At 53.7% G+C, this 140,895-nt stretch overlaps 1 protein-coding gene across 2 annotated transcripts; it reads left to right on the plus strand.

Moving 5' to 3' along the window:
* Window positions 1-31,896: 31,896 nt before the first annotated feature.
* On the plus strand, window positions 31,897-115,297 carry NKD1 (NKD inhibitor of WNT signaling pathway 1). Of its 2 annotated transcripts, XM_058709572.1 has the most exons (10): window positions 31,897-32,105; window positions 32,231-32,263; window positions 32,983-33,116; window positions 86,470-86,536; window positions 100,334-100,440; window positions 103,534-103,629; window positions 108,790-108,937; window positions 109,474-109,558; window positions 110,941-111,068; window positions 111,803-115,297. In XM_058709572.1, exons 1-10 carry the CDS (start codon window positions 32,081-32,083, stop codon window positions 112,390-112,392), a joined length of 1,413 nt encoding a protein of 470 aa, XP_058565555.1. In that variant the 5' UTR covers window positions 31,897-32,080; the 3' UTR covers window positions 112,393-115,297. The 2 variants fall into 2 exon arrangements, with proteins under 2 accessions (XP_058565555.1, XP_058565556.1); XM_058709573.1 differs by lacking the exons at window positions 31,897-32,105; window positions 32,231-32,263 and adding an exon at window positions 35,449-35,568 and having other exon boundaries at window positions 33,025-33,116.
* Window positions 115,298-140,895: the final 25,598 nt, after the last annotated feature.

Raw genomic sequence — 140,895 nt, forward strand, 5'->3', positions numbered from 1 at the left:
ACGGGGAAGGCCTTCCCGTCATCAACAGTGTGGGGAAACCAAGGCCCAGAGAGGAGCAGGGACTCTCCTGAGCTCCCTTAGTGAGTTAGCGGCAGAGCTGGGACCTTAATCCAGAGGACTCTGGGGACTGGGGTTTGAGACCCAGGTTGGTCACTTAGTAGGTGCGTGTGTGAGCCCTGGGGCCTCAGCTTCTCCGTGTGAAAAATGGAGATAAATACAGTTCCCCACGGAGCTCGTGCAGGAGCCTGGCTAATGTGTCACGGGCAGTTTTTAGCTGCTATTTATAACCGACTCTTAAATCTAGCCTCCGGGCTCCTGCTGGATCCTCAAGGCCCCTTACAGCCACTTCCCTGCTCCTGGCTCCTCTGTTCAGCTACTTGAGGACACCTGTTCTTGCCCTGTTCTCCGTGTTTGGTCCCCTGGTGCCCAGATGAGGATGAGCCCGGGTCCCCGTTCTCTCCTGCGTTCCTTGTGGTTATCCTTTAAGAACAGATGGCTGGGACAAAGGCCTTTCTCCCAGTTCCGGGCACGGCTAATCGGCAAAGGAGACAGGGAGCACAGCTTCCCAGGAACCCGTCTGACGTGTCACCTGGGTTACTGGCTGCCGAGAATGGGGGTCTGCCGGGAACCGGCGTCTCTGTGCACCAACCACGTATGTGCCTGATGTGTGATAATCATTTAAGCCTCACAAAAGGCCTGTGATGTTCATGGTATTTGTTACCATTTTGCAGATGAGGAAACTGAGGTCCAGTGTGCCAGAATCACTTTGCTTTGGACGTTCTGCCTCCGTGTGGCCTAAATCCTCCAGGCCAGGAGCTCGAGCTCTGTCCTGCTCCTTGCCGTGACCGGGCACCTCAGGGGCAGGGCTGGGTGCCCTCTGGCATGGGAGCTGGGCAGGCTTTTGGCTGGCAGCAACTCTGTGGGTTCCCAGTTAGGAGGCGACCGGGAAGCCAGGGCATTTCCTGGGTGCACATCCTAGCCTTCTCGGTGCAGGAGGCCTGCGGCCCAGGGGAGTGAAGACAGCTCTGTGGCTGAGGCCTTGTACTGCTGTTTTCCTAGCAGCTCTGCCCTCCAACTGGGTGGCCCTCAGTTTCCTTATGGAGCCTGGGCCTTGAAATCACCCTCCTGCTCTCTTGTACCTCCCTGCCGGGTCTGTGAGGCCAGAGGCAACTCAAACTGGTCTTGCCTCACCCCCAGGAAGGTGAGGCCTCAGAGAACTCTGGGCCTTCGGTCACCTGCGAGCTCCCGGAAGACCGTGACTCGATACACCCACCCATCCCCCTAAAGGTATAGGATCCGAATGAGTTGGACATAGGCAGCTTCGTGGAGCCAGAGGTCTCGAGTCCTGGGAAGTGGTCAGGCCAGGCCAGGTCTGCAAAGGGCTTGCAAGTCCCGCTCAGCCAGGTACCTGTCATCAGCCGCAGTCTGGCTGCTCAGCTTTCTTGGACCTCTGCTTCGGAGGCCACGGAATTGCTGCCAGTTTTAAGGCACAGAGATCCCAACAACTAGAGATTTCTACCACCAGGTCATTTATTATCTCACACAAGAGAAGCCCAGGGACAGGGTAGCTCCATGGTGGGTCCACAGTCTCTCGCGCACTCGCTTCTGTCCCTCTGTTCCCTCCACTGTTCCTAGCGTCAGCGTGACCTCTTGGCTCGGCCATCCTCATGGCCTCAAGATGGCTGCAGGATTGCATGCCCATGGGCACTATCCAGTGGGGAGGAGGAGACGGCCAGCTTTCTCTCATGTGTCTCTCTTCGAGGGCCATAGACCCCCTGCGGGAAGCACCCCCAGCTCACCCCTTACCTCTCACTGGCCAGAGGACACCATTGCCGTGAGGAGTTTTGACCAGTCAGGATTCATCCCGGGGACGGAGTCTAGACTCCCTCCAAAACCCATTACTTTGGACCCGAGCAAAATGTTAATGAGGTGGAGGAGGGGAATTCTGGCAACAGGCATTCAAACACGTTTCCCTTAAACCTCTGTGTAAATACGCGTTTGTGTGCATATATACGTACACTGACGTCTGTTTCATCTTTAAAGCACCTATTTTAATATTATTGAATTCTGATGCTGGTGCCACCGCTGAGATTGCGTTTAGTTGGTCGGGTCTCACCTGGGCTTCAGGATCGCTGGCAGTTGCCCGGGAGATGCCAACAGGCAGCTCGGGTTGAAGACTGAACAAAAAGTTCCCTGAGCCCGTTTACGTCCCCCCTGCTACCCCGGCCAACGCTCAGTATTAGCTTCATTTTCGCCCGTCTGAGGAACAGGAAACAGTCCCTCGCTGCTGTTCTCATCGGCATTTCCCTGGTTACTCTGGAGGATGGGTATCTTTGGGGATGCTCGTTACTCATCGGTGCTCCCTACCTCAGGATCCTTTCCCCGCACTCCTGCCCGTCTCTGTCCCTCACAGAGCCGGGGCCCTTCCATTATCCTGTCTCACTGGGTCTCCTAGAGGCCTCGGAGGACAGACGGTAAGGTGGGGCCCGTTTCCCACTGTGGAGAAATGGACATCAAGGCCCAGGAAGGACCCCAGGATGCGCAGCGGATAAGAGGCAGAGGTGAGCTCACACTGGGGTCTTTATACTTAGGTTCGTCTCTGTTTCCAGGACGCCAAGAGCTTCGAAAACATTTTAGGTAAGGAAGTTTCTTTTGACATCTTACATACAACCCCAAGTAGAGAGCAGGAGAAAGGCCTGTCCTTGAGGAGCTGGGTGTAAGGTCTGTCTCCTGCAGCTCTGTCCCCTGAGGACAGGGGCTGGGTCTTCCAAACTTCCTTGTATCCCCAGTGATGCCCGGGCAGTCCCGGCCACCTGTGGGATTCCACAGGTGCCACTCATAGTGCTGCTTTGTTTGGCCCACAGGGTGATTTTTATTTTATTTTTCATGTTTTATTAAGGTATGCTTTTTCCTGAGGTGTAATTTTATTGTATAACTTCTCTGTAGGAAAATTCACCCTTTTCGGTATTCGGTGCTGTGAGTTTTGACCAACTGTCACCACAGCGACATATAGATAATCTCCATCGCTCCCCAAAATACCCAGAATGCCCTTCTCGATCTATCCCTGCCTGCATCCCCAGCCCCTGGCAATCACCGATCTGTTTTCTGTCCCTATGGTTTTGCCTTTTCCAGAATGTCATAGAAATGGAACCTTACACGGAGGGGTCTTTTGATTCAGTGCTCTATAACTTAGCAGAATGCATATGAGTAGGTGGTTCATTCCTTTTATTGCTGATTGGTGTTCCATTTCATTGAATGTACCAGTATTTATCCATCACCTGGTCGAGGGACGCGTGGGTTATTTCCAGTTTTTGGTGATTACAAACAAAGCTGTCATAAACATATCCTTCCAGATTTTTGTGTGGACGTAGACTTTTTTAAGTTTATTTATGTATTTTTGAGAGAGAGAGAGAGAGAGAGCGGAGGCGGGGCAAGACAGAGGGAGAGAGAGAGAATCCCAAGCAAGTTGCATGCTGACAGCACTGAGCCTGACCAGGGGCCCGAAACCACACACTGTGAGATCGTGCCCTCAGCTGAAGCCAAGAGTTGGCCACTTACCCACCTGAGCCGCCCAGGTGCCCAGAGCATAAATATTTCTCTCTCTTGAGTAACCCCAAGGAGTTGGGTTGCTGGGCTGCACAGCTGAGCGTACGTTTAACTTTATAAGAAACTGCCAAACTGCTTGCCATATAGTGGTACTGTTTTGCATTCCCTCTAGCAATGCAAGAATGTTCTGGTTGCTCTACCTACTTGCCAGCACTTGGTATTGTCAGTTTTTTTTGTTTTTTGTTTTTGTTTTTTAAGAGTTTAGCTATGCGAATAGGTGCCTAGTGTTATCTTCGTGTGGTTTTAATTTGCATTTCCGTGATGACTAACGGTGTCGAACATCTTTTCGTGTGCTTGTTTGCCATCTGTGTATTGTCTTTGGTGATGTGTCCACATCTTTCGTTCAGTTTGTTTTTAATTAGGCTTTGAGGGTAATTTATATATTCTGGATACAATATAAAGGGGTTTTTAAAAATCGGAATCTGTTTGTAATATTCAAAGAGATTCCAGGAGATTTCATGTCAAAGTTGGCTTTCTGGTTTAAAAAAAAAAAAAGGGAAGATCTGACAAGGTTGAGGCCAGCATCCCGTGTGACAGCAGTGGCTGAGGCAGGGTGGTGCCTGCATCTCTTTATATCGGCTCCCTTCCCCAGCCTCCTGCCTGTTTGCACGCCAGCCTGGCTCCTGCAGGCATTGGAGTTTGAGACCCTCTGAACCGTGTGTTTAAGGCTTGTCCTGTGGGTTGGCCACATAGACAGCGCCCCCTAGGGCTGAGTTCAGGCTTTGCACCGTTTTTCTTCCCATCTTCCCAACAACCCCTTGTCTGAGATTGAATCCCCAAAACCTACTTTTTCAAAAGAACACAAGGCTGATGCTCCTTGGACCCTTGATGTTCCCCACCTGGCCACCATGTGGTTCATTCACATGGTAGCTTATGTGGCTGGTGCCCCCTGGAGTTGTGCAGTGCACAACCCACATTACCATACATGCCAGCCGAGGCCTTTGTCGTGCCCTAGCCCAGGGCTCAGGTGTTTATTGTTTGCTCACCAGACGGGAGGATGCTATGTAGCATGTACTGGAACCTGAAGTTGTCTCAAGACACCCTACCTTCTCGGCCTTTGGTTTTAAACTTATAAATTCACAAAGAGGATTATACAGGATGAGTGGTTCTTAAACTTTAGCATTTGCTAGAATCTCTTGGAAGCCTGGCTAAAACATGGATTGCCAGGGTTCCTGGGTGACTCAGTGGGTTGAGCATCTGACTTCTGATTTCAGTTCAGGTCATGATCTCATGGTTCATGAGTTCAAGTCCCGCATTGGGCTCTGTGCTGACAGCTCAGAACCTGCTTGGGATTCTCTCTCTCCCTTTTCTCTCTGCCTCTCTCCTAGTCTCTCTCTCTCAAAATAAACAACAAACAACAACAACAAAACATGCTTTGCTAAGCTCCAAGAAATTGCATTTCTAACAAATTCTCAGGTGATGTAGATGCTCCTGGTCCAGAACCATGCTTTGGGAACCACTGTTCTAGATCATTCCAGAGGGAAGGAGAGAGAGAAGAGTGATTCTGAGTGGGAGAGGTTAATTTAGGGAGAGGAGGTCATGAGAAGAAAACGAAATGCCCTGAGAGAGGAAAGGGATGTATGGGATTCTCAGGTCCCTAAAGGACAGAACCAGGGGAGAAGGCTGTGGCAGTCCCTCTGAGTGACATGGCTACACCTGGGCTGGCTGGATCGCGGCCCCGGGCCTTCGAAAAGGTGCTGCACCCAGGTGAGGCTCAAGGCGGCAGAGGTGCAGCCTTGGGGGAGTGGGGGAGGAGGGGGTGGGGGGAGGAGGGGGTGGAGGGAGGAAGGGTGGGGGGAGGAGGGGTGGGGGGAGGAGGGGGTGAGGGGAGGAGGGGGTGGAGGGAGGAGGGGTGGGGGGAGGAGGGGGGAGGAGGGGGTGGGGGGAGGAGGGGGTGGAGGGAGGAAGGGTGGGGGGAGGAGGGGTGGGGGGAGGAGGGGGTAAGGGGAGGAGGGGGTGGAGGGAGGAGGGGTGGGGGGAGGAGGGGGGAGGAGGGGGTGGGGGGAGGAGGGGGGAGGAGGGGGTGGGAGGAGGAGGGGGTGGAGGGAGGAGGGGTAGGGGGAGGAGGGGGGAGGAGGGGGTGGGAGGAGGAGGGGGTGGAGGGAGGAGGGGTGGGGGGAGGAGGGGGGGAGGAGGGGGTGGGTGGGCCCTGCAGGGCTGTCAGGCTCTGCCTTGGGCTGGAGACCTGTCAGAAGTGATCAGGACCCCGTGTCTAGTCAGGCTGCTGGGAGAGTGCTTGGAATCTTAATTTGATTTTAGAAAACCAAAATAAGGACTTTATTTTACACATCGAGATCATGGAGTAAAATTCACAGCTGCCGTCCATGATTTCACTGTGAGCGCCTCTGCCTTCACAACTGCAGGAGTTTTAGCCAAGGATAAAATAATTCCGGGGTGCCTGAGCGTCCAGCTTTGGCTCAAGGTCATGATCTCAGTTTTTGGGTTTGGGCCCTGCGTCGGGCTCTGTGCTGACAGCTAGGAGCCTGGATGGAGCCTGGATGGAGCCTGCTTCAGATTCTGTGTCTCCCTCTCTCTCTGCCCCTTCCCCGCTCTCTCTCTCGCTCTCAAAAATGAATAAACATTAAAATGAAATTAAAGGAAAGATAAAACAATTCTTTCTTAAGCAGGCAGAAACCCATGGTGGAAAGAAGTCAACAGATGATGAAAATCAGTTTGTAAATAGCCTGCAAAGTAGAACAGTCAAGAGGGGGTTGAAACTACTGCTCATTCTCCCTACCTCGGAATCTGTGTAATATCGTAGTGATCAAAGGTGCAGAGGTGATCAAAGCACGAGCCAGGTGCCGAGGGTCTGCTGTATCGGGCACTATGGGCAAGAATTTCCAAGGACATTACATATTTTGAATCTCCCCACAGCCCTGTGAGGTAGGGATCTATTGCTCCCACTTTATAAAGGAGAAACTGAAGTCAATAAAAAATACTGTGTCTGAAAGCACACAGCCAGGGGCAAAGGTGGGATTAGAACCCAGATCTGTCTTACGATTTACGTTGTGGATTATACGCTGTGGGAGCGGATAATCTCTCAAATCACCTTAAACATAAAATGGCGCTCCACAGGAAGGGTACGGGGTGACGGCCAAGGGCAAGGGCTGGGGGTGGACTGGACCTCAGCAGGTTTCTCCCTGGCTCTCTGGGGCCATCTGGCCTCTGTGTCTATTTCTCCCCGCACGTCAATTTCATCCTTCTTTCCTTTGGGACACTGCATCATCCGGCTTGCCTGTGGTCCAGTCTTGGTCAGCCCCAGCATGGTTTAACAGACTGGATCCCAGTCCCTACTCCCCAGGAGGAAGGAGCTGATGGGTCCAGCTGGGGTCAGGTGTCTCCCACTGGTCCAACTGGCTGTTTTAAGGGAGGACGTGGTGGTCAGGGGAAGGAAGTCTAGCCCTGGGTGAAACAGCTGTCCTCTGAGCAGGTGGCCCCCGTGTTGTATAGGAAAACCCAAGGCTCTGAGACTAATCACCCAGCTCACGATGCACTGGGAATGAAGGCTGCTTACTGGGTTTTGAGCCAGGCAGACGGGGGTGGATCCCTTGGCCCCACTGTGTAAACTCGGACAAGTTCTGGAGCCCCTAAAGCCTTGGTTTTCTCAACTGTAAAATGTAGAAACCGTAACCATCTCATAGGATCTTTGTGAAGAGTGGGTAATGTCTTGCTCCTTGAACGTAATAGACCTTTAGTGTTAACATCACACATCCCTACGTATAGGAAGGCGCCTTTGGGGCTGTTTCTTTTCCAAAATAGCTATAGTACCAAAATATCCAAATGGAAGAGGACAGATAAGTGCTAATTCCCTGTGTCTTGTACTTCTTGATTCTTTGCGTCTATCATTAACCTCTGGGGGGACCTCAGGCTGGCTATTTGAATGGCACAGGGCCTCAGTTTTCTCATCTGTAAAATGGGCACAATTATTTCCTCACCACCCCCTACCATCTCCAACGGCAACGCAGAGGTTCCTGCAGGCCCAGGGATGCATAAGAAGGAACTTCAGGGGAATCGATACTTTACAGCAACAGGTTAGTATTATTTTTTAAGGTACCTGAAGAGACTTGAAAACCCCTATGCCCCAAGGATCAGGAAAAACCTTCAGAAAACTGGTTATCTCATTTCAGTTATAGACACCCAATATTGCCAGATCATCTGATTTTTAAGGAGAAATTAGAAGGAAAATACTTGATTTAAGGAATACTTGAGTATCTGGTCTATTTTAAAAATCATTTAATATTTGAATTAGTATTCATATCAAAAATCATCATGGGGGTCAAATAAGACGCTCCCCGGGGCCACCAGTTTGAGTCCCCTCCCCCCACCCCCTGCCACATCAAGGCAGGCAGGGGGTTCGGGGCCTCGCTGTGAAAGCTGTCCCTCCACTCAAGCTCTGGTCCAAGCCTCTGGCCAGGCTACAGAGGCGGCCTTCCCCCAGCCTCCTCCCTGCCTGGGGCCAGGGATGACTTCAGCTGGAAGACAAAGGGGCCTTCATGTTCAAAGGCCGGCAAGACGGTTCATCCTCCGTCCTCCACAAACAAACAGGGAGGCTTTGATCTGGGTGGGGGTGGAAACGGCAGCTCCAATTAGGAGATCAGCCCGTGCCTGGGCTAAAGAATGTTTGTAATAAAATAAAAGATCTAAGTGGCGGTAATGAAGGGTAATAGAAAAATGGTGTCACTCAGGATTCCCCCTGAGCTGTCCCATTTGAAGTGGATGAACCGACTGGTGCAGGAGACGGGACAAAGGGCCAGTCTGCCAGTCTCTCCCTGCCTTCGCCCTCACCCCCACTCTGGGTGCACGTAAAAGGGCCACCAGGAGAGACAGCATGGCCGTGTTTGCGGAAGCATGCCCCTCCTCACCTTTGCGGACATTGCCACTATCACCCAGGGGTGACCACCCTCCTTCCTTCAAGACATGCGAGTCAAGACCTTCCCCAGGGACCTTCTGACCGGGAAGAAGTCCCTGCTGTCTCGGCCTTTCTTCTCCTTATCCTGCTGTGAGTTGCTTCACACTCTGGAAGCTGATCCGTGGGGTTTGGTCCTGCAATATAGCAGGGCTTGGGCTATTTCTTGCTGGAAACTTTTGTTGAGGGCAGAGGCACTTGCAGATTGGGGATGGCAGTTCTTCCTCCGTGCTGATGTCCACTGTAAGGATGGAGGAAGATGCATGGAAAAGAATGAGCTGAAGTCGATGGTTTGATATGTAAGCTTACACAGACAGAGGCACAACACATCAACTGCTTTATGTTCGTCATCAGGGCTGCTATGTATGGTTGCCTGGATCGTGCACTGCACAATCCTAGAGGATGCCATTTATAGTTTAGGGAGTAACTACTTCCATAATTCCATTTCTCTTCATGATAAGGCTCAAGGCAGTCGTTTTGGTTCCCAGATAAGGAAATTGAGGCTCGGAGGGGTTGTATGATATTCTCTAGGCAAGACAAGTAAGCTAGGAATGTGGGTCCTGCTGGCCAATGAAACCCTTGTGTTTCATCAGGATACGACACTGAAGGTGACGGCCCAGAATAGGAATTTATTAGAAGGCACGCTTCTCGGGCTGTATCTTTATTAATTCCTTGAATCCTTCCACATCCTGGTGAGGTGGTAAGTGATTGTCATCTCCGTTTTCCAAATGAGGAAGCCGGGGCAGAGGGTGGGCTGGAGGTAGCTTGCCCAAGGACATTTAGTAAGCAGAGCTGTGGGTACTTGAAGGCAACGGGCTGGGTGCTCAAAGCCCGTGATGTTACCCACTGTACTATCTTGCCATCATCGTGACCCTATTTCCGGCTCCTTGGTCCGACGTGGTTTCTATCCCCTTCCAAACTGGTGATTCCATTTGTCTGAGAAAGCCTGGGGGTAGAATATGAGTTCCATCCCTGACCACACTTGTCCCCCTCCACGACGGCAGGGATCCCTGAACAGAAATTTCTGGAGGCGATGGGGTCTTGCTCCTTCTTGACCACATCATCCAGCACCCCTCTCCCTGCTCTATCCGGAGGCAGCAGACATCACTCCTGCTCTCTCCTCCTCCCTCAAGGGGGTCCTGCTTCTGGGGAAACTGCCTGAGTACACCCGGATTTATCGACCATTATGAAGCAGAAGGCAGCTCTTTTTAAAAAAAATTTTTTTTTACATTTATTTATTTTTGAGAGACAGAGTGTGAGCGGGGGAGGGACAGAGAGAGAAGGAGACACGGAATCCAAAGCAGGTTCCAGGCCCCACGCTGTCAGCACAGAGCCGGACGCGGGGCTCGAGCCCACGAACCGTGAGATCGCAACCTGAGCCGAAGTCAGACACTCAACCGACTGAGCCACCCAGGTGCCCCCCGGAGGGCAGCTCTTGCCTCGACATGGAAGTCCTTTTAGCTTTAATTTTATTTTTTCTGTTTCTTATTAGTAGTTTCAACTAACCTGGTATGCCTTGACATGGGTTGCCTCCCAACTAGCAGTGAGTAGACGTCATGGGGGGACATTAGCCTCGTTCCTGTGTGTTCAGGGACGCGAGACACGCCTTTTGAAGAAGACGGGAGGACTCCCAGGGAGCAGCAGGCTCCCACCCTCCTGGTGGTTCCAAGGGAGAGGGACAAGGCAGGTGGCTCTGGAACCGGGACTTGGATTTAGCCCTTAAAACAGAGGAGGTCACTGAGCCTGCAAGGTCGGGCCGGTCCCCCTCCGAGCAAGGACAAGCAAATCCAGAACGCCACTCTGGAGTCAGCTCTAGAGCCACACATGTGTAGTTTCCTCCTCGCCGGCTGCAGACTTAAAATCCGCCAGACTTTAGAAGCTTTTGAGTTAGGTTCAAATTTCACAATCGCCACCGGCCACAGAAGCCAGCTCCTCGGAGAAGAGGTGGAGATCTGCCCCTCAGGCCCACTGGCTTGGCATCCTGGAGGGAAGGTTTGAGCGCGTAGAACGACATAGGCCACTCCGTGGGCCACGGCGGGGGTTTTCCAGGGTAAATCTGACTGTATTCGGGTCTTGCCTTCCCGGCGGTGAGCGCCTGGTACCCCCTAAACTGCACATTCACACACACCGCTCAGGCCCCGTCCCCTCCAGGTTTGCTCCTTCACCGGCACATCCGGTCCTGGGTCCCGGCTACCTCTACCTCAAGGCTGACACCTGGGCAGCTCCCGCCTCCCCATCCCACCAGGTGGGTGCTCTCCTTTGTCACAGACCCCCAGAGTGAGAGTGAGTTGTGTGTGTGGGGGTGACACATAGGGGTGTGCTGTGCCCATAGGGAGGTATGTGAGCACGTGTGACTTCTAGAGAAGGACCCCCAGGCAGCAGATGCCAGATTGCGTGGGGTGGGGGGCAAAGGAGCTGGGCAGGGGCCAAGCAGGGTGAGCTAGCTAAAGAATAAAATCGATTCTCTCTGCCCACTCCAGACACATCCCACTTCCACGCATATGTTACCGGGGAGGTTGGTGGAGGCCCGGAGGGGGCTTGAACCGGGGCCGCTCTGCTCCTAGCTCTCCTGGGTGGGGGAGGGGGGGAGCAGGTGGCTGTGACAGCTCACCCAGGGTCCTCCTGCCAGTCAGTGCCCTGTCTGCAGGCAAAGCCAGGGCCCGGCTCTCTTGAACCATTTCTTGCCGTGTGCCCCCGCCCCGCTCGCACGCACGCGCCCTTCAGGGCCTAATTTCTGTCATCTGGACAGGAAGGGGTGTGTCCGGCTGGAGGCGGTTTCCAAACCTCAGTTTTCCCTGCCAGCATCTGCCCCCTGGCCCTGGCAAAACCAGAAAAGGGAGGACAATGCAGTGGGTTGTTCGTACATCTAAATGCATTCCGTTTAACGGACTTGACTTTCTTCTGACAGGACGCCCTTCTTCTTTTTTGAGATTTAAATGCCCTTTTAAAAATCAAACGATAGACGACGCCGGGTGTGTGTGGGCATGTGTGTTTACATATATATATTTAAAAAAGCAGAATGGCAAAAGGCAGAGGGTTATCGAAGCACAGTCTGAGAATGCCCGGAAGTCTCCCTAGGACCTTTTCAGGGGGTCTGCAAGGTCAGGACTATTTTCCTAATGATCCTGAGCTGCTGTTTTCCCTTTCCACGCCAATGGTGTAGGAGCAATGGTGGGTAGACCCACTGATGCTGGAGCATGATTCCCTCACAGTTAACATAAAACACCGAGGGGCACCTGGGGGGCGTGGGTGGTTAAGCGTCCGACTCTTATCTCGGCTCAGGTCCTGATCTCACGGTTTGTGAGTTCCAGCCCCGAAATGGGGCTGTCAGTAGAGAGCCTGCTTGGGATTTTCTCTCTCCCTTTCTCGTTCCCCCTCCCCGGCTCGAGTGCTCGCTCTCTCTCTCTCTCTCTCTCTCTCAAAATAAATAAATACATAAGCAACCATTAACAACGACAACAACACAGAAAGAGACAGTATCACTGAGGAAGGCCCTTGAGGTGGGGACATGGATTAATATGCGTTAATTTCTTGACCCTCGAGACAGCCGTTTTAATATTGTCGGTCACCAAATGCATAAAACGTTCCTCCTACAGACTGAAATACGGTAATTGTCTTAAGGAGAAGTCTTTGCGCGGTAGGCTGAGTTGTGAGCTGACCTAACTGAACACCGCTTTTACTTTGAGGAAAAAAAAAAAAAAACTAACCGAGAAATCACGGTTATTCCGACTTGAGTCCTGGCAGTCAGTAAATGAAACACGTGTCACTTCAAGGAAAATAATGGAGAGTATTTGCTGCCAATGATAAAATTCAAGCTTTCAAATACCTGGAATGGAATGAGTGTCTGATAAATGCTTCTGTCCCTTTCCCTCCCTCTCCTGCTTCTTTCCTTCCTTCCTCCCTTCCTTCCTTCTTTCCTTCCTTCTTTCCTTCCTTCCTTCCTTCCTTCCTTCCTTCCTTCCTTCCCTCTCTTCATGGTGGAGATTAGCTCCTCTGCCCTGGATGATGAGGCCTCTGAGAATTTAGTGTGAGCAGGGAGAAGAGGTGTCAGTTAGGGCACAGGGTAAATTGCCGGAAGAATAGTGTCTCCAAGCACAGTGACTTAGATAAGACAGAAGGCTCTTCCGTGTATGTAAAAAACACCAAGATGGGGAGCAGTCTGGAAGTGGAGGGCAAGTGGACTCCGTCAAGTGGGTCAGGGGCCCAGGCCACTTGCATCTGGCTCTCTGCCCACCCCGCATGGCTGAAGCTGGATCTTGGCACCCTGTGTGTGCTCTAACCCGCCAACAGAGGGCAGGTGCATGCATCCCAGGCACGCAGGGCCACACTTAGCTGCAAGGGAGGCCGGAAAGTGGAGGCTCTCACTGTGTGGCCTTTCTATTTCTAAAACAAATACGGACAGAGATGCTGGGGCGGGGTTAGCCGCTTCTGCCGTGATGGGCGTGGTGCAGGACGGGAGAGGAGAATGTGGGGAGAGCAGGACGTGGCATCTCTAGGCTCCCACTTCAAAGAGAGGCTCACAAGGACTCAGCACCCTGGCACTGATGCCTCTTCCCACCTTGTCAGTCTGTGCAGGTGATGTGGGCCACGTGCCCTCACGCGTACCCCAAGCACCTGACCTTGTTAGACCTAGAAGGGACCTTAGAGATGCACCCTCATTCTATAAAAGGGGAACTGAGCCCCAGAGAGGGGGAGAATCTTGCCCAGTGGCACACCGTGAGTCAGGGGTGCTACCAGAACCAACTCTCCTTCCCCTGGCCCATGGCCTTCCTGCCGCACCGTGCACCCCTCCGCCATGTTGCACCCCGCCTGCTTGCCCCTGGATGCTCCACGTGACTCCGTGCCCGAGCTGACCACCCAATTCCTTCTCCTGTGTGACCTTGAAAAGCACCGGGAAAGGAGTTAAGCACACGAAGAGAAGAACAAACAGAAGGCTGTAGCTGACGGAAGCTACATCCTGAGGAGGGGTTTTCCATCCCTTCTCACGTGTAGATCCCTCGAGAGCCTTTTGGCAGTAGGAGCAAAAATCCCACTCAACCCTGCTTACACAATTAAGGGGGAATTTATTGGCTTACGTACCCAACAATTCCGTATTTTTGGGCTGGGTCGCTTTCCGCACGCCACTCCCGGTACCAATTTCTAGATCACGTGAGGTGTCTTGTTGACCAGTGGCAGCCCCAGGCGCTGACTCCCCTGAGCCATTTGGGCCTTCCACTGGAACCCCCCACAGGACTGGAGAAAGGACTGGACGACTTGATCTGGAGGCTGTATCTCAGAGGATGTCAGAACAGGGGATCTGTCAACTTATGCTTTGATCGCAGCCAACTTCCACCCCTGAGATCAAGGGCCAGGTCTGGGGAAAGAAATTCTGATGGCATGCCGACCCCTGTCTGAGGTCACAAAAAGGTGCGGCGAAGAGGGGGAGACATGCCCGATAGACAAAAACATAGTGATCACAACCTCCCATCTCCCCGTGGGGGGACACTGTCATTCCCTGCGTTTATTGGGTCATGCCATACGGTTATGGCTTTTATTCTCAAGTTTTTACTTACAGATACACACAGAGCCTCTGTCGAACAGGAGGCAGTACATATATATAGTAGTGAGAAAATCTTGACCCAACATTCAGTAACCGTATAACCTTGGGCAGGTTATTTAACTTCTCTGAGATTCCGTTTCTTCCTCTGTAAAACGGGGGTGAAAATTCCCTGCTGTCGAGATAACGAAAGACAGAAGGCACCGAAGGATCTTGAAGTGGAGTGGCAGTCAATCAACAGTGGCGACATTTATCACTGCGGTCTCCCTCCCTTTCTACTCTCTTAGGTTGGGTTCCCGGGAGCAGCTCCCAAGAGGAGGGGATGTGTAGGAGGTGGGGAAGCGGGGCCAGGAAGGGAAAGTATCAGTTAGGGCACAGATACCCAAGCAAGCCTGTGATATCGAGGCCGTGATAGCCAGCAAAGCAGGGAAGTGATCTCAAGCAAGCCTGGGGTATTGAGCAAGGATGTCATATCAAGAAAGGATGGAGGGTCAAGCAAGGATGGATTTGATATCAAGGATGTGATGTGACATCAAGCAAGGATAGGGCATCAAGCAAAGCAAGGACGGGCTGTCATGCAAAGACCTGCCGGAGGGTCACGGGGGCTCCCTTCCACCTGGGTGCCCTGGACACGTATGCGTCATGCCTCAGAGTTGCAGAGGAGCAAGGGAACAGGGGTAGCGATGTCCTCACTCTGCTGGGTGTTGGCCGAGTTCTCCAGTCGCCTGAAGGGAGCTCACCAACAACGAGACACAGGTTCTGGCTATCGGGACTCAGGGCACACGTCGGGGTCAGGCAGAGGGGTCCGAGGAGACATGGGCGGACCTACCGGCCTCAGCAGCTCTTTCATACTTGCCCAGGAAACCTGAAGCCGGGAATGATTTTCATGGTGAGGCCAGAGTTAAAGAAGGCCCAGGGGCAGGCCCAGCAGCCTCCATTCTCTGGATCAGAGCTCACCCACTGTGGCTCCAGGGTGCACCCCTTGGAGCTGCCAAATTGCAAAGCACTTCCAAACAGGAGAATCAACGTGCTCAGCTCAAAAGCTGGAGGTGGTTATTTGAAATACCGACCTGAGGAATGAGGGATTTCGACCCCAGAGGCCCTTTGCACTGTGGCCTTGCACCAGCAGGTGCTAAGCTGGGCCAGGCATATATATATACATTGAGGGTATAGAGAGACGCTGGAATTTCTCAATTGGCAAAAGGCCTCCCTGCTCCGGTGTCCTCCCAGTGTCTCCTAAGCACCTACCAGGCACCAGGCACTGGCCTCAGCCCTGGGAAGACCTCAGGCCTCACAAATTCATCAGTGACTCCAGTTGCGGCTCAGAAAAGACAGGCAGACCACGTGTGTTGGAGTGCCAAGGAGAGGATGCCACTTCCCACCTGGAGGGGGGGGGAGGCCTCAGGGAAGGGATAGATTTTGAGCTGCCCTAAGAAAGGATCTGAACTCACTGAATTGGGAAAGGGAAATCAAAAGGGCCTGAGTTCACTCATGGCCTAGAGCAATGTTTTAGAATATTCTAGAATATTCTAGAATATTTTACTATTTATTGAGAAACATTAACAGGGCACTTGTATGTTCTAGGACAGGTTCAGGAGTTTTTATATTTGTAAAAAGTATGAAGGTTCAAGGGATGTTGGGGATTTGGGCTCCCTAGCATCTGACCCTATCCTCTTCAGGAGTCATATATCTGTTCTTTCTCTTCTAATGGCTAAGGCATGACTGGGCCAATGGGATGCTTCCCCCTTCAGAGAAGCAGGGGGAGCCAGAGATGCCCACCCTGCCAGCAGCGGCCTAAGGATCCAGCACCCAGAGTCCAGGTAGCCAGTGGTGGTCTGTTTCTCACCTATGTGTCTTCTGACCCTGGTCCCAGCTGCCTGACACTTTTTGCTTCCTGCCTATTTTCTCAGTCTGATTTTACAGCTACCTGTGAGTCCCTCCTCTGTTAGGATTAATCAAGGTTAGATTCTGCTTTGGCATGCAGAGTCCTGACAGGTCCAGAAGAGAAAGTGAGATGATAAGGCCGGAGAGAGAAATGGGAGACTGACTGATGAAGGCCTTGAATGCCAGGCTAAGCATCCTTTTGGCCAGTCGTTCTTTTTTTTTTTTAAGTAGGTTCCATGCCCGACGTGAGGCTTAAATTAAACTCACGGCCTTGAGATTGAGAATCACGTACTCTACCGACTGAGCCAGGCAGGTGCCCGTAGGCCCGTGGTTCTTAATCGGGCATATGCTTCAGAATCACCTGATGCATTAGTTAGATATGGCTGCAATAATGCTGCATAACAAGTGAGTCCATGAGGCATATGACAGCAAAGATTTCTTTTTCTCACTACAGGTCTGAAAACCAACTGGGGTGACTGATGAATCTGAGTAGAATTGGCTGAGCCAGACTAGGGGTTGGGTTCATATCTGCTCTGCGTATCTCTCATTTGGGGACCCAGGCTGAAAGGCTATTTGGGGCAAATCCTTCATGGTGAATAGTAGAAGTGTGAGAGGGAGGGGTGGAAATACGAAATGCCTCTTACGGCCTTGGCTTGGAACTGGCACCGTGTCACCTCTGCCCCTATTCGACGGGGCAAGATAAATCCCACGGCCAAGTCCTGCCTCCTGGGTATGGGAGAGCCTCCTCCGCTCACCGTGAATCGTTCAGAAGTAGACAAGGAAGAGCTGTGGACAAATCGTTTCATCTACCACACCAGCGGTGTTTCCACAATCTGACACCTTGATTCCAAGCCCTCGAGTGGAATATCTGTGTTTCGAAAAAGCCGTCCCGGTCATTCTGATGCGTACTCCCATGGGGTATGTCCTCCTTCTGTGGACAATGAGAAGCCATTGAAGGCTTTGAGCAGAAGCAGGACATCATCAGTCTTGTGCGCGGGAAACGGCTTTGGCCAATAGACGGATGTGGAGGCTGGGACATCAGTCGGTGAGCGTGTGGTTGCCTCTGAGCCAGAGGAGACGATGAAGTCTTGGGCCTGGAGTTCAGGTACGTCCGCTATGTCACAAGCCACCATAAAACTCAGTGGCTCAACGCAGCCACTGTTTCATTGTCTCTGGTGATTTGAGGGGTTCACCGGGCTCAGCAGGGACAGTCTTGCTCGACGTGATATCGACAGGGACCCCAGTCATCTGGGGACTCTCTTATGTTAGACACCCACAATGGCCGTTGTTGCTGGCTGCCGGCTGGACACTCAGCCGGGGCTGTCTGCTGCCACGCAAACATGACCTCTCCATGTGGCTTGGGCTTCTGGCATCGCGGCTAGGTTCTGAGAGGGAATGTTCCAGAAGCAAACATTCCAAGTGGGAGAAAACAAGAGCGGCTCACCACTGCCACCATATACTCTGTTGGTTCAATGGTCACAGGCCAGCCCAGACTCAGGGGGGAAATAAGCAGCTCTGCTTAACAGGGACAGTGACAAGTAGGGACAGTGACACATAAGAGTGGCCATCTTCAATCAGTCACACCTGGGCGGCGGCAGTGTGGAGGGAGGGGCTGCAGATCTAAGAGAATGGACACAACGTGGCACCTCATGGGTCATGGAAGGAAGAACGGAGATGCCCAGAAAGCCTGGCCCTGGGGGTTTGTCAGGGTGGCTATGGGGATCTCACGTGGAGTGGCCCCTCTGTCATGTATTGTGTTCCCCGGGAGGGATGGCAACGGTTTCCCTTTATCCTTGGAGGCCCAGGGCCATCTGGAGAAGGGGGTCTTCTGGTTCTAGTCACCAGGAGACAATCCAAAAATCATCTTCCTGAACACTGAGACCAGGCCTCGGAGGGCAGCCCCGGATCAGAGTATGATACGGATTTTTCTTTTTCTTTTCTCAACCTCTGGCTCCCTCACAGCTTTCCTTCAGATCTGTGGCTTCTGGTCTCCACGTTCACCCGTGTCACCAAGGACGGTTGCTCTCTGGCCACTCAGATTGTTCAGTCTCTCATTCCTGTGTCTCTACTGTTTTCTATTTCCCTTTCCCCGGGGCCAATTTCATGGGGTCAAGTCTACCCATTTGTGCATTGGAGGGTGGAGTTAGGAGGATATTCTGCCTTCCTCAGGTAAGATAATGAGTCCTGTTCCCTGCTTCCTTTGGGGGCCTTGTTCCTTCCCATCCAATGCTGTGGTTGGGGGTGGAGCCACCACTCAACTCCATCAGGCCACAGGGTTGGTTGGGTACCTGACTCAAGTTGGACCAACCAAACGCCTGTAGTGATTGGTTCAGAAATGTGCACATGACCCACCCTGGACCAATCAGAGTCCTTCCCCAGGATTTTTTCTCTCCTGAGCTGGGGAAGAATAATTCTCTTTTCACGCTGAACACAAGGTTGTTTGGTTATAAGTCTGAAGCTGCTCATGATCTGTCTTCCCAGTACCTGGGTTATGTGACCTCATAAACTAACTTTTTTCTTTCTTTCTTTCTTTCTTTCTTTCTTTCTTTCTTTCTTTCTTTCTTTCTTTCTTTCTTTCTTTCTTTCTCTTTCTTTCTTTCTTTCTTTCTTTCTTTCTTTCTTTCTTTTTCTTTTTCTTTCAATTTATTTATTTATCTTGAGACAGACAGCATGAGCAGGGGAGGGGCAGAGAGAGAGGGAGAGAGAGAGAGAATCCCAAGCAGGCTCTGGACTGCTGTGGAGCTTGACGCTGGGCTCGAACTCATGGACCGTGGGATATTTACCTGAGCTGAAACCGAGAGTCGGTCGCTTAACCGACTGAGCCACCCAGGCGCCCCAAGCCCATACATTTCCTTTCTGCTTGGGCTACTTTCAGTTGGGTTTTGTCACTGCTGTTTACAACCAAAAAGTGCTAAAGAAAACATTATTTTTTGGTGTTTTCATGAATGACAATGATGACGGCGATGACGATATGATGGCCCCTTTTATCACAGGTCTGTTATTTGCAGGCTCTGTGCCAAGTGTTTGCACACATTGGCTGATGATTCACCTTGGTCTGTGGTTATTTGCATGCACGGTGACACTTCCCATGAACCTAATTTCCTGTCTTCGAGATTGGGTTTGTCCCAACACTGTGTAGGGCACCCAGCTTGGTGCCTGTCCTGCACGAAGTGTAGGGCAGCCTGATGACAGCCCCTCAGTGGGTCACCTCCGACTTAGCGTTCGGTGTGACGTGAACGGGTGGTCAGTGCAGACGTTCTATTACCACACAGATTCCACAGGCCACCTGGGTTTGGTCCTCTGGCCAGAAGTTGTGTGGGGCCTGATCTTCGGGAGGTGGCTGCCTAAAAGTGGCAAGGACCCCCCCTCCAGCGCCTCCTGCAAACCCAAGCCTCAGTTCCTCCTTCCCTATTAGTATGTTGACAGCTGGCTCCAGAATTCCTTCTGGGGACAGTGAGGAACCGTGAGGAACTGTCCATTTCTACTAAGTCACTTGGGCTGGAGGCAAGACCTCCCCAGGGCTCCAGCTGGGGGTTCACATGGAGGCTGGACAGTTGGCACGTGGAGGAAGAGGTGACATCTACACCGGCCCTGAAGGATGAGCAGGGGCCCGGAGTGGAGAGAGTAGGGGGCAGAACAGCAGAGAGAGGGCATGGCCTCAGGACCCTGCTTGGGACTCTCTCTCTCTCCCGCTCTCTCTGCCCCCCTCCTCCAGATAAATAGGTAAACTTAAAAGACAGAAAAACCTGCTAACTTGAATGGAGAGCCAAGGTTACCTTGACTTTCCAGAGGGACCACAGCTTTCCTCTGTTTAAAACCTTATTTATTGTGATCTTGTGCCCATTATCTGGGTTTTTGGTGAGGCCCAAGAGCTTTTCAGCGGTTTGCTAGTCCTCTGTCTGCCCCCCTGGACCATCTAGGCCCCCTGCATGCTCTTATGCAGACAGCTTAATGTTTAGGGGACGAGAAGGAAGAAGATGGGGTGGGGCTCCCAGGCCCCATTCTCAGTCCCTCCTTCCTCTCCCCGCCTCCACCCCCAGACATCCAAGACTCAGCATGTGACGACAGAGGACAGCAGGTAGTATGGGCCCCACCTCACCTCACACAGTGTGGGACCTCGGTCACCTTGCTCCTAGGTTGCAAACACCAAAGGTCGACAGTGATGTGCAGCCTGGTGAATTCTTGAAAGATGGTCTGATGCCCGATGAAACTGAGAGCCATGCGAGTGTCTATGCAGGAGGGAGGCCTGGCCCATCCTGAGCATGGTTCCCACGGTGGGAGGTCACAGAGGTGATGTTCTTGACGACAAGGCAGCATGAATGATGGATAACGTCTGTGGAGAGCCCACCCTCAGCGGGGGAACTGCAGACCATTTTACAGACGGAGGAAGTGAGGCCAAGTATCCAGCCAAGGCCGCTCAGCTGGCAGGTGAGGAAGGCAGAGCCATCTCGAATAGCCTAGAATCCCTCTCCAATCGTTTCAGCATGTTCCTTTCTTAGCTGTAATCCCCATACACAGATGAGAAAACTGAGGGCAGATATGGGAGACAGGAAGCACTGATGCTCTGCATGGTCTTGGTTTCCCTCGGGTACCCACGGAAGGCAGAAGGTCTGGGTAAAGGAGGGACTCGTTTCTTCACCAGAAGCAAGATTTGTGCCGGGAAGAAGGGTCTCAGGGGAGGCCTCAGACTCAACATTCCTTGGCTGAGCCCCAGGCCTTTACACTGATAAACACTTAATTTGTCATAATTTTTTCTACCACGGGTTGGCACGTACAGTTGCACAGTGTACACACTGCCCAACTTGAAGCGTTATGTGGGCATAAACCTGGACGACCCATCTTGCAGTACGCAAGGGCTTGGCTGGCAAGCACTGGGAAATCCAGTCTCTGCAACTGGGTTGAGAAGCTCCATTCCTCTCCTTGAACCTGTATCCTCATCTACAAAGTGGAAATGATAATCAGAGTCCCTTCATTTCCAGGGGGTTGTAAGGATCATGTGGGATGACAAAATGCCCGTAGCCCTTCACACAGGGCCTGGCAACAGTGGGCTTTCAGTACCATTTAGCTTCTCACACTTGTCTCCTTGCCTGGACTCGAGGGCAGGCAGGAGCCCCACCTGATTAATCCCTGCATCCTTCCCGCCCAGCCTGGTCCCGGCACATTGGAGAAACTGGGTACCCCTTTGCCAAGGAACTGAAGGAATAACATTAACTGGGGGGACACTGGAGCATCAGGCACCGGGCTGGCATTGCCACGCCTAGTTTTCCCTTTTGGAGAGAGCCTGGGACCGGGTGTGAATTACTACCTTCCCTCTCCAGTGTTCATTGTCTCTGGATGAGTTTACCTAAGCAGAGGGTGAAACCAGTGACCACAGGCTGGGTTCCAGTAGGGATGCATGCTCTGTGTGGCCTGCGCCGCACTTAAAATCTTTACAATTCGTGGGGCACCTGGGTGGCTGAACCAGTTAGGCCTCCGACTCTTGGTTTCGGCTCAGGTCATGGTCTCACGGTTTCGTGAGTTCGAGCCCCATGTCGTGCTCCACGCTGATGGCGTGGAGCCTGCTTGGGATTCTCTCTCTCTCTGCCTCCCTCCCCACTCGTGCTGTCTCTGTCTCTCTCGAAAATAAATAAATATACTTAATTTTTTTTTTTTTTTTTTACAATTCATGGCCAACTTAAAAAATTTTGAAGATTTCATTTAGAAACCCGGATTCACAGCTCCTTTTGAAAAATCCAAAGGTCTAGCAGCTCCGGGCCCTCGGGTGGCAGCTGGTGTTGAGCCGCGGCTGTCTCTTAAGGCTGGGTATGTGCCACCAGACCTCCCTGGCCCCTGCCCTTCCCTTATGTTTCCCGCGCTTCCCCTGGTGAACCTGTGACCAGCGCCCTCCCCACACCGCCCCCCGGCCTTATGGAGCTCCTGTGCAGTCCCAGTGACCTCTCAGACCTTGGTTTGGCGTACCAAACTGTGCCGGGGCCTTCCTCTGTGTGATGCGTGTACCTTACTAGCGAGAATGCGGAGGTGCTCTCCAAACGAGCTGGCCAACGCTCACAACCCAGCCTGCATTGTAACCATCCTGAGGACCTTCTCCGCCCCCCCCCCCCTCCCTGCCTCCCTCCAGTCATCCAGGCTGCTGCATTGTTTTGGGACGCAAACATACACACGTTATTAGAACCCCAGATCAAAGGCGGCATCCCACAGCCTGCCTCTCAATGGTCCCTTTGTGCAGACAGAAGCCTGCACAAAGTCAGAACCCAGGGACAGAGGGAGGGGCTGGGGAGGGGGGCGCTCAGTACAAAGATATTTGTCACCCAGAGAAGTCCGCAGATCATGAAGCTAAAAGGGGCGCCAGGTGGAGGATGCACCCCCAGTAGCTGTGGGAAGATGCAAACAGAGGAGAAAACACCCATCCCTGCGGTTTCAGAGGGGAGGACAGCCGCGGCCCGTGGCCCAGTGCATGGCCCCCATCTGTCCCCTTGCCCTGGCTGGGAGCGGAAGCTGTTTGGAGCGATTGGGTGGCAGTGACTCGTTGGGCACAGAGTCAGAAGAAACAAAAATGATGTGGGAGGGGCCTGGAGAAGACCCGAAGAGGCCATGGGGGACAGTGTCCCCTCCGGTCAGATGGGTTCATGTGCTGTCATTCCTGCCTACAGCAGACATTTTTTTAAAAAAAATAAATCATTGTTGCACTATATGCTAACTAACTTGGATATAAATTTTAAAAAGTAAATAAATTACAGAAAAATAAACTTGTTTTCATGTTTACTTATTATTATTTTTTTAATGTTTATTCACTTTTGAGAGAGAAAGAGAGAGAGACAGACAGAGTGCAAGTGGGGAAGGGGCAGAGAGGGAGGGAGACACAGAATCCGAAGCAGGCTCCAGGCTCTGAGCTGTCAGCCCAGAGCCTGATGCGGGGCCTGAACTCATGAACGGTGAGATCATGACCAGAGACAAAGTCAGATGCTTAACCGACTGAGCCACCCAGGTGCCCCAACTTACTATTGTTTTTAGCGTTTTATCTATTTTTGAGACACAGAGAGAGAGAGAGAGAGAGAGAGAGAGCACGAGCAGGGGAGGGGCAGAGAGAGAAGGGGACACCGAATCTGAAGTGGCCCCAGGCTCTGAGCTGTCAGCACAAAGTCCGATGCGGGGCTTGAACTCATGAACCGCAAGATGACTCCAGCCTAAGTTAGATGCTTACCTGACTGAGCCACCCCAGCTTCCCTATGTTTGCTTATTTCTGAGAGAGAGAGAGAGAGAGAGAGAGAGAGAGAGAGAGAACAAGTCAGGGAGGGGAAGAGAGAGAGGGAGACACAAAATCCGAAGCAGGCTCCAGGCTCCGAGCTGTCAGCACAGACAGAACCTGAGTGGGGCTCGAACCCACGAACTGGGAGATCATGACCTGAGCCCACGTCGGACGCTTAAACGCCTGAGCCACCCAGGCGCCCCAACATTTCTAAAGCCCGTACTGTGGGCCAGGCATGGAGAGGTGAGGCTGGCACAGACCCGACGAACTCAGGCTCAGGCCCCCACGCAGAGAGCCGGCTTCTCTGCTGTGACCAGGTCATCAGGGAGAGCTGGCATCCGCCAGGGTCCTGCGCTGGAGGCCCTAAGCGTTTCACACACATTGTCTCGTTTATCTCTAGGGCTGGTTGGAACAAAGAAGTACTTTGAGAGTTCAGCTGCTGAGCCAGGAATCTGCCAGCCTGGGGGGCGGTGCAGGCGGTGGTGAGCAGGTACGAGAAGGATTACCGAGAAGACAGGGGGTTTCTCTAGGAGGGGAACCCACGAGGACTGAATGGAGTCCAAGAGGTCGCGGGGGTGCTGAGATTCTAAGAAGACACTTGCTGACCCTTAGACTTGGCGGGGTCCCAGGGTTCTATTCTGTTCTCTGTCTCCACTCCCTCCCCAGGGGGTCACATCCAATGTCAGGCTTTAAATTGCTTCTAGATGTTCGTGATGCCCAGGTGTATCTCTCTAGCCTGCAGCTTGCTTCTGAACCCTAGGCTCTTGGATCCACCTGCCTACTTGACCTTGCTGCTTGGCTATGCAACAGGCCTCTCCCAAGTAGCTGCTCAGACGGAGCCCCCGGGGTTCCCTGCCCTGCACACAGCTCCATCTGTAGGCTCCCTCCTTCCCAGGGATCAGGACAGGAGCTCTGGCATCTTACACAACTCCTCGTTCTCTCCCCCACCCCCGTGTCCACTGTATTAGCTGACCTCATTGCCTCTGACTTCCCAATACAGTCATATCCTACGTCTCACCTCCTTGGCTGCTATCAGTCAGGTGTAAGCCACCATCATGTCACAACAGCGTTGCTGCAGTCACCTTGTCACTGGTCTCCTTGCTTCTGCCAGGCCTCATGCTGCCACCCCCTAATCCACATTCTGCTTGAAGCACGGTAGCCCGGGCACTCCAGGTCACAATTCTCTGTCGACCCCCTCTCCCTCGAGTAAAGCTGAAGCCCTTGGCAAGGCCCACAAAGTTCTCAGGATGAGCCTTCCCACCTGGCAAGCTCAGCTTCCCCTCCCCCTTGAACATCCCATCCCCACACCCCCATGCTTCGGAGCCACAGCCCACCTTGCACCCAAAACATTCACATTATGTCCCTGCCTCAGGACCTTTGCACTAGCTGTTCCCTGCCTGGATCTGCTGTCCCTCCAGTATCCTTATGCATCCTTATAGCTCCCTTCTTCATTTCCAAGTCTTCACTCAAAGACTACTCTCTGACCCCCCTCCACCTAAGATTGCAAACCCTTCCTTGGTATTTCTTCTCCCTCTTTCCCACTTGATTTTTTTCCCCCGTAGACACACCATTTATTTCACTGCCTTATTTTTGTCTATTTTCTTAACATAAGAGCCTGGTATAAATTAGGCCTGCTTCACATCTTTGTGGAATGACTTAATTAGTAAAAGAGAAACACGTTTATTTCTCGCGTCCCCCCTCCCTGACTTCTGTCCCTCCTTCTCCAAGTCCTGCTACTTCCTCAGAGAAGAAGCAAGTTATAAACCCTCGCAGCTGCTGCGAAGGCATGGCTTTCCTGGGCTTCAAGTGCGGTCTACAGACCAGCGGCAGCAGTCGGATCTGGGAGACTGTTAGAAATGCAGATTCTCAGGTCCCACCCCAGACTGCATTTTAACAGCATCTCAGGGGATTCGTCTGCATGTTAAATTCCAAGGACGCCTCCTTTCTAGCCCCCTGAGAAAGGGGGGCCAAGGGTCTGTCAGGACACAGGCAGAAGCACCGAGGTTAAGAGCTGGGGATAGGCGGTCTCGGGGACTGAGACAGTCTGTCGCGTGGCTCTCTCCACCCGGTTTGCTATCTCTGCTTCTCTCTGCTCCTGCGCCGGCTTCTTTTTGCTTGTTCCTTGGCTCACGTGGGCTCCAAGGAGCTGCTGCAGGCCCCGGGGCTATGGAGCCCTTCGGTTTTGGAGACCGCCAGCATGCCGACCACAGGCCCTGGGCCTCTCACTTCAAATTCTGCAAAGAGATCCTGGCTCATGAGTCAGGCGTCCAACCAGCTGTGGCCAAGGAGTGAAGGGGCCACGGGGTACCAACATGGCAGCAGGGCCCCCCTGAAGCTGCGCTCTGTGGGATGGATGGAGAAGATTCTGGTGGTGGTGCAGGCCATGGAGGAGGAGGGGGAGGAAGGGGAGGGGAAGGGAAAGAGGAGGAGGGAGAGAGGGCCGGTGAGGCCAGCTGGCCATGAACTTCCCTGTAGTGACCCTCTTCCTTCTTGCCTCACACTGTGGCCGTGGAGCCTCGTGCACAGGGGTGTCCGACTGCCCAGAGGCCTGGAGGCGGGCGGACACGTCCTGAGACACGCTAAGTGCACGCCGTAGACACACGTGGGTGCATACCTTCAGGGGGCCTTCCCACGCTGGCTCTGTCCTCACTGAGTTTCCTTCCTGCCACCCTCGTAGGCTAGGCCCCTGGATTAGGACTTGGGATCTCAGATTGGAAAGATTCTTAGAAGCCGTCTAGTCTGGCATTTTCCAACGTGTGTTCCACGAACATTTGTTTGCAATCAAGCTTCCAATAAAGGGTTCCCCAGTTAAGCGAGTTTGAAAAACACTGCTTGTGATGTCGTCTTCTTGAAGAATGACAAAACTCCGTTGCTTACTGAAGGTTCTGACAGGTCCTGCAGAAAAGGAACTTATCTCCCCGTGGCTAGGCCAGGGCTGCCCAAAGTTTCGCATGGAGCCCTTTCTTTCACATAAGGATAGCATCTCACAATTCTGGTGTTCTCCATGGGACCTGCTTTGGGAAATGCTGATTGGCCAGATCCTTTCTTCTATTTTATAGACATACAGACTGAGTGTGGTGATTATGCCCCAGACTGACAGCATGTGACTGAAAAACAAAGGCTTGGGAAGGTGGAAGTTTCTTTCTCCCTTTTTTTTTTTTAATGTTTATTTATTTTTGACAGAGAGAGACAGAGCATGAGCCGGGGAGGGGCAGAGAGAGAGAGGGAGACACAGAATCAGAAGCAGGCTCCAGGCTCTGAGCTGTCAGCACAGAGCCCGACGCGGGGCTCGAACTCACAGACGGTGAGATCATGACCTGAGCTGAAGTTGGACGCTCAACCGACTGAGCCACCCAGGCGCCCCTCTTTCTCCCTTTTGTGGAAAGAAGTCTGGAAGTAGACACACAGGTAAGGCAACTGGGAGGGCTTCACAGAGATGCAGAAGAAGGGTTGAGAGGCAGGGATTGGAGGAGGGCAGGAGCTCACCAAGGAGCAGCATGCTGAGGCCAGGCACGCGTCCTCCCTCTCCTTCCCTTCTGGGAAGCCCGTGCTCTGAACTTGCTGAAACACCCCGGACCCGGGAGAGGCTGGTGGCACAAAAATCCAGTTCAGTTCAGCTAATATTTAGGCTCAAGTAGCTGTCTTTGGAGCCTCTTTCCTGTACGACTTGAATCGAGTGGCTTGGGGACCTCACCCCTCGTTCTGGGGGAAGCCCAGCCTCCTTTACCTCATCTCCAAGGACTGACGCTGGGGCCGCGTTCCTCCTGGCTGCGTCCGGCTCCCATCCTTCCCCCGGATGAACACTTCCACTCTGCCGACGACCTGTGTGACCCGTTGCCCTATGACGATCGATGTTGGGCCCGTTCCTTCATTCTATCCTGTGCCACTAACCCAGAGACGTGATTAGGGTTTTGCCCAGGTTGGGAGCGACCGAGGGCCATCCCACCATAGAGCTGAGCAGGTGACGCCTGCCGATCTCACGTTATACCTCACTGTCCTGAACATTAATTGGCCGGCCCCTCCTCACCAGACTGCCCCTCCTTTGGCCCCTATTTATTGCCCTTCTCTCGTGCTCCTTGGTTCCCCTGACATGCTTTCCTTCCCTTTCCTTGTGGCCATCTCCAAAATTCTTGCGACTTTCTCGTGCAGACCGGTTCACCTCTCCCTTCCTTACGCAAACGGGGTTTGCAGCCCAATCTCACTGCGGGAGGGCGGGATGAAGCAGCCCAGGGACCGGGTGTGGGGGGGGAGCCGACGGAGTTGGGCATTCATTTTCTCTTGAGTGTATCCCAGGGCATATTCTTGGCAGTGTGGAGGTGGGGCTCAGTGGGCTCTTCTCATTCCATCTAGAGCGCCTCCTATGGGCAGTGCTGGGTACTGCATCTAGAGACGCCAGTAGGGCAAACCCCCTCCTTTAAAGAGCCTAGACTCTGGGAGGAAAATTTAGTGCCATCATTAAAAAAATAACGAGTGCCAAACCGAGAGGCAAGGGAGGGGACCTTGGCTATTCAGAGCTCTTCAGGTTGGGAAGTCAAGGAGGGCTACTTCTAGGAGGTGGCATTTGAAGGGAGCCAGTGCTTTAACCTGGGGACAAGCGTGGGGGTGACCCACCAGGGTGATGTGGTTTTTAAAAGGAAAAAAAAAAAAAACAAAACCTCCCAGCTCGACATCTAACAGATTTCACCTAAATCAGCCTTGCTAAATCTCAAGCCCCATGAAACCCGTTTCTGTTATAATCTCTCTCTCTTATCTCTTCCTTCCCATCCTTTCTCATTCTCCTCCCCCAAAGGATGGGAAATCTTCAAAGAAAAAGATGTGTCACTGTAAGTATTCAGCCCAAGAAGTGGGCCAGATAAATTATTAAAACACATAAAAAGACAGTGAGTCGTGGGGCGGGGAGCCAGCAGAGGCCATATAGCCACCCTAGGTGGACGGTGGGTCCGTGGCCCCCCGGGGAGCCCCTCCTCGGAGTCCTGGACAGGCTAAGATTTCAGCGCATGGCCCACCTCTCTGGTTTCTCGCCCCGGGGCCAGGTTGGTGGGGGTGGTGGTGTCACGATTCCAATGGCAGCCAGGTCCCCGGCGCCTGCCCGGCTGGGAAGGGCCAGGCTGAAGGTGGAGGGGGGCCTTTGTGTCTGGGCTGGACATTTGGGATTTACTTCCCCCAAGACTCAAACTGGTAACTGTGGAGTTTTAGTTCTTGCTTTTATCTCTTTTTGAACTGTAAAAAGAAATTCCCAAGGGGAACAGGGGATACTTTTTTCTCATGAAAGAAGAAAGCCATGACCGGTTTAAGGAAGTAACCAACTTTTTGAGCACTGTGAGAAAGAACGCGCAGACTTTTGCTTTGATTTAGATGCACCCTGGCACCGGTGGGGGGTGGCGATGAGAGAGACCAAGAGCGACCCCAGTAGAATTCCGTTTCCTCTGGAGGGGGTTCCCAGGAGGGCTCCTGCTCTGAATCAGACCCTCAAAACCCCCACCTCCCTCCTGCTCCTGACTCCCCTTCTCCTGCTCCGCTTTTTCACTTGCCTATTGCTGGGTGGGTCGGGGGAGTCCTCACTTCGGCAATATTGACACTTGGGGCTGGATAACTTTTTGTTGTGGGGGCTGTCCTGTGCATCGTTGGATGTTTAGTGGCGACTCTCTGTTTGCTAGGTGTCCTGGCAAATGTCCCGTGGGGGGCAAATTGCCCTCAGTGGAGAGCCGCTGCATAGCTGGCATGTCACCTTCTGACTTAGTGCATGCACTATATTCCCGTTTGTTAAGTTTATTGTTTCTTGTCTCACTTCCTCTCGGTAGAGTGGGAGCTGGGGATTGTTTTGTTCCGTGATGGATCGTAAGTGCCTAAAACAGGGTTTGTTTGTCACAGAGCTGCTACACCATCAGAATGGGTTTCCAGATGGGGGACTCTCTCTAATGAAGGTGAGGCTTAGACTGTGTTGGGGCAGGCTCGTATAGAGAAAACAGCCCGGCCAATGGAATCTACAGGCTTCGGTTCAGTCCTCACCAGGCCACCGGCTAGCTGTGTGACCTTGGACAAGTGACTTCACCTCTCTGAGCCTAATGGTTTCCTTTCTTTTTAAAGCAAGGACAAGCCTGCATCAGACAGTTGTGGTTCTGGGGGCTATGCCTGACTCAGGATGATGGCTGGCATATGGTAGGTCCTGGGTAAAGAAGTGCAACATAAAATGGCAAAAACATTACTTTGGGGAGTCCCAGGACTCCTCAAATGAAACCAGCCTGCTAACAGCATTAATGTACCTGCTTATAAGACGAGCCTTCATTTTCACCAAAGAGGACGGATTTGGAGGATAGAAGTAAGACATTGGTGGGTGAAGAAATTTATGACTCTGGAGGCCCATGCCGTTCCCAATGTCCTTTTGTGACATGTAGATGCTCTGGGGGTATGACGCCCAATGCAGTAGCCACCAGCCACACGTGGCCATTGATCTCTTGCAATGTGGCTAGTCTGGGAGGGGATGCGCTGTAAGTGTAAAATACACACCAGATTTCAAGCAATTAGCGCAAAAGAAGGAATGTAAAATATCTCATTATATGTTGAAATTATAATATTTTTGGTATATTGGGTTAAATAAAATATATTATTAATCTCATGTTTCTTTTTGCTTTCTTCTGTGTTGATGAGTAATATGGCCTATATATTTTTTCTTTTAGTGTTCTTGCAAGCTTCTAAAAAATTTTACTTTTGGGTCACTTGGGTGGCTCAGTCAGTTAAGCACCGCACTTCAGCTCAAGTCATGATCTCCAGGTTTGTGAGTTCGAACCCCTGCGATGGGGCTCTGTGCTGACAGCTGGGAGCCTGGAGCCTGCTTCAGATTCTGTCTCCCTCTCTTTCCGCCTCCCCCTGCTCATGCTCTCTCACACACTCCCTCTCTCTCAAAAATAAATAAACATAAAAAAAATTTTTTTAGGGGCACCTGGGTGGCTTAGTTGGTTAAGTGGCCAACTTCGGCCCAGGTCATGATCTCAGGGTTCCTGAGTTCAAGGCCCGTGTAGGGCTCTGTGCTGATAGCTCAGAGCCTGGAGCCTGCTTTAGATTCTGTGTCTCCCTCTCTCTCTGCCCCTCCCTTGCTTGCATTCTGTCTCTCTCTGTCAAAAATAAAAATTTAGGGGCGCCTGGGTGGCCCAGTCGGTTGAGCGTCCGACTTCGGCTCAGGTCATGATCTCACGGTCTGTGAGTTCGAGCCCCGGGTCGGGCTCTGTGCTGACCGCTCAGAGCCTGGAGCCTGCTTCCGATTCTGTGTCTCCCTCTCTCTCTGCCCCTCATCTGCTCATGCTCTGTCTCTCTCTCTGTCAAAAATAAATAAACATTAAAAAAATTTTTAAAAATTACTTTTATTTTAATTTTTTCTTCTAGTATAATTAACATACAGTGCTATATTAGTTTCAGGTGTACATAGGAGTCAATAATTCTACACGTAACTCAGTGCTCTTCGCGATAATGCGCTACTCTTAATCCCTGTTTCTTTTTACTTAAAAAAAATGCGGCTACTAGAAAATTTAGCTTTACACATGTTGCTCACATTATCTTTCTTGGGCAATGCCGCTCTAAGGAATTGGCAAAAAGGGCAGACTTGAGCCTCCATTTTACAGACCTGAAAACTGAGGCTCACGCAGAGAACTCAGTTCCGGGGGCAGAGCTGGTCTTCTCACTCTTCGCACAGGGTTTTCTTTCCCCATGCCCAGGCTGACGGGTACCAGGCCCAACTTGACAGGCCCACCGTGTCCCCAGTAGAGCAGCCATTCTCCCTGAAAGCCACAAAGGTGGGGTGGAACCCCTTGATGTCTCCCTCCCCTCTGCAGAAACTTCCCCAGACAAAACAAACAAGCCCATGGGTCTGGCGAACTGCAGCGGGGAGCGGAAACCAAGGAAGATCAAAGGCCCAGCGGTTACCCCCTTCCGGGCCGCGCAGCTGGCAGCGCGCCTCGACCCCAGGAGGGCACCCACGGGCACCGGTATGAGACATCCGAGTGATTGGCTGGCAACTCGTGGCTTTCGGACACTTGTAGCCGCCAGGAGTGGGCCGGGCTCACAGTAGGCTCAGGCGCGGTGGGGCTCCTCTTGGACTCCCAAATCAAAACTTACAGAGGGGCGGAGGGAGGGGGAGACATGGGTAATAAGCGAATCCTTTCTGCAAAAGTCAGGTCGTGGGAAGACTGGGAAGGGGCCGCGAAGCAGGCTCGCAGCAGACCCTTAGCGCCCCAGCAGCGTCTCCTTTTCCGACCTCAGTTTCAGCACCCGTAAATTGGAGCCGCCGAGTCCTGCCCTGCTCTCCTCCAGGAAAAATAGAACGGAGGGAAGGCGCAGTACTGTTAGTGGAGAGGTGGTTCTGGAGAAGGCAGGACCCAAGAGGGTGTCCGTCCCAATACGCCTGCTGGCCAGAGGCCCGCCCCCTACTCCGGTCCCGAGTCCTCGCTTCTCGGGTCCCGGGTCCCGACCTCCTCGCCCCCTCGCCCCCTGGTCCCCCGGCCCCCACGGCCCTCCAGCTCCCCGCGCGGGGCTGAAGACCGCAGCCTGGAGGGGGGCGCTGTGTCCGCCCGGCGGCGCCTGGCCCCGCCCTGCCCCGCAGCCCCGCCCCCCGCCCGCCCCCCGCCCGTCCCCCGCCCGCCCCCTCCGCGGCCCGCCTCGCCTTTGATGCGCCGCGCCCGGCCAATGGGCGCGCGGGGAGGTGCGGGCCGCGGCGGCGGGCTGGGGGCTCGGCGCGCCCGGGCGTCAGTCGGGCCGCGGCGACGGCGGCAAGAGCGCGTCCCGGCGCCGCCTCGGGCTCCGCTCGGCTCGGGGTTTCTCCAGGAGGAGAGCGAGGCGAGGCGCGGCGAGCCGCCGGCCCCGCGGACCGGGCGCATGGCTTAGGGACGCCCCCGCCCGCCGCGCCCCCAGCATGGGGAAACTTCACTCCAAGCCGGGTCAGTGTCCCCGCCCGCGCGCCGGCCCCCTGGCCCCGGCCGTCCTCGCCCCCGCGATTGCTAACTCTCTGCCTCTCCTTTCTTTCCGGCTCCCGCCGCCGCCGCCGCGCGCGATGTGCCTGCAGCCGCCGTGTGCAAGCGCAGGGAGAGCCCGGAAGGTAGGGGCGCGCGGGGCACCGACCGGGGGGGATGGACGGGGAAGCACCGCGGACCGCGGCGGAATGGCCTAGCTCGCGGGATCTTATTACCAGGGCCACCCCCACCCCTTACTCCGGCCACCAGTTCCACAGACCCGCTCCGGGAGCAGCCTTCTTGGCCCCCCCCCCTTTTCTGTTCCATCCACCCGCTCCTCTCCGTCCTGTGCTCTCTCTTCTGACCCCCAAGCCCTCCTCTCGCCGTCCGCGCCCTCCGCGCTCCCTGCGCCCCCTCTTCAGACTCCTAAGCCCCTTCCCCCAAGATTCTGCCCCCTCTCTTTCCGGCCCTCAGCCCCTTCCCCCGAGATCTGGGCTCTTGCGCGCGCTGCTTCCCTCTCCTCACCCTCCGTTTCCCTCTTCCCCTCATCCCGTGCTTATTGCACCCATCTTCTGATCCTCACCCGCCTCCTCCGCAGTCGCGGCCTCCGGCGCTCGCTCTTCTGATCCTCAGACCCTTCCTCCGGGGTGCTGCTCCCCCTTCGCGCACCCCGTTAGGTCCCTGCTCCTGGGGCTTCGCTGGACCCCTTTCTCCTGATTACCTGCGTCCGTTTCTCGGATTGTGTCCCGCCTCTCAACTCCCTCCTGGCCCCCGCTGCCTCTGCCGCGCCCACTCGCCCTGCTCTCTCGGGTAACTTTTCGTCCAGGGGCCAGACTCAGGGGGCTTCGTGTCTTCCCCGCCCCAGGTGACAGCTTCGCCGTGAGCGCCGCCTGGGCTCGGAAAGGCATCGAGGAGTGGATCGGGAGGCAGCGCTGCCCCGGCGGCAGTTCTGGGCCCAGACAGCTGCGGGCGGCGGGCACCGTTGGCAGAGGAACCCGGGTACGATCCCCTCCTACCCTCCTTTCAACCTCAGAGACGGGCCTCCTTACCCACCCACCCCAACTTTTAGCACCCTCTTGGCACAGCTTAAGCCCAGAAGCCCCTTCTCAGCTGCCCCTGCCCCCCTAACATGACCCTGTACCCCCATGTCTTGGGGAACCTTAGAGGTGGCACAGGTGACGCAGTCTCCTGCCCAGCTGGGGAAAGAGGGCTGTTTGGGGGGAAGGTCCTAGGTGACGAGGTGGTACAGGTCCAGTCTGTGGGGGATCTTGTCTGCGCTGGAGGGACTTGGGGGCCTGCTCTGACTTCTTACCTTGTTTCTGCGCCAGCATTCAAAGGTGGATCTGGAGGGGGGTGGCTAATAAGACAGGGAAGGCATGAAGGAGGGGTGTCTGGGTGGAGGGCAGGACTGTGGTGGCCTCCAAATGTGTTCCAAGTGTCTGTGGCGTTCATCAGTACCATCTGCCCAGGAACCCCAGTAGAAAGGGCTGTGATCTGGGTAGCAGAGTTTGGGGGGCACTGAGACCTGGTAGGTAGGTTTGGGGGGCACTGAGACCCCGTCATTTGGCCCACAGGGAGAGAGAGGGTCTCATTCCACTGCAGCCCGGGCCTTGCCCCAGTAGGTCCCCGAGGCTGGAGTTGTTCCTGGGGGAGCAGTAGACATGACAGGGGAGCGAGTGAGTCAGGCCCCAGCTCCTGGCCTGGGACTGGTGTTCACAGATGTCCTGTGAGCTCTGGAACTCTGCACGGGGCTTTCAGATGGTCTGCGTGGAACTCGAGCAAGCCAAGGATCAAAGGATCAATCAACTTTTTGATGTGACATTTAATTTTTTTTTTTTTTTTTTTTTTTTTAACTTAGAGGGGGAACAGACTGAGTCTCAGGTCTGGTTAGTTCTTTGGTCTCGTCCATGGGCTAGGGAGGGGCCTGGGGAGTCTTTGGAGGTGCGTGTGTGTGTGTGTGTGTGTGTGTGTGTGTGTGTTTCCGGGCGGTGGCACCTGGGCTCTTTGCAGCAGCCCCGTCGCAGGGGGCCGGTGTTGGGAGGTGAGCCTGTGGATAAAGTCGACTCTTGTGCATGTATGAAGTAACCTCTGGGTCTGGGAGAAGCCCCCGCCTCCTCCTCTGGTGGCTCGCTTTAGCTGGGGGCTTTCTCTTCACCATTTTTCTTCATCTGTTGGCTGGGCTGGAATTGGAGCTGCTCTCCCCTAGGAAAGGTCAAAACTTGGTGGGTGGGGGGCACTGCGGTTGGGGCCCTTGAGAAACAGAGCCACAAACTTCCCTTTCTTCCCCCAGCGTTTATAGTTTTTGATCTACTTACTTATTTAAAGCCCAGTGAAAATGATCCGATTTAGCCCTATGAACAAATGCATTTGTAGCTCAAGACAGAGGCCAACTGAGTGGATTTCCATTAATCAAGTTTTGGGTTTTTTCAGCCTGTTTATTTTTACAAAGTATTCCTGCAGAATGACATTTATTTGCAGTCCCCCCCCCCCCCCACCTTTTTTTTTTTTTCCTTTCCTCAACTGCCAGGCAGCTTGCTCCATGCTTTAGGGGAAACTTGAAATACAGCGAGGGCTTACTTCAATTGACTTTTATCTTCAAAGCCATAACAAATGTTACCCGCATGTTTTTGGTGGGTCTCCTTGGCATCCAGTCCTGGAGGATGGGAGGGAGGAGGAAGGAAGGAGAGGAAAACAAAAGTCTGTCGTTTTTAATTAAATAGTAGTGTTCCCAGCAAGAGGAATGTGAGCCAGTAAAAGTTGCCATTGGGGGAAATGAGGGAGGGTGGGGAGGGGGCCCCAGCTTAAGTCTGTGGCTTTGGTGAAGTCACGGAATTTTGTTGCCTGGTTTCTTCCCCCAGCTGAGGACAGCGTGGGGGTGGTGCTTGCCCCCTCCCTTCCTCGCCCCCCTCTCTCAGAGAAACACTGAGGGGTCATTAATGTTTGTTCAAAGCACTTTTGAAGATGTGAGACACAGAGCCATCAGCGTGACATATGTTAGTGGTGGCGGAGGGTGGGCCCCGCCATCCAGGATATTAAGGGGAGGAAGCCTCTGCTTCTTTGGGAGTTATGCTTGGTGACTAGGGTCCAGACACCTGCGTTCCTACCAGTCCCTGGCCCAGCCACCGCATCTGCAGAGCGGGGGCTGGGGAGCCCACCCTGGGAGAGGTCAGGGTAAGCCCAAACGTGTAGGCCTGCATGGTGGGGGCCTGTGCAATGATTTCAGGTGGTGCCTCGAGGAATGTTTGTTATCTTAATAGCGAAGCGCTGCTTTTCCCAGGAAAGGTAGTAACTAGGACATCAAACCCCCGATTTCACGGATATTATCGCTTAGGATGAAGCTAAATTGAAAGAGAGCGGTGAAAGTTGATTCCGGGAAAAATATTAAGTACAAGTGGTCAAAGTCGTGAGTGCGGAAACAGGATGCTCAGAGTTTGGGAAACACCGAGAAATGGTAAGTAAGACAGCAGTGAGCAACCTTCTGTCCAGTTTAACTCCCATGATTCCCAGTGGCACAGAAAGGGTTCTTCCATTAGCTCAGCGGGAGGTAGGGTGTGGGCTCCAGAGTCTGCTGGATTCCAGGGGCTGTCAGAGGTCCCCCCGCCAGCTCCAGGCCCAGCTTCGTGGTGGCCTCTGTCTTCACTCCTTCACGTGGCCTTTCACCAGAGTGGCTGGAAACATATTAGTGGTTCATCCAAGTAGCATTATTATTATTGCGATGAGAACTATTTATTAAGTGCTATGTGTATGTCAAGTACTTTGCTTACATTATCTTACTCCTCCTTATAACCCTATAAAGTTGCCAGCCAGCTTGTGTGAACTCTGTCTTTCTCCCTTTCTGGAGCACTGTCTAGACCACAGAGGCCACGTGTGGTAAAGCCCTGTGCTGGACCATCTGCCCCGAGGGCGCTACACTTCATGTCCAGAGAGATGGCATGCTGACCCGCTGCTGAGTACTTTGGGAAGAGGCAGGCTGTGGGGCAGGCGGAAGGGGCCCCTGCTTGCCGTCTTCCTCCCTGACCGGGTCTGAGTAGCTTAGTAAATGTTCAGGGTGGGTCCCGGTTGCATGCAAGGTCCTGGGATGTGAGAGGATGACCTCGCTGGCACCAACCTAAGCCTGACCTTCCGAATACAAAAATAAATGAGGTCAGGCTCTGCCACCAGAGCTGGTCACCTTGTATAAGCCATTTTACCTAAGCTCATCTGCAAAATGGGTATAATAACATTCCCATCCCTGGCAGGGTTATGGCAGATGACTCCTCAAAGAGCTCAAAAGGGAGAGAAGGTACCGGGAGGTTTGCTGAGGCACCGGTGGGGGTGGGGACGGGAGCCCAGATTACAAATCCAGAGGTTTCCCACCTCCCCTGCCCGGCCATACCGTATAGAAGCACTTGGAGGGACACAGGCTAGGGCCGGGGCTTCCGCTCTTTCCGGGGGGACATGACAAACTTCAAGGAAACTGGAGCTCAGAGGAGAAAAGCGATGAGAAATGGGAGGTGTCCACGGTACGAGCGAAGAACAACAAAGTGAACAGTTTATATGCCAGACAACAATGTGCTAACCAATTAGAAATTTACATAAGCATAACCTCAAAGAGATAAAGAAGGATAGTGAAACATCCTTCTACATCCTTCTACAACAGGCAGTTACGAAAGAGAACCAATTGGAACTACTGGGTCTGGAAAATGTAATATAATATCATGAGCGAAGTAAAAAAGCTCGGTAGGTGGATGGAACAGCTTAATGGACCCAGAGAGCCTGATAGGAAAACACCTGGAAAAGCAGAATCTGCTCCCGCGGCGTGTACATGCGAGAGCATACGTGAGCATGGATGACCAGATTTAAGGCGGTCCCCTCCCCACCTGCCCCCACCCGCCCCCATTTGGCCCTTTTGTTCTTTTATGGCAAAACTGCCTGAAGAAACCGGCTGAGAGCCGTGGTGCCGGTCGGCCTGCCTCTGGATCGAAGGTGGCTGCCAGGAGGGCTGGTAATTTGAGTAGGGGGCACCTAGCGCATTTTGATATTGGGGGACGATTGGGAGGGTGCAGGCCGGGCTGGAGCCCGCGGGGACGTGTGCGGATGGGTGATGGGGTTGGAGGCTGGCTCCTGGCCCAGCTGCTGCCCGAGTTGCCGGATTCCAGGGGAATTACCCTTGAATGATACCAGTTGGCACAATTAAAAGGCCCCATGTCTTCACCATATGGAAAGCGTTAGGCCTCCTTACGTGGTTTCAAAGCTATGTGCCGGGAGGTACACTTGACATTTGAGGTAAAGCATAAATTAAATATTTGGTGTTTCAGAATTAAAAGATGATTTGCTTTGAGGCTGGTGGAGGCCTCTGGGCCTCCACTTGCTGGCATCTTTGGGTTCTCCATGGAGGGTCTCCTCTGTCCGTGGCACCCGGGACTTCAGAGCCCCACCTGGCAGCTTTCTTTACCCCTGGGGAGCAGGGAGGAGAGACTGGGGAAGTTTGAACTGGGCAGGGTGCTGGGGGGGGGGGCTTCTGGTTTCCAGTAGGGCTTGGGTCCCTCAGGGTGGTGCCGGGGGTGGGTGAGGGCGTCATACTCTGAAGGCTTAAACGAATCTCTGTGATGTGGTCTCTGGGAGACTTCGAGGAGCGTCTCATCCTGCCTTCAAAACTCTTCTTCTTTGAGAAGAAAGTTCCCCTGGGCCAGGCCGGTGCGTGTTCTGTTTCCTTGAATTCAGGAAGAGCCCCTCCTTCAGGACGTCAGCTATTAATTATGATTAATAATGAATTGTTATTATTAACTCCCTAGCTGTACCAGGCATTGAGGACATAGTGGCACAGAAAAGAGATGTGGCACCTGTCCTCCTGTGGCTTCTAGTCTAAGAGAGGAGACAAAAAGAATCCACACATAAACAGCCAAATTAACAGGCAGCAGGCCTTGGGAGAAGCTGTGTGAGTGACATTCGAGCAGAGACCAGAAAGGCCGTGAGGAAGAGGGTGTGAGAGCGGCAGGTTGGTTTTCGCGCAAGGAGTAGCCGACCGAGGCCCCGGGCTTGCTATTGTCCCTGAGAACTGGGTGGTGTTTGGGTTGGGATGGTGGACCCCAAGGGGCTCGCAGCCTGTGGGGACTACAGATCTCTCCCGGTGCTCAGTCTTTCTGAAGAGCCCTGTGCGTGAGTGGCTCTTGGCATGTTTGAGCCACCTGCCCCCCTGGACAGGTATGTGGGGTGGAACCCGGTGGGTAGTCAGTGTGCCCCCTGCCAGCCATTAGCTTGCCCCTTAGATGTGATTAATGTGGATCGTCATGGACGTGGGGACTTGGGGGCTTTACTCCAGCTGTTTGGATGGATTCATTGCCCCTGCTACCCTGAGGGGAGAGGAGGGGCGCCTGTAGGGCCAGAAGCCCAGTTGTGGGGGGATAGAGGGGACCTGAGGGGTGGGATTGGATTGGCTGCTCAAGGCAGAGAGAGGCACCCCACGGGCTAGGGGACAAGAGCCAGGGACAAGCCAATCCCAGAGAATGGTTGTGAGCCTGTGCCTGAGGGTAGAGGCTCCCTTGCCTTGGTTTACCAGATGTGTCTGAGGAAAGGGAGTGCCAAGGAACCCTGTGGTCAAGGGGCCAGTGCCCTGGCTAAGAAGAGATCTGCTACCTCTGGTGAGCCAGGCACCCCCCACTCCCTCACAAGTACTAGCTTGGGGGGTGCTTATAGTCTCACTTGCTGGCTGTGAGTTCCCAGTGTGCTTCGATTTAGAAACTTTTGGAATTTTTAGGTCGCTTGTTGGATTCCAAAGTAGGCGCTTCCGGCTGCCTCCCTGACTTCCCTTTTCTTTTTCACTCACACATGTTCTTTTTGTGGCTCTTGTCTCTGACAGACATTCTTTCTCTTCCTCTCGCTCTCTCTCTCCCCCTCCCCTCCCCACTCCTCCGCCCTCTCCTCCTCTCCCCCTCTCCCCGAGGTAGGAAAAAATTCAGACTCTCACAAACAAAATATCTGCCATTCCATCTGAGGGAGAACTGAGGCAGGAGCCCAGAATATCCTGGAAGAAACGCCAGAGAGAGCTGAAGGCCTCAGTTGTTTAATCTGGAATCTTTGATGTCACCGGGCTCCGTTTATCCTGGGAGGCTGCCTGCCTCTTTAGGGCTGGCTTCAGACTCTCCGCATGAAGAATGGCCGAGAGCCTTCAGGGGCTGGAGGAAAAGCCTGATCACTCCCCAAAGGGCAGGCCTGATGATGCTGCCCCCTCCTGCCAAGCCCAGGTGGGGTGGAGAACCTTTTCCAAACAAGCACTTCCAGAGACATAAGTAATTCTTTGATAACTTCGCGGGGAAGCAGAGGGGGCCCTTTATCCATGTGGGCAGCAGTCACAGGGCTTTGCGAGGAAAAGCTCAGGTCCCTCCTTGGGTCATCCCTGGCCCCAGAAAGGCGGCTCTGCCTACCCGGGCGTGCCCCGGGTGTGAGTTTGTTTAGAGGGCTCCAAGGAATTGGTCTGGGCTTCACTTTCCATACGTGTGGAGCCACGTGGGTGGCGCCCTGTGTGCGTGGCCTCGTGTGTGGCTGCTGCCTTTCAGGGGACCCAGGGGTCCTGGGGGGTGGTGGGAGGGGGCTTCGCAGTGGTGTGGCCTCCCCTCCCTCCTTCAGGCCTCAGGTTTTCCAGCTGAGAAGTAGGATAAAATTATTTATTATTATTTAGCAACTATGAATGCATTTTATTCAAGTTGGTCCTGCATCTATGCCTTAGATGTTGAGTACCTATTTTAGGCCAGGTATACATTTGCTCTGCCAGGAGAGCTGGTGCTTGGTTCACAGACTGTATATACTCTAGTAGGAAAAGGAAAATAGTTTTAAAAACAAATGACACAATTGAAGTTGTGATACGTACCTCACAGGAGGAGCAATGGGTGCTTTGAGAACATGGATTCGGGATCAGAGTGAATCTGGGTGGCCGTTCATTCGCTAGGTGTTCGAGTGTGCTTACGATGTCGTGGAAACTAGGAAGCATAAGGCACGGTTCCCGCCTCACCTAACCTCGAGTTTAGCGGAACCAAACGTTCATCTTTGCCTCCCGTCCGTTTTTCTTATCTTATTGCATTGGTTAGAATCCCCTTTACTATTTAATAACTGTTTGCTGCGTATCGAGTTCAGAAAGCTTTCTTTAACTCCTGGCTTGCTAATATTTTTGAAACCGGGAATAATGATTGAACTTTGTCAAGTGCTCTTGGGGCGTTCTCATCCTTTGCTGATGTGATAGATGATTCAGATGCGTGATTTACATCACTAGACTTCCTCGTGTTCAACTTCCTTTGCATTCCTAAACTCCATCTTTCTTCGTCATGAGACATTATTGTTTTAAAATGTTGCTGCATTGCACCTGCTGATATTTTCCTCTGGATTTTGCATCGGTACCCATGTAAGATGGGTTCATAGTTTGGGAAGGTGGATACTGCACAATGGAGACAATGTTAGCGGAGTGTTGGAGGACACTCTGGGGGCTCTGAGAGTCCGGAGCAGGGAGCGCCAACTGGCCTTGGGTAAGAGGTGGCCTTGGAGGAGCTGTGATTTAGGCCCAGAGGTGAATCGAGGAAGGGGTGGTGGAGAGCAAGGCAAGGGGAAGGGCCGTGTAATAGTTTAAGAATGTCTGCTAGATGGGCCAGCAGCGAGCGAGAAAGCCTTGGAGTCTAGAGGGCAGTTCATTTGAGATGCTGGTCGCGGTTCATTTGGCTGAGGAGGGATCACCTTCTGGGCCCGGGGGCCTTCTCAACCACGTTATGGACCTCAGTCCTTGTCTAGAGGGGAGGCAAGTGGCGGGCCCTAAGTGAGGGGCCAGCGGGACAGAAGTGGGGGAGTGCTCATGCAGGGGAAGAAGGAACGTGGAGACCGGTTCTCGGTTGTAAAAATACCGTGGAGGATAAAGAGGAGTCAAGTGACTGTATCTTCTGGGCTCAGTGAGAGATTCTGGAATGTCTGCATTGGTTCAGGCATGACACTTGGTTCTCAGAGGATATCCAGGGGGCCCTTGAGGAGGCCACCAGCAGCTGGAGGACCAGGAGTAGGAGAGCAGGACGCTTCAGCAAACTGGTCGAAGGGGGTCGGCTTCCTGCGGGCACAGAGCAGCGTCGAGGAGGGCAGGGAATGGACGGGGGTGGGGATAGCAATAGACGAATCAACTCCAGGCAGGGTGCTTTTGTGGGGACTCAAACTGCAAAATGGTTCTAACTGCCTGGCACGTAAGTAAGTGCTCAGTACAAGTTATAAGGCCGTCAAGAGGCACCGGGCTTTGGAGATTTGGGGAGGACTTTTTGAAGGAGGTGGCATGTGAGGAGGGCTCTGAAGGATTTCAGAGGGCAGGGGTCAGAGTTCAAAAGGGAAGAGAAGTCATATTAATGAGCGCAGCAGGCTGGGTGGAGACCAGCGGGAGGGGTGGGGGCTGGTGGCCCCTGGGGGCACCCATCTTGTCTCAAGGGGGCAGCACCCCTCAGCTCCAGCCTGCTGACCAAGGTGTGGGAATGTGGCCCTGGCCCTGCCTTCTGATCATGAAGAGAATCCAGCCATCTGGGCTTTTTTTTTTTTTAAAGTTTATTTATCTATTTTGAGAGAGAGAGAGAGAGAGAGGGAGAGCTAGCGTAAGCAGGGGAGAGGCAGAGAGAGAGGGAGGGAGAGAATCCCAAACAGGCGCTGCGCTGTCAGCACGGAGCCTGATGTGGGGCTCTGACTCAGGAACCGTGAGATCGCGACCTGAGCTGAAGTCAAGAGTCGGGTGCTTAACCGACCGAGCCACCCAGGTGCCCTCCAGCTGTCCGGCTTTTTATGTGAAATCATTCTGATTTAAAGAGATGATCATCAACCGAATACCGTTTTTAGAAAATAGTTTCTTTGGGCGGGCCCGGGCAGCTAGACTTGGCCTGTTGCGCCCTGGCCTGTGAGATGAGACGTCCGTGGGGTACAAGTGTGTTCCTGGTGATAGCGTATACGCACAGGTCTTAGGCTTTACATGCAGCTTTTGCACGTGTTGTTCCCCCGTATGGTACAGGAGAGAGGTGGGCTCAGCAAGTGGAAGTCTTGGGTCCAGCCATGCAAAGCTGGATTCGGGCTGCGTCCGAGCAGAGAGTGCAGCCCAAGCGAAGGCTGGGTGCTGGGGAGTCGGGGACAGTATGTTTCAGTTTGGCCGAACGCTCTGGGAGGAGCAGGAGGGGGTGAGCACAGAGAGATGTGGTTTGGGCCGCTTGGTGGACAGCTCTAGTCCATATTTCAAGCTTGCTTTGGTTCTCCTGACCTCCGTTAGACCCGCCGTCCGGTTCGGGCCCCTTTGTGCTGAGGCCCGGCATGTGCGCAGAATAGGTGTCGGAGGTGTGACTTTCGGAATCAGACTCTCTGGGTCCAAGTCCTAGCTGCGTGTCTCCCTAGCCGGGTGGCTCGTCTCTGGTCCTCAGTTTTCACATCCGTGGGATGGGGAGAGTCCTGGCTCCTAGCTCATGGAGTTGTTCTAAGAGCGAGATGAGTTAGTTCCTCTTGGCAAATCAGGGAGAGGAAAGCAGGTGTCTCTTCTCTTACAGCTTTCCGGTGTCGCTTGCTGTTGATCGCCCGCATGTGTGCTGCACGTGGTGCGGAAAAGAGCAGGCCGTGGTGGGCCAATAAGGAGCGGGGGAGGGGTATAGCGTGAGAGGGAGAGAGAGAGAGACTCCCAAGCAGGCTCTGCACTGTCAGCACGGAGCCCAGTGTGGGGCTCGAACTCACAAACCGTGAGATCGTGACCTGAGCCGAAACCAAGAGTCGGACGCTTAACCGACTGAGCCACCCAGGCGCCCTGATTTTGTTTTTTTGTTGATCTCGCCTTTCTGGCTGGATGGGAGGTAGGGGGGAAGCCTCTGGAGCTGATTGGCTGGCCTGCTGTGTGCTGCCCGGGGCCCCTGGCCTTGAGTACTGCTCTGGGGCCCTGGAGAGGCTGGGGTAGAGCATAAAGGGCCCCTGTTACCTTCAGGCCACAGGTAAGGGCTGGGGAAGACCGGAGCCTCCCAAGTGGACTCAGGCCCAAGGATGTTTTTCTAATTCCAGAAGGCCACGCATGCTGGCAGGCCCCTCACACAGAGGCTTTGGCTTCCAGCAGCAACCCTGAGTGGGTCTGGGGGTGCTGCTGAGGGATGCCACGGCCAGTCTACACCTGGCTTCTCGAGGGAGCCCGGTTACAGGGCAGTTTTTGACCTAAACTCTGTTATTTTACCCTTCTCCCTCCCCCCCCCCCCCAGTGATCTAGAGCGACTTCAAAAGCAAAAAGAGGATGTAAGAAAACTACAGACCAGGAATGAAGTTGCCTTTTCAGTGGGCACTGGGGACTCCCTTCTTGTTCCTTTGCCCTGGAAATTCCGAAGAGCCTGGTGCCTCGGTTGGTCTTGGCACGTGCCTTCGTTTTCAGTGTTCTGTGGCTGTAGCCTCAATGGGGCTACTAAGTGCTCAGTATATTCTGCACCCCATGCTGAACCATCTGCTGTAGGTCAGGCCCTGAGCCAGGCGCTGTTCTTACCACTCAGTTCTCACAGCGCCATTGTAAGGCAGGTACTGGGATCGTCCCCATTTTACTGCTGGAAAAACTGAGGCTCGAAAGGAGTCTCCCTCCTTGCCCAAAGTCACTCGATGTGGAAGTGGAATCTTGCTCCAGCAAGATTCAAATTCAGGTTAATCTGGTTTTAGAACTGCCTTAAATCATTATAGAGGAGATTTTTTTCCCCCCTTAAGCTATATGTGATAATCCCCTTCGTGGCTCATGAAATCAATTTAGTGACCAGCATTAAAAAAAAAAAAAAAAAAAAAAGAATAAAAACAAGAGAGAACAATGACCAAAGTGAGAGGGAATACTGCTTTGTGTAACTTTGTGTTTAGTTTGTAGGCGTGGATATTCATGTCTATTGATAATAGATGGATAGCTAGGTCAATCTAGGTCTGTGTATATCTACATACACATCTATACTCAAATCCATACATAGGGAGGCCCATTCTAAAATGTAATTCTTACTGTGGGTTGAGGTGTTAGAAGACACTGATGTTTGGTCGCTGGTACAGATTCTGAGCCTGGATACCCTAGGTCAGCTTCTTACTAGCTGTGTGACCTTGGGCAAGTTCCCTAACCTCTCTGCACCAAAGTTTTCTGTCTCAGCTTCAGGGTCTTTCGGTTTGCTGACTTTCTGGTCACAACAGATTCTCCCAGGATTGCCAGGGGTGCTCTCTTGCCCACCTACTCCCTTTGCTTAGGGCATGAAGAGAACGAGGCGTCCTGTGCGGGCCCCCACGTCCTCCTCCTGAGAAACCAACCTCTGAGCAGCAGCTGCATCCTGCAAGAACACGTGGCTGAATCTTTAGGGTCTGGACAGAGTACTGTGTTGTACGATTTGCTTAACATTATGCACTTTGGGATGGACCAGGCAGGGGCAGCTTGTCTGTGGCTCCACGTGGCATAGTTGGGGTGGCTCAGGCAGCAAGGGGCCAAGAATTCCACTTGGGTCATATGTCCGGGGCCTTAGCTCCCTTCCACGTGGCCTCACCACGTGGTTAGCTTGGGCTCCCTCAGAGTATGGCGGTCCCAGGGTAATCTGCCTCCCTACATGGTGGCGGCCTTCCCGGGAGTGCAGAAGTGGGAACTGCCAGGCCTTCTGAAGGTTTGGGCCCGGAACTGGTGACCCCACGTTCTCCTTGTTAAAGCAGGTCATGGGTTTAGCCCAGGTTTAGGAGAAGGGGCAAAAATACTGGGAGGTGGGATTTCTTGGGGGCCACGAAGGTAGTCTTGCAGAGAGGATGTGTCTTCTGGAGAGAAACTGCCCAGTGGCTGAGGAGGAAAAAGGACTTCAAGGTGTCCATTGGACTTAGGAACCTGCTGCTCACAGCCGGGTGTGGCGGGAGTTTGTCTTGGCAGAATGACAGCAGAGGCAGGACAGGCCTGGGTCATGAGGGGACTGGGGAAGCCTTGCACGTGAGCCGAGCACATACTCGTGAGAACATCCTGGGCTGCGTTATTTGCAAGAGTGAAAAATGTGTAATGACTCAGGTATCCATCACCAGGAGACAGGCTAACAACAGACAATGGGGTAGCTGGGTCACGGATTTCTCTGCAAGTGGTAAAACCAGGGTGAGTTAGGGTGGGCAGTGGGCTGACGGGAAGGAAGCCCTGAAAGGCTCCTGAATGAGCAAAGCAAGAGCAAAACATAAGTATAACGGGGTCCTGTTTTTGCGGGATGCAAAAATCTATTCAGGCCTGTGTCTGTCTGTTTACAGGTGTACAGAGAAGGATCTGGAAGGATACAGTGCCAAAGGCTGCTTCCCTAAGGATTGGGGTGGTGGGGGGTGGTGAGGAGAGAAGGAATTTCACTTTTCACGTTATACGTTTCTACATTGTTTGATTTTTTTTTTTGGTCCAATGAGCATGGGCTACTTTTGTATTTTTCAAAAAGCCAATACATTTTAGAAGAGAATGAGAGATGAGAAACGGATCACATGTGCGGGAACTCTGTGGAGAAGCTTTGCTGGAGAGGGTGGAGAGGGAAGATGGTGGGGGGAGGGGGGGATGTGGGGTTGGGAAGGGCGCAGGGCACAGTCGAGGACCATCTGCATCAGAACTCCCGAGTGCAGTCTGAGATGCGGAGAACTTGGGTCTCCCTCCCCCTGGAGGCTCTCTGAATCCAAGCCTCTCTGTATTGGCCGACACCTGTCCTGGCTGGACCCTGTAGGAAGGGCAGCTGGGGAAGGGCTGAAGGGGGAGGGCTGAGGTGGGGAGGGCACTGCCCATCTGGAGGGCTGGAGGGGTGGAGAAGGGGGCACAGTCCCTGACTCCTGACGAGCTCAGTCAATGGTTCTGTTTCTCTCTGTTCATTTCCCCACGGCTGTGGCTCTGTAAACCTATATGTGGGCTTAGCGCTTTACTGGCAGTTATGATACCTGGCCTTTCTTTCAAGACCTGCCAGGACCCTCGATTTATAACTGGAAGGAAGGAGATGTTAAAAGGACCTCAAGACTAATGCCGTCCGGTAGAACTTTCTGTGATGATGGTGATACTCTGTGTCTGCAGAGGAATCATTAGCCACCTGTGGCCGTTGAGCATTGGGGATGTGGCTTCTGTGGCTAAGGAACGGAATTTTAACTATATCGTATTGGAATTAATTTAAATGTAAATGTAAATAGCCACATAAGGCTAGCAGCTTCCTCATGGACAGCACAGCTCTGGACCAATGGAGAAAATCCTGTGCTCCAGCACATCAGGCTGACCCCATCCTAAGGGGGGAGGGTCAAAGGGGTTATTCGCAGCAGGTGGTGGTGGAAAGAGAGCTCTGCCCCCAGAAAGTGCTGCTCTGCTGAAACCCTTCTTGGGGTCTTTCCAGACCCTGCTCCTTGGAGGCATGGCTTCCCTCAGCCTCGGAGGGCCACTGCTTGGCCGCTGCTGCGTGGGGGATGGGAGAGATCGTAGGGTCCTTCCAGGTGGGTGGGTTGGAGCATCTTCTCTTGGTGTCACAGATCAGGCCTTCCTGGCCTTCTTAATCCGCAAGGGCCTTTTTGACATCTTGCTTCCGGGGCTCTTAGGAGAGGACTTGCCTGCTTGGCTCTGGTGTGCGGAGCTGGGAGGAAAAACCCACTCCTGGGGCAGGTGCCAAGAGGGGCCATCTTTTCTCCAGGAGGAAGGGCCAGACCCTTATGGTCTGCAAAGCCTTCCTTGCAGTCATTTGTCAGGTATTTAATGTTTCCAGAACGGAGGAAACTGAAGCCAGACTGCAGAGTCCACGGGGCAGGTTTTGCGTGGCCCGGCACCATGTCTCAGGGCCTTTTGCTCCAGAAGCGTCTGCCAGGTGGATGAGGCTCAGACGGGCTCGCGGCTTGGTCAGGGGGTGCACGGCCCCAGAGGGGCAGGAGTTCGGGTCCGGTCCACACCTCCTTGCACAGAGCCGTGCTGCTCTGAGCCCTTGAAGGGAGCCTCTGCTCACGTCTCCCCTGCCCCTCAGAGAGGGTCCTCATCTTTTTCCTTTTCATAAATGAAGCAGTGTAAAACGAAAAGAAAAGAAAGAAAGAAAAAGAAATTCAAAGTAGTAAAGTTATGTAATAAAAAGGAAGCCTCCTTGCCATCTCCACCACTGTCCTACCAGCGCCCTCTTTCCAGGCATCTGGTTCCAGTTCCTGGAGGAGCTTCTCGCCTCATTCTGTGCGGATGCGCCCTTTTCCCTTGCAGATAGCACCAGCCCTCTTGGCCAACAGGACTGGGAAGCACTGGTGTTTGCAGGTTGATTGGAAAATGGAGTTGAGGTGGGAAATCATGAAAAAGTGATAGAGAAGACTTTGTTTTAACTTCAGTTGCCTGTCGGTAATCTTGCTTTGTTAACAGTGTATCTTGGAAATCAGTCCTTATCAGTACATTTAATCTTACTGCTCCTCATGGCTCTCAAGCCTTCCGTTCTAAGGATGGACCATAATTTGTTGCACTGATTCTCTATCGTTGGGCAGCTAGGTTGCTTATGGGCTTTGTGCATTTCTGCGGCTTTGCTTCTGTACACACACCCTCTGCCTCGACATACACACCCCAATGTGATTTCCAGGTACGACTCTACCATTTTTCTGGCAAAGCCAGAGTTTCTCCCCTGGGCTAATATTTTCAAAATTCAGGGGGACAGCAGCTTCAGGGGTGGGGGCGGGGGGTTGTTGTGGTTAAGTCAGTATAACCTTCCTTGGGGTGGCTTAGTCAGGATCCCTTGGGTTTTAAACCTACTCCACTGTTTCATATAGAGGCGTGTTATTGGCCTGTGTTAACTCCAACTCCAACTCCAGAGAGCTCCAACTCTGTCCCGGGTCTGTGGTCTATGCCTTGCTCTGCTTTTCTTGGGCTCGGCTTTGTTCTCAGGCAGACTGTCCCCAGGTGGTGGCAGTTTGGCACCCAGTGGTCCGGGCTGCTGTTCCAGGCTGGAAGAGAATGTTTCAGCTAAAGCCCAAGCTGGGCTCCCTTTGTTTTGACTTGGCTCACAAGCCTATCACAGAACCATGCCTCTGCCTCTGATGGTCCTGGGTCACGTGGTCATCCTGGAGTGGGGGCTGGGATCAGCCCCAAACCTCAAGGGCGGGGGGGGGGGGGGGGGGGGCGGTGGGCGGTTCCCTAAAGAAATGCCTCACTGGTGCACCTGTGAGGAAAAAGCACACCGGATGGGCGAAACCAACAACATCTGTGCACCGCCTGGTCCCGGGAGTAAAACTCACTGATTGCTGCTCCTGTCAGCAGCTGGCGAGTGTGGGTGGGGACAGAGCAGACGACGATTAGCTGCCTATCTGGGGAGAGCTGCTCCTGGGCCCTGGTAGTTTGCCACCTCCTCCATGCAGCCCACACGGGCCTTTCTTTCAAACCCCTAGCTTCTCTTTTGAGAGACCCTTTTGAGAGTCTGCAAAATCTGATGGTGTCATTCGCTTCACAGAAATGCTCTTATACACCTTTAATTCCAATTTCAGGGCACCCGTAACCTCCCAGTTAAGAATCTCTGCCTAAGTTTGTATGGCTTTTTTGTTTTTCACCTCATTATTTATGTATTTTTTTTCTTACGTGGTTCTTCTCCTAATTCCAGGGACCACAGAGCTTTGGATCTGGGTTTTGGATCTGGGTTCATAGGCAGCTGTGTGACCGTATTGACGTTGGGTCTTCATTTTCTCACCTGTAAAATGAGAGGCGGATAAAAGTACCCACCCCTTGGAGTCGTTTTGAGGATGAAATGAAATAATGCACGTAGCAACTTAAGGCTTGGCTTGCAGTAAGCCCTCCGTAACCATGCTCTCCAACCCAGTAAGGCCGCCAGGGCTGCTGGTAGGTTCTGGAAGATTCCCGGGAAGCCCCACTCCGTCTCTCGGGGGTCCAGCACAAGAGCTGGAAGGGGCTTGGTTGCTGTTTGGTGGATGAAGAGGTTCAGAGAGAACATCTCTGCTGAGGAGTCGCTGGGGGCCGATCACCTCTGTGTCCGTTTGGGAAAACTAAGGCCTAGGAGGCCTCCGTGGCTCATCCAGGTGTCTTGCGGCTGGTTTGGGTTCGCTGTGAGTGCCGTTACATTCTAATCTCAGGACACCCCTCGCTTATTTTAAAAACTGTGTCTCCTGCCCGCCAAGGTCAGGCCGCAGGTGACGGCTTAGCTGTGCATTACGGGACTTGAAGGAGCTCTCTGATCTCAGCAGCGCCCCAGTCCGTGGCTCCACCGCCTGCCTGGCTGAACACCAGGTCTGGGCTGGCGGGTATTGTTCTGCAGAAATGCGAACTGGTGCTTTGCTTTGAGAGTATTAAGACACAAAGTCCCTGTGGTTAACAGCAAATTAATCACAGTATTAAGGAGGGAAGGTCTGGGTAGACATGACTTCACGAGCCTGTCGTAAAGTCTGCCGCTGCCATGTTTCACTCTCCAAGATTTTTGACTTTCAGAAAAGGAACCGCAGATAGAGTTACCAAGTTTTACAGAAATATTTTTACTGGGCAGAAGATTGCTTTATGGTGAGAGCTGGTTATTTCAGGAGACAAGCAAAGAGCCCTTTATTCTCACGTTCCGTGGGAGGAAAATATTATGCTAGGAAGCCCGCTTCTTGGATGGGCCCTTGGAGAGGCTGGGCCGCATTTCTGGAATCGGGAGTGGGTGACACCAGATGGGGGTCCGGGGCGGGGAGGGGTGCTGCTGGGCAAGCACCCACCTTCTCTCACCCCTCCCCGGGCGTTTGGGGGCTTTGTTACGCAGATGGAAGGAAGCCTAAGGTCACAGAGCAGGGAAGGGATGTGGCAGAGGTGGGCTTTGGCCTGGGGGCGCGAGGCAGAGAGGGGAAGAAGGTGGGGTGGCGTGCCAGTGTGTGAGACCCCCGGCTGGTGAGAACGCACGCCCGCGTCAGAGCTGTCTGCCATTTATCAGGTGTGTGACTCTGGGTCCACAGCGATCGGAGTGTCCTTTTTCCAGGCGCAACGTGGGGCCTCCCCAGTTATCCGGCACTCGGGCCCGGGAGGATAAAGCGAGAGGACCCACGTCCGGCATTTACTCGTTTACTCAATCCGTAGCATCCGCAGTGATTACTGGAGGCAGGCAGACTGGCCTTCCTTCCGCCCACATTCCAGAACCATCTCATCCTGCCACTTCTTTGGCTGGTGCTGTCCAGTGCAGCGGGCGTGTTTCCTGAGTCCCGAAGACTTCTGGTCTGATAACGCCCGCAGCGAGGCGTCCGAAATCTGGGCCACCCCAGCCGGTTGGAGACTTACGGGCCTCATTCCTGGAGCTGGTCAGGATTTCAGTTCACGGAAGGGACTGTTCTCTCCCAGAAATCAGGGGAAAAGATACTGGCTTGGTTGGACCCGAGGGGGATGGGTTCGACCTTCGTGGACTAAGACTTGGTTCTCCCCTTCCCCCCTTGGTATAGAAGAAGAATGCCTGCCAGAAGTTGTGTTTGTGCCTGGAGCTGCCATGTGCCTGATAAGGAGGCAGCATCCTTGCCCCCTTCTTGCTTCTGACCAAAATCCCTTTTAAGTTGGGCGGTTGGAGACGGTTGATTTATTTCGTTCTCTTCCTTACCTCCCTTTCAGTATTTAGAATGTGAGGGAGAGTTTATCTTGTTCTCCGGGAGATGTATCGCTTCAGCTTTGGAATGGCATCCAAGTTTACAGAATGGAGTCTGGTGCCCAGTGCCTTCTGGTAAATATTTTGGGAAGCTGGATTCCGCTGGCATTATGGCCCATGGGTTGGGCAGTGGGTGCTTTTCCACGGCCGGATGATTGGACCCGGACCCTTTTCATACAATGCCCCGCGCACGGGCTACGCGCTGAGGCATCTGAGCGCCCAGAATCCCTGCCTCTCAAGGGAAACAATATTGCTTTAGCAGGGTGATTAGAACTCTGTCCACCATGGTAACCGCAAGCTCCACACAGTTATTGAGAATGTGAGATATGGCTGGGCTGGATCGCAAATGCTTAGCAGATTTCAAAGGCTTAGTATGATAACAAAGGATGTAGAATTTGTCAACAATTTTTACATTGATTACATATAATGATAATACTTTGAAATGACAGTATTTTAGCTACATTGACGAAATTTCATTATTAAAAAAATATTTTTTAATGTTTATTTATTTTTGAGAGAGAGAGAGAGACAGAGCATGAGTGGGGGAAGGGCAGAGAGACAGGGAGACACAGAATCCAAAGCAGGCTCCAGACTCTGAGATGTCAGCACAGAGCCTGACGCAGGACTCGAACCCACGAACCGCGAGATCATGACCTGAGCCGAAGTTGGACACCCAACCAACTGAGCCACCCAGGCACCCTGATGAAATTTCATCATTAAAATTAATTTCATCGGTTTCTTTTTCTTTAATGTGGCTACTAGAAAAATTTAAAACTATATGTATGTGTGTGTATATATATATATATATATATATATATATATATATATATGGCTTGCATTTGATTCCTATCAAGCAGCATTGGTCTAGATTCTAGACCATTCTTGATGATACTGCCTCCAAGTAGGCAAAACTTGGTTCTTGGGGCGGGGGCAAAAACTTGATACTCTTTATAGGTATGAAGCACAAATATACATATAGATCTACATAAATAGTAACACAGTGTATTTGTGGTATTAAAATTTCAAGTGATTAGGGAAAAAAGTCTTAAGTAGGCTCTGTATGGGGCAGGGGGCAGATAATGAAGCCTGAGAAACCTTGCTACAGGGACAGCCAGACCTGAGTCACATGCTGGCTCTGCCTCTTGTTAGCTGTGTGACCTTGGGTGAGTTCCTTAACCTCTCTGTGCCTCTGTTTCCTCATCTGTAAAATGGGAGGAGAGATGGTACTTACCCCACAGAGCTATTGTGTAGATTAAATGTGAAGCCCTTTGCTCAGTACCCAATAAATAGGGAAGTTATTGTTAATTCTTACTCATATGTGATAAGCGAGACTTCTGGAGGCAGAACCGAGGGCAGGGGCCTGGGGCGCGGCGGGATTTCTCCTTCTAGAACTTACGGAGTGACCATAATGTCTGTTCTCCTGTTTTCCCGTCTGGAAATGTGTTGCTGGGCAGACCTTAACATATGCACAGCACTTTGCACTGAGCCCAGCATGTGGCTTGGGGGGTACTTGAGCGCTGGTCACTCCCACCCCCAGCCATACCAACACCGTGCCGGGCACTGGGGGGTTCACACTGGGGGCTGTTCATCAGTGACCTTTGCCGGGCTTGTGGCAGAGGCTCATGGCCGCCTCTCCTGGGCAGGTGGGTGTCCAGCTGTCAGGGCCGGGCCAGGGCGGTGCTGGACATCTCCTCCCTGGGGCCACCTGCAAAGGGAGAGCCGGGAGGAAGGTGGAGGGGTAAGAGGGGCTGACCACTGACACTGACAATTGGATTAAAATTCCCTTTCAAGGCCTCGCAAGTTGTTAGTGACATGGACCCTGGCCTGGGGACCGCTGCCCTTCCATAGTAAAACCAAATTCCGTCTTCTGAAATCACAGTTGAGAGACACAGATGCCAAGGCTCTGCCTTCTGTGCGAGGAGGTGGTGAGAGGGGCCGGTCAGCAGCACGGTGGGGGTGGGGGAGACCTGTTGGCTGCTCCCCCTGCTAGATGCCCCGGGCTTCCCGCACATGATGGCCTTGGGGGGCGAGTGGGGGCCTTGGGAGTTTCAGGTGGTCTGGAGATCTTGGGTACCCACTGCTTGACACCCCCCCCCCCCAGATGCCACTCACACACTGAACATAACCTGTCCAAACTGGCTCCCTTCATCTTCCTGGGAAACCCACCACCGGCCCTCCATTCACCTGCTGCTCCATTTGGAAGCTGGAGGTCATTCCCAACTCTTCCTCTCAGCTCCACACTGCATAGCTGACAGATGGTCACTTTTGTCAATTCTGTGACTTAAATGCATCTCAGATTTGCTGCTCGCCACTATCCCGGTCTGGTCGAGGCCACCCTCGTATCTCACCTGGAAAGTTCCAACAGCCCGTGATGTTACCTTCTGTATTTCACCCAGGACACATTGGGATTTTACAGAATCATGCCCCTCCTTAAATCCCTACCACGCCTGCCTGAAGCCTTTAGAAGAATGTCACATCCTTCCCATAGTGGACAAGACTAAGTACCATTTGCCCCTTTCCCCCTTCTTGCCTCCTACTGCCTTCCCCTCGCTCCCTCGGTCTCAGCCACCCTGGTCCTTTTGGAACACACCCATCACACTCTGACCTCAGGGCCTTTGCCCATGCTGGCCCCTCTACTTGAGATGTTCTTCCCGATACAGTTTGCCTGGGTCTTCCTTCCTTACCATTTAGGACTCGACTTTCACATCACTGCCGCAGAGCAGCCTCCCTTGAGGCCCCACTCGAAATGAGTTTCCTTCCTCACTGCTGCTCCTTCTCATGACACCCAGCTCCTTCCACGTCTTCGGGTGCTTATCACCATTGGTCATTAGCGATTTATTCACGTGATGATTGAGTTTCTGCTCACCTCCCGCAGGAACATCAGCTGTGTGGTGTCCAGGGCAGTTACCCTCAACCCCTGTAGCTCTAGGCCTAGCACAGCGCCTGACACATCGTAGGCACCCATTAATACATGCAGAATGGAATTGCTTTGCTGTGTACTTTGGACACAGTCCTTCCCTGCTGGGCTTTAACTACCCCGTCTGTAAGTAGTGGAGAGGGGTAGCTGGGCTCAGTCACTTCTAACTTGTTTCCATCTTGGATATTTTTTGGAATTAACTGGTGCTTCTTCTTTGACCCCATATGTTACTTTGGGCTGGCTGGAAGGCTGGCTGTTACAGGTCATGTGCCCCACCCCCTTCCTTTGTGCTGTAGCCAGGCTGGGGCTCAGGGGGTCTACCGCGGCACCCTGGGAAAAAGAGACATCCTCTGTGCCAACTAGTGCATCCATGAAAATGGGCGCTCACTACCACCATCATGCTGCTGCTTCACAGCTTAGAGGCAGCGTGGCGTCGGGGCTTGAGCGAACCCTGAGTCGGGCAGAAGCGGATCCAGAGCCAGTCTCTGGCCCGCCCAGCGAACACTGAGGCTAGAAGGGGTGCCGATGGGCTGTGCGGAAGAGGGTACAAAGAATGGGCTCTGGGGTTCAGAGGAATTTGAATCCTGGGTCTGCTTCCTACCAGTTATGTGGCCTGAGGCAGCTTTCCTGATCCTTCCGGGGCCTCAGTCTCCCTGTCTGTAAAATGGGACTACCAGTTGTGTCTGCTCACCAGGGTGTATGAGTTCAGTGAAGATCTTGCACATGAAATCACAGTTGAGGGACACAGATGTGTCTGTGCCTGGCAGAGGCAAGGTGCTCAGTAAAAGCTCCTTTTGTTATGACTAATAAATATTCCCTTAAAGATCGCTTTTTGCGAGGGAGAAGGAAACAGCAGAAGGAAACGTCTTTCTAGAAATTTCTTTCACCCATGGAAAGGTCTTTGGTATTTTCGTCCTAGCTGGAAAACCCTCACCCCTACACACTCAGCATCACCCTGTCCCCGTCCCTCCACGGTCCCCCTGCACCCGGTCTGGTCACCAGGTGACTCATTAGTTACTCCAGCTGGAGGGTTGCTATGGAGACTTCCTTATGCCGAAATTGCCCTGTGGCTGGGTGGACATCCGGTGATCCTGGCCTAGGGCGGAAGGGTGATGGCCAAGGGGACAAGGGGAGGCCCGGTTTGGAGACTCTGGGCATCATCCTTGCCGTGCAGCTCGAAGGCGGATGCTGTTGGGGGAAGGGCCAGCGGGTGCTTTCTGGGGTCAGATCGGCGTTCTGCCTGCTCTCTGCCCTATGGGAGCTCATCTTGGCTCAGGTCTAGGAGAGGGTCCTGTCCTGACGGCCTTTTGGAATCCGAGACCCCTTGCAGATGTGCAGTTTCCTGGGGGGTTGGGGGGGGATTAACACCCTCTCTGAATGTAGCCTCTGAGCCCTCTGGGGTTTTTCTGGCAGCTGGCCCTGTGTGCATCAGACTAACCTGGGGAAATTCAACAAGTAAATAACTTCTGGGTTCAACCCCCGGCAAGTCTTACTCAGTAGGCGTTTGAGGACCCCTGTGGAAACAGGTCAGGCGCTGATCAGCCACAGGGTCTGAAAGGGGGAGGGGCAGCGGCCCAAGGAACATCAGGGTGTTGTTGGCACAGCTGGGGGTGGGGTGCCTGGCCGCACGAGCGACAGCTGTTGACTATATATGTCTGGGGTGCAGCCCAGGAGTCTCTTTTTAAAACACACACACATGTGTGCGTATGTATGATACGGGCATATCGGTACATAACGGATGTCTAAATTTTGCTTGGCGTAGGCACTCTCACTTTCATGTTCTAGATGGTAAAACTGAGGTTTGGAGTGACAGGGGGCCTTCTTCCAGGTCAGTATCGAAAATTAAGCTCGGTATCGGATGCAAACTCCGGGCTGTTGTGCCCCATCACTGCCTCTCTTAGGACTCAGTGTTCCTGCCTGTCAAATGGAAACACTCCACTTGCCTTGACCACCTCCTGGTGGTAGACAGCACTTGGAGAGCGGGACCGGCCATGGGGAACCGGGTGTGTGTGAGTCACCCCTCCTGACTGAGGGGGAGCTCCTTGGAGTCAGGGCTTGGGGCTGAGGTGGCCTGGGAGGGCCTGTTTGGTTTCGTTGACATTTCCGAGAGATGCTGGGCCTCACTGGTGCCCTGGCTGAGCAGACACAGCCGTCTCCCCCCAGGGACTAAATTTAGGATTCCTCGGCTCTTGGCTGGGCCTCCTCTTGTTTTTGGAAAGTCTCCATTTTGTTCCTCCTGCTGCCTGCGGGCGGCCGAAGCCCAGCCACGGCCAAATGACTGTCCTGCCTGCTCTCCACTCACTCTCTGGCCTCAATTGATCTTGTCGGAGTTAATTAGTGGCTGGCCTTACAGGCCTGGCCTCCAGCGGGCAGGAGGGGCTGTGCTAAGGGTGTGCCAGGAGCCAGGGGGTCCCCTCCCCACACCCCTACTCACCGCCGCCTCAGGCAGAGGCCCTCTGAGGGAGGCTCTGGGCTTTTCTTTGGCACTTGGTGAGCAGATGCCTCCCTCTCCCTTTTCTTCTGAGCCCTGTAAAAATAACAAGTTAAAAGACCCTCAAGTTTGAGCAGTAAAAGCAAATACATGAAACCAAGCTGTTTCCATGTGGGGGCCACGGACTGTGAACACCCAAGTTTGAAACTTCCTCTCTTCGGAATTTATGGAAGCCTTGGAAACTTTTCCTTTTCCCTTTAAACATCAGAATTGGCTCAGGGCATTCTTTAAAAGCATAACCCTGGTGCCGCTCACAGCTTGATTTAATACAGCTTGAATACAATAGTAACTTCTGAACCCGGCTCTCTTCAGAGAGGAGGAAAGGTGTTTCATGACACCAGTAAGTAGGCTTTTTTTTTTTTTCTCCTTTAGCCAAGAAGTATATTCTAAGATTTATTAGATTCTCCACTGCCCTCCCCCTAGTAACCCAGATTTTTGCTAGAAGTAAAGGAACCTTGCTCAGAACAAGTTCTTTAACTAGGGGCTAGAAGATGTGCGACCAGTCCTCTGGGGGAAACGTTGGCACTGAAACATTCAGCAGTGCCCAGAGGCCGGCTGTTTTTATAGGCAGGCGGTTCACAGGTATTTGCTTCACAGACCAGAACCGCTCAGGGCCCCAGCTTTAAGAGCATCAGCAGGAGGGTAATTGTATTTCGGGGAGAAGGGGTGAAGTGTGGGGGTGGGTGGGATGTTGGTGAGGAAAGTCAGCTCTCCTGCAAAGGGAATCCGCTCTGGGTTTCTGGGGACGGATGGGTTTGCCGGCCTGCATTTCTGGGAGGGGGCATTTGACAAGCCAGCGGTGTCGTGACAGTGTTCCCCGAGAAAAGAAGTCAGATTCCGGATCCGCCTCTGCCTCAGTGGTATGGGTCTCACGTCTGAGGGCTCCTTCCCGAGGGCTGCGGGGTCCGAGTTTGGCTTTTAGGGAGCCCCGGGGCTCTGGTGTTGGGAAGGGGGTTGTGTCCTTTCTCATCTTCCATCTGGACTTAGCAGAAGCTCGGCTGGAGCCCCGCACACATGTTTTTTTTGGCTCTGATAGCCTAAAACAATTATTTTAATTAGTTGCCAAAATCTAAAAATCAGGACATCTCACTTAAAAGTCCAGATATGAGAGGACTGAATTTTGGTGTGGTCACCACGTGTTACACCAGTTAGAGCGGGGCATCTAGTGGGAGCAGAGGCGTTTGGCAAGGTCTGCGGACATTCTCGGTTGTCAGACAGGGGGGTGGGGGCGGGGGGCATCTGGTGAGTAGAGAGGCCAGGGGTGCTGGTAAGTATCGAACAGTGCACGGGACAGCCGCACGACAAAATTATCTGGCCCCCACAGTACCAAGGCTGACAAACCCTGCTATGGGGCAGCATCTGCAAAGCCCGCCAACTCCACTCCTGGCTTCTAGAAGGTTCTGAGTTCCTGAGATTGGTTGCTGGCTTCACAGCTTATTCCCATCTTTTGATCTTTTGTTCAGAGTTGGGACTGGATGCTGGTGTGCCCTCACTCCTCCCGGGGCCCTGCCTGGGTCCCCAGACAGATGGGTGCTTGGCGTGTGGAATGACCACTAGGCAAGCCTCAGAACAGAATGTACAGGAGTAGCTACCCCTGAAGGTGTTCGGCCCCTCCTTCCCCCCTTCTTCCCCAGGCAGCAAAGATGCAGACCCCTCAGTGGTAGCGATTCCTGGTTTCAATGCCAGTAACTAGTGATTAATATGCTCATCGATCCACAGCTAAATTCCTGCGATCAAGCGGTGGTCTGGAGCGGAAGCGGTGCCTGTCCATCCGTCATCATGCTTCTGGGTGTCTTTTGTGGACAGGGCTGGATTGGAGAGCTCAGTTTGAGACACTGGAAGTCGGCCTGAGAGAGGCTGCTGGTTGGTGTGTGATTCCCTGCAATTCGTGTAAAGGGGTCTCCAGAGGGGCACCCTGAGCTGTGGGAGGGACAGCGTCAGCACCCGCTTCAGGAAGAGCCCAGTGTAGTGGGAGGTGCAGAAAGGGATTCGTGGGAAAAGGTGTAAACTATTCCAGAGCAGGAGGAGGTGGTGGAAAAAACAGGAGCTTAAATCAAAACCCAGTCCGCCTCTCCCTGCTGTGTGACCCTGGACCAGTCACTGAATCTCTTCATCCTGTGGCCCTTGCTTGTCAGTGGACATAGGGAATGCCTTTCTGGCAGGTTGTTGAGTAGGCAGAATACACTTGGTAAGTAACTTTTTTTTTTTCAAAATAAGTTCTCATAAGTCATTGAAAAAAAATTTTTAAAACATTTATTTATTTTTGAGAGTGAGAGAGACAGAGCCTGAGCAGGGGAGGGGCAGAGAGAGAGACACACACAGAATCCGAAGCAGGCTCCAGACTCCGAGCTGTCAGCACAAAGCCCGAAGTGGGGCTTGAACTCACAGACCGCGAGATCATGACCTGAGCTGAAGTCGGATGCTCAACTGACTGAGCCACCCAGGCACCCCAAGTCACTCTTGATCAAGGTGGTAGGCATAACTGAGCACCCAATGGTCTCAAAGTTCACCTCTATCTGGGGGCATTCAGGTGGGCTGCATGTAGGAGGTGGTAGCTGATATGACTTAACAAGGCGAATTTTTCCTACTTTGGTCGTTGCCTTGAGCTGCTCACTCTGGTGAGGACCTGTTTTCTTGACCCATGGCATTTTTTTTTTCCTCTCCCATTTTAGATGGGGTGATCCTAGTTGTTGTAGCAAATAGACTCTGATGTTGGGGTGGCTCATTGTGCTAGGATTTTATTTATCGTGCATGTGCCAGGTATCTTGTTTGGAAGGTGACTCTTGCCCGGGCAGTGATTTAGTGGCCCAGGCTCTTTCCATCTCATAGCTCAGGCTCTCTAAATCCTTTGCTTCTAGCTGGGAAAATTCTGGCATGAATTCTTTCATTCATGAAAGAATGAAACAAAAACTACCCACTCCTTAAGATCCCTGACTGTGAGATGGCCCGTGGCATGAAATCACATGGCCCTGCCCCAATACAGTGGGTGCTGGGAAATACAGTCCTGTCCGGCCAGCCACCTCCCAGTGACAAGCGCACACCGTGGAAAGGGAGCATGACACTTTGGGGGCAGGTGTCTATCTCTCCAGCCCCGCTCGCACCCTTGTATCCTTTGCAGGGTCTCTCGGTGCCTGGGCCTCCTTTTCTGCGGATTTCCTCAGCTGGCCACGTCTAGCTCCATGTTCCAGGAACTTCTGCCCCTGTGTCCACGTGGAGTGGCATGTCCCCTGGAGGGCTGCTGGTGCGTTGCTAGGAGGGTCACGCCCAGGTTCCGATTGGATGGCCACCCTGCATGCACTTCTTGCACTGCTGTGGCTGTTGGTCGGATTCTGAGAACCATTCCTCATGGTTCTGAGGATGCCCAGGAGGCCTTCTGCAGGCCTGTGGTCCTGGGCATCCGGGGATCCGGTTGGGGTACAAGACTAGGCTGTGACTGGGTCATGGCTTTCATGATGCCTCGTCTTATCAAGTGTCTCTGGGGATGCATGTGTTGCTAGGTCACCCTGGAGACGTTAAAGTCTGTCCATGGGCCTCATCTGTGAGAATGAAATCAACACATACTCAAATAAAACCCTGGCTGCCCATGACATGGGCCACTCCGAGGGTCTACTGAGTCCCTCACTGTGTAGTCTAACCTGCTACACACACGTGCCTTCAATCTGTCCCATGGGCCACTCCTTTGTTGGTCTCTCCAAGTTGGTTTTCTGTTTTTATTTTTGGCTTGAGAACATAGCGTATTTTTAAAAACAGACCTGAGTGTTATGGCACCACGATGGGTCTTTCTTTCTTTCTTTCTTTCTTTCTTTCTTTCTTTCTTTCTTTCTTTCTTTCTTTCTTTCTTTCTTTCTTTCTCTCTCTCTCTCTCTCTCTCTTTCTTTCTTTCTTTCTTTCTTTCTTTCTTTCTTTCTTTCTTTCTTTCTTTCTTTCTTTTTCTCTCTTTCTTTCTTTAACAGAGACAGAGAGAGAGCACACACACATGCAGGGGAGGGGAGGAGAGAGAGAGAGAAAAAAGAGTATCTCAAGCAGGCTCCACACTCATGGAGCCTGACATGGGGCTTGATCCCACAACCCTGGGATCATGACCTGAGCTGAAATCAAGAGTCGGACACTCAGCTGACTGAGCCACCCAGGCACCCCCAGGTCTTCTTGGTGGCCTTGGCCTCTCATTGTGTGCCAGCTCACAGCTCACCCCTTCCTGTGTGTAACCAGGGCGAGCCCACGCAGAGGACGGGGCCTGTTGCTTGGGGTGGAGCCTTCGCAAAGGCAAAGCCTGCAATTTCGGGAGGCCCTCGGTACGTCTGATGTAAGCACAGGTCCACACAGGAAGCATAGTACCCGTGCTGGGTGAATGTAAGACACAGTACCCAAGATAGCAAGAGTGCTCTCATCCCACAGTTCTGCCTGCTGACACCCGTTTGGTTAATGTTTGACTCCCTTCCTTTTGGCAGAGATTGCAACTGGGTGGCCTGAATCTCGTCCCTGGGAATATTTTACTTGACTGGCTCAATTAGAAAAAAAATGGATCAATGGCTTACAAATGGAGGTTTTCATTTACAAGCCCGGATTTCTGACTTCTTGAAAGTTGGAAAAGCCGGTCATACAAGCATCAGCTTCTTAACCTGGCACTGTTGAGCTGGAGCTGAGTGTGGCTGTGCCTTTGGACATGGTGTACGCCTCCCAGAGCCCCATGGCACCCGCCAACCCTGTTTCTCTCTCTGTGGCCCCTCATCATTGCTCTTGCCCGTGTTTTCTTATACACATAGGTTTCTCTTTAATCAGTTTTTCTAGTGCTTGCAAAGAAAAAAAGTTGCTATCAACGATGGAGGGGGGAAGATGAACCAAGATGGTTCTCAGAAAAATGACAACGTATTGCTTCCTGGTGATGAAAGGTTCTGTATGTTTCCCATGTGAGTATTAAATGTGGCCCACTTCATTCATTTAAATAACCTACCCCCAGGACTGCTTCCAATAGGACAGTGTTTCCTCACTGCAGTATCCCGCTGGGAATTCTGTGGGGGTAAAAGATGCTATGCTCAAATAGGTTTGGGAAACAGTAGATCTAATAACCAATTAGTAAGTTTCTTTGCTGCGGGAATTCTCAGTGCCTTTATTGTGCCGAGGTACACGACGGACCTCAAAATGGGGTTTTAATATAACCTGGTGTCCTTTCAGGTTGGTGGCCCGCTTCCCCATCTCCTCTGGCCAGGAGCCCTTTGGGAAGCAGAGCGGTCGGGTTTGAGTGCTCTCACACTGTTAAGTGAGGTCTCTTACATTCACCCAGCCTTGTGTACTGCGTATCCCCTGCATGTACCTGCTCTTACGCTGGACGCACGGAGGGCCTCCCAAGGATACAAACTTTGCTTTTGGTCTTCTGCCAACTCCCTACCGAGATTTTGAGTCCTTCTTGCTGTGTGGGGCCCCTGCCACTTGCTTAGAGGCAACTTGGAGTGAAGAGCTGTCTGAATGGCTACTGCCCACTCCCTGTGGTCGGTTTGTAGCTCTGGGTCTTTTGTGGGCTTCCACAGAGCTGGTGGTTGTTTTCTGCTCCAGGATGACGTCGGGCTATTTTGCAACAGCTCTTAGTCACCGTGAGTCCACGAGGGCTCGACGAGTGGGATCTGGGGAGGGTGGAGTCGGGTGTGGGGAGATCACCCGGTTGATCTCGCTGAGCCGCGTGTGCCGTAAGGTGTATTTCTTGCCCGATGACGCATTCGTCTCTTTGCCCGGCCATAGTAAGGCAGCTCCGGGACCAGATGCCAGCCTTGATCTGTGGAGCTCCCTGGGCTGTTTGTGGGAAGGCCAGAGTGTGTTGCCTGCCCAAGGATGTCTCAACTAATTAGTCCATTAGAGCCGATGGGCCTCAGATCATGAATTTGGAGCTTTCTGCTAATTATGCCTTGAATGTGATTTTAGTTAAACGGTTAAGGGCTCCCCCCGGGCTGCCCTCCCTATAGCAGTCCCTCAGGCCTCTGCCTAGAGCCCTTGCCAAGATGCAATTCTTTTTTGTCCTGGGAGAGAACCTCCCCACCCAGGGCCCAAGGGAGACTGGCTCTTGCAGGGGCTCAATTCCAGACCGAGGTCTTTGCAAACAGTATGGTGGCCTCACACCTCCCGGACATCCCTGGGTATGTGCAGGAAACAGGAACAGTGGCCCTCGCTAGTCATGTCACACGTTCAGTCTGGAAGGGGCCTCTGGGCCTCCTGGTGACCCAGCAGGGATTCTGCGGTCCCAAGGCCGCTGCTTTCACCTTGCTGTTTATCCCAGAGCCACGTCTGGGGCACAACTTTTGGGGTGTCCAGCCCAGACGTGCCCTCAATGACCGCACTGGCAGCTCCGTGGAAGCTCCGGCCTCTGGCAGCCACACGAGACATTCGGGGCCAACGAGCAGAGCTGCCCGGCTGAGCCCAATCAATCCACAGCATCGTGAGACATTAGACGGCGGTGGTTTTACGCCACCAAGTTAGGGGGTGGTTTGCTCCACGACAGCAGAAGATCAAAACGGACGGGTAGCTTCGTGTCGGCTTGCGTGGAAGAAAGATGATGTGTCTCCTGGTGGGAGAGAGAAGGGCAGGACAGTAAGTGGTTTCGCTTGGGGGACACAGCGCACAGGTATGGCACAGTGACCAGGGTCACGATGGCAGACGTGGCTCGATCCCTTCACGGGTCTTGTCAAGAGTTGTAGGATTCAAAGCCGCCTCTAAATGCAGAAACCCTTTGAGAATCCCTCATTTAAAGGAAACCCCTTGATTTAATGCGTTTCTCACTCAAAATAGTATCACTGTTCACCCTGTGCCTCTCCTGAGGTTTATTTCCTATGTCAAAAGAGAACGGGCAGGGGAGCCTGGGTGGCTGAGTCGGTTAAGCGTCTTGATTTCCGACTCAGGTCGTGAGCTCATGGTTCGTGGGATCGAGCCCTGCATCAGGTTTTGTGCTGGTGGTGCGGAACCTGCTTGGGCTTCTCTCTCTCCTCTCTCTCTCTCTCTGCCCCTCCCCTGCTCGTGCTCTCTCTCTTTTTCTCTCTCTCTCAAAACAAATAAACATTAAGAAAAAGAGAGAGATTGGGCAGTGAGATAGTGTATATATATATATGTCTGTGTGTGTGTGTGTTAATGTATAACTATGTGCTCTGTATAAGTATATACGTAAGCATGTATATAAATAACTGTATGTATATGGTTAGCTCTTGCCGTGTAACAAACCACCCTAAGACTTAGTGACTTAACCGTGACTTACTCCTCACGCAAGTATGCTTTGGTTGTAGCAGTTTCATTGGTCTGGGCCAGGCTGGGCTGAGCTGGGTTGGGCTTGCTCATGCTTCTGAGGACAGTTGGCAGGTCAACTGGCAGCTGCCTGGTCTGGAAAAGCATGGACTGGGACAAGGTGACTCTCCTTCCCCAGCATTTCGCATTCCTCCAGCAAGTGAGCCCGGGCACATCGCGTCGTAGGGACAGAGGTCTAAGGCAGGAAGTGGAGTTCCCAAATGCCTTATCAAGTCTCTGCTTGCATCACGTTGGCTGCAGTCCCATTGGCCAAAGCAAGTCACACGGCTAAGCCCCGATTCGGGGTGGGAGGACACCACCGAAGGGTTGTGGGTTGAAGGGAAGGGTGGACAAATCGGGACCATTAGTACATCGGCTCGATGCAACTGGGCCGAGGGATCTTTTTTCCTGCCCACAGGTCCCAGAGCTGCTACTCTCCAAATAGGTGATTTAGTCATTACTCAGCCTGTGTCTTGGTTTTCTCATCTGTAGAATGGGCATAATAATAGAAGGAATGTTGCGAGGGTTTAAAAAGAAGATACATGTAAAGCGTGTGCCACAATGTCTAGCACAGGGTAAAAGCCAGCAATGATTATAATTATCTGCCAACTTATAAGTGACCCTGTGTCACAGGCACATGGCAATTGGTAGCTACTGGGGCTGATTGGTTTGTCTTCTTTGGCCTCTGAGGATAAACTAGGGGTCGGTTCTATCTAGAATGGCGCCTGCTGAGCCCATCTTTCCCTAACTATGGGCAGGAAGGCCTTGTGACACCCCAGAGCCTCTCCTGTAGCACCTGTGTCCCCGAAGGCTCCAGGCTGTTCTGTAGATGGTAGCAAGTCCCAGACATCAGGAACAAGGGTGCCCAGGCTGACTGCACAGAGCCTCCTGATGAAGTGATCTGCTGGGGGGGGGGGGGGGGGCCCAGGCCGTGGCATTTTCCCCAGCCGCACCCCCCCCATAAGAATCGAGGAGGCTCCCAGATTCAGGATATGCTGCTCTCCTTTGTTTCCTCAAAACTTGGCCTGTTCTGGCATTTCGTTCCAGGGGAAACCTGTCATTAGATTCCGATTTTGACCACGCAGTGCCTGCCACCACTCAGGCACCAAGGGGACCAAGAGGGGTGGCCACAGCCCCTCACTGTACCACACATGTGGCTGGCACAGGGCCTGGGGACACTGGCAATTCCAGTTCGGTCCACTCAGGGGCTGGACGGGGCCTTGGTGGGAGTGTAGGAGAAAGTGTCCCAGCAGCTGGGCTCTGTCAGCCTCGTGGAGACGTGGTCCCCGCCGGCCAAGGAATGCTGGGTCTGAGTCGGGGATGAGGCTGCATTGGAAGCACATCCCGGGCCCTGGAAGAATCCGAGCACCCTGGGCAGCAGGCCCGACTGGGGACTTGGGGCCGGAATGCCAGGAACCGAAAGCTGGCCTGACTTCTGAGGCTTGTGGAGCTGGCTCTCCAGAGGCCTAGCTGCCTCCAAGATCCAGCCGCCAAGCTTCTGCCCAGGCGGTGCCTTCCCCTCCTCCCCAGCGCTGCCCTCTTCGGCCTTGCTCCGTGCCTCAGCAACCCCCCCCCCCCCCCCGCCAGGGCTGCACAGTGTGGCCTGTGCTGATTTTCTTCTCTTCTCTCCACCTAGAATCTGGTTAAAGTAATAAAAATGATAGCAGCAGGATCACCAGTGATAACAACTACCATTTCTCGAGAGACTTTTGTCTGCCACGGACATGCCAGGGGTGCTACGGTCGTTATTTCATTGAGTCTTTGTGCTACTTAATGAACGTAGCCGGTAAAGCTGGCCCTTCTTTGGAGTTACAAGGACGTTTCTGTCCGCTTCTTGTGTTTATTCATCGGATGTGCTCGCTGTGTGCCTGGTGCAGTTCTAGGTATGTGTCCGGAGTTAGGTGCTGTTCCTCTCTGCGTGTTCCAGACAAGGATCCGAGGCACGGAGTGGTCAGTTCATGGGTGGACCTGGGATTTCAGCTCCAGCGGGCAGGCTCTGACCCTCGGCCATGCTGTGTACCTCAGAAAAGATTTCCATGGTCTGACATTTTCAGAGACAGGTCCCCATAAGAGTTTTCCATTTTCACTCCGTTCCGTGACAAGCTGGGTACAGATTGCAGTTAGTTGAAGACGCTTGTGAGTAGAGTCTGGTTAGCCAATGCGTTGGGCCATGGGCGAACAAATAAGGATCTTCTTCAAGGGTTTTTTCCTGTTTGCCAAAGCTCAGGTCACGGAGCCACAGAGGTATCTCCTTGCTTCAGAGGGAGTGAGGGGTGTCTGCCCGCCTCCCCACCCATCCCCAGCCAGGGGTCAGTTAGTTCTGCTTAGTCTCTGAGGACCACCCATGCCACACGTCAGATCCAGGATGGAGATCTTTGGGCCAGAGGGTTGAAAATAGGCCGTATCCTCTGTTCAGACTCTTAAAGCCAGAGACTTCTCAGTCTCCCAGGGGCCACTGTTATCTATACCCAGCCCTTGGTGGGAAAGGGGGACATTCTGGTCTGCCTAGAACCCTGGGATTAAAGAGGAAAGTCCCACCTGTCAAGCCTGACTCCTTCATAAAGTAGGAATCCTCTCCAGTACATCCCGTACAGAAGGCCACCCAGCCTCCGCTTGACTACCTCCTGTGACAGGGAGCTCATTATCCTGAGTCGCCTCTTCCTTTGTTGGAAGGCTTCAGCTCCTGGAAGGATAGAGACTCTCGGCCCTCCCGGCTGTGAGTCCTGCTGTGCCTTCAGGAGACACCCAGAATTGGCCTTCTTCGTCTGCTGAAGGGTGTGAAGGCAGGAAGCTGGCCTCTCCCACCATCTCTCACAGGTCATCTAGAGCCCTCAGCTGCTCCTTGAGTTCTTAACCTCTCCCATTGTGTTATCAGTTCTACTGCTCTGAAGCTGTGTGCCCTGGAGTAAGTTACTTAGCGTCTCTGAGTCTGAGTCTACGTCTCACAGTCTGCGAGATTTTATCTTAATATAAAATAGTCAGAGTCCTTACCTTAGACTTCTTGGCCGTGGTAAATGAGTTTATGCATATAAAGTACTTCATACAGGGCTTGCTGAGTAAATAAATATCGGCTCTAATTATGCAGTCATCTTTCTGGTCGTCCCCAGACCAAGCCTTCTCAAACTTGAATGCGTATATGAATTACGTGGGTTTCATGTAAGCGTGCAGATTCTGATTTAGTAGGTCAGGCGAGGCCCGAGACTCTGCCTGACAACTTCCCAGACTGTGTGGAGACTGCTGGCCCTCAGCCCACTCTTTGAATAGCAAGGCTAGTGTAGTCACGTCTTCTTTATGAATGCAACTTCATTTTCCAGGTAGGAAAACTAGATACCCTGTTCCAGTGATGCCGGAATCATCACCTCCCGTGATATAGATGCAATACTTGTAGTAACGCAACCTAACGTTGTATTACTTAGAGGGGGGGAGAGTACCATGTTGGATAACAAGGTAACATTTGTCCTCTGGCTTCCAGTCTGAACCAGTGATTTATGGAAAAATTGTCCTGTGGTTTGCATTTATCCTTCATGGATCTGAAGGAACCTGAGGATCTTTGAGGGATGTGCCCCACCTCTGGAATTCTCTCTGCTCCTGAACCTGGGACATATCGTCTGACTAGCCAAAGCTGGTCAGTGAAGGGAGTTTCTCAGGGTCCCGTAGAGCAGAGCTCCTCACGACAGGGGTGGCCGGCTCAGGCGGGTCATGAGTGAAGCATCCTGGTGTGGGTGATGGGTCGGTGCCCTGCTGCTAATGGGATTCCAGAACGTCCTGGTAACTTCCGCACACGGAGAGGACCACCTACACCTCTTTGTAGTTTCACTGCTCAGTTCATTCAACTTCCATAATAGAGAAACCGATTTTTCTTAAAGCTTTAAATGCTGATTTCAAGTTGAATTCCCATAAACAAGTGGGACAGAGAATACAACTTTAGAATAGCAGACCAGATCCCCTAACAGCAGATACATTGGTTATCAACTTATCAGTGCACATACCATTCAACTCCTTCCAAAGCTGTGGTGGTACTGTAACTTTAACCTGTGTTTCTTGGTGCCTTATCTGACTCTTCTGGACTGTGATCTGCTCTGGGCCGAAAGGAAGTGGCAGTCCAGCCTGGTGGTTAGATCCATCACAGCCTGGGGCACCAGGTGGCTTGGGTTTGAATCCCAGCGCTGCCATTTCTTAGCCACTTGGTCACATTTCTTAACTGCTTTGTGCCTCAGTTTCCTCATCTGTAGAACGGGGACAATACCAACGTCTGCCTCGTAGTTGTTGTCACCATGAAAGGAGCTCATAAACGCAAAGTGCTTCGGATGGTGTCTGGCCCATGGTGCCGCACAATGTTTGGTGTCCTCCTGTTACGTTGTGATCTCATTGTGGTGAAATCTAGCATTTCCCAGAACCTGACATCACAGGATCTGGATTGTTGACTAGCTTATTCCTGGTGAGTCTTGGGTCTGGCGGCTTTTGCCAAGATGATTCAAAGTCAAGCTCTTGTTCTTCCAGCTAAGCTGCCTTCCCCCCTCCCCCCACTACTTAGAAAAGTACTTACTGTAGAAAATTTCCATCGTATACAAAAGTATAGACAATATGGAAATGAATTCCCTTGAAACAATTAGCCAGATAGAACAACTAATCAACTTTCTTGACTTTTTTTTATTAGAGAAAGAGAGAGAGAGAGAGAGAGAGAGAGAGAGAGAGAGCACAAGTGGGGGAGAGGGGCAGAGATGGAAAGAGGGGGGCGAATCTCTGTTCAGCATGGAGCTCGACGCGGGTCTTGATCCTGCAACCCTGAGGTCATTGCCTGAGCCCAAATCAAGAGTTGGGTGCTCAACCAACTGAACCACGCAGGCACCCCTCTTGACATCTTTTTTAAGTGTTAAACTTCACTTGTGGCATCATAGAGCTTTTTAAGCCTATGTCGTCCTCTTAGGTTTTCTTACTTATTTAAACTTAAAAAAATTTTTTTTAATTTTTATTTTATTGTGGTAAGAACAGTTAATATAAGGTATACCTTCTTAACAAATTAAAAAAATTTTTTTAAACGTTTATTTAGTTTAGAGAGAGAGAGAGACAGAGCATAAGTGGTAGGGGCAGAGAGAGAGAGACACACAGGATCCGAAGCAGGCTCCAGCTCTGAACTGTCAGCACAGAGCCCGACATGGGGCTCGAACCCACGAACCGTGAGATCATGACCTGAGCCGAAGTCAGATGCTTACCTGACTGAGCCACCCAGGCACCCTCCCTCCCCACCCCCTGCCATAACAAAATTTCAAGCATACAATACAATATTGTTGACTATCGATCCAATGTTGTACAACAGATCTGTAGGCTAATTCACTGACTTAACTGACACTTTATGCCAGTTGAATGGCAACTTCCTATAACTTTTTCCCCCAGTCCCTGGCAACCACCATTCTGCTCTTCGAGTCCATGAATTTGCCCATTTTAGATACCTCACGTAAGGGGAATCATGCAGTATTTGTCCTTCTGTAACTGGCTTATTTCACATAGCATCATGTCCTCGAGATTCATCCATGTTGCTGGATATTGCAGAATTTCCTTCCTTTTTAAGGCTGAATAATATTCTATTGTATGTGTATACTATGTTTTCTTTATCCATTCATTTATTGATGGAAATTTAGGTTGTTTCTATATGTTGGCTATTGTGCATAGTGTTGCAGTGAAAATGGGAGTGCTAATATATCTTCAGTATCCTCATATATTTAAAATGCTCAAAGAAGATGGGGTGCCTGGGTGGCTCAGTTAGTTGAGCGTCGGACTCTTCAGGTCATGATCCCGGGTCATGGGATCTAGCCCCACGTTGGGCTCTGCGCTGAGCATAGAGCCTGCTTAAGATTCTCTCTCTCTCTTCTTCTGCCCCTTTCCCCTACTCACACATGCTCTCTCTCTAAAAAAAGAAGAAAAAAAAAAATAAAATAAAGTGCTCAGAAAAGAAAACTGCCAACCAAGATTACTATACCCAGCAAAATTGTCCTTTAGAAATGAAAGAGAGATAAAGTCTTTCCCAAACAAACAATAGCTGGGATCGGGGGGACACCAGACCTGCCTTATAGGAACGCGGAAGAGGAGTTCTTCAAGTTGCATTCAATAGCAATGCAATAGCATAAGAAAGTATAAAACTCCGTAGTAAAAATGTACAAATACAGAATACTGTAATGGCAGTGGGTAAATCATTTTGAATTCTATGAAAGTTATAACACAAAAATATGAAAAATAGCTATAAAAATGTGTTAATAGATAGACAATAGATGTAAATAGGTGTAATTTGTGTAAACAGATGTAAATTGTGACAACAGTCACCTAAAGTTTGGCTGGGAGGGAGAAGTAGGTGTTGAATTTCTTCATGAAATTGAACTCAAGCTGTTAGCAGCTCAAACTACACTGTTAGGACTATGAGATACTTTATGTAAGCCCCATGGCAATCACAGAGAAAATTTTAAAATGGCACAAAAGAGAAACAGAAAGGAATCAAAGCACGTCAGTCCAAAAAAAATCACAAAACACAGAGGAAGACAGCAAGAGGGGGAAAGATGGACAGAAGAGCTATAAAAATTAACAGACGACAATGAAAAAAATGGCACTAGCGAATCCTTCCCTGTCAAGAATTAAAGGCAAATGGATTAAATTCCCCAATCAAAAGACCCAGAGTGGCTAAATGGATTTAAGAAAATAACCGGATTATGTGCTGCCTACAAGAAACTCAGGGTTTTTTTTTTTTTTTGTTTGGGTTTGTGTTTCTGAGGTCCAGCATGCTCCGTATGGAAGTCCCGTGTGGCCAGCACTCCCAGCTCATTCCACTGGCCCGGTGGAATATCCGCCTTTGGCATGAGAGGTCCAGTGCGGCCTCAGAAGAGGCCCAGTCCTTTCCAGGACTCTTGGGCTCAACTTCGTCTCCCATATCAATCCTTCTGTGCTTATTTTTATTTATTAAGCAAACATTTATGTGGGGCTTCTGATAAGCCAGGCACTAAGTGCTTTGCAAATATTGCTTTAATCATCACAGCAACTCCAGGAGGTTGATAATATCATTTCCCTGCAATACAAAGGAGGAAACTGAGGCACAGAGGAGTTAACAGCTGGAAGGTGACAGAACCAGGTGGTCTGGGGCAGAAGCTGGGCCCCACCCCACTCAGCGATGCTTCAGGCTCCTTGTGGTACAGTTATGAGCTCACGGCCATTAGGACTCAACCTGTTGTAAAATTAGCCCGCTATTCATTATTTTTGGAGATGCACATTGTCAAGCTGAGGCTGCTGGGGTCCTTCCTGGGGTGTTTCATGCAGGTATGTGTCTGCTGTTTCTCAGTCTTCGAGCCACACATCACTTTCTGTCTGGGGTCACCGCAGCACTGAGCAGGGTGTTGGGGCTGAGAGACTGACCTGTGAGACTGATCCAGAATCTGATTGAGGGACATGTTCAAATCTCATAAATCTTTCCTTTGCTCCTGAGACAGACAGTCCTGAGAGACTGACCTGACTGGTGGCTTTGTGAGTGGTGACGGTCCTATGAAGTGGCCTAAAAAGAGCAGAGGAAGGATGGAGGTCCGGGCCTCGCTGAATTGACCCTACCATGAGGCCATGGAATGAGGCAGGAAAGCCTTTGGAGACACCCTCTTGACTCCTCTCTTTATACAAATGGGGAAACTGAGGCAGAATATGACGTTCCCAGGCCAGCGTTTTTTTTCCTGCCATAATCGTTTGTGTCCCGGTGAGCAGGACTGGGAAAGTAGGGCAAAACAACAGGGATCTGAGTTGGTTGGAAAGAGGGAGCCATTGAAGGCTGCAGAGCAGGGGAGGGATCCCGTGGAAATAAAGAAGTAGTGTGCCATCCGGATTAGGGTGTGAGCCAAGGAGCTAGTCGGCAAAACATTTTCCAGGTAGCTGACCTCAGCCTAGGAGCCCGGCCGAACCAAGAAATGAGGCGGGCGAGGCCGCCCTGGGGTAGGCCGGGAGAGCTGTGTGGGCGGGGGCCCGGCAACCCAAGGGGACGCTGTCTGCTCACGAGTAGAACAACCCGGGCTGTGTGTGGGATGTCATGGCCTCAGTTTCGGGTTGGAGAGGCCCTTTGCACCTGCCCAATTTGCATTCTGGGCAGCGACTTGGCCGCCGCTGAGGACAGCTGGCTGAGGCTGCAGGGAGACGCCGGGCCTGTGTTTTGAGCAGGAGCCAGGGCTGGATTCTGGAACAGGCAGCCGGCCCAGGTCCAGTCCACACTGGCCCCTGATCAATGAAAACTGTCGTAGGGCCAGCACATTGCCGCCGTCACCGCCTGCGAGCCGCTGGGCTGGGCGGGGCCTCCCAGGGCTGCGGTCCCCAGGGCCTTCGGCTCTGAGAACATTATCAGCGTGTCCTGGCCTGCCAGGGGGCGGGGGCGGGGGCGGGGGCGGGGGCGGGGGCGGGGGCGGGGGCGGGTCCCACCCCTGCCCCATGCCCTCCCTGCTCCGTGATTCATAGCCCCGTTCATCCCTGCTTGCCATCTCACCCACGACGGTCCCGTCGACACACGGAAGAAACACGAGACCTGCAGACAGGAGGCAAAAGGAAAGTTAGCTGTTTACTTTTTTGGCTTATGTTTTACGCCTTCCAGGCACTGTGCCAGGTCAGTAGGGCCTTCAGTAGTGAAGAAATGTGGGGTCCCCGTCCTCCATGCGCTTGTCTAGCCATGTGGGGAGACTGGCGATCCACAAGTAGTTGTACAGAGCGCCAAGGGCTGCAATGAGGGCATCCCAGGTGGTGGGGGGAGACACAGAGTGGGGGGCCATGCCGAGTCTGGGGGTCCTGGGCTGGCCTCTCCAGGAGGGAACCTTAAAGCTGAGCTGGAAGAGAAGGAACGAGGTGGCAGCTAGGAGGAGAGAATAGTGGGAGTGGCCTGGGCAGAGAGCAGTGATGGGGAGACAGGGTGGAAGGCATTGACCACGGGGGTGGGTGCTGGTGGGCAAGGTCAGTTGTAGGTAGGGCTACTGCCGGCCCATTTACCCATGACACTCCTAGTCACTCCTGTTGTCCTGGCCTGGTTATTAATAGCTCCCCCATTCACTCTCAAAAGTGACCTGGTTTGGGCAGAAAATTGTATGGCTATGGACACAGATACAGTTACTAGTATCCTCGTTTTACAGACGAGGAAACTGAGGGTCCCAGAGGCTCGAGGAAGTAGGGCAAGGCCCTGGAATGGGACAGAGCTGGGATGGGATCAGGGCCTGTCTGACTTGAAAGCCCAGGCTTTCCCATAATCCCATGCCACCTGCCACAGTGAAGTGTAAAGTTAGAGACACAAGCAACTGAAATATTTGCTGAGCGTGACTCCACACAGCATCGTGCCAGGGTTGGTGGATGGCGTCAGAGGAGGCCGGATTGAGCAGCACTCATTCAGGGGCCTGTGACGGAAAACAAGCTCAAACTGGTCTAAGTAAAAAGGGGTGATTTAGTGGTTCATGTAATTGAAAAGTTGAGGGAGAGGACTAGCTTCAGGCATAGTTTGATCCAGGCACTCAGTGTTGTCAGGACCCATTTTCCATTATTTCACCTCCTGGTTCTGTTTTCTTTTGTGTTGGCTTTTTTCTTAGACAGAATCTCTCTGTAAAGAGGTAAAATGTTTTCTTCAGGGTCAGGTTCCCACCCTCACATCTCATTAATGTCAGCAGAAAAAGAGAAGCTGTCAAAGAGAAGCATCTCTTTGACCCAAGCTCGGGTCATGTGTCTGGCCTTGACCAATCGCTATGACCAGGGATGTGCAGAGTTCTCACTGATCGGTCCTGGAACATATGCCCACCCTTCTGGTTAGGGGGACAAATCAACCCTGTCCATACCTCATGAGTGAAAGTGGTGGAGGGCTAGGATTTCTAAACAGCTAGTTTTATGAATTTCAGATAAACACCATTTTTTTCCATAAGTATATCCCAAATGCTGCATGAGTGCATCTGAGATTCAGATTTGAGTGTCCCATGTTTTTATTTGTGAAGTCTGGCAAGCCTGTGGAGGGGTGGCTCTCCAGGGAAAATCAAGGTGTTACCAGAAGAAGGAGAAATGGATGTTGGGGGGATGGGGCGGGGAGTTGTTTGTCCAAATCACAGGTGCTCACTACGGAGACAAAGAGAGGGATAAAAAGCTTTCCTTCAGCCTTGGATTTCTCCCGAAGGTACATCTGTGAATCCAGCCCCAAGAGCTATGGACGTTCAGTGAGAGAAGTCCCTGGAGGATGAAGTGCTCAGGAAGGGCTCCCTGTACTTGAGTTAGGCCCCAGAGATGGAGAGAGGCGTATATTGAAATGGGGGTGGGGTGAGTGGTGGGTGGGAGAAAATGTCTGTTTCTGTCTGCCAGTGAGACCTGAGTCCCGGCATGGGATGCCTGGCTCCTCATGTTGCTGGACTGGCTGTGGGGTGATCTCTTTGTCTGAGACTAACCAACCTGCTGGTCGGCCTGTCTGCTCCCTGTGAATTCACCAAACGTGTCCAGATTCCTGCAATCAACTGGTAGTTCAGTGAAGAGCCATCAGGTACCACAGAAGCAGAGCCTGAGACGAGGATCATGTGCAAGTGATTCATGAAGGATGTTCTCCCAGGGCAGATCAGGAAGGAAGGGGAGAAAGCACGGCAAAGGGAAGGCAAGCTATGTGCAATTTCAGGAAAAATCTTGGTCTGAGCCTTAACCTGCAAGGAGCTCTGGAAGGTAACTTCTGGCTCAGAGTTGGCCCGCACTGGAGGTGAGGAAGCGGGGCTCAGGGCCACCTGGCGGAAGGCGGGATTGCGGCGGGGGGAGGGGGGGCAGTTCTCTGAAGTCCTCTGAAGACGCCTCTCAGGTGTGGGCCGCCGGTGGGGAAAGCTTCCTGAAGGTGGGTGTGGGTAGCCTGCGGAAATGGCAAGGGATCGAAATAGGGGCCATAGTCAAAGTGTCTCGAGAAGTTGGAGAAACCTGTGCACTGCGAGCACTTCAAGGGGCTCCCGATGCGAATCGGCTGTGACGTTTGAGAAATCCCGCAGTGAGGAACCTGGGATCCTCCCCAAACTGCACGAGCCATAGAACCCTGCCTGTGGGGACACTGGTCTGAGTCTGCACTTGCTGACCCGGGGCACCCGCTCCCTGCCTTCTGGTGGAGTGGAGGGGCTCTGCTTTTTGTTTCTGGCCCCTGTGGGGGGGACTGACTTTTGTTGGCTCTTGCGGCCCGCTTTGAGTGTTCGGATCCTGATTGTGGCTGACTGGGGGCAAGCGCTATCTCCTTTTGAGGCCTGAGTTTCCCCATGTGTCCTCTGAGAGGTTCTTAACCTGAAACGTTCGCAGAAAGGTTCAGCGTGCAGTTTTGTTTGTGTGGCATTTTCCTGGGGGGCCAGTCTTCAGGGGGTCTGGACCTTCCCTCAGGTCAGAACCCCCGCACGAGGGCTCGGGTGTGGCCCGGATGCCTGCGGTCTGAGGGGCTGCCTGTACACGTCTGCAGGCCACTCTTCCTCTGCGTCCAGGAACACGCCAGATGTCGTGCGTCAGGAGCCCTGGCCTTCCTCTCGGGGGTCTAGGTTCCTCCCGACTGTACTGCGTGTTCCTGCCTCCCCTTTCACAGCCTAAAAGCCTTCTCGTCTATAAGGGGGTGAGCGCTCCTTCTTGACCTCTTAGGGTACAGGGTGAGTCAGACGACCCGGGGACTGCAGTGGGACAAGGTGCGATGGACACAGTCACTGCTGTGAATGCCCTCTTGTCCCCAGGTCGAAGTGCATCCTTAGAACTTGGATGCCAGCCAAGGCTTAGCACCTCCTAGGCTTCCCTGGGCTTCCGGCGGGACCACTGTGGCGGCAGGGGTCCCTGGTATGACCCGTAGGAGCAGACAGCCACCTTTCGGATTCCTACAACCCCTCCCCACCTTAAAAAAAAAAAAAAAAGATTTGGCTTGCCTGAGAATGGAAATAGTAGAATTTGATGTGCAGCCATCGGGGTCGGGAGAGAGAGAGCTGCCCTCCCCCGCTCCCAGCGACAGCCCAGTTTTATATGCTCAGCTGGCCTCTTGCCATTTCTGGAATCAAAGCCTGTCTGCATTACATGACCACAAAGAAGGGTCTGGCCAGCGCCCCCGGCTTCCTACGCACCCACAGCCAAGACCACTGGGAAGCAGTCGGGTTCCCGGAGGGTTCTCTTCGTGGGCTGTGCACGTGGTGGGGCCGTGGGAGGGGGCCGTGGGATCTGGGGTGCAGAGAAGCCTGGTCCTCCTCCTTCCCTCCCAGATGGGATCTGGAAACCACCCATTTCACTGGAAAGTTTCAGACCACACCACCTGGCGGCAGACTTCTGTTTGCGAATCCTTCTCGAACCGCCGTGGGCCCCCGGTTCCGTTTGCTTGCGTGTGTCTTCTTCAAAACGCTTCCTGTCATTTCTGATTGTAGAAGTGGTCATGCACGTTCACAGCAAGCAATTGGACTATGTTGCGTCCGGCGCCCAGGCCCAACCTCTGGGACCATTTGCTGCCGCTCTTTCCAAATGCGCCTGTGTGACCGCGGTGCGTGGAAAACGCATGCGGATAATCTTCGTGGATGCGATCGTGTTCTCTCCGCTCTGTGGCGACTGCTTGCCTCTCTCAGGAAGATGCGGGGAGTGTTTTTCTGGGTCCGTAAACTTAGAACCGCATTTAGTTGTTTGACACGTATTCGTGGAGCGCCTCCTCTGTCGGGCAGTACTTGGTACGCCAGATGGTGATAAGTGCCCCAGAGGAAACTAAGGCAGAGAAGGGGTGAGGGAAGGCGGCGGGGGGTGGGGTGGGGCTGCCATTTAAATAGAGGCGTTTGGGAGACCTCACCCAGGTGATGAGGTGAGCCAAAACCTGAAGGAGGGGAGGAGGAGAGGATATGTGGGAAAAGAGTTTCAGGCGGTGGGAACGGCATGTACAAAGGTCCTGAGGTGGGAGTGTGCCCGACAGATCTGCAGCAAGGAGGTAAGGGTGGCTGGGGCAGAATGCATGAAAAGGAGTAACAGCAGGTCAGGTAGATGATGGGGCAGACAGGCTGGGTGGGGCTTTGTAGGGCATTAGGAGGACTTTGGAGAATGGAGGGGGAAGGGCAGAGACTAAGAAACGGTGGCCATCGTCCCAGTGAGAGAGGATGACCTCTCTCCCTGGCTTGGCGTGCACCTTAGGTGTGGAGGAGGTGAGGGCACGTTGGGTTCGAGGTACGTTTTGCAGGCAGAGCCGGCAGGATGTTGTGGGGACTTGGCGGAAGGGTTGAAAGGGCAGCGGCAGGCTGACCCCTGCGCTGCTGGCCTGAGGAACAGGAAGGAGGGTGATGCCCTGGTTGGGTGCAGGGAGGAAATCAGGGAGGCCGGCGGGAGTCAGTTTGGAAGCGTGAAGTCGGAGATGCCTGTGGAACAGCTTGGTGAGTGTGGCGTGGGCGGTGAAGCCACATCGTTCCCTTTAGCGCAACAGCTTTAGAAAGCTCAGTGTCTTTTGAGTATAAGACTATTGCGCGTTCTTGGTTAAAAAAGAGAGAAAGAGGAGGGGAGGGGACAGGAGCGGGGGAGAGACAGGACAAACCCAGAGAGTCCAGAAAGCTGGGCAACTGAAGGGGACGGCTCCCCGGCTGCCCATGCCTGCTCCCCAAGGGTAGCCACTGTTACATGCAAAGCATAGCATGTCCTTCCAGAAGTGTTCTGGAGAATATGCCTCTTTTGTTTCGGAGCACAACAGGATTGGCCCCTCGGCGGTCCTCACCTGCTCTCCCACCGGCCGGCGCCTGGGACCCTGGGAGCCTGGGTTCCCGAGCAGTGCCGCTAACCCTTTCTTCCATGCCCACCTTCTTATGGGACATTCAAGGCACGTCTGTGTCATAGGCCTATTTTATAGGTACGGACTTGGAGACTGACAGGCACAGATCTGGTGGCACATGAACAGTTAAGATTCCAAATGAACTGAGTCCTCGGGGAGACCAGACGTGCGACCCTTGATTCTGCCCAAGAGCGACATGGGGGGGGCGGTTGGGGGTCAGCAGTCATGCTGGTTGGGGCCCCGGGGACAGGACTTCACGAGCGGGCAGTCAGCAGTTGAGGGTAGAGGGCTCCCCAGGCCGCAGAAACAGCCCAGACAGGGGTCGGGAGACCCCAAGGTGGGGTCCAGCCTGTGAGGGGCCCTGGGAGCAGGGCTGTGGCAGGAGAGGGAGGCCTGGCAGGGGCAGACATCGGAGGGGCAGAACGACGGCTTCTGCAAGAGCTTTAGGGCAGACGGGGTGGCCTGAGTGTGTCCATGCGTGTGCATGTGTCCAAGAGAGGAGAAACGAGAAGCCAAAGCCCCTCACTCCTGAGGCTGAGAGAAACACGCTTCCCCAGGTCCCCAGGCCACACAGGGCTCCTGGCCGGGCCGACCTCTCCCCCGGGCGGGGTGCACATCCTTTCCCGCAACAAGGTGACCCCCCCGTCTATGGGGGCGCCGCTCTCCGGGCGACAGATGACAGTGCTGTCAGTCACCAGCAGCCTGGCTCGCGGCCACCCTGCTCAGCAGGGCGCACCCGCTGGCCCCTGGCAGCAGACCCGGGCCCTGTCCCAGGGCCAGGAGCCGCTGGCAGAGATTGCCCCAGCTGCTCAGCGATCCAAGGCGCCCCACAGCCCCCTCGGCCTCTCCTGTTATCAGCGCTCCGCTGCGTGGTGTGGCAGGCCGGCCGTGTGGCAGGCCAGTGGCGGGCACCTCCGTGGCGTAGCAGGGTCAGCAGCGTGGCTGGCCGTGGGCCGGGCGGGGGGCGGAGGGAGGCAGAGACTGAGAAGCGCTGAGTGTCAGCCGCCAGCTGGAGCTGGAGGCCCGTGGGTGGCTGAGGTGCTCCCGGGTCCGGCTTTGATCAGCTGTGGGGCCTCCCTGAAGGCGGCGGGTGGGGGGGTAGACAAGAGGATGGGAGGGTGGGGAGTGAAGAACAGGGGCCCCTGAGAGCAGAGAGGGAACAGCTGCGTGATGGCACGCTGGCCACCGGGTGGGTGTGCCGGGCCCTTTACACACGCAGTCTCCTCTCCCCTTCTAAGTGGTCCTGCTGGGCGGCTGCTGTCACTTCCCTGTTGAGATGGAGAAACCGAGGCACTGACGGGGAAATCGTTTGTATGAGGTCACACGGTATAAAGCAGAGGGGCCAGGGCTCAAGTCGGACCCTCCTGTGAGTCACTTGACTTCTCCAACCTCCTGGCCGCAGTGGGTAACAATGGCACCCGGCTCTCAGGGCCTTTGGGAGCGGTTAGCGAGGCCCCTGATGTGCTGGCAGAACAGACCTCTTGGCACATGTCAGGCGCTTGCGAAAGAAATGCTGGTAATTATTATCATTGAGTCCTTTATGTTCCTGACCTCAGTTACTCCCACGCCCTGACAAGCCCATCGGATCCTGGTTTCCACTGTAGAAACTCCTTTGAACTGCCATCTAGTAGGAAAATTCCCGTCACACCAACAGCAGACCCTTGAGGCCCCACGTCCCGCCCAGCCCCGGACAGTCTGCCTCGCGTTGGGTCACCTCCTCCTGAGAGCTCTGAAGTCCCAAAGACTGGAGATCAAGGCAGGTCCTGGGTCATGCCAAGCTCTGCTGTCTTCTCTTGGCATCAGTTATTTTAATCTGTGCCTAGGATTCATGGTCCCCGGACACCCGCTCTAGAGGAGGGCCTGTCCCGGGCGGGAGGAGCGGCCGCTGGGCCGTGAGAGCATTCCTGCTTCTGTCCTCGTCTGGTGCTTGTCTTATGTGGTGTCTCTTCCCCCCCTCCCCCACCCCCTCCCACCTGTCCAGGGAACCAGCCTGATCACTGGGGGTGGGGGAGGGGGCAGAGGACTTCAGCTCTGGGCTCTTGAAACCTTGTAGTTCCCCAGGTGTGATCTGCGTTCTGCTGGGGGGATGGGGCTTGAGACAGGTCGGCAGACGGCTTGTATTTTCATGGTTCTGCATTGTTTCACGTGGATTCTATTTTTGACGACCCCTACCATAACTCGGAGATCACACCCACGATTTCACGGATCTTATTAGTAACACTAGGTTTTAAAGAGAGAGAGAGAGAGGGCCAATTTAAAGAAAAATGTGAAGTACTCTTGGTCGCCCAGGTGGGACCCAGTTCCGGGGGCATTTGGGATGACGGCAGGTGGAGGCTGGCAGCTTGCTGGGGTGACAGCCCAGGAAGTGGACCTTGCTGGCCCGTTGCCGCCTATGGCCAGCTGTGTCTCCAGGACATGGGACTGGGCAAAGCCATCTTCGGAGGTTATTTGCACCCTGTAGCGTCTAGGGCCTGAGGCTCGGAGGAAGTAGGGATGTGGTGGCCCCAGGGCCAGGCCCCGGGTTGGAAGTCCTTCCTGCTCGGCTCTGCCATCCCAGCCCCTGCCCACCACCGTCCACCTTCCTGATAAGTGTTCCCTCAAGTCCAGAAAGCCGGCTCAGGCTGGAGTCCCTGGGATGTGGGGGGCAGAGGCTGGGATGTGCCAATGGGAACAGAGGGATTATATCTTGAGCAGATAAAAACAGTCGGGGAGAAGTCCAAGGAATTTTAATTACCGCTGCACATCTTCGGAGTCTTGAAGGCCTGGTCCTTGTAGGCCAGACATGCAGGCCAGCTCTGGGAATTGAGGCAGGCCACTTCTGCTCAGCCTCCCCGCCCTTCTCCAGCTGGGGGTACGCGTGGAGGTGCCCCCCTGCTTAGCAGGTGGCGGCAGCTTCCTCCCTCTGGCCTCCGAGCTTGGCCGGGATCTTGGGCTCTGATTTTAGGGGGGCTGTAATGTGGTTCTGAAGGCTCCGGGGGTCAGAGCTTTCAATGGCCAAGCAGCAGAAGCCCACCGTGAATTGCCGTAAGCGACAAGGGCAGCTCAGTGGCTTCTGTAACTGTCCCCTCCCCCAGGAAGCACAGGCGAGGGTGTATCTGGCCCCAAGGTTCATCCCACAGATACTTGCTGTTTACTATATATCAGGCACTGTTCTAGACCCAGTTGCCTGCCCTTGGGGAGCTGACTTCTAGAAACGACTTGGCCTAGGGCCTTGGACCAAGTGCCCTCCCCTGGGCACTGGTCTCTCTCTCTGTCCCTTTGTGAGTTCGCTTCTGGGGTACGCTGTCGCAAGCAGCTGGAGATGAGATTATACACAGCCTTGGCACCGGAGAAGACTTCTTTCCCGCCAGCCGTTGTGAGAAGCATCCCCAGGGGGAGGGCTCTGAGTTCGCTTAGCTGGGGGACAGGTGCTGGGCAGGTGGAGCCCGGAGCCCCCAGTGGGGGCTACATGGCCATGGGAGGCTGCATTGTCCTCAGGGGAATGTCGGAGGGCTCTGCCCCACATGTCATTTGTTTGAAAAGAGGTGCTGTGTCTTTCTGGAAGGAGGAATAAGTCTGTTTCCCTCCCATCCTCGGGGAGGAGGGAACCCCCAGTCCCTCCTGGCCTGTCACCGGAGCCGGGGCCCCAGGAACCTTCCCAACCCCGGCCCTTCACCAGTGGTTACCTTTCAGCCCTGGGTTGCACGTTGCGTAGGTTGGGGTGGAGTGGGGAATTCCCCCAAGTTTTGACCTGCCATTCTGGTGGGTAGAGTGACTCTCAGGGACAGAAGTAACAAAGGTCCACAGGTTAAAGTGCACGTTGGAGATGGGGACATTGAGGCCCCGAAAGTGGATGGCCATGGCTTTCCTTCCACTCCTGATTCCTGCTGGGTAGGGGGACTGGAGCCCCAGAAGATCTCTTCTCAAGGGGACCATGAGCATCATCCGGCACCCCCCACCCCCACCCCATTCTAGAGACAAGGGGCCCGGGGCCGGGAGGGTTCTAACCCCAGCTCTGCCACTTTCTCTCCTTAAGTGACCTTGGACCAGTCCCTTAATTTCCTGGCTGAGCTCCAAGTCCTTCTTGTAAAGTGGGTTATTGTGTGGGGTTTTATTAAATTAGATTTTAGTGGTGCAAGTGATACCTGAATATACTCATCTCAAAAATTAGACTGCTTCTGAGAAAGTTGAAGTTTCTCATTCTCCATCTCTCTTGTCCCTCCCTCCTGGGGGTAACCATGGGGATACGTGGACGTTTGGTCTGGTATTTTCTTAGATGTACAGGTGCATTATACCCTTAACACTACTGAACTTAAACGTGCCTCCTTGCTGCTCTCATGAGAATGTCATCCGGGGGTGGACCCTGGGGCGTTGAACCACTGGACGTTAGGTTTTTGCAGGAATAAAATGTAAGGATGTTCCAAGCACGTGGCAAAAGAAGGGCACTACAGAAGGAGAAGAAAAGCTCATGTGTAGTGTATCCCGCTATGTGTATTTTGTCTCCCTTTTCTCGTTGACTTTCTTTACATCTAAATCCCCATTTTACAGAAGAGCAAAGTGGGAGCCGGAGTGGTTAAGCAAGGCGTCTGCGGCCACTCAGCTGCTGAGGGTGGGCCGGCAGGGGCCCGGGCTCCCAGGTTCGGCCAGGTTCCGGGGACAGAGCATCCCTGCCCTGGATGGCCTGCCTGCCCGCGGCGGCGCCGGTTCCCCAGGCACGCCTGGCCGGCCTGCGTCTGTACGGTGTGCTGGGAAGAGGCAGCTTGCCAGAAATTTCCTGGGGCAGCTCCAGGGCGGACTACTTGGATCTAAGGGTTACTGGGTGGCTGGGTCGTGCCCCCCACCCTTCTCTTCCCCTGGCATGTCCCAACCCTGTGCATTCTTGGAATCTATAAGTTGTGCCGTGTTCTGTGGGCACCAGGAGTTTTCTTTGAAACCCGTGGCACCAACATCTGTTAGCTCTTAGAGAACAGAAAGATTGGCAAAGGACTGCTGGGGCAGGCGGTGGGGGAAGATATTAAGCTCAGGAGTATGAGTCTCAAAGACAAAGAGGAAAAACCCTAACCGAACTCCAGCCCGCTCCCAAGCCCTGCTTTGATGTGGTTTCCCGTCCCCGGAGGCCTTATAAGGCCTCATGCCTGCAATTCTGGACTCTGGGTTGGTGTTGGCTGCACTTAGCACCCGGAGGAGCTGGCCTCTCTTCCTGGGGCCCGGCGTGGGGCAGAGGAACAGCGGTGCTGGGACATGGGAGGGGGAGGGGGCTCTGGGTCCTGTGGCCTGAAAGGCCACCAAGCCTGACCGCTGAGCAGGGGGCAGCCTGGCATCAGGCTAGGTGCGACAGGAGGCCTTGGGGTCCAGAGAGGCCTTTGATCAGAACTTAGAGCCTCGTCTGAGGCCGACTGTCCTGAGGGTCAGAGGAGAAAGGGCCTGGGACCAGGAGCCAGAATGATGGCTGAGTAGACAAAGCAGCAGTGAAGAGAAATCACTGCATCCCAAGCCCCATACTGGGGCTTCTTACGGGGGGGGGCGGGGCAGTGAAGGGTGTGGGCTCTGGAGCCAGGCAGCCTGCCTTCCATCCCGGCTCTGACACTGACTAGCTGTGTGACCTTAGGCAAGTCACTTAACCTCTCTGTGCCTCAGTTTTCTCACCTGCGAAGTGGGGACAATAATGGTATTAGCTCAAAGGATTGCCCTGAGGATTAAATGCGAAGCGTTAAAAACATTATGCCGGGTAGGAGGGTGTTTCCCAGTGTCTTTGAGGGCACGTTGGGTTTGGTGAGACTTTGAGCTTCTCTGAGCAAAGTTCTGGTAGCCATTTGACAATCAGAGTAGAAGAAGTAGGAAACAGTAACTACTGGTCTCATGAGCCTCAATCGTATCCGATGTAACGTGAAACACTTTACCTGCACGTGAAACACTTTACCTGCCGTGGCTTACTTAACCCTCACAACCCGCCCTGAGGCATCATGAGTGCTATCATCCCTGTGTACACGTGGGGAGGCCAAGAAAGTTCCCTCACCCAAATGATGCATCTTGTGTGAAGCAGAGCTGGGATTTGAACCAGGGTCTGACCCATTCCAGTACTGTGCCTTGCACCTGCTGCACTGGGGCTCCCAGCGGGGCTCGCGGCCGTCGAGGGGTCTGAGCGCCTTCCTGAAGGGTGGTCCTGAGGGCCTGGCCCCAAACCTCGCAGGCGGGCCTCCCAGCCAGGGCCCTGCCAAGTCCCAGACCTGGCGGGGAGGAGCCGTGGGCCCTTCTAGTCGCTCAGGACAAACAGGAGTACTTGTTCACCACCCACGGAGCCACTAGCCAGCCTGTTTTTCTTACACTTCTTTAAGTGTGATCCGTGGTCCCTGGCAAGTGCCCAGACTCTTGGCTGCCTCCGTCCCCGTGCCCACAGGAGCCCTGATTCCACTGCATAAGCCCAAGCCAGGCGTGGCTCCAGTCTTAGCTGATGATCTAGAGCCACTCGCCTGGCCCCTTGGGGCCTCCTCACTTAAATCCAAGGCTATTGGGAACCCCATTCTCTGGAGGTTCTTGTGAGGAGTCTGTCAGTCAGTGCCTCATACACCAGGAGCACTTGGTAAATGATGCAAGTGGCTGTCATTACCATTATGTCCTGTCTCCTATGTCCCTGGAGGGTTGAGGGTGCTTTCTTCGTAGAAAAAATAATAATAACAGTTATAACTCTGAGTTTACAAATTGCAGATCATTTTTATGAGTGTTTATTCCCTGAGAGATAGAAAGCGCGGAGCCGTGGCAAAGATCGAGGGAGATGATACACTCATAAGGTGCCTCGCACGGTGCCTGGCACTTAGGAGACGTGCGAGAAGGTCAGCTGTCCTATCGTTGCTGTGGTTCATCATTGTGCCCATTTTACAGAGAAACAGACTGAGGTCCCAAGAAGGCAGTGGCTGGCCAATGCCAGCCCGGTCCAAGGGCGAGGGAGGCAAGGGAGCCAGGACGTGATCCTGTGTCTGGCTCCACACTGCATTGCCTCTAGCTTAGCGATTCAAAGCTTGAAGACCACAGACACTGCACGGCACTGGCCCCGGGCCGCCTGGCTCAGCGGATGAAATGAACATTTGCCAATGTCGAGCTTCTGTAACTGCACAGTATGTCAGTGGACCGTGGTGCAGAGGAGCTCTCACAGGGTTATACAGAGCAGGGTAAGGTTTAGCAGGAAGAGGCCGACCCCGGAGCTTGCCAGAAGCCTGCTTTAATATGCAGAGATGTGTCTTTACTGTGTCAGAGAGCTTCGTCCTCACAGCAGACAGTTCTCAGAGTGCGTGATACACACTGTGAGGCATCGTTATCGGGGTTCCAGACGGCTGCTTTGTTGGGAGTGACGTTCGGAGTCCTTAAACTCCTCCAAGTCTGCCAATAAGAAGACACGTGCGCTCAAAAGTATGGGTCTGGCAGGTCCTGTCTGCCTTGCCTGCAGCGGTCAGGGTGGCGGGCCAAGGTCAGCACTGAGCACCCCGCTTTCCAGAAGAGCCGAGCGTGAAGCGGGCTGTTGACTCCCTTGAAGACCATCAGCTGCTCCTGTGAGGAAGTGCTCCTTTATGGGGAGATGGCATCCGTCTTCCTCTGGCATGAAAGATGGGCTCTAATTGGCTGCCGGAGCGTCCCAGCTGTCTAATGATGCCACCTGAGTGCGTCCCTTCCCTGTCACCAGCTCCCTGCTTCCCTGTCAACTCCAGCGCCGTTAACACAAACAGCCAGTTTACAAGCCCGGGAAGTGTTCGGTGATTATGATAATTGGCGGAGGAGGGGGGAGAAGCCATCCTCTCTCCAGGAATCAAGCAGCCTGGTTTTGAAGTCAGTGGGACCCCGGGAGTCTGAGTGGCCACATTTTCACAACCCGTAGGAAAGAGTGTGTGACGCCCCCGAACGATCTGAAAGGAGAGAGAGGAGAACACCGGCCCTGATCCATAAAATGTCAGCTGTTGATCCTTTAAAAAAAAAAAGAAAAGAAAAGAAAAGAAAAGAGACTTAGCTCCAGCTGTGTCCAGTTGATAAGATCAGATATACAAAGCATTATTTTTGTTTGGTTAATCAAAGCAAGCCCTGGTTTTTCTGTTAAGGATCTGAGGTGCAGGATTTTTTTTTTTCCTTCTAATTTTTCAACGAGAAGGGTATGTTCTCTTTTTCTTTCTCTTTGCCTGCCCCCCATTTTTTTTTTTCAAAAAGAGAAGTTGGTGACAGCTGCTGAGTTTGGGCTTTTTTATTGCTTGTCATTTTGTGGTTCGAGAAATGCTGCCGTAGCATTGTTGTGGCATCTAAAGAGATAAGGCGGTATAACTTCTCAAACCTTGTCTCTCCCCCAGAAGAGGAGCATTTCCCAAAGTGGGTTCCTCGGAACACGAATCCCATGTGATGCTTGTGTAAAACAAAACTCCACGGTCTAAATAGGAGGAAAATTGGGGAACGTAGCCTCAGTTACTACTTGGATACTCACAGTGTCCATTACCGTCGTAAATTCTTCAGTACGGGATCTTGCATAACTTTAGAACAATCTTTTTAGATCACAGAACTCTTATGGGCAGAATACCAAAAAATGCAGAAGACAGTCTGGCAAATGCCGGCCCTGCTTCTTCCGTATCTAGAGTCGTCCTGCAGGGGTGGGGTGAGATAGGTCGTACCTTTGTCGACATCCCAGAAATTTCCCAGCCTGTGGACCAACCAAAGTCCCCTGGCCAACTTGACCACATCTGAATGACAGCCTGAGCAGGCTGGTTGGGACCAACTCTGCCATATGGGATAAGCCGCCAGGCATCCTCAAGGATGCCACCAGGCAAGGCATGTGCCAGGATCAGGCTGGTTTCTGGCAGGTGTGTGCACGGGGGAGATGTGGCAGGCCTGTCTGAAGATCAGCCCGAGCCAAAGCATGAAGGTTTCTGAATGTGACGCTGAAGAGTTGGGGTTTATGTTAAGGGTAGTAGAGACCTCCCCTTGGGCACTCCAGGCCCTCTTTGTAAACCCATGGAGACGGCCCGCCCGGGACCCTCTGCTGGAGAAGGGTTCAAACTGAGATCCCTTCTCGGGGCCCACAGGGTCGGCTTGCTGGAGTCGAGTTGACTCCAAGGTGTAGATGAGAGACATTTTCTCATCTTATCTCTGTCTTTTTCCGGGGTGGAGGGTGGAACTTCCTTTCTGAGGGAGAAGTGTGGTCGGGTATAGTATTTTATAGTGAGCTGAGAAAAAGTTACTTCCTGAAAAGCATGGTGATAATTCACTTTTCAAGTGTGATAGGATCCACCTCAGTTGACCTAAATTCCCATTGGAAGAATTAGAGCAGGATCCCCGCTTCCTTGTGACCAGCTGGGCACACCTTCATGACGTCCCAACACCAGGCTCCTACCTGACTCTGTCCAATTCTTGCTTAATGTCCCTGCTTTGTCTTCCTCTAGGAGCTCGTGGGTGAAATTTTCAGAGAAACGCTCAGTGAGGAGGAAGAGGAAGGCTTTCGGCTAGAAGGTACTGGAATCCATTGCTCTCTTCTTCCCAGGGTGCAGTGAGATGGGGAAGGGGTCATCTAGTCTACCGTGTGCCCTGTGTGCCCTCTGGAAAATCTGCAGACCAGGCGGAGGACTGGACCCTGTCAGTGGGGGTGAGTGGGGGTGAGAGGCAAGAAGGGAATATCGCCCTTCACAGGTCCAAGCCCAGAGTGGAGCCAGGCTCCCGAGGCTCACATCCTGGCTCTGCTCTGTATTGGCTGTGGAGCCTTGGACAGGTTGTTGGAGCTCAGCTTTCCCATTGGGGGGTGATCACAGTAGCGGCTCATTGGCCCCTCAAACTGTGTTCGGCACGTAGCTGATCTGTTTCCCCATTTGTCATTCACGTCGCTCAGCTGGAGCACATACCAATGGCACCCCACTGGCCGCTCTCCGCTCACTCCTGTCTTTGTTCAAGGGGAAGCACCTGTTGGGGAAAGGAGGCGGACACTGGAGCACCGACTTGACTTTGGGCAAGGCACGCCACCTTTCTGAGCCTTAGTTTCCACACACACAGAACAGGAATGAAAGCCTTCTCCCTGCTGGACTCCCTGAGTTGATGCAAAGCATAGGTGGCATTGATTGGAAAGCATTTGCGAAGCGGGATAGCATTTCCGTTTTACGCTCAGAATCCGAGAAGAGAATCACTGCACTGGGGAAGCCTTAGGATGGTAGGGGGACAGGCAACTTGTAGGAGAGCTGAGGGTCTTAGGGGGATCTAGGCCTTGGGCCCCTGTAGAGCCTTGAGAGGAGAGCAGACAGTGCCAAGGGTTTCTCAAGGGGAGCCTGGGCCAGGCCTGAGGACTGTGGCCACATCCAGCTTGACAGCTGTCATAAGCATAGGGTCCCCCTGCTCAGCCCCAGGCCTGCTGCATCCAATCTGCACTGTAAGAGACTCCCCAGGTGACTTGTGCACTTTGAGAAGCACTGTTTTAAGAGGTCCACCCAGTTGCCCAGGAGCTGGAGGCAGGCTGGGACCCAGGTATCTATCAGACTCAAATATGAGCAGGTCCTGAACCAAGGGTGGGGAGTCCCATGGATGGAAGGCTTTGTGAAGGCTTGGGGGTGTTTCCCTTGAGCGTGCTTGCTTGCAGATCTGGTGGCTGCACGCAGGGGCTCTGCAGCTCTGATTCTGTCATGCCCTGGCTCCCCTCAAGCCTCAGCTGTCATCTTTGGTTCCATGGAGAGAGATGTCAGGAGTTGATGCCGAGAGATCTGGGGAGTCAGATAAGGGTGTGCAGGGTGTAAGCCCTTAGGGATTGAGCTGATCCCGGACATTGATTACATGGGCATCAGCCCTCATTCCTGTTAGGTATTCATTTGCTCATTCACACCATAACTCATTAGCAAGTTCATTCTCTTGTTCATCTATCCCTCCACCTGTTCCATCCATCGCCCATTCACTACCCATCCAACCACCACTCATCTGTCTGTCCCTTCGTTCCCCTGTCACTCACCCACCCACTGGTCACGCCCCATCCATCCATCCATCCATCCATCCATCCATCCATTGCCTTTTCATTCTCCTCTCTACTCTCCTGTCACCCGCCCACCAGCCAGCCAGCTCAGCCACCCATAATCCATCCTCCACCCGTGGATGGATTCAATCATCCCTTCATCCACGGAACCATCATCCTCCAGTCATCATCTATCTGTCTTTCTATCCATCATTTGTTGAGCCTCTAGTTACCGCTCAAAACAAGGCAGTTCTCTGTCCATTGAGGCTCAGTTTGAAACCATGTAACTGATTTCAAGTGAAGTGTCTTTGCCTTCAATCAGACAAGAAATGGGCCGCCCATGGAATCCACTTCCCTCTGATGTCTGCATTCAGAGTGTGCGTGCTGTTATAATGAAGTAGAAGGAACGTTGGCCCTGGCTCCCCTCCCAGCTCTGGTAGTGGCCTGCTGTGGATCGTGGCCAGGTCCCTCCGCTCTGGGCCCCCCTTGCCCTCTGTAACATGATGAGTGGGGATGTGGAACCGGACTCTGTGGGTGCACGGAGGCTGTGGGCTCCTTGCAGGGAGAACGAACCCCTGAGACACGGGGAGGGCGGCACTTACAAACACCGGTTGATGGATGGGGGATGAATATGAGGTGCCTGGGGGTCCCAGCTCCCGTTGGGGGAAAGGGTGTGAGGTTGGCATCATTCAGTCTGACCCCATGCCCCCCCGCCCCCGCCCCCTGCCCCAGCTGCATTCCTGGCCTTGAAGGGCAGCCTGGGCACCTTGCTCATTACTGATGATGTCTAGGCACATTGGTGCCACCACTGATGAGGGAGGGGGCTCAGGCCACTCTCCTGCCTCAGTTTCCCAACTAGGGGTCGGACTAAGTTGTCGGCGGTCAAGCTTTTCGGCCTCTTTCTTCAAACCAAAGCTGACGCGGAAGCAGAAAATACAAAACACATCAGGTTGCAGAAAGATGCAGCATGTCACGGTATGTTTTGTGTGAAAAAGGGCACGACACAGCACTCCGTATTTCCTTGCACATATGCGTGTGTACCGCGTGCATATTACGGGGTGGCTGGAGGCCTCGACACACAAAGACAGTAGCTCCTCTTGGGCGTGGGAGGAGGATACTAAAATCAGAAAGTGGGCACAAAGAGGACGATAGTGATGAATGTTCAAACTTTCACAAGGAGGATGGATTGAGAGACGAGCCACAGCATTAAAAAGCGAGAGCACTGTGTAGATGAAGCAGTCAAGAGCGAGACTGTTCTGGTGTGCGCCTGGGCTGCCCGCGTGGCCCTGGGACTCCTTGGGAGGATGCTGGGCCCGTGACTGCCTGTGGTGCCACGGTCGCCCTCGGCGCAGAGGCCTGAGGCCGCACCCCCCAGAATGGGGGGACGTGGCCACAGTAAGAGCAGGTGCTGCTGAGTCCCCGAGAAGCATCCACCTGGCCTGGGGACATCCCTCTGTGCTACCCGGCCAAGGGAGAGCACGCCGAATCCTGACTCTCTCTTTTGTCTTCCTGTTGGCCAAGTTCATTGCCTCTTGGCGGGCTGGAGGGCTGTTTAAGGGAGAAAAAAGGCCATCTGAGGCGTGAAGATAAAAAGAAGTCTTTTAGCCATCCCAGGAGAGGACGGCTTTAGCTCCTGCGTTGTTATGTAAAGCCGGCCCTAATCCAGCATCTTAACCGCCTTAACTGGCCAGCTGGGAGCTCGCGGGATGGCAGATTAAGTCTGGGCTTGGTGCGAGGCTTCCGAGCTCCTTTTGAACTGTGGAGAGAACAAAGTAAACATCAAAAGTCCCAAGCCAGGAGAGCTGGCTGGGCGTGGCAGGGGCGGACACGAGGCTGGCTTTCCAGGGGAGAAGGGGAGAGGGACCCTCCCTCTGCTGGCCCGGCTGGGGTCTGAGCATGGGCGGCCAGCCCCACTCGTCACTCCAGTACCCACCTGGCTTCCCCACCTCCCCAGCTGGGCCGTAGGACAGGCGGTGGCGGCCTGTGGCTTGTGGCCTGAGGTGCAAACGGGTGCCACCATTGTTTGGCTGACCTGTGTCACCCTGAATGGCCCCCGGAAGAGCTGTGTTTGGGGGTGTCCTCTCCACTCTGCATAGGATGCAGCTTCCTCTCTAGGTCCCCTCTCTCCCTTCCACCTGGGGCTGTCCCCCTCCCTCCCCGAGCCTTGACTCACTTCTGCCCCTCCCCCTCTAGTATCTGCCCGTTGAGTCTAACACCGAGTCTGTTTCCCGTCTTCTGACCTCCACTTGGGGATGAAAGCAGGCAAAGAGTAACCTGCCTGGCATCTATGGAGAGCTGACTTCACAGAACGCCCATCAAGGAACCCTCAGGATGAGTGAAGTCAGGAGGCCCCTCCCCTTGGGGCCCAGGTCCTCCCTCCAGGACCCAGGGCTGCTGGGGGGGAGGGCAGGCCTCCCTCCGTGCAGCCTGGGTCTGGCCTGACGGGGCCTATGGGATCCCCACTTCCCCAGCCTCAGGCTGTGGTAGAGTAGCTAGTCCTGCCCGGCAGGGCTGTGGTGTTGGGATTGAGGCCCTGGGGTCTGAGTGGCCCCACTGTGAGCTTAGGACCTGCCTGACTCTGGATGGGCCCCGAAGTTTGTCTCATCCCCACCCCCTCGGAACCCAGGGGAAGTACCTTCCTATCTTTATTTGGACCTTTTGGGAATTTGCAAGTCGGGCCCCAGAGCAGCCGGGCTTTAAACCACAACTCACTGGGTGACCTGGGGTGAATCCCTTCACTTCTCTGTTCTGCATTTTCCTTGTGGGGGGGGGGGGGTAATCATTAGCACCTCTTCCTCAGGGCTCCCGTGAAGACCGTGAGGTCATTTATGTAAGCCCAGAGAACGGCCCTGGTGCAGAGTAAGTGCCCGGTGTCTGTGAGCTGTCATGAGTCTTATTGTTTTATGGGTCTTTTCTTGAAAGGGAGCCAACTGGTGTTTATAATTATTTACCAGTCCAGATCAAAGAAGACCTATTTTCAAAGTTTCTTTAATCCTATTAGCATCTCTGAATGTCTCCTTCTTCTCCCAGTGCCTGACATAGAGTCTGGCATGCTGTAAGTGCTCAATAAATACTCACTGGAAGAATGAAGTCAACAGCGTGAAGTCAGACAGTCCCCTCCCTCGGGCCACCCAGGCAGGTCCTGTGTACTCCCCCTTGCGGCCCAGGTCCGTCTGTCTCGGCCCCCAGGTGTGATGTGTCAACCACTCACAGACCCGAGGAGCCCTGGGAAGGCCTCTAGCCCCCTTCATTTGTAGTTGGCGAGCTGAGGCCCAGAGAGGGGACGTGAGCCGTCTAAGGTAACACAGCAGAGTGAGAATGGAGCTCAGGCCTCTGACTCTTGCTCATTCAGGGAGTATTTAGCTGAGCATCTCCTGCAGGCGTGGGGCCCTGCTGAGTCCTGGGTGCTCGACCATGAACCAGGTAGGTGGGCCTTACTGGCAGGGTGCTCGCCTGAGGGAGGCAGGTAGTGACTGAATAATCCAGAGAACGGCCGTGCAAATTTCTGGTAGTGGTAAAACGCCGTGAGGGGTAGATTGTGGCAAGGCCTCTCGGAGGAGGTGACATCTCAGCTGAGGAAGGACCAGCCTTGGGAGGATGTGAAGGGAGAGCAGCCAGGAGGAGCAAGCGGAACCCCAAGGTGGAAGGAACTTGGGGTTTAGGGAAGAACAAAAGGGAGGCCTATGTGGTAGGAGGAGCCGCTGGGGCCAAGGGTGGGCCAGCGGGCAGGGGTGGGACCACACGCTTGGGTTTTACGCTGCTTTTGAAGAGAAGGCGTAGGCGAGTGCCAGCTTCTGACTTCCGTTTTAACAAGATCCTTCTGGAAAGCGTGATGGGCCGCGTGTGGGGAGGAAGGAGGCCATGGAGACGGGGCACGGTCACAGTAGTGCAGGTGAGAGGTGATGACGTCGCCCAGCGTCGGGGCTGGGGGGCTGGAGGGCAGTGGGTGGCCCTGGGGGTAGAGGTGAGAGAGGGGAGGTCGGTGAAGGAAAGAAGGGATCCCGGGTTCACCTTCGACGTCCGGCTTAAGGACGGAAGGCAGTGGTGGTGCCGCTTCTGACGTGGAGGCTTAGGCGGGTGACAGTGGAGGCTTTTTGTTGGGGGCACATTGGGTTCAAGATGGCTGTTGGACATCCAGGTAGAGAGGCCAAGTAGACAGTGGGACACTGAGTCTGGAGGTCAGGGAGCAGCTGGGGGGAGAAAGAGAGGGAGGGAGGGAGGGGACTTCTAAGGACGTCACCACAGGCGGCTCCGCACCACTCCCTGGCAGGGCCGGTCAATCGGCGGGGCTGGCCGGTGGTTCCCTGGAAGCCCAAGACGAAGAAGACACGACTGGTGAGCAGCGGGGGCCCCCCCGACGGAGGGCAGGCGGGCCACACCCCGCTGGCTGCCGTGTCTCAGTTCAGAGCCTGTGCTCCTGCGAGTGTCAGCGAGGCCCGACTCCACTCTGCGGCAGTCCCCCCAGAAGCCCGGGTGTCGGCGGTGACAGCAGCTTCTCTCAAGTCTGTTCTTCACAAAAGCTCAGCTGGAACAGTGGAAATTCTGACTTGTGTCAGATACCGAAGAGGCTTTAGTAGTTTCAAGTAGCTCGGGGTTAGATTCTAAAAGTTGGATTTCATCACATGTTTTAACTTGGGCGGGGACCAAGGGAGAGTGGAAGGGACATGGTATTTTTAGCCCCAAAAGGCTTTTTTCTCTTTCCTGCTCTCTCTCCCGGCTTTCCCCCCCCTCCCTCCCTGAACAGATGTTTCGTCTCAAGCCTATACAAACCTCAAAGCAGAGTGGCCATCAACCTTACGCTCTGATGAGGGAAAAGGCCAGAATGCTATTTGTTGGGAAGGGTTGTTTCCTTTGTTTTCTTTTTTCCTCTCCTCTTTCCCCTTAGTCACAACCGGTCCTTAAAGAAATTCTCCCTACGGTAAAGTGCACCCTGGGGAGGCAGGATTGTGAAGAGAAACACCCTGGCTGGCATTTCAGGTCTCAGGAAGGGGTAGACACCCGCTGGTGGAAAGTGCCAGAAGCCACCTTGGAGAATACTCATCATGTCAATTCCTGTTTTGGTGGTGTTTTTTCCTGACAAGCGGGGGCTCAGAGTGGTGGATAGTTAAGTCAGGATTCTTTGGCTTCTTTTGACATTCAGCCCAAATTTGCTGAAGCTTTGGCTCACGATATTGAAAAATTCTAGGGTGGATTTTGCCCAAAAAGGGCCAGCTGGATCTGGGAGCTCAAACCGTGTCATCCAACACGCACATACTCTCCCTGCCTTCCTCCCGTCCTCTCTCCCTCCCTCTCCATCACCGGTGCCCTCCGCCCCTTTGTTGGTCTGTCCTGCTAAGGTGCTCACATTCTATGAACTCAGCCATCACAGGTGAAAGAGAGCCCCGAAGTCTCACTACGTCTTGCAAAAGTGTGATTCTCACTTTGCTGGCGCAGGTGGATCTAGGTTTTGTGGGACCCGAACTTAACTCGGCTTGGGGGCCTTCTTTAAGAAAAGAAACACATGATTCTTTCATGGATTTATTTTTTTGTATGATCCTTTTATAACTTTGAACCAGATTATATATGTGTCCTGTTAAACCTAAATACCTGTATCTCCACCTCAGCCCTCCCTTAGCTCGATTCCAGAAATGCCTGTGTTCACCCCAACTGTGTGACACAAGAGGATGTACAGAAGTCAGAATGGGAAGAGACAGGGGTCGTAGCTGACTGAGGTTAAGATACCTAATTGGAAAGTGTCAGAAAACCAAGTGAGCATGTGAACACATTGCTTAGGGCCTGTCCCACGCAAGTGAGGGGCCCGCAAGCTTTCACTCCATTGGCTTCAGGACGAACTCTCCCTTTATACTGACCAAGGAGCGGCCACAGTGGCCATCGGGATGACATATACCATGTCGGGTCTGGGCGCTGGGTGCACCCCCGAAGCTGGAGTCGAATCAGCCCTCTGTAAACCATGTGGATTGGGATGGGAGGGGGGCGGCCACCGGAAGAAACCCAGATGCTCAGAAGGAGGAGCATGGTTGCGAGACAGGCAGGAACAGGTGTCAACGGTTGTGTGACAGAGTGGAGAGACCAGCGGCTGGGGAGTCAGGAAACCAGGCTTTTAGTTCTTCTGTTTCTATCCCTTCTGGGTTCAAATCCTGGTGCTGCCACTTACTGTCGTTTTGATGATGATGATGGTGTTGGCGGACCTGATGTGGTGCGACAGGCACTGTACCTTATTCTGGGGCCACAGCGCGAAGCTAGGATGAACTAAGTAATGATAACAGCGGTGTAAGAGAGTGTCACTGAGCAGGGAACCCTAACCTAGCCCCCGGGGGCATGCAGGCACCATCTCCCAGGTTGGAAGGCCTAAGCTGAGGACCTGAAGGGTGAGCAGGAGCTGGAGAGCCAGGACAGGCGTTCTTGGCAGGGATAACAGTGTGAGAGCACGGCCGGGTCAAAAACTGGAAAGCGATTCCGTGGGGAGACAGGGCTGAGAGACAGTGGCGGGCAGATCGATCTCGGCAGGGAAATGGCTTGATCCACTTTGCTTTTTGAGTTTAGTTTCCTCTTTGGTAAGATGCAAACAGTAACCTATCCTGCCTGGTGTTACTTAGAGGCCCTGATGGAGTAACGCACACACCCACTAACTCCACCAGCCCGCGGCTGCGCTCGTTGACAGACAGATTTGTGTGTCTCTGGGATCCTTGCTCCCTAAGGAGAGCCTCGTGCAGATAACACAAGAAACCATTTGGCCTGGAATGTACATATGATACCTTTCTCTTTTTACTGGCAACAGATTTACGCGCCTAATTATATTTGGCATAGGCTAATATTAAAATTCCTCTGCATTCCCTCTCGCAGCTGCTGGCGGAGGGCTGGGGAGTCAGAAACATCCTGGCGAGCCACCCTGAGACTAAAATATTTGCGGCAGATAATCTGTACATGGACAATTGGGAAGGGCCTGTGGGGACATCAGGGCGGGGGTCCAACCTCCGGCAAGGAAGCGCTGGCTTGCGTTAAATCTTTACGTCGTATCAACTGGGAAGAACGTGGCAGGTAACCGGGCTAAGAGAGCCATGCCTTTGAGTGTTAGTAATTTCTGGTCTTTGGTAGGGTTGATGTAGTCATAACTGTGTTTCAGACTTGTCCCCTACTTCCAAAGTTTATTATCAACCAGGCCTTTCCGGATTGTGTTAAAGCAAGCTGGCATTTGCTGATATCGTCCAGGGTTGGGATTTTAGCCTAAGTATGGGATTCAGGATCAGACCTACCTCTTTCAACCACCCCCTTCCTCACTCCGGTTCCTAGTCTCAATCAGGCCAGAATTTATGGCGTGTTTGTTATGCAGCCTTCCTTGTGTCTGCCTATGGGATTTGGTGCAGTTTAGCACACTGGGGTGGGATGGTTGCCCTGTGCATGGGTGGTACGTGTTGTGTGCTCTGGGCATCCCAGGGGCACTAGCCAGCAGGACCCTGGCTCCCATGAGACCTGCAGTCTGCCTGCCGGCATGTGGCAGGCTCCTGTGAAGCTGTCAAGAGACCCCAGATCAGATTGTGCAGAATGAAGGGCTAGTCCAGGTGGGGACAGACCGTGCTCTGCGCGTAACAAATGCATTTGTGCACATTGGAGAAAGGAGCCCCCCTCAAGACACCTTTCTGCCGTCTGTCTGAAAACTGTCACCAGCAGTACACAGGCATCTGGGGTCCAGCCTGTGAACGGAATCCCCTAGAGTTGTGCAGTGCACAACCTGCTTCTCGGATGAGCCCAGGCCCCTTGGGGAAGAACGCTGAGGTGCTGGTCCTACCTGGGTGCCAGGGAGGGTGGGGCTGCGGGAGGGCGGGTCTGTTTTATTTCACAGCCTGAGTCTCACACTGTTTGGGTGGCACCGGCTGTCAGCAGCTCTGGCTGGGTGGGCTGTGCCATCCGGCTCCCTGGGTCACTGCTATTTGCCAGGCTAAACAGTCTTGAGAAAGTGACCGTGGCTCTCCCAGCATGCAGTCCCAAATGAGCTGTTGATGCCTCCCATTGGGACTGGGGGTGCAGGGTGAGGGCTGGGAGTCTAGACCCCACGGCCACCCCCAAAGATCGCCCCCACTTGGGTCTTTCCTTGCTTACTGACGCTCCCCTGCACTCTCTTCTTTCCCTCTCTTCCTCCCCAGCCCCCTCTTCTTTTTAAACTGGGGGAGGGACAGGGAAGAGACTGTCTTTGATCTCAGTGGAGGAAAAAAGTCTGTTCTGTTCAGGCTTTTGGCTAACACAACAAACAGTGTTTAAAATTTAACTTTGCTTAATTAATTAGTAATTCTGTTTAATGCTGTCTGATCTCCCTCCAAAAGGTATTTTGAAGCTTGAGAAGGGAACATCAAAGGGAGCCGGGTGAAGATGGTCAAGTAATGCATTTAATCTGGCAGTTGCTGGGGGTGGAGAGATGCCAGGTTGGGAGCTAATGTGGGAGAGAGCCATCATCTGGTAAACACAGCCAGCAGGCTCCTCGCAGCCATGGTGTGAGGAAGGACAGGGAGTAGTTTCCGAGGAGAAGGAGCTTACACACTGCCCCCCAGACTCATCTGAGCTGAGAATTGGTTTTAAGAAAGCAGAGTTGACATTTTCTCTCTTCCATGCCTGCTGTGTATGGTTGGGCAGGTTGTGTACTGCACAAGAGTTTCCAGTTAAGCAGGTGACCAGCAGGTGAAATCCAGCCTGCACCCTGCTTATCAGGGTACCCTAGCGGGGAGGGAGGGCTGCATTTACCTAAGTACAGTTCACCATCTTTTCTTTTTTTAAAAAAAGATTATTGATTGATTGTTGAGGGGGAGGCAGAGAGAGAGAGGGAGAGAGAGAATCTCAAGCAGGCTTCTCGTTGTCAGCACAGAGCCTGACACAGGGCTTGATCTCACGAACTGTGGGATTGTGACCTGAGCTGAAGTCAAGAGTCAGACACTTAACCGATTGAGCCACCCAGGCGCCCCCGCAATCTTTTCTATAAAGGGCCGGGAGAGTACATCTTTTAAGCTTTATGGGCCATACGGTCTCTGTCGTGACTCCTGAACTTTGCGTTGTAGAGTGAAGCACCCACACACGGTGCACATGAGCGTGTCTGTGTGCCACTCAAACTTTATTTACAAAAATAGGCGTTGGGTGGGTTTGGCTCCCAGGGCGTCCTGCTCTCTCATCCAAAGTACTTCACAGACACTGTGAGCCCAGAATATGAACCCAGAATATGAGTCTTTGAACTGGAAGGCTTTGCTTTCCTCCTTAGTCTATCCCTTTCCTTCCTTCTTCTCCTACCTCTCCTCCAGCCCTCCTTTCTTCTTTGAAATTAGCCGGATGGCCTGCTGTTACTGTGAATGATTAAAGAGTGATCAGAGTGCCTCTGAAATTATGCCCCCCAAAAGATCATCTCTGGGGGGAAAAATCCGCTGGGCTGAACAGGAGTAAGAGACAGAGAAAGGGCTCGAAATCTGGAGCCAAAGTCCATCTCGACAAAAATGCCATTCTCTTTGCTGGTTGGTGGGACCTGGGCAGCCTGAGGTGGGCACCTTTTACCCTTCCTGTGCCTGCCCATGAGCCTCGGGGTTGATGGATAGAGGGCGGTTTGTTCTGCACACGGCAGGTGGGGCCGGGGGCTAGTTGATGCTGTTTGGTTTGAGAGGGTTCACTTGCGGGTGTAGAACTCACAGGAGTTCCAGTCCCTCCCTCTGACACTGGGGTCTGCCAGGCTTTCTGACCAGCTCTCTGGTACCTCCTCTGGCCATTGGGCAGGGGACAGTGACCAGGTGAAGGGCCTTTGGTGGGGACAAAGGGTGCTGACTGTCCTTGTTCCCGGCCCCTAGGGCTCTGGGGCAGGGTGGCTCCCAATCTCCCCCCGCCCGTCGGTGGCCAGCCCCATGGGTGCCCGGGTGGTTTTCTGAGCTGGGGTGGGATAAGGGACCCCCTGGTGAAGAGAAGGCAATCCAGACCACGCTCGTCCTTGGAGAAGACACATAAAGAGGGTGAGCGGTGGAGGGGACGTTTTTCCCACATCCCCCCCCCTCCCCCGCCCCGGGTGAGGAGAGAGGAGGGGAGGGGAAGGGAGGAGGGCCTGTATCTGGGGAGGGGTGCTCCAGAAAAGGAGAGAGCAGGGACAGAGGTTTCTTTTCTTTGGGTTTTATCAAGTGGAACTTGAAAGGCAATGTTGAACCTGAAGGTGGTTTTCTGATAACTTCTCTTTGAACTTGAAGTTTGGCTTCGATAAGCTTGGCTGGCTTACATCTCCAGTCGGGACCTCTGTGGAGGGAGCTGCAGCTTTGAAGATGGGGCTGGCCTTTGTTTTTCTTTCTTCTCCCCGCCCTGCAGGGGGGCTGAAAAGAAGATGTTGCAGGTCAGGAGAGCACCGTGGTTTCTCCAGTGGGGCGGTTTTGGGCTGAGGGGGGGCACTGGGATCTGGGCTATCCGCAGGGCTCATGGGTCATCTCCATCATTTGCAAAAGCCAGCGTTTACTGAGCACCTATCGCCCGTAAGCTGCTGTGCTAAGTAGGCACTTTTCTCACCGTGCCCCCCTCCTCCCCATAACTCTGTGGGGAGGAAACCATCTCATCCCCATTTTACACACGAGGAGACCGAGATCCGGAGAAGTCCAGCGCCTTACCCCAAAGTTGCCCAGGCCAGTCAGCTGCAGGGTCAGGACATGGGCCCAGGACATCGGTCCTCACAACCAGGACACTCCCGCCGAGCTCACTGGCACCCCCTGGAGGTGCTGGGGGGCTCCTAGAGCAGACGGCTGGGCATGGAGAGAGACCCAGCTCCCCGACTCGCTCAGACAAGCCTCTCGACCTCTTTGCCTTCTTTTAAATAGAGGTGACAGCAGTGCCTACTTATTTGTGGCCTCGTAGAAGCGCCTCTGCCTTGTACCCTGTCTGGTTCCATGGTGGCGGCTGCTCTGGCCCAGCGGGACGCCAGTACGGGGGAGTCAGGGTGGCCTAGGCCGTGTGCTCGGCTGTCCTCGGGTCACTGGCTGGTTGCCCACGTGACTGTCCCGGGGCTCGGGTCACACTGGAGTGGCACACCTCCTGGCCATTGCGGTCTCTGCTTTTGGAGGAGCAGGGAGGGCAGGGCCTGGTCTTACCCACTATATCAGAAGCAGCCAGCGTCGGTCGCCTTCCCCCCATCAAGTGCTCCCTATGTCCTCCTTGGCTGCATTCTGTGAAAGCACCAGAAGGGAGCTGGGGTCTGCGACTGCAACTGGGGAATGGTTGCCCCGACAGCCCTAGAGAATGGTTGCCATGCTGTGGGGGCATCGCGGCCGGGGGGCTCCCCGCGTCTCTCTGGGTGTGCCCGGAGTGAACAGAAAGAAGGGGGCGCTCAGGCCCAGGCGGGAGGGGAGCTATGGATGGGGCCAGGTCAGTCGGTTGCCGCCACGGCCTTCCTGTCCCCGCCTGTCTGGACGGGTGACCCGAGCGTCCTTATCGTCCGCTCCTCCCTCCCTGTCCTGCTCCCCATCCCAGGCTGCCTGTGTTTGATAGGATGCTTCTGTGTCCTTTTGTATTCCAGAAGCCTCAGTTTTGAGAAAACTTCACTAACAGCTGTGCTGATTCCCAAGAGATTGAGTCGGAGCGGGGGGGGGGGGGGGGCGGTGGGGGGAGATCATTCCTCCATCACTAATCACTAGGACCCTGTGTGCTGGCCCTAGGCCCTTGGCCTTTCACAGTCACAGCTCATTCAGTCCACACAGGGATCCTCTGGGGAGGGGACTGTTATGATCCCCGTGTTACAGCAGGGGAGACTAGCTGAGATGTCTGGACAAGTTCTGTGACCCGCCCTGGGTCACACATAGTGTCAGAAGGATCTGGGCCCAAGCAGAGACTAACCTCCCCGGACTGGCTGAGAGAGGCACCGCGCTCCCCGTTTCCCTCACTCCTCCTGACCACGCACCGGTGTGCTGGGCGCAGGCAGGCGGCGTCTTTGAGGAGGCCAGGATGTCAGCAGGGAAGGCAGCGGGACTGTGTGGAAAGCGGCCCTTGTCTGCGACCCCCCTCTGTGGTCTGGCACTGCCCTGGCCGGCTGCAGGCTGCTTCTCTGAGCTGTAAAGTTGGGGCAGGGCATGGAGGTCTGAGAGGCCCACTGGGTGATCTGAGAGGCTGGCACAGATGCATCCTGGGAGCGATCTGCCCTCAGGAAGCCCTGGATGTTATCAGAGCCGAGAGAGCACAAAGTCATTTGGCCTCCACACAGGCGGGACAGGAGGGGCCCGGCACCCTGGCGGTCCTGCACACGGTCCCCGGAACAAAGCCGCGGTGGGTACAGGGGCCCCACGGCCCTGCTGGGGACTGTCCTCATGCTTTTTCCCCTGCCGTCCCCGCAGTGGCCCTGCCTCCCGAGAAGACAGACGGACTGGCCAGTGGAGATGAGAAGAGGAGGGAGAAGGCGAGTGAATCTTGCCCGGGTCCCAAGAAGCAGCTGAAATTTGAAGTAAGTTTCCTTTCCTGGCGCGGACTCTGGAGAGAAGGGTTTTCTCCTCTCAGTGGTACATTTTGAGGAGGGAGGCTGCGGCCCTTCCAGATGTGAAGGCCCTTCACCTCCTGTGTGAACAGCGGTCCTCTGTAGGAGGTTTGTCCTGCCACGTCAGGGGCTGCCCCAGCTCAGCACAGGCCCTGAGGACTGCCCGCTGCCACCCCACTCGGCCCTGACCCCTAGCCGTGCAGCGTGGGGTGGTGGCCAGAGGGCCCCACTGGGCTGTGGCCCAGTGGTCTGGGGGAAGGACACGAGCATGGACGGGGGTGCAGCCATTACTATACAAGGTGACCACCTCCCTCTCTGGGCCTCAGATTTCCTCACCAGTGAGAGAAACAATTCCTGTCCAACTCCTGGGGCCTGTTCTCATCATGGGCTGGTGCCCAGGGGGCAGGAGGCCTTAGGCAGGTCCCTGACCCTATCTGGGACTCAGTTTCCCTGTGTGGTGAACAGCACAAGGAACATGCCCTCCCAGAGCTTGCAGTCTGTCTGTCCTGCCCCATCCCAAACAGGGTATTAAGCTCCTTCTTTGCACCGAGCAGGGCCAGGTGCTTGGAGAGCAAAACCCAGGCCTATCGGCACGACGCTTTCCAGAAGCTTCTCTCTGCCCTCCTTTCCCCCTCCCTTCTTCCTTCTCTACTTTCCTCCACGAGACCACAAATAGCTCTGGAACCAGGAGGCTAGGGTTCCCATCCTAGCTCTGCCACTGCCCCACTGGCCTCACCTCTGAAATGGGGGGTAGGAGCAGTATCCATCTTATCGGGGTATTGTAAGTATGGTGAGTTAATGCATCTAACGTGCTTAAAAGGGTGTCCAGTCTCACAGAAGCACTTTCCTTCTTCCTTCTGACCAAGCTTGATTGACAGCTGCTGGTTACTAGGGGACCCAGCAGTGAACTGGGCAGGGCTCCTGCCCTCACAGGGGACAGACCCAGTAACTGCACAGCCGGTGATGTGATGGGGACCTAGGAGCACGCGGAGGGGGTGGTCACCTGAGTCAGGCTGGAGGGATGTGGTGTGACAGACTTTTTGCGCAGCGGTGGCTGCAAGCACGGGTTGGAGAGGACGGGCGTCTGAGTGGAGCCTCTGAGTGCAGGAGTAGGAGTCGCGAGAGGTCATGACACGGAGCCTTTGGGGTAAGGAGAGCACTTGAGGCCGAGGGAATAGCAGGAGCAAAGGCCCAGAGGCCCGCCGGTGCCACACGTTGTGTGGGAATAACAAGCTGCGTTGTACTGAGCGGTGACGGTGGGGACTCAGGGGGGATGACACGGGAGAGGGTGAAAGACAGGTCACAGCGGGCGCCGAACGCAGGAGCTGAGGCGGGTGAGCACAACCTGGTCGGGGAGCTGAGGTTGCCAGCTTCCTCCCCGGGGCCCACCGGCGTCCCTAGTGTCTTCCGGGGGTGGTCGGCAGCTCAGAGGGCAGGCTCAGACCTAGATGTCTCGCTTGCCTGGAGGCCCGTTTCTGGAAAGGGCCGGGTCGACTGCCTGGGACTCAGCCAGGGCCCATTGAGGAGGATTCACCTGAGAAGTCCCAGTAGTGGGGGCACGGGGACAAACAATGCACATGACAGAGCTTGAGGGAGGTGGGGGTAGGGATAGTCACTCAGCCCTGAGCTGTCTTCGGAGCTGAGCACAAGGGCCAGGGAGGAGGAATCGGGTAACCGCCGTGTGTGTGTGCGTGTGTGTGCGTGTGTGCAGGGCAAGTGCTGTGCTACATGAAACGGTGCCTCGCAGAGCAGAGTGGCCACTTGGCAGGTATCAGACGGGCATGTCACAACTGAGGGAAGGCCGACTTTGAACTCAGCGTGGGCCGCCCGAGGACTGCTGGAGGGAACTGGCTTCGAGCTGCAGAGGCTGGGGGCAGGGACGCCGTGCTCGGGCACATTCCTGCCTGCGTTCAGAGGCCAGGTACCACCCCTCTCTGGGGGCGCCGAGCCTGTCTTCCTGCAAAAGGACAGGGGAGCGCAGGCAGGACGTGGCACAGAGTGGTCTGGGAGCATCGTCGCTTGTTTTTATGGAACGTTGTGGCTCTCTTTTCCAAAATGGCCCGCCTTTCTAGAACTTTCTATGTGGTGTTCCACTGGCCCCTGTATACGCGCTGCCAGTGACCAAGCTCACCACCTCCCAGCTCAGGTCCCTGTGGTTAGACACGCTGGGCTGTGTGAGCGATGATAACGAAGTCATTGTTAACATTACGTACATCCTATGTTAGCACTACAGCAAAGATCACAGCGGCTACTACCATTAATTGGACTTCTCTATGTGCCAAGCAGTTCCACGCTTTTCCAGTTCCATCACGGTGGACCCTGAGGCAAGGACTTGGGAGGTGATCCCAGGGAGCAGGAATGGAGGGAAGCCAATACCAGTGGGTTGATGGGTGGATCCCCGCCAGGGCAGCCGGGACTCAGACACAGAAGCTGGACGCTTGGGGTGGGAGGTCAGGGAACTGTCCACCATGGCTGCAGGGGAAAGCCGAGGGGATGTGGGGCGGGGCACTTCATGTTCCCAACAGCCTTAGGAGAACAGTACTGTCCTTTTCCATGATTTATATGAGGGGAAACTGAGGCACAGAGAAGCCATGCCCAGGGTCACACCGTTGTGGAGGGCTAAGCACTGGCTGGCATCTGGGGCTGACCTGGAGCTTTACCTTTTAATGCTCACCCTCTCCTGCCTTCCAGGTCAGGTGTCCACCCTGGGAGTCCTGCCATAGCCTCTCATTACTGGGCCCTGTGTCTTCCAATAACTTCTGTCCCTTGGTCCAGGTTTAGTTTCCCTGAGGCCACAAAGAAGCCTCGTCTCACACCCCTGACTCACACCCCTGGTGTTTCCTTTGCCTCCAAAGACCCAGATGCTGTCTGGCACCCCTGTGGGCATGCCTCCCTGGGCCAGACCTCCGGTGCCCAGCCTGGCCTCCCCTCTGACCCCTCATGTCTCGGTCATTTTGCTCTTCCTTCACACAAGGTCTGGGGAGAGCAGCAGGGAGGTGGCAGCCCCAGAACCTGGCCCCTGGGCGCTCCAGCCACGCCCGTGTGTTGTCTGTTTGTGCCCAGGAGCTACAATGTGACGTGTCTGTGGAAGAGGACAGCCGGCAGGAGTGGACCTTCACCCTGTACGACTTTGACAATAATGGCAAGGTCACGCGTGAGGTGAGTGCACGTGGCAGGCACGGGGCCATTGGCCATGCCCTCGAACACTCCTGCCCCTTCTCCTTCTCCTAAGGCCGGTCCTGCTCCCACGGGCAGCCTGACGGGCAGTGGTGGGGCGTGGGGAGGGGAGCAATGTCCCAGAGCTGCCTGGTGAGTGGGCAGAGGTGACAGGAAGGGGTGGCCGGCTCCCTGGGACTCAGGCCAGGCGCTGCTCCCACTAGAGAAGGGGAAGGTCAGGAGGCAGGTGCCTGAGGTCCTGCCTCCTCCCGTCTGTAGTCCCAGAGCTGGGACCACCCCAGGCCACCTCCCTCCTCAGCCGGTCTGCCCGGACGCTGGGGCCAGGGGGGCACACAGAGGCCAGGTGGGGCCTCCCTGTGCCCATACAGGAACGAGCACCCCCAGCCCCGAGGGCTGTGTCAGCGGCTCTGTGCGCGGCCGTGTCCCGGGCCTGTTCTTCAACACCCGTCTCCCTCTGAACACCTGTGTCTCTCCCCTCGGCCCTCCTGCCACACCTGTCTCCTTCCCTGTGTGCCTCTCACCCTTCTCCCGCGCCTCCGTCTGAATATTGAGCACCCACTGTGTGCATCCACTGTGCCCTAGGTGTGAGGACAAGGTCAGGGGGGACAGTGCAGACAGAGTTCCCAGCCTGTGGCTCTGGCAGCTGCTTCGGGAGGCAGACCCCAAGCAATCACAGGGCAACCGTAGGCTGTGACGTGTTCAGTGAAGGAAGTAAACAGTGCGACAGAGAGGGACCAGTGTGTCTAGGGAGGCCTGCCTGTGGGGACAGAGTCCCGGGCTTGGACCCAGCAGGAGTGCTCCGGGTGTTTAAGGAACCGGAGGAGACCGGTGGGCTCACCAGGAGACACGGCTGCGGCCGGAGCTGGCAGGGCAGGCCCTGGCTTTGAGCCCTGGTGCTGAGGGAGGCCACTGGTGGGTTAGTTTAAGCAAGAGCATGACCTGGTCTGAATTCTTGCAGTCCCTGCCTCCCTTTTACCCTGGACCTTGGCATCACCCCTTTGGCCTCCTTATTTCTTTTCTTACTGTTCCTCTGTGACATCGTCTCCCTCCTCATGAAGCTCTGGTTTCCAGACGTGTGACCCGTTACAGGTCTGCAGAGGGGTCCGAGATTAGCATGGCTGGCCGCCTCTGGCTCGCCAGGGCATCAGGGGTGTGCCCAGAGAAGCTTTGCTGTCTTGTCTCCCTACCTGGTGCAGGGCTACAGGTTTTCTTTTCTGTGGGTGGTGCAGGAGAAGCTGCCAGAGGGGAGACCTGGCTGGAAAAAAGGGTGTCTCTTCCTCAGCCGGGGCTTAAGGAATGTTAGAACAGGGTGAAGGAGCCATGAGTGACTTTTAATAATTCAGGACTCCTTGGGACATACGTGACAGAATCCCAGCAAACTGCTATAGGTTAAAAAAATATAATAATATAATAATAAAGGAATATATTGGTTCATGTAACTGCAGTGTGGTCCAGGGCACTGACTTCAGGCACGGCTGGATCCAGAGGCTCAGTGTCGTCAGGACTAGCTGTCTTCGTGGCTCTGTTTCCTCTGTATTCCTTCATTGTCTGGCAGCCTCTCCCCTGGCCAGTAGCAAGGTGGTGGCTGACATTTTACCCTCTATCTGAGACTCTCAGCGACCCCCCCACCCATGCGGAAGTTCCAGAACTGAATTTCACTGGCTCCGATCGCCTCGCACGAGTGGCCCTGACCCGGTCATTTTTGCCATGGGTTTGTGATATTTCAGATGGCCTATTCTGGGTCAGGTGCTCCTTCTGGAGCCCAGGGGAAGTTATGTGATACATGAGCCACACAGACTGAACATGAACGTGCGTTTGGCTCATGAAATAAAATCAAGGGGCTGTTATTAGGGGATTGTGGGCAGGCAAAGCCCCCGAGAGGGGCCTGGGTACTTGGGAAGCAGCAAAAACCCTTCCTGGCTGGACACCTTGCTCGTGGAGGCTGGGGATGGTCCAGGTGAACCCCCGTCCCCTCCAGCTGTGGTTCTTTGTGTGAGGGGTTATGGTTTTTCCAGAGTCAGAGCCACCGTTCTTCCCCATCCTGTTTGGGAATGTATGGCAGTCGTGATGTAATTATCCTCGCAGGGGGACACCCTGCAATCTGGAAACCTGGTCAAGCGAGCGGAGTTGCGGAGGCCCCGACCTGTTCGTAAAGGCCACGCAGACAGCCAGGCCGGGCTTCTCGGGGGTGTGGCGGCATCGCCCTCTCGTCTGACATGTGCAGTGGTGAAGGCCATGCTGCCTCTGGTCGCTGCCTTCTTCATTCCTTTCCGGTTCGGAAATGCCGAGGGGCCTCACGTGCTGACCGTAAAAGGGTCGCCTCCCCCCGCCCCGGCCCCCCGACCTTGGAGGCCTCACAGGAACCTGCTGGCAGACACTGCTGTCTGATTGTGTGCCTTGCCTTCCTTTACCCTCGGCAACCAGAGGAAGAGCAGGGAAGCGAGGGTTTCCAAGGAAGGTGCTCCCGCCTGGCCTGGAGAAGGCATCGCTGGATCGTGTCTTCCTTCTGCTGAGGAGCGAGGAGGTTGGCTTCCGGTCCAGGGAGAAACCAGCCTAGTGTTTCCCTTGGTCTATTTTTAGCCCCAAGGCCACTCCTCAAACCTGGCTATAAATACCAGTCCCCTCCATACTCTCCGGCTGTCTGCATGCGTGCTTCTGTGTGCGAGGGCAGAGGGGCTCCTTCCTCACCGCGGCTGCAGCCCGGAGCTGGCGTCTGGGCCAGCTTCCCAACTCGGAAGAAAGCGCCTGTTCGTTTGTGCAATAAATATTCGCAGGCACCTACTTCTGTGTGCTGGGCCCCGTGCAGGCAAGAGTTGATTTTTCAGCTGGGATTGCCAGAGCGTGCCGGTTCCTAGAGCCCGAATCCCTGGGCCCCCTGGCCTGGGATGACTCTCGGGGGGATGATGTTGGAGGGCGTCACTTTCCTCCTCTGTAAAATGGGGATTCTGATGCCTCCTTCTTGGGCTTCCTAAGATGGTAAGAGGGAGGGGGCATACGTGGCTGTGCAGAGCAGCCCTAGGGAAGAAAGGAGGAGTCCCCTGTGGGCCTCGCCAGAGGACGTGGGATTGCTGAGCAGGCCAGCAAGCCTGGGTCTCAGATTGGCCGCTTCCACAGATGTTCCAGCCCAGCCCCCCAGAAGGTTTTGTTAAAAATCAAGTTATCAGCTCCGGGCGGCTCGGTCGGTTGAGTGTCCGACTTCGGCTCAGGTCATGGTCTCACGGTTCATTTGTTCGAGCTCCGTGTTGGGCTCGCTGCTGTCAACGGAGAGCTGGCTTCTGATCCTCTGTCCCACACTTGTCTCTGCCCCTCCCCTGCTCACATACACACTCTCTCTCTCTCAAAAAGAAACATAAAAAAAAATTAAGTTATTGCAGGCAACGAAAGTAAAATAGATACGTTGACTACATCAAAAACGGGGCGCCTGGGTGGCTCAGTCGGTTGAGCGTCCGACTTCGGCTCAGGTCGTGATCTCACGGTTCGTGGGTCGGAGCCCCGCGTCGGGCTCTCTGCTGTCAGCACGGAGCCTGCTTCGGCTCCTCTGCCTCTCTCTCTTCTCTCTCTCCCTCTCTCTAAAAAATAAATAAACATTAAAAAAAAAAAAAAAAACATTTAAAAAGTTTGAAAACAAACCCCAAACCAAAAAGAGCAAGTGCCAGTGAGGAAGGGGCACGATCAACCCCGCGTGCTGTCGGTGGGGGCGTGAGACGATGTAACTGCTTGGAGTTGGGAAACAGCACGGCGGCTCCTCGAACAACGACGCGCAGAATCGCCACGTGACCCGGCCATTCTCCTTGTGAGTACACACCCAAAAGCAGGGTCTCGAGGAGATCCTTGCGCACCGTGTTCACAGCAGCGTTCTTCACAACAGCCAAAAAGCAGAAGCCACCCAAGGGTCCGTCCACAGATGAACGGATAGACGCATCCACACAATGCAGCATTATTCAGCCTTAAGAAGGAAGGACGTTCTAACACGTGCTGCAACGTGGGCGCACCTCCAGGACTTTCCGCTAAAATGACAAGGCCAGTCACAAAAAGGCAAATACCGTGCGATCACCCGGAATGGATTGTCATAGAGACGGAGGGTAGAATGGTGGTCGCCAGGGGCTGGGGAGGTGGGGAGGTGGGGAGCTGAGAAAAACTAAATGAGAATTATCCAGTATCAAAGAGTCCAAAGATTTAGCAGGAGATTCTGGACCTCCGGGGTGACCCTCACTCAGCTCGCATGGCCACAGGGCAAGTCAGCTGTGGTGAGTGGGAGGCACCGTTGATGGGTACGGAATGAAGCGACGGCTGAGCCCGTCTATGTTTACGAAGAGCCGCAGGGCAGATAACTGGCCTTCTGTGGGCCTGACCTATAGAGAGCAGACATCTCTTCCAGAGGTTTCCTACATCATGTAAAGCCGGAAGCCCCACCTCAGACAAACGACCTTAGCGGATGCCCAGAACAAAGGGAGACCCCGTTTATCCCTGCATTCGCCGGTCGGAAGCGTCTGAGATGTTTCTCGGAGCATGGGTTGGACACCAGTGTTCTGGCTGAGGGGACAGCTTGAGGCCCAGAGACAAGATGAGATTTGCTCAAGTTCTCCCAGGGTATTTCATCTTTAGGGACACATCTGCTTTTCCATTTGCATTCAGAAGGAGCTCACCACACCTGAAGCAGGTGCTGTGGGTGCCTTTCTTCCCAGCAAGATCGCTGACCTGCTTCTAGGTTGACCTGCTGCTGTGGTGGACAGTGCCCGCCATAAGACCTTTCTCTGGTGCCCGGGAGCTGGCTCAGCCTTTGCAAGACAGACCGGAAGCCCAGAGGCTAGAGCATCCCTGGGGTGGGGGTGGGGGGGGGCAACTCTCAACCACCGAGGGACGGGAGTTTGCCGAGGTGGGTTCCACATAGTCTTTCCGAGGGCCCAAGTGGACTGAGCCTGGTTGGCCACGGCCATACCTGCTCGTTCGGGGCATCCACTGTTTGCTGCCCCCTTGCTTCTGTGTCCTAGGACCCCTTCTCAAATGAACCTCTCACGTGCAAGTTTGTGCCTTCGTCTTGACCTTGGGGGAGCCGGGGGGCTTCACTGGCCCTCTGATTCCTGGGTTGTCAAGACACTGAGACTGAAGCCCCGGGTGCCTTTCTGCTTCGCTCCCCTGCAGGACATCACCAGCCTGCTGCACACCATCTACGAGGTGGTTGATTCCTCCGTCAACCACTCCCCGACGTCGAGCAAGACCCTGCGGGTGAAACTCACCGTGGCCCCCGATGGAAGCCAGGGCAAGAAGGGCATCCTTCTCAATCACCCTGGTGAGGGGTTGGAGGGCCGCCCGGGCCACAGGGGGCCAGTCCACTGCAAGCTCTCGGAAGGATCACACCCCTGCCTGGGAGGAGCGGGAGCGAGTCCTGGGGGTTTCCACTGGGAGCGACTCTGTGGACAGGCGGGATTTGAGCGGGTCCTTGAAAGACCAGGATCTGGATAGGGAAGGGATTACAGGTGGGGGGCCCTGTGGAGGCAAAGCCCTGGAGGGGTGCGTGGGCATAGCTGCAGCTACAGTGAAGGCTTGTGTTGTGATGAGCCTGGGCAGGGCATGGCCTTGAATGTCAGCTGAGGAGCCTGGGGAGGAGGGGAGTCTAGCCGGGGAGACGGTAAGGGGACAAGTAGCCGCGAGACCCCCCTGTCTGGTCCTGGCTTGGCGAACCCCTTCCACAGAGCCACGGTGAGCTGCCCTGGGCCACTTGTCAAGGGCTGCATGCCAGGGAGCTTAGAAAACCCCAGCAGAGCCAGGAAGCTGGCGGGCACAAGAGCAAACCGTTCACCCGGCTCTTTCTCGGGCGGGACTCAGACCTGCAGAGCACGAGGCCCAGAGCGGAGACCAAGCCCGCTGAGGAGCTGCGCAGCTGGGAGAAGAAGCAGCGAGCCCTGCTCAGGTACACTGGTTGCGGGAGGGTGGACGGGCAGCCCAGTGCACCTGAGCACATATGGAGCGCCAGCTGTGTGCCGCCTGAGCGGCGGTGGCGGGGAGGGCTCCCGACTGTGTTCTCTTCGGGGCGGGGTGGGGGGGGGGGGCAGTGACTTCAGAGGACAGGCTCACAAATCAAGCTGAGGTTTTAAAAATAACTAAATATAGGTCCGCATTCCTTTGTCCCAAACGCTTTGGGCTCAAGATGTTTTGGCATTCAGCATTCGCCGGGTTTGAGACAAGGTGTTCTCGGCGTAGTTACGTATTCTGTGTGGTGTCTGGGCAGCACCTTGGGATTTAGCGCACTGACATTTCCGCACAGAGCCGCGGGACTGTCCGCGTGAAGTGATGGAAAGGCTACAGCTACCTTCACATCCGTTTAGGGCAGCGTGGCTGCCTGACAGGTCATGAGCAGTCTTGGTCTTCGGGCTTTTTGGGTTTCAGAATCGTGGCTAAGAAATTGTAAGGCCGCAGTTCTCTTCCGCCTGTTGTTATTTTGTTAACTGCAGGGAGGGAAGGGAAGAGAAGAGAGGAAAGGCAGGCAGTATAGGAGGCGAGAGGAGGCCTCAGTGGCCCAGAAAGGCAGGGGCGGGGTGTCTGTACCTGTTGTGAAATGGAAAGGAAGTGGCCGGAATGTGAGAAGCACGAGCCCAGAGGGAAGAGAGAGAAGGCAGTCCAAGCAGGGGCCGAGGCTTGTTGTGGGGAGGGGGCTGGGAATCCAGGCATCCGGGCATGCAGGCTAGCTGTGCTGGGGAGTGGGGAGGGTGAGGGAGGTGGGGCTGGCAGATCAGAGAGCCTTGGAGGGGAGAGGCAGGGAACCCAGACTCCTGCAGTGGGAGAAATGTGGCCTCTGGGGGCACCTCTGTCCCCACCCCCTTTCTTACACACACACACACTGGTAAGGCCCATTCTGGGCTTTGGGGCCGGGTACAGAGCCTGCCACCCTCTGCAGCAATGGCTTGGGAGCTTCCGTCCACACCCTCTGGGGCTCCAGCCCTAAGAGGAGTTAGGCCTCTTGTCTGCAATGGGCACACATGGTTTGAAGCCTGACTTTGGGGCATCCTGAAGCTTTGACCAGTAACCTCTCACCTTTACTTTGGATCTGTTCAAAGCAGATACCTATCTGGTCCTCCCAGAAGGCCCAGGGAGGCCGGAAGAGGTCTTATCTCTGCCGTCAGGGAAGGAAATAGAGACACAGATTGCCGAGATGACCACTCCCTTCCCCTCACCCCCTTCCCAAGACCCAGAAGGAAATGAATGGAAAGTTCAGAAGGATTCCTCCTGGTGGCTCCCCAGGTAGGGGGGGGGGCGGGGCTGCTGCCCACCCACTCACTTGCTTCCTTGTCATAGGTTCCAGGGGGACAGCCGTCTGGAGCAGTCTGGTTGCGACCACCATTGCGTGGACGAGAACATTGAGAGGAGAAACCACTACTTAGATCTCGCCGGGATAGAGAACTACACGTCCCAGTTTGGGCCTGGTAAGGGAGCTCCTACACCTGCAGGGTGGGGTGGGGTGGGGGGCATTCATCATGCCCCTGGGCTGGGGGCAGGTACAGCTTTGATTGGACGGGTTACAGAGTCCTCTGGGAGGAGATGACATTAAAAACACTTAAAAGACTAACACGTGCACAAAGCTGAACAAAATCAAAGAGCATCTTGGGGCCTACAGTGCAATGAACACAGTAGTTCTGTGCCCCTACCCCAGGCCCTTTGCCCTGTCCGATTAGCAACATACTGCTCTGTCTTCCTCAGCCGTTGACATGTGTTGACGCCTTGTTGAAATAAATGAAGAGGCAGCCCACTTCATTTCACGCCCCCACCCCTTCTCCCCTTCCTCCCACGTGTAATTCCTGTGTCAGTCACCTCTGTAAGTGAAGGAAGATGCCTGAATTTCCTTCGTGTTCCCATGACCTCGGACACGTAGCAGGGTCTCTGTCTTTCTCCTCCGTCTCCTGGAAGGGGAATGAATTCTTTTTAAGGACCCGACGAAGAAGCAGTTCTTCCCATTTAGCAGATGGCAAAGTTCTGTTCCAGAGAGGTTCCTCCAAGGCAGCGAGGAGCAGTCGGGGCTGGGGGGGGCGGGGGTGGTGGCGGGAGGAACCGTCAGAAGGTAGCGTTCCGGGAGCACTGGGCGTGGGCGTGGTTTTGGGGGCACAGTGCGGCTCCCGCACACAGTAGGTGCTCATGAAATATCTGTTAAATTGGTTCCTAGGCTCCCCGTCAGTGGCCCAGAAGTCAGAGCTGCCCCCCCGCACCTCCAACCCCACTCGGTCTCGCTCCCATGAGCCAGAAGCCATCCACGTCCCACACCGAAAGCCCCAAGGCGCGGAGCCGGGCTCCTTCCACTTCCTTGACGCCCCATTCGCCAAGGTCTCGGAGGTCCAGCAGCGGCTCCGGGGCACCCAGGATGGGAGCAAGCACTTTGTGAGGTCCCCCAAGGCCCAGGGCAAGAGCGTGGGTGCGGGCCACGTGGCCAGAGGGGCAAGAAGCAAGCCCCCTCTGGGCCCCGCCGCCCCCGCGGTGTCCCCGGCCGCCCAGCTGGCCGCCAGCCCGGCCCTCCTCCCCACTCTGGCACCCCTCGGGCACAAGAAGCACAAGCACCGAGCCAAGGAGAGCCAGCAGGGGTGCCGGGGGCCGCAGGTGCCACTGGCCGTGGGCGGCAGTGTCGTGGGGCGGGACCGCGTGAGGGACCTGCCCGCCGTGGTGGTGTACGAGAGCCCGGCCGGCCAGGCGGTGCAGAGACACGAACATCACCACCACCACGAACACCACCACCATTACCACCACTTTTACCAGACATAGACCCCTCCCCAGGAAGCCCCGCCCTGCCATATGAAGGACCCCCTCCCCCGCCCCCCCAGGCATTATTATTCTATTAATTATTGTTATGATGATGATTATTGTTATTAATAATTATTGTTACTCCACTAATATGCAGCTAGCCTCCATGTAGAAGATCTATGGAAACACAGAACTAAACTTTTATTTATATGTTGTGAGGACTGCATAACTTTACCCGAGAAATGACTCTGGGTTTGGAATTGGCCTGGCCAGCGGCGGAGGCTCGCACGGGCTCCCGAGCTGCGGTTTCCACGCAGGCTGGCCCACGCCCGTCCCAGCTCTGGGGGAGCCCCCGGCCAGAACGGTGCCCTACCCCAGTCTCTTCCAGGAGAATGCCCTTACCTGGCCCGCTTCCAGAGACCCTCGAAATCTCCGAGAAGATAAACAGCTGCTACCTCTTAGTATCATTCTGATTTTATTTTGCCCTTAACTGATTGTAACGTGCTACAAGGGATTTCAGCGGACTGCAGACGCGTGACCTTCCTGGCTGTCGTGGTTTTTTACGTCCCAGCCTAGGAACCCTAGATGTCCTTTCTGGCGTTCTCTTTCACGCCTTTCCAGTGGGATCACATCCTTGCCCAGAACCGGTCCCCTCTTCTCTGCCATGCACAACAGGAAAATACGCTTCTGGTCCTCCCTTCCGCTTTTCTCTCTTCTTTAGAAAGATACACACACATATTTAAAGACTGCCCCCAAAACCAGCCTTCTCATTTTGGAAACCTCTGGAGAGGGAACCCAACCACAGAAACAACTGTGGTTTTCCAAGATCAGGCGCTTGTGTGTTGTTGGTTGTGGCCGAAGATGTAGAGACCTCGTGTTCTGCCGCTGGCAAATACACACGTTCCTACACGGTTCTCTATCGGAGCTCCTGTATCTACAGCCAGGTGCCATCTGTCCATTTCTATGTATCTTTCGATAAATATACACTCTCAGGTACCTGTTCTGGTGTGCAGAGATCAGTGGCTTGCTTCTCTAGACATTTCCTGAGCCCAGATGTGACCCTGTGTGCCTCCTGTTCGGACCACTCTCCATCAGATGCGAATGGTCACTTGCTTCTCATTGGCGGGTCCTTTTTGGGGGTTTGGGGTCTGGCAGATTGGGAGAGGCTTGCTGGAGTCTAGAAGCTTGGAGGGAAATCAGGACAGTGGCCAGAGCTGGGACCCTGGAGTAGTGTCCTCCACAGAGCAGGATTTTATCTGATGAGGGCCCGGAGAGACTAGGAAAAGGACCACTGGCAACTAGTCGGGGTCCCATGAAAAACAGATGACACACACTCATGCTGGGTAATTTGAGGGAATATTTATGAAGTGTGGGCAGAGCCTCCGGAAAGAGTGCAGGATCGGGGGCTAGCAATGTGTGGGGCGGCTCCTGCCCCTGCAGTGGAGCGGGGGGGGGGGGGGTATCATCCTCAGCAGCAGAGGGGTGGGGCTGGGGGGGCCCCCTGAAGGAGCCGTGAGGGACCCTCACTCTGGGATGCAGCCAGCCTGTGGGGACCCTACAGAGAAATATGATGGATATCCTGGCTTCACTCCTTCCTGCCCTGCATCCTATCGAGATCCCATTGACTGAAGCCGCTGGGAGCCGTGGGGCCAGAGAGCTGTTACTGAGGGTCACATGGACATTCTTTCAAGGCAGACAGTGAGTGAAGGGACACAAAAAAGGAGTGGCCAGCTGCCTGCCTTTCTGCTGCTTGGTTGCCAGCTGGCACCCCCTCTTCCAGAGCCTCTGGTTTTGGTTTAATGTGGCTGGTAAGGAGTTGGTTTTGATAGTGAGCTCGGGGAGCACATCAGGCTCAGAGAGGTTAACTAACTTGCTTGAGATCACACAGCAGGTGGCAGAGCTGGGATTCTAGTCTCCCCTTCCCCCCCCACCCCCCCCATGATCCCTTTAACCACTGGAGCGCTTAACCACTGGGTCAGGGCTTCCCTTGTTTTGAGTTGTGGGTTTCTATTAGCATCCAACTCAGTGGGAATGTAACCAAAGCAGGGAAGGCAGGGAAGCAGCTGGCTTGGAGAGGAGAGGAGCCAGGGTTTGAATGAACCCCTCCCTCTCTGAGTTCATACTTCTACCACTCGGTCACCGGGAGGGGGCTGCTGGCCCTCTGAGCCCCATTACCACGTGGAAAAGCATCTTCTGCCTCGGGAAGCCCAGGGCAGGCTGCTGATTGGCCGGGCTTAGAGCCGGAACCGATTCCTGGGCCGGTCCCCGTGGCCCACCTGGGGTCACATGTCCAACCTGCAGCAAGGGTGCGGGGTCTGTGCCAGAAGGAAGGAGAGTAAGGGTGCTAAGCAGGCAGACGCTGACGGGGCCCCAGGACCAGAACTGCTGCAACATGGAAAAGAAGCAGGAATTGTGTCCACACAGGGACTATCTCTGCAGTGGCTTTAGAGCATTTCCTCAGACTCTGAGAAGACGTCCCACTCCATCTCTCTGAGCCCCACGCCTGTCAGGATTCTGTTATTTCTTAGTGACTGGGATTTATTTAAAATACCATTTTGAAAAATCGTGACAGGTGCACATGTTAAAGATTCGAATAGTTCAAAATGCTGTTCGGTAAAAAGTACACTTCCCTCCAGCATCCCCGACTCTACCTTCCCGGGCTGTTGAGTGAAGCCTGGTGGTTGAGAGCATAGACGTTGGGGCCAGGCTGCCTGGGTTCAAGTTCTGACTTCCTTAGCGTTGTGTTCTAAGTCGTACACCGTACTTCTCAAGCCTCAGTTTCCTCTTTATACAGGGGGATTATAAGAGACCTACCCCACAGGGTTGTTGGGAGAATTCAGTGAGTTAACATATGCCCGGCCCATGGGAGCACTATGAAAATGTTAGCTGCCATTATTTACAAGAATAAATGCATTTATAGAAGATATCTCTCCACTTAAGTTTTGTTATTTTTATTTTTATTTTTTGAAAAGACTTTACTTGTTTCGGAGGACTTTGAGGCTTACAACAAAATTGACGGGAAGGTTCAGAGATTTCCCATATACTGCTTACCTCATGCATGCACGGCCTCCCCCATAATCTACATCTGTCACCAGAAGGGTAACATTTTTTTTTTTTTTTTACCAAGGATGGACCTACGGGGACACACTGTAATGACCCCAAAGTCCATAGTTTGCCTTGCGGGGGTGGGGGGGGGTCACTCTTTGGTGTTGGACATTCTGTGCATTCGGACAAATGTGTAATCACATATCCATCATTCTAATGTCATACAGAGTATTTTCACGGCCCTAAGAATCCTCTGTGTTCCTCCCATTCCTCTCTCCCCTGCCCCGTTTTGTTATTTTATTCAATATTTCAAACAAGATTTGAAACAGAAAACTGTGTAACAGTAACTGCAAACTTACCACCCAGATCTTACAAATGCTGACAGATTACAATATTTATTTCAGATCTATTTTTAAGAAAGAAAACACTGCCATTGCTGCTTAATCCCCTTCCCGCCCCCACTCTTTTATTTTTACCCAAGGAGTAACATAGTATTCATACTCAGGCACTTTTCTCTGTGACCTAATGTATTTGGAGAGCTTCCCCCCAGCGTTTATAGAGCTCGGACCCCTTCGCTCTGACAGCTGCTCAGCCTTCTGTTCTCAGAGGCCCTGACACGGACTTGTCCCATCCCCCCTACCATGCCTGTGGATCTCTCATCCCGGCACTCAGGGTCCTTGTGCCCAGCTCGACCCGGTGCCCGCCAGCAGAAGCAAGAGCCACAGGACCAACACAGAAGTGCCGAGTTCGGGAGCATGTGTGATTTCGATGTGGGTGGATTATAAATGACTTCTGAGAGAAGGTGTACCAAATAATTAGAAGTGGAGGAAGAAGATAGAGAAAGAGGAGGGAGGGAGGAAGGGAGAAAGGAGGGAGGGAAAAACAACTGGGAAACTACAAGGGGTCAACCGCACTTCTTGGTGAGGCTCTGAGCACGTGTTCCTGCAGGCTGGTGTGGGTGAGTTTTGTCTTGTTTGCAAATCTCCTGACATCCTTTGCAGAGGAGCTGTTGCTGCTTCCCCAGGACCCTGAGCTCTGAGCTCCCCTGGCGCCTGGAGAAGTTGGGGAGGGTGGGGAACAGGACTCGGCTTTGCGGGGGGACTCTTTGCGCAGGACTCTTGCACGCGTGCGCACAAGCACTGGCCAGTGGCTAGGATGCCGCGTTTCTGCTCGCCTGTCCCTGGGCCCTGAGGACAGTCTGGTGTGTCGGGCAGACAGCCGGGGTGAGGCTCGCAGCTGCCGGGGCCCCCCTCTCATCTCCTGGGGAGCACGGGGCGGGGGGGTCGGGGAGCCTGGGGGGGGGGGGCTTGTGCATTTCCCGCCCAGCCGTGCCAATTACACTTTTTGGCAAAGGAAACAGCCGGGAGCGGTTTCTTTTGCTTCCCCCTCGTTGTTCTCAGCGTTTAGATGTCAAATCATTACAGAGCCGGAGGGAAGGCAGCCTTGGAGGCGGCAGGAGGAGGGCCAGGCTGCCTGCACCTCAAGTACGGTTCCTGTCAGCCGCCGCCACTAATGACCCCAGCTTCTGTGAGGCCCGTCAACACTCGCGGGAATGAAAGGGGACCCCTGAGATGTGCTCCGCGTAAACAGACTGTGACCCCCCCCCCCCACCAGCCCCCCTCGCCTTCACCTCCTCATCGAAGGCGGGGCTTCAACCAGCAGAAGTACCTGGGGGAGGCACACTCCAAAAGACCCCCACAGCAGCCTTGCCCTTGTCCCGTCCAGCCCCAGCCTCAACCTCCACCTTCGCAGCCCCGCTTTTGCCCCCCAAGTCCCGTGGGCACAGCCTGGCTCCACCCCTTCTCGTGCGCACATGGCTGTGTTTTGCAGAGTCAGTACCGGTGGCACCCACAGTCAAGTGCTCCGGAAAGCTGCGGGGAGGGCACCCTTCCCCTATCATTAAAGTGTCATTACACCCTTGTGGGGGGCTCTGATCTGGTTTTTGGTCTTGTCCTCTTCTCCCAAACCAGCAGACCTCCGAACCCGACCCCTCTTCTCAGGGGCTTGTGGCCTTGAATGATTTTACTGATTATTGTATGTCTCTGCAAAAGGCTTTCTATGCTCAGCATCTTTCTTCCTTTAGCATGAGAAGGCAGATGAGTGTGAGACCCATTCTCTAGCGACTGTGGGGGGCGGGTTGCGCTCAGGTCCTGGTCTCATGGTCCATGGGTTCGAGCCTTGCATTGGGCTCCGGGCTGACAGTGCAGAGCCTGCTTGGGATTCTTAGCTCTCTCGGCCCTTCCCCTACACGTGCACAAGCTCTCTCTCAAAAACAGATGGATAAACTTAAAAAAAAAAAAAAAAAAGAAGAAGAAGAAGAAGAGGGTGACCCTGCGGAGGAAATGACACACAGAGCCTGGCCTAGATTTTCCATCTCCCACTGACCGTCCCGCAGGCTTCCTTTCCCTCCACCTTCTCCCCACAAAGGGGAGGAATCCTGGCGCATTCAGCCCGTGAGCCTGGTGGAAACAAGAGGATCTCTATCTTGACCTGAGATGCTCCAGACGTGACTCTGGCATAGCCCAGCTTGCTGGGGTGGGGGTGGGGAAGGCAGGGTCGAATGTTCGCAACCTGTAAGTCTCACCCCGAGTGCTTCAGAATCACCCGGGGAGATTTTTTAAAAATGCCACTTCCTGGGCCCACCTCTGATGGTGCTGATTCGCCCGGACGGGGGTGTGGCCAGGCATCAAGGTGTTTGGAGCTCTCAGGTGACTTCCGGCGCAGCCAGGGCGAGGGCTCTGAGCCTTGCATTTTCCCCAGATGACCTCAGAAGGCCCCTTCGAAGGAAATACCTAACGTCAGGGGTCATAAGAATCTCCCAGGGAGCATGTTAAACGCAGATACCCCTGGAGAGTGAGATTATGTGGGTCGGGGGTGGCAGACATCATCGGTGCTGTTAACAAGCTCCTACCCCGGGGAGTGGTGTTACAGGTGGGCCCACAGGCCACAGTGTGAGAAGCCCAGCGGCCTGTGCCTTGGCACAAGCGGGGTGGAACCGTGGTGGGCCTACCTTAAGGACTTTGTGCGCTAAGGTGTAAATGAGGCAGAGACAGCTCCCCAGACGCCTTTACCCTGAAGAGCCTCCAGAAAGCCTCATGATGTTGGAGCAGGTGGCCATGACGGCACCAGAGGACAAAACCGGATAATTCAGTCACGGCCCTCTGGATGCAGACCGAGTTCTTTTCCCAGCTGCCCAGCCGCCTGGGCCCTCGATAACCCACCGCCCCTCCCTCGGTTAAACCACAGGCACCCAAAGCAGCCAGATGTAGTGAGATTCCCAGGTGTATCTTTCAACCAGGATGGGTCCACAGAGCCCCCTGGCGTGTGGACCACACGTTCTCCTTCCTCTCTTGGCTCTTTGTATACAGAGACGCAAGTGGCCTTTTCTCAATCCTCCCACTTTGTTTGGGGGCCCTTGCTCCCTGGGGGAGGCACTCGTGTCCTTGGTCAAAGCCAGCCTTGGGGAATAGAGGCGTGGTGCAACCGCCGGCTGACGGTCTTTGCAGTACTATAGACCCAGGCTTGGTTACCGGCAAGCTTATGGTGCCCCGCCCCGCCCCGACTCGGGTCTACACTGGGGGCCACGTGCGCGCTGGCCCTTTGGACCCTTCCTGATCCCCCAAGTCTGGACGGGAGAGGTATGCACAGAGGGGCATCAGAGATCTAGAAGAAGGACCAGGGAGGCTTATCCAGCCACGAAGTAACTGCCAGTGTCTGAGGATGCACTGGAGGAGGAGAGCAGTCCCAGACCCCCTGGGCCACCGCTCAGATCTCAGAGGGACAGGCTGAGCCAGATGAAGACCTTTGGGGACTGTGGGTGCTACAAAAGGATTACCATCCCCAACTCCCTGCCCTCATCCCGAGCTTTGACTTCCTCCTGCTCCACTGAAGTAACACTTTTCTAGATATTTCTCGTCGCACAATTCTGGATGAGTCCGTCGAAGCTGACTTTTTTTCTATAACAACAAGGCCTCGCTTCTTGTCGCCAGCTTAGCTGGTGCCCAGACAAAGGGGCGGGCAGCAGTGTGTGTGAGCATTTTGCTGGGTTTACTGGCATCCTCCTAGGCGGGGACCTCTGTACTGCCGGTTCCTGGAGCAGGCACAAAGTAGGTGGTCACTAAAAGGAAAAGATGGAAGGAAAAGGAAACGGAAGGCGGAAGGAGGGGACTGGGGATTTTACGGCCTTTATTGACCGGAGGGTTCACGGCATTCTCCTGCCGGTGAGTCCTCGACTGTGGAGTTTTACAAAGCCGTAACAGTTCGAATAAAAGTCTGGGAAAGCAACACAGCGTCACCAACTTCTCATTTCGCTAAATAAGACTGTAAAACAAAACAAAACAAAACAGAAAAGAAAGCCACAGTCTTTTACTGTTCAAAGAAAAATTTTTTAAAAAGAAAGGACAAAATCTAGCCTTATTTGAAACAAAAACCCCCTCACTGCATTGGTATCCCCCCCCTCCCCATTGGAAACCGGTGCAGATTTGGCTGAAGGTTCGTGGGGTTCGTGAACAACCAGCTGTTGTTGGGTGGGAGACTGCCCCCAGTTTAAAGGTAAGAGAACTGAGTCCGGAGGAGGCGTGTGCAGGCCAAATTGCCACTTGTTCCCAAAGCTGAGTCCAGACCGGCTCCAAGGCCCCCTTTCCGGTCTTCGGCCTGCACTGCCTGCTGGGGGGCATGGGGCTAGGCTGGCATCTGTGATATCTGGGGAGAGGGTTTCCAAGGCCTCAGTCGTGGGCCAGTGACTCTGCAGGGGCCGTTGTGGTGATCCTGCTTGGGCTGGCCCAGCTCAGCCACAGCCAGACTGTTTGAGGCCTGTCACTGCCTGTCCAGCGGTCAGCCATCAGCTGTGCCTCCGGGTGTATGTTGGAGGGGTGGTGAGGGCCTCTCCCACCCTTCCCATACCCTGCCTCCTCGGAGCCTCCTGGGTCCTCCTCTACTGTCTGATCCTTCAGGCTATACCCACTGTGGCCCACCAGGATGTCATGTTTGACCCATCTGGGGTTTCACAGATTTTGAATTAATTTCCCAAATCCGAAGGTTTCACCTGAATATCTGGATTTTTAGCTTTTCTCGTAAAGATCAAAAAATGGGATTCCACCAGGCCCACATCCCCAATGGGGCAGCAATCCCCAGGAACTATAGGGACGTCCTTTCAGATAGCACGTGTGCTCTCCGGTCGTCCTGGTCAACCTGGGGCACGTGTGCTTTCCTCGGCTTGCCGCCGTGGAATCCCAGTCCATGACCCCGAAGATGCTCAAGCTCCTTTGGGGAGTCAGCTATGCCAGTAAAACCTGGGTCTGCTCAAGGCAGCGTTTCAGATGCTAATGGGGGTATTTCAGGCATGGGAGGATTTTCATGGGGGAGATCTTTGGGGCCAGTTCTAGAAGTCCTCCCTCAGCACATGGCCCCATTCCTTCTTTAAGTGAGGCAGGGTTGGCTGGGGGCCCTTAGCAGAGGGTGCCAGCCCACGTGAGACCCTGCCCGTCACTGCTTAAAGAGGCAAAGTGGGTGGAAAGAGCCCCAACTCAAAAGACTTTGGTTGATTCCATCTAGCTGGGCTCCTTTGAGCTGACCATGGGTCAGTGACTTCACCTCTCAGAGGCTCAGTTTGCCTTTCTGCAGAGTGGGCCTGATGAGATCTGCTTTATTTTAGCTCCAAGGTCTTCGGAGATGTAAGCAAGCTGAGAAATACAAGAGGAGATTCTTACACCTTAAATTCCATGAACAAATCCCCACATGCCCCAGCTTTCTTGGAAGGACAGCAGAAAGGCTGCTGAGGAGGAAGCGTTCTCAGGGTGGACACATAGGGAAGCCCAGCCCGGCCCTGTCCAGGCCTGGCATTGGCCGTGACTCCCGCCTCCCTGGACTGCTTCTCACTGTTCAGGTTGGGAGTCTGACACTCTCCCATCTGCAGATCTGGGAGGATGTGGCTCCAGAGCCTCTGCGTATGACATCTGGTTTGGTGGGTGAAGTTTGAGGTGGTGAGGAGGTCCAGTAGCCAGGCCCCCAAATGAGAGCGTGGGGACTCAGCTCAGCTTGTAGGGACTTTGAGGTCAGGCAAACCCTAACTGAGACCTGGGTCTGCTACTTCTGAGCTGTGTGACCAGCGAGACCATTGTGGGACCAGCGGTCCAACTTATCCGGGCCTCAGTTTCCTTCTCTGTAACATGGGGCCAATCAGAGGACCCGCTTCACTGGGGGCATTGTAAGGATCAGAGTAAATGATCCAGTGGATGTGAAGGGCTCAGCTCAGAGCCTGGCACAGAGTAGGCCTTTAAGAAATGACAACTGCTGTTACGAGATCTGGTCCTGCAGGGCTTATGGGAAAGGGGGTGTAGTCCTGAGGGACATCTCGTTCAGCCCCTGGACTCAGGCCCTGAGCTGCAGGATCACTGGGGAGTCTAAATCACCATATCGGTCATTTATGGAGCACCTGCTGTATGCTCAGTCTGCATTTGTTGGCATCCTTAGGCCAGCCTTGTGAGGAAACTAACAAGGCAACTGTGTGTTCATCAAAATGACTTACCAAGGTCACAGTTAATGTGTGGCAGGGTTAAACACAGAGTGACACCTGAGCGGGGGGTGGGGGGGCAGCTGTTAGTCACTTGACTCTCCCTTTCCAGGAGCCTTCGGACACTGGCAAGGATGAGCAAAGACCAGTCCTACCCTCTCCTTTACCATCGCCCTCAGCCAAATCTGGGCGGATGTGAATGAAGGCAAGCTCTAGCAGGTGGGACAAGCCTGAGGCCCCAGCTGCGGCAAGATGGCGCCCTGCCCGTCCCCTTGAGTCTTGTTATGTTCTGGAAAGTCATCGCTGACCCCAAATCAGCAGATACCGAACCACTGCTCCTAGGTGAAATGCAGGGTTAGGTTCCTGTGAGCCTGGGCTTGCAATACGTTTGTCCACCAATCAATACATAACCTTGTTTTGTGTGTGTGTCTGTTGAAAGACACCTGATTCACTATATAATGCTGGTTCATTGACATTTGAACTCAAGGCCGATGGCAGTGTAACTCATGCCTGAACGGAGGTAATCTAACGTGCATTTTCTCTATAAGGCACATAAGAGCCTTCTGGTGCCCGGGCACACAGGACAGCACGTCAGTACCACATGTGGTACTTTATTTAGTTTTTTAAATTATTTTTTAAAACTTTATTTGTTATTTATTCTGAGAGAGAGGGAATCCCAAGCAGGCTCCGCACTGTCAGCCTAGAGCCTGATGCGGGGCTCGAACTCACGAACCATTGAGATCACGATTGAGGATCACTTTAAACGGCTAAGTCACCAATACAAGGCGCAAGAGTACAAAAGTGTGACACTAAACAGACTACAAAAAGGACACTTGGTGGTATAAGAGCGGGAAACGCGAAGACAGAGCATTGCCTTGTTTGACGTCAGCTGGAAACATGCACATCTAAGCGGCTGAAATTTTTTACTGCTTGGCACATGACTCTGATTGACTGTGAAAGCACCGTGAGTATTGATTTGGAGGTTACAAGTAAGTTCAGAGGGTAGGCAAATTCATAAATAAAGACTCGGAATCAGCAGAATTGGCTGTATGATGCTTGTTTGTGCCTCCGATTATTCAGCTAACATCTGTTTCCACCAAAGCGCTCTCTTGCTCCCCGAAGATTGTTTTGTAATCCCAAAGGCCCCGCAAAGATAGGTGCTTGTTTTAAAAAAAAAAAAAAAAAAAAAAAAAAAATTTTTTTTTTCAACGTTTTTTATTTATTTTTGGGACAGAGAGAGAGACAGAGCATGAACGGGGGAGGGGCAGAGAGAGAGGGAGACACAGAGTCGGAAACAGGCTCCAGGCTCCGAGCCATCAGCCCAGAGCCTGACGCGGGGCTCGAACTCACGGACCGCGAGATCGTGACCTGGCTGAAGTCGGACGCTTAACCGACTGCGCCACCCAGGCGCCCCGATAGGTGCTTGTTAAATCTCTGCCAAGCAACTGGAAGACAGTGCCTTCCTGGCCTCCCCACCCGGCCTGGGCGATAGCACAGGGCCTGCTCTGGTGTCCCACGGGTCTCTGCGGATCCATTCATTCATAAAGACTGGTAGGCAGGGAGCCTCCCCTCCCACAAAGTTGTGCTCGGGTTCTTTAACTTGTTGGTCCTGCCCTCAGGGAGGGGTAGCAGCGTTTGGACAGACTGAAAACCTGGAATGTACTGCGGATGCTCTGGGTGGCTGGGAAGAGAGAGGTAACACCACTGGGCTTGGCCTGTGGGCTCCCAGTATAGTCCAGGCATGCGGCACCCGGGTGACTTTGAGTGGCTCTGTCCCCTGGCCAGATCCTCCCCAGGTGGCCACCGTCACCTGATTTCATTTCCTCTGACTGTATCCTCTAAAAGCAGCAACTGATTGTTATTTGTTCAGAAATTCCTAGCTGAAACATTCCAGTGTGGTCCCTGTGACCTTTTTTTTCCTCCCTCCGTCCTTCTTGAATCCTTCCTTCCTTCATTGTGGAGAATTTGGCATTCAGGTACCTCCCTCGGTCAGTCGTGCTGTGTGGTTTACTTGCTGCCAGTCTGTCTCTGAGGGCTGACTACTCCCTGACGACAGGGAGCTGCCCGAATCGAGCCTGGTCAGAGGAAAGGGTGATCCACACTGGGTACTCACTGTTCCGAGAGGTTTCTCTCAGGCCCACCTGGCCTGGACCACACCTGTCCCAAATCCCTCTCCATCTGCACTCTCAAATATTTACTGATCAACTACTATGTGCCAGGAGCTTTGCTCAGCACCAAATAAAATAGACATCCCCTCTCCCTACCTTCACAAACCTTTCAATTTAGAAAGGGAACAACAGTCATAAAAATGACACTGTTATCAACTGTGATAATTTCTGGGGGGACGTGTGAAGAAATAACAGAGGGGACACGATTGAGACCAGGGTTGGAGAGGGCCTGTCCAGGAAGCCACATTCAGGTGGAGACCTCAAAGATAGGAAGGATATAGCCACGTGAAAAGTTCGGGGAAAGCTTGTGCAAAGGCCCTGGGGCAGGAGAGAGGGTGGGCCATTGGATGAACTGATGGAAGCCAGGGAGGCTGAACACAGATTGTAAAGAGGAGGCCCAGGATGGGCATGACCTGGGAGTCCTGGTGGAGAGTTTCCTCATTACTATGAGGACACATTAAGAAGTTAGAAGGTCGGGGGTGGGAAAGGCGGTTAGGGCGTGTGACCCTCTGGCCACTTGGTGGAGACTGTGAACAGTAGGCAGGAGAGGAGGCTCTCCTCATAGGACACAACAGCAGCCTGCCAGATAGACGTCGCTTGTGTCGCTCTTACCCACAAAAGTGCTAAGGCTCCACTTGTTTGCCCACGCCGGGGATCAGCGGTACCTTCTCTGCTGTTGAACAGCTTCTTAAGTCGGGGAAGGAACAGAAAGTGAAGTTGGAAAGAACAAGAGGGCAAAGACAGGGGCTGAGAGAGAAAGAGGCCTCCGTTTCCTCTCTCTGGTAATTGCTGAATTGGCGCTCCTGAAGGCAGAAAAGGAACGACTGACTCATGTCCCTCCGCCAGAAGAGGGGGAAGAACGGAGGCATGATATTGACTTAAATGCGGGGGATTTAAAAGGCCCCCATGTTCCCACTTTGTGCTTTGCTTCTAACAGACAGCCTGGGACCTTTGAAGTCAGTCTGGCCCAGTGGGGAGCGGGCTTCTGTGGAGACAAGATGCTAACGGGGGCGGGGGAAGGGGGCCAGGGGGCGGCCGAAACTCTATTAGGCATGCTCTAGCAAAAAGAAAGGCAAATCCAATGATAATGTACATCTGTTTCAGGGAATTTATAAGCTTTGAACATTTTTTATGGGCAGATAAGTGGGTCCTTTTCTTACCATAACTTAGAACTTCAAAGCTGAGTGTGTGGATAATGCAAATTGCTGAAATATGAGATTTTCCCTACAAAGAGGTTTCCAAAAAAGACGGGGAAGAAAACGAGAGGGGGAAAGAGAGAGAGAACGAAGGCTAATTGATGCCACAGTCTTTTATGTACATGGCAAAAACGGGACAGAAATTGATTTTTATGAAATAAGAAATTGATGGGACAGACAGGGAGAGGCGGAGCCCAGAGGCAGGTGTGGGGGCTAGGCCTGGGCAAGGCGAGTTACCCTAGGCTGTGGGTCAGCTCTGGGGGCACGGCCCCCTCCCTCTTGGAGCCCTCACCCTTAATGGGACAAACGGACATAAGGACCCTTCAGAGACGGCCAAGGCAGTGTCAGCCCAGTGCCTGGTCCATCCAAGGTCCAAGGGGGCTCAGGGACAGGGTAGATCCTGGAGGCCTGGGACAATCCGGAAAGGCTTCCTGGAGGAGAGTGGCTGTGTAGGGCAGGCATGATCCTGGGCGGCTGGGATGGGAGCAGGTGCACACTAGGTGAGGAAACAGCTGAATCAGGGGATCCCAGGTTATGCCTCTGCCACCCAGTCCTTGACACAGTCAGTCCTCTGTGCTTCTCCTGTCTTCCCACCTCCATGCCCAGCAAGTAGCCCGTGAGCTCCGTGAGGGCAGGGGCATAGTAAACACTCAATATATGCTTGTTGTAGGAGTGAATGATTGAATGAATCAATGAATGAATGGCAGGCAGCATCAACCAAAAGAAGAATCCACTCTGTCTTTTCACTATTCCATATTTTAATATTTATAACATAACCAAATACGAAGATCTGAGCTTATAAAATTGTTCTTTGGGCATTACAAATTTTGCTTCTTCTTGTTCTTTTCTTCTTTTCTTCTCCCTCTTGCTGCCTCTTCTTCTTTCTCCTTCTTTTTCTGCATTTTCATAGCAGCGGCGGGCTTTCTGTGTTAATTTTATCATTTGTCTCCGCCATCTTGGCAAAGCCGTCCCCTGTGCCAGGGATTGGTCAGGAAACGTCATGTGACCCTGTGCTGGCCAATGGGACCTGAAAAGAAGTCTGTGGACGGGCTTGTGAGACGTCATGGCGGCAGCCATCTTGTTTGGCACGGGAGGACCGCAGAGCACCTGGAGAGGCAGGCCTGGGTCCCGGAGGATGTCACCGAGTACCACCCGTACAGTACCTGGCAGCTGCTCAGCATGGGCACTCCAGTTGCTTGGCTTTTCGCAGAAGAAAATCCTGAGATCAAGTCGTTTATTCTGAGGGAATCCTGGGAAATGCCAGTAGGGCAGTGCGGAAGCGGGACTGGGGAAGTCACGCAGCGTGGCGGGTCGGGGCTTACTCCTGCCTGGAAGCCCAGGAGCCCACGTAGAACACCCTCAGGGTGACGCACCCGCACGGCAAGGGAGCCGGGGCATTTATGCCCCCGCTGCTGTCAGCCATTAGCCAGCTGCTCCCGCCCACAGTTCCCAGCAAGCTCTGGCGTCCAGACAGACCCTCCTCAGAGACTCCCTGGTGCCTGCAGTTGGGAAATGGACTGGCAGCCACAGAAATGCTTCCCACGGGGGACTCAGGGCCAGCGCTGGCATCCTCTGTTCCTTGGGCTTTCCTAATCCACGCCAGGTGATCACAGAGGGTCTCCAAGGAGGAAAGAAGGGGGTGGGACACTCTCCTGGGGCCCCATGGGCAAACGTTGGAAGTTTGGGACAGGTGTCATAATGGCCGCGAGAATGTGAAAGAGTTGGGGTGGTGTCGGAGGCACGTGGGTTTGCTCCAAGGGACCTGGGTGTCTGCCTCTACCAGCATCCTGGGGGGCGGGGGGGGGGGGCCGTTCAGCACTCTCCCGGACCCCTCCCTACATTTTGTAACTCCCCACCGTCTTCCCAAAGACCTCGTTTTTCTCTCTGCTTTCCCCGGGCCTCGTTGTGGACCCAGAAGGGTTGGGCCTCAGAAGCCACAAAAACTGCCACCTCCTTCTGTCCTACGCCTGTCCTTCTCACAGCCCCGTTTGGTTGTTCCCGGCACACCAGTGTTCTGTCTCCACTTCCTGCTTGCTCTACAGTAGCCCCTGGTCTGGATTTCCACCACTCTCTGTACAATACCTTCAACGCCATCACCTCTGTCCTTCTGCCCCACCCACCCGACAAAAACCAACTCTGGGAAAAATAGGGAACAGGATCAAAAGCTCTGGAGTCAGGCGGACAATGGTCATTGTCCTCACCAGGTTGCCATTGACTTTGTTGTTCCTCAATCCCATGGGTATTTTAACAGCTACCTTTCTTGACCTCTTGGCTGTATTTCATGATGGCGGTCATATTCTCTCCCCTTCGTATTCTCCCGCTCGTCTGGGATTCCGTGCACAGGCTGTTTGTTGCTCCCCTGTGTGCATTTGGTAGTAGAACCTCTGGTTTTGAGTTCAAGAATAAAGACTACAGTTCTCAGACTCTTTTGCAACTAAATTTTGTAACTGAATTCTAGTCACAGGGAGGTGTCATGTGGCAGCTCTGGGAATCTTTTTTAAGAGCTAGCTTGTTTATTCCCATCGTCCATTTTTCTTCTCCATCTCCTCTTCCATTCTGCTTCCTGGAAAGCAGATGTGATGGCTGGAATTCCAGCCACCACCTTGGACCATGAGGACAAGCACAATAGCCTAGAGATGGTGGGGTGGCTGGAAGAAGCCTGTGTCCCTGAGGAACAGGACTTCCATTACAGACCTGGATACCTACATTTAGACTATTAAATGAGGAAGAAACCAACTTTTCACTTTTTTAAACCACTGTCTCTTGCAACCAAACTAATTCCCGAGTGAAATTAGTTTCTTGGTATCAAGCCCTGTTGGATATTCTCTAGCCCCTCTGGACCACATTTAGCAGTAGCCTCTTCCGAATCCTCCTTTAAAAATTGCTGCATTAAACCTGGGTACGCGGGACCTCTCTGTACTATCGCTACAGAATCTGTAAGTGTTTCAAAATAAAAAGTTTTTTTAAAAGACGGCATTGAGCTGGGCTTGGTCCTCGTCCCATTTCTTCTGCGTGGCCTCACTTCCTGGGATCTCATCCACTGCCATGGCCTTGATTGACCATCTCTAGACTGTTAAGAAGGGCCTCCGGCTACACGCCCCCAAACGAACTCACCATCCTACCCCAAAACTTGAGTTTCAAGCTTAGTAAAGGGCAATGCAATCCATCAAGTGACCCAAGCCAGAAGCCTGGGCCTGCTCAACCCCTTCTCCCTCACCCCTAACCCAATCACTGAGACTTGCCGGTTCTGCATCCTAAAGAGAGGTCACCTCTACCCAAGTCCCTCCATCCCGGAGCCACTGAGCCGGACGGAGACCCCTGTCAGCTGTCCCCTGGCCTGGTCGGCTCCTCTTACAGCCTTCTCCTGTCGGTCCCCAAAATGCGGACGGAAAGTGCTTCTTTCAGTGGAGTCTGACCAGGCCACTTCCAGCTTTGCCCACCCAGGTGAAGGTTGGACAAGGGTCCAACTAACTCCCGGCCCAGCAGACCAGGCCTCAGCGAGGTGCCCCTGCCCACTTCCTGCCTCACTTTCCCTCACACCCTGACTCCCCTGTCCACCATGCCCCACTGCATGGTGGTCCTTGAATGACCGACGCCTCTGCTCCCCTCCGTCCCCGAAGCGGCTGCTACTTACCCTGTTGAGCCTGCACTCGCCCTGGTTCTTAGCCTGCGTTCCCCGAGGATCCCGAGACACAGGCTTGAGGGCAAATTGCTGTTTGGGCAGAATGATGGCAGCAAGAGGCGTGAGGGGGCAGGAGAGCGAGCTGGGAGGTGACAAGCCGACACGAGGATGCGTCGAGAGCACTCCCAGAGCGTCCACTCGCAGGATGAAAGGTCGGAGCACGCGTTCACCGCTCCCAGCCCCCGGGCCCGCGTCTCGGGGGTGCTTCTCGGGGGGGTGCTGATGCCCCCCACCCCTCGCAGGCTGTGTGCTCACAGGCAGGCCCCTGCGGGCCTGGAGAAGGCCCCGGGGAACTTGCAGGACGACAAAGCACAGCATGGGATGCAACTGTGCTGGGGCCAGGTGGGTCCGTGCTGGCAGCCAGGCTGAAATAGCAGGTGGCCGTGGCTCTGTGCTGCCTCTGCCCTTCAGGAAGACCAGCTCCTCCAGGAAGACCTCCCCAAGGCTGGAACAGATGCCCCTCCTAGGCTCCCCGCACATCATCTCACAGCTACTTGTCCTCCCTGCTTGGCTGCAAACTACTTTAAGGCACAAATGAGAGGAGGCGCCAGAGCTCAAAATAATGCTGTGGAAATAAAGCTGAGCAGAGAGGGACAAGTATAAAGACGCTTCAAATTTATAGAAAGCTGGGATAGGGTTTCAGCAGAGTCTAGATGAGCTTGGGAGGCCACGGAGCTGGGGTGAGAAAGCAGCCTGCTCCTTGCTCTGGCCCTTCTGAGATGCCGCGGTGCCAAAATCCCCCTGGAGGCAAAGCGCTGCTCATTTAATCCTCATGGCAACTTTGGGGGGCAGGTGTTCTATCATGTCCGTTTTACAGATGAGGAAGCCGAGGCTCTCTCTCCCCCGCCTCCGCCCCCTCCCCCCGGCCCCCACTGGTTTAAACCCAGTCCGATACGACCTTGGGTCCAGCTTGACCAGCCGTCCCGGGCTCACTTCCACCACCGTTCTTGGTGTCCTCAGACAACCCGGTGGAATTCTCTGGAAGCCCGCAGTGGCTTCCCATATCATGGCGGAAGGTGGGGTGGGCGGTGGGGGGGGGGGGGGCTGTCGAGACGGCCAGAGGACAGGCAGGCCTTCCCATAAACGGCCAAGTATCCTGTGCCAACCCGCCAACGTTGGGGGGGGGGGGGTGGCGCGCTTCAGATGCAAGGATTATGGAAAGCGAGAATACACTTTCCTGATAAAATAGAAGAGGCGATTAAGTTAATGAAGGATCATTTTGCTGGTTTGAAAACTATAATTAATAGGCATTAATTGTATATTTAGAAGTTTAGCGTGGCGTGGGCTTGGGGAGCCATCGTCAAACACAATGACGCCGTAGGTGCTGCATAATAAAGACAGGGCCCAGATGGTCCTCAAAGCCCCTAACGAGAGCTTTGCGAGGGGCTGCTATAATGATAAAAGATGCCACTCGCTGTTCTGCTCTTCCTTTAACGACATCCTTTCCGAGATGATGCTTATCATTGGTACTTTCATCTTCAGTTAAATAGCATATGGCCCCGGCTGATTAAAACCCCCTCCTGGTTTTAATCAGCGACTCGGGATCAGGTTCCTAATGGTGGCCGTGGTGGCCTTGCTGGTCCCGTGGTACGCTTTTCAACTACATCTACGTCTGGAGAAAGGGTGGTGGAGGGGTGGGGGGGGGCGTGGAGCTGGCCTTGTCCGCGTCCTGGGTGGCGGGACAGTCGCTCGGGCCCTCCTGGAATGACCTGAGCCGGGAGCCAGTTCCAAGGATGCCTCAGAGATCAGGCTGGGCTGGCTCAAGCTGTCTTCAGGGGACCGGGTTGGCTGGAGGCCGGGCCCGGTTACCCTTGGCTGTGGCAGGGAGGTGGGCTGTCAGATCCCCTCATTCTTATAGAAAGCTTAAAAGGTTGAGAGAAACTGTAGGGGCTGCTGACCCCGGGAGGAAGAGGAAGAACCACTTAGGGGACTCGAAGACGAGAATCAGACAGATGGCATCCGAGTCCCAGCCCCACTGCCCAGAGCTGTGAGCACCCACCAATCTCAGACTCACTCTTCTCACTGCTGTTGGATGATTTCTGTTAGTCCCTTATTATCCCCATTGCATAGATGGCAAAACTGAGCCTCAATCAAGGGTTGAAAGCTGACGAAACTCAGTTGGTGAGTCAGGAAGGAGGGGGGGTCTGGAGAACATTCAGGAGGATCTGCCTGTTCTTCCACCATGCCACCCTCCGTCCATGAGCCCCCGAAGGACTGGACCATGTCTGTCCTGCTCATGTCTGCCCACTCCAAGCACAGTGTCTACCTCTGTCAATCCTTAGTCGGTGTTTGGAGGAAACAAGGGATCCCACTGGAGGGGGCAGAGTGGACATCTGCCAGGGGTATCCAGCAAGTAGGCAGGAGAGACTTCCGTCGATCACCAACACTCTACGTGCTTCCCATGGGTCCCAGCCCCCTCGAAGTTTCTTGGGGCCACAAGATTAGTTTTGGCCAATGGACTACACGTGGGAGCGACTTGGGTGGAAGTGTTAAGAGCCTTTGCTTGTCTTTCCAGTTCTTTCTGCCCCTGAAGGCTTGTACTGAGACAGCAGAGCCACAAGAGCAAAGCGGCCTGGTCTGCTGAGACATCGCGTTGTCCTGGAAAGTCACCCGGCTTGCTCTGGACTTCGTGACAGCCGGGAAGCCACTGAGATGTCAGATAAGTTTGTTACTGCCGCATAACACAGCCTTATACTGACTACCTTGGGGCAGAGTTACTGAACTTGAGTCCAGGGCAGGGCTGCAGTCGGGGATCTGGCCGGCATGGGATCCTCGCTTGTCAGGGTAAAGGTCACCTGGTCAACCTCTGCCCGCCTCTTGCCTGGCTCTCTTGCTTGGTGTGGGCCCATGGAAGAGGCATGGAGATCACTGTACCAGCCTCTGTAGCTCCTGAAGTCCCTGAGACACTTGTGAACAGGAAATATCAATAGATACTGATTGATATCTATCCAGGCTCTGGGATCCCCACATCGCTTAAGAGTAAATACTCTCCTCTCCTCACCGAGTATACTTAACTTACTTAAATGTCTAAACCAGTGGTGTTCAAATTTTATTCAGCATCAGAATCACCTGGAAGGCTTGTGAAATCACAGATCTCTGGCCCTCCATCCAGGTTCTGATGCAGTAAGTCTGAGGCAGAGCCTGAGAATATGCATTTCTGACAAGTTCCCAGGTACCCCTGAAGCTGCTGGTCCAGAGACCACACTCTGAGAACCATTGGTCTGGGGCATCTATGGCCCTGTTCCTGGAAGACCAGGCCCTCTCCCAGGGGCATTTTGCCCTGGCATTTGTGTCCGTCCAATGCATGCTGGTTTCTACCCTGTTTCCACATTGGCAACCTTCACTCCCATGGCTTCCAGGAGCTCTCACCCACCTAGATAACTGAGGAGGTCCATGGAATGCCTGAGCTTTCTCTGACGGATCTTCCTGACCTCTGGGGGATGACTGGGTATGGTTGTTTGCTTTGTCCCATGACACGTGGCCCCTCAGAAACTCGAATGCAGCTATATAACCAGGATTCCTTTGGTTGCAAGTGAAAAATCCTGAAAGAAATCTTGAAGGAAGATATTGGCTCTCGAAAGATCCAAGAGCTAGGTCTAGGGCCAGGCATGGCTGGATCCAGGAACACAATCAATGTTGTCAGTGCTCAGTCTCCCTCTCTCCTGGCTGCAAGGTGAAGTGTGTCAAAATAAGGAGATGAGAGTAGGAATATCACGTGTTCCTTGTCCCTTCTGCCTCAGTCCCTGAGCCTATAAAATGGGACTGTTAAGTTCAGGGAGAGTGATATCGGTTGCAGGAGTCACAGGGCTATGAGGACTTTTGATCCATCCTTCTAGGCTGTCTCTTGGGTGGGAAGATACCCAGGCAGAGACAACCCCAGAAGTGTGACTTATCCTAGGAACTCTCTGTGTGGTATCCCACTGGAGCGGGCCTCCGTTTCCCCATCTGAACCTGTGCCCTCCAACAGGGACTCTTCCATTGCTGGCGTGCAATGAGCCCGGATTAGTCAGAAGTGCTGTCCTCTCTTCTAGCACTGGGTCCATTTGGAGACCCCCAAGATTCCTTCTCTGTGGTTCTGATTGGCTCACGTACCCATCTCAAAACCAATCACCATGGCCAAAAGAATGTAAGATTCCGCCGGGCCAGGTCTGAGTCACATGCACAGCCCATAGCTGGGCCCAGAGCTACACCTGGTAAACCAGATGATGGTGGAGGAAAAGGTGATTATTCTAAAGCAAGATTGGGATGCTCTGCCCAGCAGAAGGGGAAATGCATGCTGGGAGGCCCACTCAACTGATGTCAACCACTGGCGCCAAATTATCAGCCTGCCTGAGACCCCCTCCTTCACCCCTGCCCCAGCCGCTACCCTTATCTCTCCCCTGCTTAAATCCTAAAGCCACCCAGCCCAAGACGCTCTGCCCTGTGATCCTCCTTCTTCCCGGAGAAAGGAAGGGGGCGGCAACCACATTCTCTCATTAGTCTTTCTGACATCTTTTGTCACCTATCAGGGGAACAAGCAAGTCCTTTGATCACAGCAAAAGGAGAAAGAGTATTTAAAACACGGCCTGTGAAGATTTGCTGAGCAGAAGGTGGGAAAGGCAGTCAGTGGCAGTTTTCAAAGCAGAAACATGATTTCCAGCCTCCAGACTTGCTTGTCTGAGGATTGCTAAGGAGGATTCGCCCGCAGCCTGGGTCTTTAAATGGGCCAAGGAGCCCTGATGTCGGGGGCGGGGGTCCCCGAGGGACTTGGTGAAGGGGGTTTCTGGGAGGAAAGTGGGAGGCCAGACTTTGATTCATCATGAATCACAGACGTTAAGGCTGAATGGTCAGCTGGGGGAGAGCACTGGCCTGGGGACCTGGAGAACTGGCGTCACCACTGGCCCTGTGTGGGACTCCGGACACATCCCCTCCCTGCTCGGAGCCTCAGTGCCCTTTCTGTATGAGGGCCGGGACCTAGTTCAGAATTCCCCCCTTTCTCTCAGGATCCCCTACCCTTGCCGTCCTATCTACCACCGCCTTGCCGTAATTTACAAAGATTCCCTTTTCCCGACTTAATTTAATCAGGAACATTTATGTCACCAGCATAAATGGGGAACCAAGGAAGCAACATCAGGTCCGTAATAAGAAAGATAACCATGAAAATAAACACCATGGAGAGCAGCATGGCATTAAATTCCAGCTAGATCATGTTTTGACGATTCCGGGAGCGACAAGAGAAGAGCTCCCTCTGTAAAAATCAGAGATCGGCAAGAGGGAGGTGGCTTTCCAGGGAGGCTTTCTCCTGGCCACGCTTAGGAGGAGAGAAAGGGGATGACATCTCACTCTGGGGTTCAGGTGGTCTAAGGAATGAAGTCACTGGGTGGGCTGTACCCCACTCTGGGCTAAACTGGACCCGATGAGCTGGAGGCCCCTCCCAGCTCTGGTTGTGCAGGCGGGCGCCTGGCCATCGAGGCGTGCCCTGCAGAACGAGTGAGTTCGTCCTGACGGTTCCTCAGGGGCCAGGGGGAACATCAGGGAGGTTCCCGCAGCCTGTCGCCTCCTCCCCTGGCCCCACAGCCCCCTCCTGCTTGCAGGGCTCTGCTACTGCTGTTTCTCAGGTGTCTTCGGGGACCAGGGACAGAGGCAGTGATTCAAAGGGTTGGTTTGTCTCCTTCTCTGTTCCCTACTCCATCCTCCCCAGAAATCTCTCCCTTTCTGTTTCTCTGCTTAAGCTCGGGTAGGGTCTAGGCCCAGCCTCTCAGAAGGAGATGGGGGGTGGACAGGGCACAAAGTCTGCTCTCTACCCATCCCCCCCTTCACCAAGGGATGCCTGTGACACCATTCAATAATTATCTATTGAGCACCTTCTATCTACCATACACCGGGAGAGACTATGTAATTTATAAGGCCTGGTGCAAAATGAAAATATGGGACCCTTGTTCAAAAAGTACTGAGAATTCTGGGGTGCCTGCATGGCTCAGTTAAGCCTCTAAGTCCTGATTTCCACTCAGGTCATGACCTCAAGGTCGTAAGGTCAGGCCCTACGTGGGGCTCTGTGTTGAGCATGAAGCCTGCCTGGGATTCTTTCCCTCTCTCTCTCTCTCGCTCTCAAAAAAAAAAAAAAAAAAAAAAAAAAAAAATATATATATATATATATATATATATAGGTTCAAAGCTCTGTTGCCACTGTGAGAATTCTCACTGTATATACATATATATATATATATATATATATATAATATTTTTTTTGAGACAGACAATTAGTGAGAATTTAGTGAGAATTCTGACAGTGGGAACAGAGCCTTGAACCAAGGCGGGGGCCCTTCTAGGTAGGGGGCATGTGGGATTGCAGAGGTCAGCCACCTATGACACAGGTCCTCTAGGTACCAAGGGCAAATGCCTGGTGAGCTGTGTGCCAGAGGGTCTCACAACGGAGAGAGAGAGACAGTGAGCAGACTCCAAGATGATTTCCCAAGGGGATACGGGCCACTAAAGAAGTAAGTGGTAGATCAGTGGGGTCTCAAGACAAAGAGGTAGACTTTGAGCCGGGAGGTGAGATGATCGTTTCCGTTTGGAAAGTTCTCTCCAATGGCTGGGTGCAGAGAGCGCAGGGGCAGGGGTGGGTGGGGGGAGGCAAGTCAGAAGTCCAGAAGGTGCCAGAGTTGTCGGGGGGCTGCTGGGGCCAGGCAGGAATTGTGGGGGCAGAGCAGGGGTGGGGTCCAGGGCATGTTTGGAGGGCCAACCAAAAGGATTCCCAGATAGATTCAAGGCCCGCCGTCCGCTCACTCACCCCCCAGGAGTGGCCGCGGGTGCCCAGGGTGAGACAAGGAGGAGACAGACCAAGGAGGAGACAAGGAGGAGACAGACCCACCACCAAATAGAACAGTGTGAAGGACTAGAAACCTGCTTTTAGGGGGGCCCATGCAGGGTGCTGTGGGGTTCCGCGATAGGACCAGAGGGGATGACGGTGATAAACTATCATTTGGTTCAGTCCTGGACACATTCTTTCACAACATCCCGGCTGCCACCACCCAGTATGCACACAGTCCACTCATGCTGGGGGTTGAACTGTGTCCCCTGTAAAGATCTGTTCAAGTCCTAAGCCCCAGTACCTGGGAACATGCCCTTGTTCAGAAACTGGGTCTTTGCAGATGTGACCAAGCTGAGATGAGTATATCCTGGATGGGATGCGCCAGAATCCAATGACTGGTGTCCTTCTAAGAACAGGGGACATTGGGACACAGACACACATGGAAGGGACAGGGCCACGGAAGGATGGAGACACAGATTGGAGTGGCGTATCTATAAACCAAGGAACCTCAAAGATTGCCACGGGAAGCCAGGAGACAGGCATTGTGCGGGTCCCTCCCTACAGCCTCAGAGGGAGTGTGGCCCCGCTGACATGTCGATTTCAGACTTCTGGCCTCCAGAACTACAAGAGAATCAATTTCTGTTGTTTTTACCCTCTAGTTTGTGGTGATTTGTTATAGCATCCTTAGGAAGTGAATACAACTTACAAAAGGAGAAACTGAACCCCAGTAAATGGAGGAGGGGGCTCAGGGCAGCCGGTGCTCCAGCCCATCCCAACGACATGGGCTGGAATCCGGGAGGGGCCGCTCCCCAGAGGAGAAGAACCAGCTGCTGTTTCCAGAAGGAGCCAGGAGGCGAAACCCAGAAACACCCAATGCCTGACTCCCACGCCTGGACCTCTCTGGCTCCCTCTGGAGCATCGTGTCACATCTGCAGACACCTGCATCCCATCTGTCACCCTAGGAGGTAGAGGAGGCTGTGAAGACACCAGGGAAAACTGCTGGGGTGGGGGGAGGAGGGGGTAGCAGCTCTGCAGGAAGCTAGCTACACGAGGACTGTGCAGTGAGGTGAGAGGGCAAGAGTCAAGGGAGATGATCCCAGGGAAAAGAGTCCAGGGTCCCAGTGGACCCCCAGCTAAACACAGCAAATTGATAAACACGGTCTGGAAATCTAATGACTGAACAATCCTATCCTAGTGGCTAGTTGAGAAGCCAAGAGCACCATTTTGAAAAATGGATGTTAAAAAACATCAGGTTTATGCCTTCTTTTTTAAAAAAATTTTTTTAGTGTTTATTTATTTTTGAGAGAGAACAGAGACAGAACATGGGCGGGGGGAGGGACAGAGAGAGAGGGAGACACAGAATCCAAAGCAGGCTTCAGGCTCTGAGCTGTCAGCACAGAGCCCCATGTGGGGCCCGAACCCACAAACTGGGAGATCATGAGCTGAGGCAAAGTCAGATGGTTAACTAACTGGCTGAGCCACCCGGGCGCCCCAGGTTTCTGCCTTCTTTTTGGAATGAGTGTTTTTTTACTCATCTGAGTTTTTTACTCATTTTTTCACTCCCTGAGCAAGCCCAGGGATGGGAGGCAGGAGATCTGGGTTCAAGGCTTGGCTCTTCTACGTGACGGCTCTGTGACCTTGAGATTATATCCCATCAGCAAAATGACCTGACTGGCTCAGCAAAGCAGTTCTCAAATTGTGCTCCTTGGAGCCCCAGGGGTACCTTAGCGGAAGAGGTACCTGAGGCAGAGCCCCCTGGCCTCCCGGCCTGAAAAGCTTGGCTCTGGTCTTTCCTGTGCATTGGGTTTCTGTATCAAATTTCATCTGAAAAAGACTCAGCGGCTTTATTTTTTTTTTTTTTTTTTTAAATTTTTTTTAACGTTTATTTATTTTTGAGACAGAGAGAGACAAAGCATGAACGGGGGAGGGTCAGAGAGAGAGAGAGACACAGAATCTGAAACAGGCTCCAGGCTCTGAGCTGTCAGCACAGAGCCCGACGCGGGGCTTGAACTCACGGACCACAAGATCATGACCTGAGCCGAAGTCGGCCGCTTAACCAACTGAGCCACCCAGGCACCCCAAGACTCAGCGGCTTTAAAAGACTCTGAAACCTGAACTGGATTCGCTCTGGAGTCCCTTCCAACCCAAATATTCCAAGAGTCTCTGTCAAAATGACAAACTCTATTCCAATGCACTTCATTCTGTTTAGCAGTTATTGCAAAGCATCCCTTCTGCTGACTGCTTCCTGTCGTCTGGCATCTTGTTCATCCATAGGAACCATGTGCTTCTGGGACGTGCTTGCTACTGAGCGTGGTCTTCAGGCTGGGGAACTGGGTGGCCCTGAGGGAGAGGAGGAGGCAAGCAGAGGGCTAAAGCGAGGGTGACAATAGCACCTACTGCATAAGGCTGTTGTAAGGAGTAGGTGTGTAAGGGGATAGGTGTGTCAGGTGCCACACCGAGGGCCTGGCATGAGCGCTGTCTGCAAACTATGCATCAGTAGCCTCAGTGGCAACGGTGACGTGGAGACTGCTTGGAACCTGAAAAGGAATCCAGCAAAGGCCGGGGTGTGGGGCAGACTGGCGTTGCTCACTTCCCAGCCCGGGCCTCTCCTTTCAGGAAATTCTTCCAGCACGTCCCCAGAACCCTCCACTCCCCAGCCCCCCGCCAGCTATCTACAGGCAGTGTATCAGCTAGCTACTTCTACGTAACAAACGGCACCCAAATTCAGTGGTTTAAAACAACGATTTGTTATTCAAGTTCACAAATCACATGTCTGAGGGTTGGCTGATCTCGACTGAGTTTGCCCACCATTTGGTCTCGGCTGCCCTTGGCTCTGCATCTTGAATCTCTCAGCCTCCAGTAAGATACCCTAAGCATATTCTTCTAATGACAATGGCAGAAGCTCAAAAGCACAAGCGAAACACCCAAGGTCTCTTGAGGCCAAGGCTTGGAACTGGCACACTGTCCCTTGTGCCACATCATATTGGCCAGAGCAAGTGTCTGAGACAGCCCAGGCTCAAGGGCTGGGGAAATAGACCCTGTGTCTTCAGTGAGGACAGCTGCAATGTCACATGGTAATGGCATGGAGACAGGGAGAGGGGAAGAACTGGCACCATCTCAATGTATCAAGCACGATTATTTTAACGAGGCACCCGTAGGGACCTCTCTGCCCCCCTGGCTGATTGTTATTCCTGAGTATCCACCTTTCACGACTCCTTCCTGTGGTTTCGGGCAAGTGTGGACCTAAGGTCAGAGTGCCACGCTAGCTGGGTGGGTGTAAAGTGTCTTAGTCTGCACTGTTCACTAGTCGGAGCCCTGAAGTTCAAGTAATCACCCCACCCCCTACTCCGTGCCCAGTGGTTTAGCACAGGCTGGGGGCCGGAGCCTTGTGTTCAAATTCCAGCCCTGAGTGCCACCACACGTGGTGCATAATAAACCCTGAATTCCTATTTGCTGCATCTAACCATTCTTTTATTGAAATACTTTTATTGTGAAATATAACGCAAAATCCATAGATATAAGTGCACAGCTTAACCAATTATTACAAAGCAAATACCCTTGTAACCATTGCACGAGACTACGAACCGAGCACTACCCACAGACTGAGATCCTCGCCACCACCTCCTCCCAAGTAATCGCCAGTATCTCGACTTTCATATTAACTCCTTCTGCTTTTTATTTTCTTTCCTTTTAGGGTTTTTGCCATGTAAGTAAGCATCCTTAACCACTATCCTTCAGTTTTCTCCTCTTCTTGAGCTTCCTTCACTGGAGTCACACAGGCTGTGTTCTTTTGTGTCTGACTGCTCACACTCGGCCCTGCTTGTGAGATTCAGCCGCTTTATTGTGTGTCAATGTAGTCTTTTTCATGGCCGTATAGTATTCCAATTTACAAATATATATATATATATATATAATATACACATATATATGAATATAATGTTTTATAGATATAACTATTATAGATATAAATATTATATGTATATAATATATAATGTATAATGTATAAATATTGTATGTATATATATAATATATTATATATATTATATATTACATACATAAGTTTTAATATATACCTATATGTTTTCCTTAGTGGTTGTACCAACTGACACTCTAACAAGCCAGGTCGAGTTCTCTTTCCTTTTTCCTACCACTCTGTCTCCCTCTTCCTTCCTTCCATTGTCCTTATTCATCTGACCTATGCTTTATCAACAGCCCCCTCACCAGGCCCTGGGTAGGCAGTTAATGGTGAAAAGAAGTCAAAGTGTGTGGCGCATCCCCTCCCCCAATTCTGTAGGCAGATGGATGAGAAGCCCACAGCACCACCTGGGGCCTCAGAAGGTTAGGGTTAGACTCTCGCTCCTGGAAAGTCATGTGGCCCGGCCCCTGGGGGTACCTGCGCCCCCTCCCTCGATACTTGTGAAAGGGCCCTGCCCCCATACTGAGGGAGACTGACTCCAGCCCCCTCTCCCTCAGAAGCCAGCAGGTTAAAGGTCTGACCACAGGAGGCAGGACCCTGGGCCCGCCAGCTCCTGGAGCTTCTTCATGCCCGCCCTTTATTTCGTGCGCCTTATTTTGTTTGCAGTTACTGTGTTTGCCTGCTTCCTTCTGATAGCCCCTGGAGGTGGGGGGTGGGGGGTGGGGGGATGCGGCTACAAGTAGACCTCCTTCCGCCCCTATGCGTCTCGGTGCTGCTGGGAGAGGATGCGGGAACAGAAACGAGAAGTGAGATCCTGAACTCCAAGTGGGGGGGCCCCTCCGGGGACCCCCCAACAAACATCGGTGGGGCGGGGGGGGGGCAGTAAAGGAGGCAGCGAAACGTCGGCGCCTTCCCAGCACACCACTTGCTTAGCATTATTTCAAGCCCCTTTGAACAGTTTTTCAAAGTTTTTTGTTTTTTTTTTTTTTTCTTTTTGGAGAAACGCTCAATTTCTCTTTGGTTTCATTCCTCTTCTCCAGCACTGCGCGGAAGCTCTCGGAGCCGTCAGGGTGGCAGCGCCATCTGCCGGCCGCTTTGTAAATTGCGGGATTCGGTCCCGCCTCCCTCCGGAAGGGTGTGATGCAAAGTGGGGGGAAAGAACATTTCAATAACCTCCAGTACAATACGAGTGACCAATAAGCCCATGAAAAGTGTT

Source organism: Neofelis nebulosa, chromosome 17 (genome assembly GCF_028018385.1).
Source record: "Neofelis nebulosa isolate mNeoNeb1 chromosome 17, mNeoNeb1.pri, whole genome shotgun sequence".
NCBI lineage: Eukaryota > Metazoa > Chordata > Mammalia > Carnivora > Felidae > Neofelis > Neofelis nebulosa.

Coding starts and splice junctions, on each gene's coding strand:
- NKD1 (XM_058709572.1), top strand. CDS start 32,081: ATGGGGAAACTTCACTCCAAGCCGG. Junction 32,106..32,230: donor GAAACTTCACTCCAAGCCGG/GTCAGTGTCCCC, acceptor ATGTGCCTGCAG/CCGCCGTGTGCAAGCGCAGG. Junction 100,441..103,533: donor AGAAGCAGCTGAAATTTGAA/GTAAGTTTCCTT, acceptor GTTTGTGCCCAG/GAGCTACAATGTGACGTGTC.